The sequence below is a fragment of the Conger conger genome, chromosome 5, assembly GCF_963514075.1.
Source record: "Conger conger chromosome 5, fConCon1.1, whole genome shotgun sequence".
Lineage (NCBI taxonomy): Eukaryota > Metazoa > Chordata > Actinopteri > Anguilliformes > Congridae > Conger > Conger conger.
This window is the reverse complement of record NC_083764.1, coordinates 16,492,898-16,594,073: the sequence shown is the minus strand read 5'-3', so window position 1 is coordinate 16,594,073 and position 101,176 is coordinate 16,492,898. Positions and strand designations below refer to the sequence as shown.

The following is a 101,176-nucleotide window of genomic DNA, read 5'->3' as shown; positions in this document are numbered from 1 at the left end:
GGTTGGGGGCGGGAGGGCTTATTGGAAGCCTGCCTGTTCAGCCTTTGATCCACTGTGTTTCTACACCATCTTGTGTTTTTGCTGCTGTCGGCTGCTTTGCCCTGGTCTCTCAGATCTCCTGGCTGTTCCATGCGGTTGTGACACAATCTGCAGGGGTGGGACAGTGTCATGTTGATGGAGTGTTAGTGTCAGGGATCATCTTTAAAAGTTAAATTGCGGAAGCAGGAACTGACTTCCTCCCTTGTGTTCCACATCAAAAAGGCTTTTACGTAGCATTAATTGGCTATTAATTGCATTTCTGGTAAATTGTGTCTATCAAAATAACTTTCACAAATGAAATTTCACTGGCAAAAATGAACCTAGGTCAGGTGTTGAGCACTGCACAGCTACTGTACACTGAGCCAGCCTACGTATATTTAGCTATTGGTGCACTTTTTAACTGTGATTTAGGGTTTCCTGTATTTTCAGGCTTTTTTACTATTTAATTGTGAAGGAGATGTTTTGCTTCTTTAAAGAAAAAGAAGATTAAGATGGAACCAAAAAGGAAAAAGCTTTTTCAAATAATTTTGAGTGCTATCATCTATCAAAGTAAAATAGCGACCTAGCATCACATTTCAAATGTTCTCTGAAGAGGTTATGAAGAGGTTATTTCCCCTTCTGGCACTGTGTTCTGCAGCCACAGTATAGAGATTTATGTCTGGTCTGGTGTCATACGTTTTGAAGCACACCAGGTGACAATATAGCAGTATTACTATCATCACATAAGGTCCTCCAGGGTGGCTGCAGAGAGTTAAGGATTCAGTGCTGCATGTCACAGGCATATTTCATGTTATGTTCCTGCCACTGGTGGTGATTTTTGATGGGCATGTCCACGCTCACACAAGGGGAACTGGGACCCCAAAGAAAAATGTTTCATTAGGCTTGATATATTTGGCTAATTTACCCTAACTATTCTTCACAATTATTAAAGTCATTAGCCTATTTTGTTTTTACAAGTGGTTTTATTTATATACTGTGTAATGCATTATAAAAGAAAAACTCTGTTTTGATTGTGTGTGTGTGTGTGTGTGTGTGTGTGTGTGTGTGTGTGTGTCCGATGCATGCATGCATTTGTGTTCGGGGTATAGTTTGTGCATGTGTGTCATAAAACAAGAATGTGTGGTATGGGAAAATGACTGATAATTCAAGGCTTATGAATCTGTGCATTACAATTCTGATAGAGAGGATGAAGTGAAATGACAGTTATGGTTTTGATATGGTAAGAGCATTGCCAATGCTCAGCAGAGATGAAAGCTGTGTAAAAGCTTAGAAAAACTACCACTTCTAGAAAAACGAGTTTTTAAAAGCCAAGGCATGCATAATGGGAATAACTAGATATTAAAAGCATCCATTTAATCATATTACTGTTGCCAATTTAGTGCTAATTATGGTGAAACATGCACTTTCCATGCCAATAATTCAGCTTTCAATATCTCCTGTGAAATTCCCCTCTGACTATAGTAAAAAAAAAAATCAATAATGGGTATTAATAATTTAATTACAGACAGCTGTCCTAATTTCTGTGGCAGCCATTTGAATTGACTTGCAGTTTGCAAGCCTGTAAGTAGCTATATTTCATAGGAATAGTAATATTAGAGAAGTTATATTCATTTGAAGTTTTCATGTCCAGTTTCCTTGGTGTGCATGCATAATTCCATTTTAGGCAGGCTGTGAAAATGCACATTCAACAAAACTCTGTATCCAACATGGGAATAGTATTTCTGTGGCCATAACACAGAGCAGAAATAATGTATTTTAACTGAGAATTGGTTGGGGACCTTTCAGCTGTAACTCTTAGATGTGGATGAAGTCAGTTAGATGATGTCACCTACTAAGCGTTCAGCATAATAATAGGGTGTTTTTCTTGCCCATGGGCTGTCCATATAATAGGGCTGAAGCTGGTCCTCCTCCAACAACCCTAATTTTTCAGTCGTCAGGACACCGGTGAACTCCCACCTCGGCTAACACAAAGCACTTTGAGAACTTTGTGAAAAATGCCAGTTAGATTCCCATTTGGTTGTGAGATGACAAGAATGTTCCCCGGTCTTAAATAAATGTATTGTTCCAAACTAGTTCTGTCAAAGTCACAGAAAAATGTGCTTGGCATGTTGCATTCATACAACTGCTAACACTCTCTGATGGTTATCGTTTAGCCAAAAAGAAGGATTATGTACTTTACGAAAAAGAATGTTCTGAGTAACAGCAGGTTTCTTCATTATCTTGAATAATAAAATTGAATTGTGATGTAAACCTTCAAATAATGTTCAAGGGACATCCAGAAACTAGATAACCAGAAACGTCCATGTTGTGAAAGTTTAGCCTAACTTTATATGAATGGTCTACCTAATCCCAAACCTTCAGCTCTTAACTTACTTCTCAGTGTACTGTTGTTGAAGCTGGTACTGCTATCTACTTTAGACAGCTGCACATCAAGCAAAAGGCATAAGCATCCCGACAAAGCAAAGCCTACAGTACAAGGCCACAGAGGCATGCTGGGATAGCACGAGAGTCCATGAGACAAAGCGCGGCGACACGGTCTCATCATCCGCCTCGGAGACAGGCTCATCGGCAGCTCTCTCGACGGGGCTTATAAAATCGCGTCTTCCGTCAGCGCTGAAATCAGAGCCGCGACACGGTCAGGTTACCGTTGTCCCCAGGCCTGAGGAGAGATAGGGCTGAGGAGTCGCCCTCTCCGACAGGCTCGGAGACTCGCGCTGCCCTCCCTTCAGCTCTCGCACTGGGAGCAGCTGCGGTCCCCACAAAAGTGCTTATTTTCCCTCATGCGGTTTCTGCCTGTGAAACCTTACCCAACCCCGAGTGTACAAGTGCGATCGCTCCCGCCCACTTCTGCTGTATCGGATGGCACGTCTGGTTCCCCGCCTAAATTGGCACGGCCCCAGATGGGCACATTTGTTTTGCTGTGTTTCAGTAATTTACCGGATTCCTGTAATATTATCGGCTTGGCGCCCTCTCTGTTCATAGTTGCCGCTGCCGTTCTGTTTGTGCCGAGGGTGCTGGACATTTCCCCAGGTTGTAGACAAGGTGCTCCTCCCCATTAGTCACCCCTTTCACATTCTGCCCTCTCTGTATTTGGAGGGGGGGGGGGGGGGCAGTCATATGATAGCATGTTAGGGTGGATAGCATGGCCGCACTGTCATTATTCTTTAGATTTACCTCGAAACGGGTTGGGTTCCCTTTTTCCAGAACTTTTGTCTCTTGTTTCTGGTGGCACTTCCTGGCACATAGCCTTGGAATGAGCAGGATGAGTAGCCTGTAGCCATTTGTTATATTCATGATACAGTTATATTCACGGCTTATTTGCTGTTGGACCACTTCTCAAAAAGCATAGTGTCGTACCTGCTACAAGGGCAGCATAGCACATCAATTCAGACTGCTTCCTTGCCTTATTTAAACCCCAATATTCATTCCACCGTGGTAATGTGTTCCATTCAATCAAAGACCATATGCAACAAAGACTGCAATTAAGTTTCTGCACGCAGATTGTGTCATTGAATTTACTGCATTGCATGTCACACACTAGCATGTTTTCCTGCTGTACAATCCTCTGAATAAAAATCTTATTTTAGATCTTCTTTCTTAAGTCACAGCTGGCAGTGTTGAAGTGCTTCTCATTCCATTGCTCAGAAGAGAGCTGTTTCTCTTGTCTTCAGTGTGATGCAGATCAAGCACCTAATAGTGACTAATGTAATGCAGGTTGTAAGGCTACATTTATAATATCCCTTTTACAGGATGAATATTTATCTTGCTTCGGGACACACGTTTATACTGACATGTTGGTTTGAAGAGTGTCAGGAGGCATGTTCATTCTAGCCAACTAGCTTCAGAAGAGCTTGACTGAAAATTACACTGACACACATTGATATGTTCGCTTCTCTTGGAATTCTAGTGATGTGATATATCCAGGCAGCATGATAACATCATGCAGTTGTTTTTGGTTATTGTTTTTGACGGACAGTTTATTTACTTCCACCAAATAATGAGATAGTGTGAATTAATAGGTTATTTTCATAAATACAGGGCGACTGCATTAAGGAATCATTGCATTCTCATAATAATGACCAATTTGTGTTACTTGGAATAAGTGGTATACAATGGTAAAATGATAGGACATTCCTAATTAGTTTAGTGCACAGTATGGTACAGTATAGACCAGGGATGTCCGATATTTGGTCGACGTGGGTGCAGGCTTTTGTGTTAACCCAACACTTAGCTACCTGATTCTGCTTATCAAGGTCTTGACTGAAGACCATAATTAGCTAATTAGTTGAATCAGGTGTCATGGCACTGAGCTAAAACAAAAACCTACACCTACACCCTTTCGTATAAGATTGGACACCCCTGGTATAGAGGGTCAATAATAATACACTATGCTTTCACTCTCAGATCAGAATCAGTGTTTCAGTTTGGAGTGCCTCTCCATCTGTATCAGATTCTCTCCTCAAGGAAGTCATCATATTTATCTGCCAACATGTCAAGGCCAAATACAATGGAATGAGGAATGACACATCCAGGTTTTCCCAGAAACGCCCATAGAGGGGGCACCCCATTTCAGTCCCTGTGCCTGGGGCATGGTTAGGAATGCACTCAGACTGGGTAATATGTCACCGTAAGCAAATGGGACAAGAACAGTTTTATTTCTAATAATCTTCTCTAGTATTAGCTCTGAAAGGGAACTGACCAGTGCTAACCAGCTACAACTTTTACATGTGTCATATCAGATACCAATTGAGTCTTAAGAATATGAAACTATAGAAGTTACACAGATGAGGAAAAGAAAAGTGTTGTGTAAAAAAAAAACTGAATAGCCACACAAATTTTGAAAATGTTTTGCCGAGGGAATTGCTTCTCAGTTGCTAACCTAATGAGTTCTGCTTTGGTATTATGACTTTTGAATATTGAAGAACATTCCACCATACCACTTGAATACAACATAACCTGCTTTTTGTGGGTATAGCCAACAATCCATTGGAACAAAAATGAAAGGTGCACTTAGCTTATATTTAAAAAGCAACCTCTGCATTTGCTAATGCTCAATAAGATCACAAGAATGTTAACATCAACAGGAGCAGCCATTGAAAGACCCCGCTTGTGCTTTCAGAATTGAGAATTTTATTCTAGCTTTGTACTTTTGAAAAGCAGGAGTTATGCATCTAATACTGCCTCCATAGCTTCAAATAAAAAACAGATTAAGACTAAAACTATTGAAGTTGCATAGACTAGGCCTGACAGAAGCTGAATAGGAAGAATTCCTCAGTTATTCTGATAGTGCTGGAGCATGTAAACATTCCCAAGACTCTCAGCTAAGCCCTGTGGTTGAAACACTCACCCCCGCCTCCCTCCTTCAACGCCAGTAAGCTGACCTGAAAGCACTTGCACACAAGGGTCAAAGGAGCCTGGAAGCCCAGGACAAGTAGCGTAAGAAATGCATGGTAGTGTGTCCTGGTTTCCTGCACCCTTTGTCCCCTTTTACACTTGTAGCCTACTTCACCTTAAAAACAAGGTCATGGTAGCCGTGAAATAATCCCATGTAGCTACTTCTCAAATGTGTATTTAATGGTTGAATACTTGGATACATTGTTAAAGGCAGGGAACAGCTAATACATAGGGCATCGATTTTAATACTTTGCTTTATTGATCTCATGTTTAGAACATTAAATAATATAATGTAATAGCCTGCAATATTAACAGTTAAACTCCAGTCTCCCCAGAATTCAACAGTAAGCTTAAAGAGATAATACTATTTCTGTAGCTAAATTGCTTTGGAGTTACTTGCAGTGTTTTTAATTGCTCTAGAATCCCCAAATACCCTTATGATACCTGCCATATTAAAGCAGGGGGCTTCCATAGGTTTGTAAAACATGCTTTATCTAGGCCAGTCTAAAAGGTAGGCTACAATATCACTCCAGAAAGTTAATTACCCCTTTAATAACTCAGGGTTAGGCATGGGAATTGTGTTAGTAGGATGCTAAAACATGAAATCAAAACATTTCAGCTTTCACTAAACTGTAAAATCGTTAAAACGACTTATTTTCGTTAAAATGACTCTTTTTCAACAGACGGATTGTGAAGACTTACTGAATGGGAAATCGAAATGGGCCGTTGCGGAAACATTCGCTCACCAGCAGAGTATTAACAACAGACAAACCAATAACAACTTAACCGAGAAAGGGGGCTGGAACGAAGCTCGCATTTTCTGCTGACAGCCCTTGCCACAGACGCTATACATATGCAAATTGGAACCGTCGGTCCGCAAGGGAGTTGTGTTGTTTATCTCGGCTATCCACCCGCCCTGTTGCTGACACTGTACGGTCTGTGTCTGTCGGTGTGCGCAACTTTCCCGTTGTTGCAGTACTTGGATAACCTGGCCGGGATCAAGTTTGAGATTTCACGTGCTACCGTAAGTAGACCTCTTTTTTTAACGCTTTCTCCTCTGCGCCTCCTCTTTCTTGGATAAATGAATAGGCTCCTGAAAGATAGATTCATAATTGGACAGTGTGCCCCAAGCCTATGAAATACTTTCGGTATAAGAATTTCATATTTGGGTATATTCGCATTATGAAATCTTTCTCACTGAGCCATTTACGATTTCGGAGTAGGAGAGCAGGTTCCAGACGGATATCGCTGAAAAAGAAATTCCCTTAGTGCACAACTGTTTATATGTTGTTCGTTATTACTTTTAGTATCAGGATCCTTTTTTAGATATTTATAGACTAGGCTACTGTAGAATATAGCCTACAGTAGGAAGCCGATTTTACAACTCAGCGAATGCATGATCTTTTAATCTCAATGTAGCCTAGTTTATTCCGGCTGATAACGATGTGTAGAGTGGACCTTTCAGAAACAGAAATTCCTCTTCCAGTGATGTCTGATTCTTCGGGGGCCGGTAGCGAATAATTGGACCATGTGCACCTGACACCGTCATTTCAATCAATATGGGGATTTCATTGCAGTAAATCGCCTACGGCGATGATATACTCTACGAGTGAGAAGGGACCGTGTGAAAAGAAGGTTTCTGAGATGCAGGGTATCAAAGGGAAAAATACGAGGTAATGTGGCATCACGGAGGACTGTGAGAAAAACTTGCTTTGACCTTCCTGTCAGTCAATTACAGGTCGCACATAATTACCTCTGTAAAGAGGGTATAATGATCTGAAAATCCTCTGCAGGCTCGTAAAAAACTCCCAACAGTGAAAGCTTAAAGGAATTTAAATCCTACAGCCTTCTGGGACAGAGTTGCAGTTCAGTTGATTCCAAAATGAGAATACATTACCAAGGACTCTATAAATTACGTTTGTTCTTTAACATTAATCATGATAAATATAGATTTTTATTAGCCTAATAACTGGCTAACCATTTGGAGGCTTATGAGCAATTAGCTGTATAATATTTATCTCCATTGGTAATGTTCATGGTACTTTACTAATAGTCAAATATATGAAATGCTGACTGGCAGAATGTATTGAATGCTGGTGGATGAGTCCAATCAGTCATACACTCATTCTTTTAGAAATCAACTTATTTTTTTCTCTGTTTAAAATGAATCTCACTTTCATAAGCTCCTCAAGTTATTATTTGCCATGTGATTTTTTTATGGTTTGCATGAAATTATAAACACATGATTTGCCAAATGTCATCAGCTGAAAGAGAGGTAGTTCTGTCATGAGAGCTCTTCATAAGCGTTTGTGTGCGTGAACAGTTTACACATAATGCAATTACAGTGCACCCTTACATCACTGTACCGACCAGAGGAGGCACGGAAGCCTGGGCAAGCAGACCTAAGTTGTGTTGAAATCCTTTACTCCGCCATTTACAGTTGGAACGTGTACAGAGGGATCACAGCATGGTGTGGAATAGCCAGGGGAAGGGAATGATCACAGAAAAAATGATGACGTGAGAGTGTGTACAGGGAACAGCCCTGTAGGGTCCCAGAGGGACATCAACATTTCCTTGCCCTGTGTGTATATTGTGCTTGTGCTGTGTATCCTATGTGTGTGTTTTTGTCAGCATGTTTTGACTAGCTCTCTGTGTGTACTGTGTGCCTGCATTTGTATGTCTCTGTGTGTGAACTGTGTGTTTCTTGTGTCTCAGTGTCCTATGAGTGTGTGTACAGTATACTGTGTGTATGCTTGTACGTGTGTGTGTGTGTGTGTGTGTGTGTGTGTGTCTGTGTTTGTGTATGCATGCAGTGATTGACATGCTCACCAATTGAAAGTGTGCTAAATCCCCATTGGGGCTCATTAGCAGGGAAAAGTGCAGGGGGTACCAGGTGTGTAATGGGGAGTAATGGCTTTTAATGGAGGCCTGTTGTAGAGGGCCCATTTAACCCAGTCTGAAGATTCCCAGGACTTCAGATGTGAACACAGATAAGAGACATTAAAACACTGATTAGCCCTTTGTCTCTCAGGAAGGGAAGCGAAGCCTTGTGCGCTGATGCAGTGCCTTTCAAACTAAAGAGACTGATTTCAGGAGACTGTTTTATATTTTTATCTGTTTCATAACAGTACAGTACATTGCATTATTGCCAGTTGGCAGAAGCTCTTATCCACACTGACTCACAATGTGGAAATATCAGGAAAACAAAATTGCAACAATTCCATGGAGAAGACACAATAGTAATTTTATAGCCATAAATAGATGAGGTAAAAGGTCAAACAATTAAACAAATGATTGCCGATCACCTTAAAAAAATCTACTACTAATTACTAAACTATGATGAAACAACAAATTATATAACTATTGCAGTGTTATTTCTACATTAAATGGTACTTCACATTTTTAATAGACCATGAATAAAGTGAAAGTCACAAATATTCTATGAGACACATTGATCCTTTTTTAATCCATATGATAATTGGAGAATTTCACAAGTCATTAACTTGGCCATTAGTCATATTAGTCGTTGTCCAGGCAGCCTAGTGAGCTTTTGAAGAGACTGGTGAATAGCACTGTGGTACAATAGAAGGAGCTTTTCTTCAATCTTTTTTTGTGCCTTGCTGTAGCTGTAAACCTCTTTTATTGGACCTTAGAAACAATAAACGCTTGGTAGTTCCACACAGTCCTCAGGCTGTGCTCTCATTCAGTGTGTGGTCACATCTGCTCTCGTTCTGTTTCAGCGCAGAGTGTTTAAAAAAGGGAAAATATTGGTGTTTCTTCTTCTTTTAAGAGGCTGAAAAGAGAAAGTGAACAAAGCCAAGTAGGCTGGAGGAACTGGGTGGGGGTGGGGGTGGAGGGGGTGCTCTTTTCAGTGAAAAAACAAGATGGGCTACTCTCAGCTGCTGGCTTCGATGAGTTATTCAACTGCCGCCTGAGACTGGTCAGCAGGACAGAGGCCTTCACTTCTCAGTCCTCTTTTTACTGTGTGTGTGCCTGTGTGTGTGTCTGTGTGTGCGTGTGTCTACCTGTGTGTGTTTCTGTATGTGTGTGTGTGTGCCTGTGTGTGTCTGTGCCTGCATTTGCGTGTATGTGTGTGTGTGCCTGTGTGTGTGTCTGCGTGCGTGTGTCTACCTGTGTGTTTTTCTGTATGTGTGTGTGTGTGCCTGTGTGTGTGTCTCTGTGTGTGTGTGCCTGCATTTGTGTGTGTGTGTGTGTGTGTGTGCGTGTGTGTCCCTGTGTGTGGGTAGGGATTCCCGGTACTGTGGTTTTAGAACATCAGTTAAAGGAAGCCTTTTTTGTGAGGAACATAAGGGGCCTTTCTGTTCAGTGGCTCTGGACAATGCATTCAGTGCAGATGATTATAGTAACTAGATTGGCCACAGCCCAGGATAGTGCTACAGACTTGGTGCCACACACAGCTGGACCTGTCACAATGAAAACTGAAGACAGAACCCGTCTTTTGGAAAAGCAGTCATTAAACTAGGGCACATTGTCTCCATTGATTGCAGTCAGATTCTTTTTTTTAGATAGTGTTGTCAGTGTGCTGCCAATTAAAGATTGTGAAGTACTCTGTTGAAGTCCTACTTTTAATATTTGTATGTATTTATTTTGAGATGTGGCTATATGGTATAATCTCCAGAGCAGTAGTAGAAATAATTATTTAAAAATGTGATTATGGCAAAATATAGATACTGTACAGGTTGTAATTGTCACTTCAAAGGATAAGGCTGCATATTGTTTTCGAAAGTTGCTTTTCCATAAACACAAACATTTTAGCTGTCAGATATCTTCACAAATGAAATGCCACTCTGCATCTCCGTCTGATTCGCCAGGATATTTTTTCCCCAGATGATCTCATCCGTCCTACACAATGGCACTTAATGAAAGATTTGTCATCAATCACCCCAAATTCCTACTGCAGAGAGAAAGGAGGGTGTGCCTTATGCTGAGGTAACCAAGGAAACAGGCATGTGACGAGGCAGGAGGTCCAACCCTGAGTGCCAGCCCAGGCACAGAAACAGTATCCTGTATTCCTCTCTCCCATGGGCTAGGCCTGAGGGACATATCCATACACTGCTGCCGCTGGCTACAGGAAACCGCTCCTGCTTTGACATTTGTTGCCCTATTTACTATTCATTTGCTAAAAGGGCAGACAATACCAGGACAATTCTAATTAAAGTACTTTGAGTAGCACAATGAAAAATGAAACTAAGCAAGAAATCTTTTTTTCTTCTGTCAAGCTCGACACTTTCTCACATCAGGGTTTATGAGGCCATTGTGCAAGAATTACTGTTTGTATACCTAGGTATATTTTCAGGGCAAAACATTCCATATCAATGTTTTTTCCTCTGTCAGTAGACAGAACATAACAGTGAAAGAATTTGTCTCTGTACCTTAATTCCATGGCATGCGCTGTTGGAGATGCGCACCTTACTTTACGATCAGTTAAGACTTACTATCAATTAAATATCACTGTGTGCATATACACTACTGCTTAACTGAAAAACAAAAACATGGGTGGTTAGCTAGGTTCAGTAGTTTCTGTGTTTAAACTATTGCAAGCTTTTGATGTTGAGTCTGAAGGGAGATATCGCTCTGCTTACACAGGCTTTGTTTCCTGCATGAGAGATAGAGACGGAGATGAGACCTAGCCTTTTCCGGTTCACACAGTTCCAAACTGTACAGTTCCCTTGTCAAAGAGAGAACTGCTACCAACTTCTCCCAATTCAGATTCTTTGGTCTTTGGCTTGTATGGGTTAATTTTCCAGTCATACTATGATTCTCATCCTGCTCTCCAAAGGAACTGAGCCATGTATGGTGTACTCCTAAGTATGTGTACATAGTGTACTTTCACTGTAATATAGTCTATTAGGACCTGTTGGACTTATATATATATATATATAAATATAAATATAACACTGAGAATTTTACATGAAAGAGGTCGCTTCCATGCAAGATAACATTCTTCTCATTGACCAATCATGGGTGGCTTTTAAGGATCTAATCTCAGCAAGCTATTAAGAGGTGGGTTCTTGAACAATATGCCCGCATCCTCGTAGTTTATATTTCAGATCAGCAGGCTGTTTGGAAGTTCTGTGTGTGTCATGTCCCCATGGAAGCCAGCCACTAGGCGCTGAATGAGATCCTGGGATTATCAAGAGGGTTAAAGTTGAAAATTAATCTGTTTTTGACCTTTTCACTTTGGGGTGTTTGTTGTGGTGTAATGAAAGACAGATGGGTAGGTTTGAATAATCTTGTGTGTGGGACTCCGTTCTGGGCTGGGGGCTGGTGGGGGGGTAACACCCTTAACATTCAGCAATTGTCCCAACAGCCCTTCCCATGACTATAACTAGCTGGGGAGTCAACTCTCATCAAATTCTGAAAACTGAACTGCAAAACAATTTTTGGGAGTTGTAGGCTGTATCTGAAATCATGGCACCTCACCTGGACTGTGTAATGTTATCTATTAGATTATTTATTATTGAGCAAAGATTTGCCTTCATTGGTCCAGGTAAAACAAAAATGAAAGTGGCACAATCAATCTGGTTCCCATCAATGGATAGCCAGGTAGGCACATGCTCTCTTGCTTCCAGAATTTTCTGCAAAAAACATGCGTGTTCCCCTTGATGTGTGCTCCTTATCTGTTAAGACTAGACTGCCAAATCTCCTTTCTGGAGATTACAAAAACCCAGTGGTCCAGTGCACAGATACCTCCTAAATCGGACCCAGCTGCCACTAATAAGAATACATGTGTACACATGGGTTTAGTTCCAAAACTGAGGCAAATTTCATAACGATAGTCTCTTATGTAACCTGTTTTTATCTCACAGGCTGCCCTGTGCAGCTGCTGTGTGGTAGAGAACCCCTGCAATGGTGTAGAAGGCTGGTCCTGAGGAAGGAAATTCCCACTTATGTTGTGTACCCTTAAGCCCTGCTCTCACAATCTAGCCCTCAGGTTACATTCATTTTTATTCTCTCTAGCAATATAGGCGCGTGATAAGAATTTTCCGTTATGATATGTGACAAAATATTGGAGGTCATGTAAAGTGCACCACTCTAAAGAAAAATGTAACTAAAGCAATAAACAACTCAAAATAAACTAAAGCAATAATTTAATGTTAGTTATTATTGATATTGACCTCAAAATGTCCATATTGTGCGTTCCTCATGATAGCTTGCTTGCTGATTTAATTATTTAATTGCTGACATGTTAGCTCATGTGTGAGACAGAAACTTGGCAGCGCTACAAACTTTAATTTCTGCTCATGTCTACGTGGCTGTGATTGTGTTTCTCAGTCCTTCTGTTTAAATGTGACATATTGCAGGGCACTGCAGAAAGCCAAGGGATCCTTAGCTGACCTAGCTTGGTCTCCACATGACCTGGCTCAGCACAGAAAGATAAGGGCTTTTATAGAGGGAGGAATGCATTGCAGATGCCTTCCAAACTCACATCAAATGAGATAACAGTTGATTTTGTATTGGTTGTTTTTGTATGTAGAATTGCAAGTCATTTGTTTTGTGGAAATAAAATGCCTGTGTTCCATTTGGCATTTGGCAGCTCTATACAAACAATTCTTTCCACAATCAAGGTGTAGGAGTCATATTTCAATCTTGGCAACCTCCATTCAGTGAGGTGCCAAGTATAATGAAGTATTTGACAGCCCTCTTAAGTAAGAACATTCTGTCGCTGTAAACAAGTCCTTGTTCCGAACCTTGCTTCAAATGCTGCTCTTTGCTGGTGATGTGACAGGATAGCGGGAACTGCAGTTGGTTGGTTTTGGTGTAACCCCACACAGATTTCTGTTGTGACATGTTATTATCTGGCCCCCATTTCAATCCACAACCCAGCATCACAGTTTTATCTTACTACACCTACAATTGAGCATCGGAAAAAAAACTTATGAGCCCACTCAACTTAATCTTTTTTTCTGCTACTAAATGAATATGGTGCTTAATCATGACACAGCGGTCCAGGGGCTTAAGTTACACCCTAACTCTATTTTACTCAATTTCCTTAGACGTTTGCTTCATGGTGCTTAAAATATCTTCTGGTAAGCTTTTGTAAGCCATTGACTCTGGGACTCCCTGCATAGTGCTGGCAGTAAGCAGTGTCAAGTGAAGTATGCAGTTCTATCCCTTAGTAACCTTCGACCCCAGTTAGTAACTTAACATAATGATGTTACTCATGTGGCTTTTGATACACAGCAATGGTGTATCAAATAATAGAGCCAATAATCATGGAACCTTGATTTTGGTTCAATCAATTTTTTATTAAATGAATGTTTGATTTTGTTTGGTTCCATTGAAACATTAATAAAGTACAGTATTTTACATTACATTTATGGCATTTCTATGGCAGACGCTCTTATCCAGAGCGACGTACAGTTGATTAGACTAAGCAGGAGACAGTCCTCCCCTGGAGCAATGCAGGGCTAAGGGTCTTGCTGAAGGGCCCAAAGGCTGTGCGGATCTTATTGTGGCTACATCGGGGATTGAACCACTGACCTTGCGGGTCCCAGTCATGTACCTTAACCACTACGCATTGCCAGTCAGGGGTGATAATAAGTCTTATAATAATAATTGTTGTGAACACTGCATATACACAATAAATCTTATACATAATCAACAGTTTGGGCTAGTTTCAGAATGCCTACTTATCGCTCAATATGAAGGGAAAATCCCCCAATTCCCCTGCTCAGTTTTCAAGCAGACTTCCAGTAGTCCCCCACACATGGGTTGAGTTTTACGCCCTGATGGGAGAGCTTTTCCAGAGCACATTCTTGCAGGGCCCTGGTTGCTGCTCAGACCGTGAGGAGTGACGGGAGGAAGCCCCACTCCCCAGATGCTGTGGCCTGTGTCTGGGGGTGTGTGACACCTGGTCTGAGATTCCAGCGCTCCAGACCCCACATCCCGTCTGTTCTGTTATCTTCAGGGTGACCCCATGGGACACCGACACGGCCAGGTGTGGCGATACCCTGGAGGGAGAAGTCACTTTAATGCCCGGTTTTACAACCCCAGCTTTAACCTCAAGACCCGACTTTTATCCTAATTTGCAGTGAAGGCTTGAAGAATCAAATTGGGAGGGAACATAAGAGGTATGAGGGGAATTTAAGGGATTGTGTTGACACTCCTCTATTCTTGGGCCCCCTGGTTGCGGTCAATAAGGCCGCCTGTGGCTGGTAAAGGGCATGACCCCGTGAGAGTTTTGCACCTCAAGTATCTCCCTGTCTCCCATCAGCCACATATGTGTACAAATTTCTGGACAAACCAGTGGAGCAATAGACATGATTTTGAAGACTGTTTTTCTTTCTACTCATTCTCCTTTCTTGAAAAACGAGCTTCGACCGGTATCCATTCTCCAAGGAGCCTAAGACCCTGGCATTTCCTTCTCTGAGGGGAGGTTGGACTTCTGGAAAGATCTACACAAAAGGGCCTGTTGCCTAGTTGCATCAGAGGCCCAGGCTTGCCTTCTTTTGTGTGAGTGTATCTAGCCGCATAGACCACTGGTCGAGATTCCTCAAAGCGAGAATAATGAAAAGGAAAGAATTTCCCTCCCCCGTTTTTCATTTCTCCTGCTGATTAGAGAAGTCTTTCAGAAAAGCAACATTCCTTCTAGCTGCTTCATTCTCTTCTAGTGCCTAAAAGCATTTCTAAAAACATTGTAAAAATAACCTCTATTGTGAATGTTTTAAAATTAATTATTTGGACGAATTCTATTGATCATCTGAAAAGATTGTTTGATTGTTATATTATCAGCAGCAGAAAAGTTTTGAAAATGCTAGCTTTGCTGCTGCTGGTAATATGACAATGTTAGGGTTAATTAATCTCCAAGGAGACCTGAAAATATGCAAATGTTTTTGTCCTGTTTTTGTTTTCATTTTTGCACAGGGTCTCCAGAGGCCCCCAGGATCCCAATACTGGGAGTCTGCGAGAGGCCTGAGAATGGCACTCCCATTGCGACATGTCCGTGCCTTGTGTCTCTGAGTTGCTCCTGTGATTTTTTGTCTCAATGAGTTATGAGTGGGTCACGCTAGTAACTCCTTGGCAGTGTCACTTCAGTTGACCATTGCACACCTGTGGTGCACTGGCCAGAGTTGCTTTCCCACAGCAGTTTGAACTGTGTTTTTTCACATGGTTTAAGTGGTAAAGATGTGATTGTGGGTATGGGATCCTTCTGTTGTGAGACACAGGAATGGCTAGGCTACCCCTTTATCCAAACTAGAATAGAAACATAAGGACATTGTGTATCTAGTTGTAGGTTGAATACATTGTTTCTTTTAGTAGGGAGCTTAACCTTACATGCTACAGCAAACATTCAGGTGTATCATCATAGCTGGATAAAATATAAAAGATTTGCACTACCTGTTTGTAGAATTACGAAATTTAAAAACTATGTTCAAAAATAGCCACTAAAAATGATTTTTTTAACAGTGCCAGTGAGTTTAAATGAATAACTTGTACATACCTATATTTGTACATACCTCACCCTTGGGTTTTGAGTTGTTGAGGAACTAATGCCTTTAGCAGGTAATTAAAAACTCTCATGATGGAGCATTCTAAAAAAAATGATTTATGCTGTTGATGCACTAAACAGAGAGCCAGAGGGATCATGACGTCTGTGTGTGTGTGTGTGTGTGTGTGTGTGCGCGTGCTACGTGTGTGTGCAAGCGTGACTGTGTGTGTGAACATGTATGCATGTGTGTTTGCATGCCTGCTTGTGCGTGTGTGTGTGTGTGCACGTGTGTGTGTGTGTGTTGAAATTCCTCCATCTGGTTACAGGAGATGGCACCATGCAGATTATGACTCCATTTTGAAGAAGATTTTTATTATTAGTGTCTTCTTGTGTTTTAACTTGAGGGATTGACTTCTGGCGGAAAGTAATGGATTTCAGAATATAAACCTATATAAACCTCAATAAGTCTTTATCCAACTGCGACAGAATGGCTGCTGTCTTAATCCACTCCTGCCAGTGTTTTGTTTTAATATAACATGGAATTAACAAAGCATTAACAGTCATTCATCCTAATAACCAAACTGCAACTCAGATGCCAGATGACCAAATAATAGTATACTGTGCTATTTATGGATGGAGTATTTTAAAGTCCAGAAATGTATTTGATGGTTAATGCAAAATTGTTGCATTCAATGGAACAATGAATTCATCTCAAATGTAAAATACATGATTTCAAAAGAGTCAAGGCTGTGACTTCTATCTTTTGTCGGGAGTGAAGTGGTGTGTCACAGCAGAGCATTGGTATATTTTATATTTGATTATTCTGTTTATTTCACCATATGAATCCTTGCATATCCTTCTCTGTATATTGACAGGATATGGGATAGATAGTATATGGCTACTCTGCTGTGTGAATGTGAAAGGGAGAAATGAGGAGTGTGTTCAGTAGTTTTTGATTAGACTCCAGAGACCTGATTGGACATGATCCTTCCTTTCCATCTCCAATCTGAACAATGAGGGTCTGCAGGAAGCCCTGTTTTCAGTATTTTGCTCATTTCCTCTGAAAACAGGGTGGCTGTAGTATCTGTTGGGGTCAGAGGTAAAGATCAGTCTTCTGTGTCCTGTTTCCTTCTTCACAAATGAGCCGTAGATGGCAATAGAGAAGACTAGCCAAAGAACATACAAAACTGCGAACAAAGTGTGAAATTTCCAGCAATGCAGATCACAATTGTTTTTATTGTTGAGGTTCCAAAGTATTTCAGGTGCATGGACTGTACTACAACACTGCAATACCTTGATGCTGCCTGTCACGATTAGGCAACAGTTCTGAACGCAAGTCGTTTTTTGATAGACCAGAAATATTGAAGAAATAATTTGGGGTGGGGTCGGTCGTGTAGAACCTTGCTGTCCTTTGGCCCTCCGTCGATCAGATGGGATCAGGATTAAAGACTCCGTTCCGGGATCCACGGTTTAATCTGTGCGCTGATTTATGCACTTGCAATCTCCCTCTTTAATCCCATTAATTGGAGCTGCACATGCATTGTAAGGAGGCTGGCTGGAGAGAGGGAAGGAAGCCCAACGCTAGCGTGTTCCTTCACACCCGTATAGTAGAGACAGGACTATATGACCTGCACTCATCCTGTCGTGTCTTGGCCACATTTTTATCCTGGCAGTTGTTTTGCTTTAAATACGCAAGCAATTTAATCCCCTTGAGATAAAATCCCGTCACAAATCCAGTTGTACTCTGTGTTCTAATTCTCCTGAGAGCTCAGGGCGCGTGGATGGTATTTTTGAGGGTTTCGTGTTCAGACAGAGCTTCTGAAATGTTATCTATGAATATAGAACCCGTCAATATGGTACTGCATGCTTATCAGAGTAATTTGCTTTGAATAGTGCTGTGTCAAAAAACTACTTCTAAAGTGCTACAGCTTTGATAGAGCCCAGGTGCATGCACCCATCCTGAACAAGTGATACAGTCTGCCTTCATATTAGGGGACATCCATTTTCTGTACTGTTTGTTCTCTGGGATTAGACCCTTTTGAAATAAACCAAGGAAACCATGTGCTATTGATGTGCATTCGACCATAGAGTATAATTAGATAGCTCATAACAATCATAATTGCCACATGCCATCCTGGCGCCCCTGCCACAGGAGACGACCGAAAGTCCTTAACTGGGAATTTAAACAAGTGACATCGTCTGGGAACTGTACTAACTCAGTTTGCATGCTGTGTTGTGGACCATCTTTGACAGACAGATTTCATGTCGATGTGAGATTTCATTCCTCTGAGTGAGTGTGTGAAATTCCCCTTCCGTCATATATGGACATCCGTCAAAGAGAGATTTGTCCTCCTCTTGGTTGATTTGTCATTAGCTGACAGGATTCCATGGATTACATTTGCAGCACAAAATAACTGAACAGAATATTACCCTCCCTTTGAAGAATGGCATGAAATGCACTAACTATGAACAAGTGCTGACTTGTGAGAACATACAGTATCTGAAGGCAAAAGTGTTTTTAACAACTGTACAACAGGTATTTCCCTTTAAAACAGCGGCTCACAAACTCAGAGCTGGGGACCTCTGTGTATGCTGGTTTTTCTTACAGCTAATCCCTTGCTCAGCTAAGGTTTGTGAAATTTCTTTTTCCTTAAGTGATGCTTAAGGAAGCATCATTATCATTAACGTTATCATCTACCAAATTATTACTTTTAGTGCCCATAATTTCACAAATTAGGAGCCCATTGTTTAGCTCAGACTTTAATGTGACCAGTTAAACATTTAAGTCTGCAATATAGCACAATGTGAATCATGATACAATGCCAGCATTGCCATTTCTGACTTAGTGTGGCTTAAAAATTGAAAGCATTTAAGGAAAATGATCAGCTCGTTAAAATTCTGGAATTGCATATTGTGGTTTGTAGGAGCAAGTTTGAGAAGCACTGCATTAAAATGTGTCCATTTTCCAGAAAGCAGAACAAAAATCAGAATAGGCATTCTGTTTATATTTCAAGTATACCTTTATAGTTTTCTATAAGTTATATCTATGTGGTTTCAGGTTGCTTCTTCTAAAATTTACATTTCAACCCTGCGGTTCTTCCTCAACACCCTTGTGCTCACCCTAGCACAACATATATATGCAACGCAGTGTAATATTTTTGTCTTGACCTCTATTCCGCAGAAGCGAAATGCTGTTTCTATTCAAAGGATCATTATAATATGTCTGGCCTCTGATCACCCATCCAGTGTCAGCTTTACAGCACTCCAGGGTGCATGATTCATCGGACATTATATAAACATAACTGCCAATATTTTAAGCAGAGGTACTGTAAACATATTGTTAATGGCAATCAAAGGCGCATTTCAGACTTAGGTCAGTAACCCTGTGATACTGGCCAGCATTCCAACGTCCGACCGTCTGGTGACACGGGCAGTCTTCCTGTCAGTGTTCCCAATGCCAGAAGAAAACAGTTTGATTCAATTCATTTGTTAAACTTTCTTAGTGCCCTGGCACTGACACAGTAAATGTGACCTACCCATCAGTCGCACTCATTGTTGCCACCTAGCTAGTGGTCTCTTCTAAAATGTGTTTTGTCAAACTGCTGCTTCCTTTTACACAGCAGTCCGAAAGTTGACCTTGTAGAGACATGAGTTTTAGGAAGTAAATACACAGTCAGTAATAAGGGTACAAATTTAGTTAGTTGAAAATGTACAAATGCTACCCTAGAGTTAAAATTGCGCCCCTAGCCTGCAAAAACCTTCTCATTTGTACCCAACCAGAACATTACTGTACTTTCAGGGTACATTTGGGAAAATCCTTGAAGGAAAATTTTTTACCTCTACTGTCATTTTATTTCTGACAACTTAAGCTGCTTGACTGTGGGCAGTCAATTGACCAGTAGTGACTTAAGAGGCACAATTGACAATTCCAGATTGGGAGAGAAATGGCCAGGCCATCTTACACCAGCCACCTGAAAGAATATTACTCCGTGCCCCCCTTTTTTAATACAACATGTGGGCCATATCTGGTTGTGGGGGCCCCCCACTAGCTGTGGGCCCGAATTTAATTGTCACCACCTTTCACCTCACTAGTGATGGTGCTGGGTAGTGGCATAAACTAAACTGCAGTGTGTGGTATTTCAGCAATGTACTGTAGTTATGGCAAACCCCTCACATTCTGAGATCTGATCTGGTGTGTTTCTGTCTAATGCTGCAGTTCAGAATGTTGGAAGCTTTATGGAATGTAGCAGCCCTCTCTCTATGTCATTTCCATTAGTTACTCTATTTTGGGAGATACAGCACCATAAGTCATTTATGGCAGCTTGTCTCTGGATAGCTACTGAAAAATTGCACACTCCCTGAGTGCAACTTGTCATGAATGGTTTTGGTATTATGGTTAGCCTTTATTCTGAGTTTACTTAGGAGTCTAGCTTCATTACGTGCTCTGGTTTTTTTCAGTTTCAAGTAACTGACAGTGACAAGCTATTATTCAGGGTTAAACAGCAATGCTTGCCCTCCTCGCCCAGGGCAAGTAAAACCAGATGTCAGACAAGTATAACTACCCAGCCACTTGTCCGTCTGGGAAAGTGACCATTCAGGGTTATTTAAAAATTCAGTGTGTTCGTATCTCCTTTTTGGCACCACCAGAGTAAGTAAGCACATCAAGGTTGTGCACGAGACAGAAACAAGGTTACAAGACATAGTGAAAGTGCAGTGTCAACTTGTAAATTAACTCTCTAAAAAGAATCTGTTTATGTACAGCCTCTAGAAGCTGCTTAAGAGTTACTTTTAGCCTGTTTACTTGTTTTGGATCACAAACCCTTAAATGCCCCCTATACCAGACATTGTAAAGCTGGTCATTCACCAGAAACTGATGGCAGTAGCCAAAATACTCTTCACTGACCCAGACAGTGTTTATGTGCAATTAAAAACATTCAGTGAAACTGAAATAATATTTACAATATTTGAACCTTGTGACTGATAACATCTCTTTAATTGAAAGGCAAAATCCCATTGTGCTTTGATTGATTGAGAACAGTGCATTATTCAGCGAGAGGATTAGAAAGAAGCGATGGCAGGGCGCAGGAAAAGGAAGTATGTCTGTGAGCGGGAAGATGTCAGGTTGACAAATGTGACAAGCGGTAATGGAGGTGAAGGTTTGGGTAAGAGTATCCCATAAAGCCGACCTCTTCCTATGAGTCACCGTGCCTGCGGTTAGACCACAAAAGCCACGAAACCACAGCTGCCTGCTTAGCAGTGGGGCTTTCCTGCGTGTGGCTGGAATTGTGCTCACAATCAAGCCTGTGAAGGTATTTCCTTCACTAATTTGCCAATTGAAACAAATAATTTGTATGCACCAATATTGCACACAGGCTTAGTAAGAGTGTCAGAAACATTTCTGTTTATTTTAATCTATGTTCTTTATGCAATTTGAAAAAGTTAAAGTGTTATAGACTTAACATAGGTTTTAGCATGATTGGTGCAGGCTGTGTACTCTGAAGTTTAAATAATGTACCCGCTGGCCATTTGAGAGTAATTCAAATGAAGCAATGGCTATTGTTCATTGCTAGGAATATGCATCAGGAGGTTGCAACAGAACATTGCCTCGGGGTCTCTTCGAAGAACGGCAGCCAATCAGTGCGAAATACAGCTCACGTAGTTCACGTTCAACTCTTGGAGCATTAGGTTCTTAGGAATGTTAGGGAAACTGTGAGAGGATTGGATTTGGTGTGCTGGGTGCAAGTGCTTTTGGATGCCCTCAGTGCAAATGATATAAGGTCTACATTAATATGCAGTGCAAGTACAGTTAGCTATGGCACATGCATGTTCTGTTGGCATGTTAGTATTATTCCTATGTGATATGTCTTTAATCCATATGAAGAAGTATTTAGCCATTTATTTGCAGTGACTTTGATTGTTTAGTGGAAATGTGTAATATGGGAAAGTTAAACTAGGCCAAGAGTGTTGTCGGATGAACCAATTATTTGAAACTCAAGCTTGTAATGCTTTTGAATTGCTGTGTTCTTGGTTTGTGTGGCTGAACCTTTTTCCAGGGATTAATTTTTAAATCTCTGGCAGAATTAGTAATGCGCTTCAGGCTCCACTTAGATATGCATGTGTAATAACTGATAAATTAACCAGCTAGTACATTTTCAAAGAGCATCCTTAACCTCCCTTTAAGCCAGAATGTGGCATTTTCTTCATAAGGTCAAGTTCCCATGCCCCAGGCTCTTTTCGTACACTGCCCTGCCAGTATCGACCCGATCCAGGGAATCCTCTGGGCATTGATGATGCGATACGACACATCGGTTTGTTTCCCCTCCGGCTGCTGTTTCCTGTTCGGGCAGTGCTCACGGGCACACGTTTCCCGCTCCGTTCCAGGTCTGATACGGAGGACGGTATGGAGCGGGGAGCTCTGGAGCTGTAGCCAGCCGAAAACTCCATCTCAGACGGACATGAGGTAGCCCGTCTCAGCGGGAACCCCCCTTCCCCTCCCCGGCGTGGCACATCTGGGAGACGTCCCCCCTCGCCTGCCCTGATTCATGAGCCAGCAGGATGCCACTGCGGTGCTCGCGCTCTCCGAACGGCTCCTCGTAGCGGCGCTCAAAGGACACGCCGACAATGTGGTGCAGCTCATCAACAAGGGCGCCAAAGTAGCCGTCACCAAGGTAAGGGGAAGAACTTAAAAACAAAAACCTGTACATACTGAGAGGAAAAGGTGTGCAGTGGGTAAGGCTGGTTTGTAGAAAAAGAAACAAACCAGCCTTATCATTTGGTGTTACAGTAAATGTTCCGAAACACAAAAATGATGATGGATGTCAAACCAAAGAAACAGGAAAACAGTAAAAATGTACTGTATGTCTTCACTAACTTGCGTAACGTCTGTGATTATGTGCTGCACTAGATGGATAGTGCATGACTGCCTATGGCTCACTCCACCTGAGCGATGGAAACAAGAATGTTTTCGATAACGAGGGCAGTGAGCATGAGCAGACATGCGTGACTTCTGCATTTGTGTTGTCATTACATAATTATCCAACAGGCCAGGCATAAGGTTAAAAGCCCACTGTTGATTCGCTGATACTGAACAGTCCCATATAAAACAGCTCTGTTTCAGCGGATTGCAGGATCTTGAGTTCAATAAATAATGTCATTTATTTTACTGGCCAAGCTCACAAGCAAAGTTTGGCTCAGTAGTACTCTAGACCTATGCTGCTATCTGCTTAATAATAAAATATGTACAAGTTTAATCTTGTACAAATATAAATTGCTACACTTTTCCTTCGTAAGTTGACATCTGAACTCATCTGCATCTTCCATGAATGTGGAAACTTGATTGCAGTTTGTTTGGCCAGTTAAATGTGGCTTACTGATAACAGCCCCTGAATTTAATATTGTGCACCCAAAATAAATATGCTTTAAATCAATGCATGTGATGGCAAGTGCTGATCTATTTTTATTCATATATTAACCATATTATGACATGTTAAGAATGTTAATACCCCAATGGCAGAATTTAGATTATAATACTATATTTCTTCTTCTAACATTACACAGTCTTTGTATAGCCTTGGTTTTCTTTTATTGTTGCCACAAGTACGGTCTGACACAAAGAGAGATAAAATGAAAAGAAACCATTCAGGAACATTGAGAACAAGTATAAACCAGCAGAAACTACTTCATTTAGAAGGATGAACTGCTTTATAGCCATTAAATGACACTGGATACTAAAAACAGGAATGCGCCATGCCATTTATATGGTGCTGATACTTTTGAGATTAATTTTTTTGGATATGCTTTTCGCTTGAGTCAGGAGTAGGCAATATTTATGTGGTGCTGGAATTTGATACTCAGGTGTCACCCATAGGGTACTTTTAGGTTTTTGAAAAATGAGCCTGCTGTTTGTTTTACTTGACCCTGCATACACTATAGGAAGCAGGTCTCCTGTTGCCCCAGTCTGCTGTCTACAGGTGTGAAAAGGAACAGCTTTTAATGAAGATAAACTACAGGCATCCACACAGACCTCGGTATCTGACTCGGATCTTTGCATTCTTTCGCAGAGTTACAGGCCTTGTCCTTGTGCACTGAAACGTGACACTGAAAGCACAGACGGAGGTCTTATCCGAGCCACATAAACACACTCCCTCAGCACGCTCCTACACAAAACACGGCTAAACATAGGCCTACCGCCGCGGCTCAAAGATGCTCTGCTTCTTTTGACTGAACTAATGCACGGCAAAATGAAAGTATTAACCGGAAAGGCTTTAGTCTAAACTATTAACAGTTTAATGTGTGCACAGAGCGTAAGTGCCATGTTTGTCCAGCCATTATGTTAAATATTGTTAAATACGTCAAAATCTTTAAGAAGCAGCCAGCTCTCCTGCTATTTCAAGCTTAGATGTTTCATGCCCATCTGCATCCAGTCAGGAAACGCAGTCATATTTCATGTGTTGGTTTTGGCCAAAATCCCTGATAAATAGTTAGTCTGGGAACACAAGGGGTGCATTTGGGCTTGAACCTGGCAACTGCCATGTCAGGAAGATTTTGGGGGGTGTCAGAGGCTGAGTTGATGGAGGTCACCCAAAAATACAGGCCTCAGCCTGACATGGCCCTCCTGTCCCGAAAGCCCGGCCGTCTGCGGTTGCTGGGAAACAGCAGTCTGCCATCCTGAATGGGTTCACCTGAAACGGGTCTGTGGCACTTTTCCAAGCGAGGCCAAATGAAACACGACTCTCGCCATTCAGGGCTGCACCCACTAACGGCATCAGTCTCTGGTCCAGGTTTGGGACCTGAAGAGGGAAGCTTACACTGTACATGGAGTGTGACAATAGGTCTTAGCACGGTGCTCCCTCCCCTTGATCAACAGCAAGTCCCTAATTAGACAGCAGTAATCAAAGCAAACAGTGATTAAATATGACTGGCAGCAGTGTTTCGGGAAACAGGTTGACGGCGGGGCTAGCTCTCAGTACAGACATTGGGTTTCATTATGTATGTAGGAAGCAAAGTTCTTTGAATGTCATTAATAATCATGCCAGCGGGGGCATTAAAAGATTTATTCAGGAAAGCTGCCAAGATATGTGTGGACTGAATTCATCGGTAATTATACTTGGCTGTTGTGATTGGCTTCAGCTTATTTAGATTGTGCCTTTTGTATTAGAACACAGCGTGTATTGCCTGATTGTTATTAAAATGTGCCTGTAGTGTATGCTTGTAGTCTGAGAGTGACATTTTTTAAAACTTTAAAATAAGTGAAAGTTTAATTTTCAGTAAAAACATTATCCAGTTTTCTAAATGCTGTGTAACACATTATTTATCTGGGGTTACATATGGGTGTATAATGTGTAATTATTACACAGTTCCTACTTCTTAATACTTTATCCTGAGGGTTTTTCTGAGTGGCAATGGACTGCTCTAAACATAAGAATTCTACCATCTGGAGATTACCCAATGGCCAATCTCTCTCTGGGTCAGATGTGTCACTGGGCTACAAAGGTTCCCTGTCCTTTTTGCAAACGCTGGATTAAACGTGTTTGTTTACTTCTAACTCATAATGCAAATGGATTTTGCGGGATGACAGCTTGTGCCAGGCTGCCCTGTCATGCTGACCTCGCTCATATGATACCTAACCTCATTGCCTTGTGACTCGACGGCTCCGCTAGCTAGCAGGTGCAGACGATTGTGACAGCCTGCCAATCGTGTGCGTGTGTTCTGTGTCCACAGTACGGCCGGACTCCCCTGCACTTGGCCTCGTACAAGGGTCACATCGAGGTTGTGCGCATTCTCCTGAAAGCCGGCTGCGACCTGGACATTCAGGACGATGTAAGTGGCGGACAGAGAGTCTTTCTCTTTTGGGATTATTCTTCGCTCAAGCTTTTGTTTCTCACTAACAGTCCAGTTAGAAAACTCATATGGACCATTGTTCTGTTTTCCTCAGCATTTCCTGTGCTTTGTGAAAAATTTAAATACTGCTTTGGTGACAGAAATATGCATATATATATTGACAGTATAGCTAGCGGGAATGCCAAAATGAAATGTGGAGGCTATTGAATGGTATCCTTCCTTTTTCTTTTTAATGTGCAAGAACTGCTTAGGAAACAAAACAGATTTGCATGAACACAATCCGATTTGCTGGTGCGTTGTGTAACCGCAGTGTGGTTTTCCTGCAGACGCCCTTTCATTTCTTAAAGAAAGGTTTGCTAGTAGAGTCATGACCTCCAGTGGCCTGGAGTGGGATTATTTTGACTGCCTGCTCCACGGAGCCAGCTCTCCCCTGCCCAGCCCCGCCGGGTTCACGTTACCCCTTCCGACAGCAGCCGCCCAAACCCTCCGCCTCTCCAATATTTTCTCTGACTGGTCACTGAGCCCCGAATCGGCTCCTACCGCGCCCCTGAACTTTAATGGGGAAGAGAGAGGTGGGGAACTGCATTGGAGAAAGGCTAGGAAGGAGCCTAGAAGATCAGAGAGATTGAAGGAGGTCAGAGAGCGTACCCAGACCGGGTGGAAATCACTCCTACTGTACACCGTTTCTCTCCGTCCTTCTCTCCCTCCCTCCTTCCTCTCCTCCCTCCCTCCCTCAGTCGCTGCATGGTTTCTGGTCCTCGGCACTGTCACGCCTTCGCTTTGAATGGCCAAAGCTCTGCTGGGAAATTGGCAAGTGCCATTCTTCTGCCATACCTACATTAACCCGGCCCTCTGGAGTCTCCGTGTCCTTCTCAGGAAATCATTTTGTCTGTCGGCAGAATTATCATTTATGGTTTCGCATAAATGAAGGCTGTTCTGAGACCTGAGGGACAGTCGACTCTCACTGCAGCTTTTTGTTTTAGCCGCCATTTGCCGGTGACAAACACGTTGTGGTCTTGTTCATTGCAGCCCTGTCTGTGTCGTAGTAGATTGTCATGATGGAGAAATTGTATAATATTTTTGTTGTGTGTGTTGTCATTCGGTAGAAACGGTGAAAGTTGTTGCTTGGCTAATTGTGCTCTCATTTTCATAATGAATGCACTTTTCTGTTCTGTAGTTATGGCATAAAACTAATTTAGTAGTATATCAGGGTGATATTAATGCAACATTATACACTCTCAGAAATAAGGGTATGAAAAGTGCCTAAAAAGGTACAAATGCTTGTTGCTGGAACAGTACTACATAAAATTGTACCCCTAGCCAACAATATAGATAGATATATATATAACAATATAGTACCGCTTTTGTACCCAGAGAGCATTTTGGAAAAATCACTTTATTTCTGACAGTGTATGGCACTGCATAGATTAGGCATGTGTATTGCAGTTATTGTGTATTGCAGTTTCTCAAATACTTTAACTGAGCATAGATAATTATAAACATTTAGACAAGCATCCTATGCTATAAACACTATATATATATATATATATATATATATATATATATATATATATATATATATATAAACGCCACCTCAGCATATTAAAAAGAGGGAATGATGGAATGTGCCATTGTGTGGTTGTTTTACCAGGGTGACCAGACGGCCCTTCACCGTGCGGCTGTAGTGGGAAACAGTGATGTAATTTCTGCTCTTATCCAGGAAGGGTGTGCTCAGGACCGTCAGGACAAGGTAAACACTGATAACGCACCAAACAGGACACGGTCAGCTTTTGCATAACATGCTGTAAATACAGGGTCAGAAACAGACGGCTTCAGTCAGGTTAGATTGGACCCCAGCTGGATCATACAAGGGGAATTTTTAAACCCAACGGGCGTGATGGAGTGTAGCGGACAGACGACAAGACAAACATGAAACCTACCGGCCAAACAGAGAGACAGCCATGTAAACCATTATCACAGCGACACCACTTTTACAAAAGCCTTGCTGAAAAAATACCTTTGGCCTGGTACAGTGGGGTCAAAAAATATTTGCCTAAAATTAATATTGATATAGGCTTCCATGCAAATACCAGCTACTGTACCACATCTCCAATACCTCATTAAAATCAGGTGTCCTCAGGATTGTATGGCAGTAAGCCAGAAAAAGCTTGCTTTCTGACACATGTTGGTTAGTGGGTTGGAAGTTGTGGGAGGACTAATCCCTCTAATATGTATTCCTCTTTATGAAAACTGTTTCCGATCACTGGACGTGGGGCAATGACGTAGTTCACTGTTTTTGTAGGATGGCAACACTGCTCTGCACGAGGTCTCTTGGCATGGATTCAGTCAGTCAGTCAAACTGCTGGTCAAGGCAGGAGCCAACGTCCATGCAAAAAACAAGGTGAGATCATCCTAAAACTAAACTAAAATAAATCCTGAACACACGTACTGTATATTGATATCACATGTTATGAGCAATGCTATAAATATTGCAGAATCTCTTGACTATTCCAAGAGTTTGGAGAAAACAATAGTGCCCTTTACAAAACATATTGTAAGAGCAGGATTAGTTGTCAGCCTGACACACATAACACTGAGCAGTAACATAGGGGATAAGTATACCGGTACAGTTTCAGCCAGTGAAATTACTTGATATCTCATAAAAGAGAGACACAACAAATGAAAAGCTCAAACTCAAAACACCCAAACAAAGGAAAGCCTACCTACGTTTTGGAGGCTGTCTTTAACTTTAAAGATGATCCCTCTACATACCAGAGGCCACGAAAGGAGACTTAGCAACTGAAATTAACAAGAACATAATACAGTAGGCTTACTCGCAGTCAGTTTCAAAATAAAAGCCTTCACACAGGACAGGTTTTCAGACCTTCCAAGATCATTCTCATACTTTCCCTTCGGGCAGTTAACACAGGCCATTTTCACTCAGATCCTGTACCTTTTACCTTTCAGATGGGCCTTTTATCTTACCCCTAAAGAGGGTTCATTGGCTACAGGTGTGTGAGAGGGGAGGCGTGCCTGCCAAGGCTTCAGCCGCACCCTTGGCACATGGCAGCCATTAACCACGGGGCTCCTCCTCATGCTGCAATATCTAGTCACATAATTTTTAGTGTGTGTGTGTTTCTGGTGTCAGAGTGAAATGGACTTCTAATAGCCACCTGTGCACCTGTTGACAGATCCTGAACACAGCAACTAATTTTGTTAATCTGATTCCATTTAAGACTTTGGACATAAGAATTACTCTTGTTACTCTTCTCGGTACATTTTCTGTGTATTTCCTTACACATCAAGAATGAGCCCTGGAACCATAAAGGCCTCAGGAGCAGAAGGAGCTGATATGTTGTATGTGTGTGGGGCTGATATGTTGAGTTAGCTGGTAATATGTGACTCTTGAAGCATCACAACTGCCATTTTCTCCCTCTATCAGGCAGGTAACACCGCCCTCCACCTGGCCTGCCAGAACGGGCATGCTCAAAGCTCACGGCTGCTCCTACTTGGGGGATCCAGGCCAGACAGCAAGAATAATGTGAGATTCCGCTCAATCCATTTTATCAAGTGTTCATTTTTCTGGATATCTCAAATATACTGTAATTGATGTTATATGTTGACATTACGTTGGTGTTTGTTCACAATTATTACAATTCACTACGATTTGTAAGTGTAATGTACAGCGTTTCCATTTGTGAATTTTCCTATAAACATATGTAAACCCATGGAATCCTTTGACAAATCTGTGACACAGCCTGAAATATTCACTCTGAGGATGGATACCGTTGACATTAATCTGCCACTAACCCAGCATGCAAAGTGAATTATCACAGTTCCCAGACAAAGTCAGGTGTTTAAACTCCCAGTTGAAGACTTTTCCTTTCCTGTTAGAAGCACCAGGTGGTAAATGGCAATTAGGATTAGGATCGTGTATTAAGCGTCTAATTATACTCCTTGGTCCAGTGCACCTCAATAGTGTAAGGTTCCCTGTTGTTCAGATTGACAATATTAGGGGAAAACTCCAGAAGGAATCAGGCCTGGGTGGTTGTGTTTTGTCTGCTTCCGGCATAGCGTGATAGACTGATGGCCACTGATGCTGATTTGAGCAGTGATAGCAACTTGTTTGTTTTAGGTAGGTGATACCTGCCTGCATGTAGCCTCCCGCTACAATCATGTGGCTATGATCCGGATCCTCCTGGGCGCCTTCTGCTCCGTCAACGAGAAGAATCAGGTCAGTGCGTCCGGCTGCCACATGGTGTCCACTTGTCATGGTAATTAGGGTGTCATTTACTCTGCCCTTTTATGGTGTCCAGGCCTATATACGACTGGCTGATGTACGTACTGTACGTAAATATTTAATCTAAATAAATACAGTGCAAATACATATTTAGAAGTGTATATTCCAGACTGGCAGTTTCACTGTGTTATTTATTTATATTTTGCTGAATTATGATTCCTAGCCTTGGACTATATGACTTTATATGCTATTTGTAGAAAAATGTATTGTCTATATGTGCTGGAAATGATTAGGAGCAGAAATAATATTCTAAATATGCTTGAAATCATTTGAATGATTTTTCACAGCACAGAGCAGGTGAAACAAACAAATATTTCTATGATAAGGTTGTCGTCAGTCCTGTTATAACAGTCTATTAGCTAACACTGATTATCACTTACATCTTGAATAGTCCCATTATCAGGTTAAACTTGTCCCTTTGAAGTTTATACAAACTAACATTATGTAACTGCAGATGATAGCGCAGAGAGTGATAAATGCAATTGAGCGCTGGACGTTTTCGTTGTTTTGAATAGGCCGGCGACACTCCCCTCCATATCGCTGCTTCCCTGAACCACAAGAAAACAGTCAGACTCCTCCTGGAGGCTGGCACTGACAGCACCATCAAGAACAATGTGAGTGCCGGTGGGGTGATCTTTAAAGTTTAACGTTCAGCGAGAGTCATGCTCTGATGGAGCGTGTGTGCCCCTGGCCGTTTGGCTTGGCCAGTATCCTACATTTGAGTGCTTTATTTCACTTTGTTATGAGGAGTGGTACTGCTGACATTTAGAAGTACAACTGCGGCGTTGGCCTTCTGCCCAGTATGGTTCTTTCCCATGTCTGCCGTGGAGCTGACATGTCTCAAGTCATGAGAGTTAAATCAAATGCTAATCAGTCCTGATTTAAAACCATGCAAGGCCGGCAACAGCCTTTATTCTCCTCTTCTGAGATTAATTATTGACAGGAATACAAACAGACCTTAGTCTTAAGAATACAAACAGACAGTCAGCTTATCAAGGCTGTTGGCAGTACTCATATTTCTCTTTCTCATTTATATACAATGTGTCAAATTCCTTCGCTCTCGGAGTGGAACAGACCTTCCACAAAGTTATATGTCTTGGCAGAATGTTAATATTGAAAGTTATTCAATGATGTGATGAAAAGGATTTTGTGAATCTAGCAATGTACATGTCTATGTGTGTAAATTGAGGTACATGTGCTGGCTGCCTAGTGTGTTTCTTGTGAAGATTCTGCTTGTAGTGTTTGAGTTTGTGTGTTATTTCACATCAGATGCTGGCTTGTCTTGCTGATACAGTATGACTGTGTGTGTGTGTGTGTGTGTGTATTTACAGGCTGGTCAGACTGCACTGGACCAGGCTAGAGAACACAACAATCCTGAAGTGGCTCTGCTCTTAGCTAAAGCCCCTCAGGTCAGTACACAGCCACACCTGTCAACTGCGTTTTTATTGCCATTTCATCATGTCCGGCTGTGTCTGTGTGGCCAGACAGACATTCGCTACTCAGTGAATTTGTGCTGGGTCAATATTAGTCTCTCACCAGAGCTCTGTATGCTAGGGGCTGTATCCCAAGGGGCTGCCAGTCAGGAATTTTTGATCAAGCTAATCTTTAAGCAGGAAATATCTCAGCCCCAGGAAACTGTGGCCATGTTTCATGGCGTGTGTTACACATTTCTGCCTCTTCCTCCGTTACCCAGGTTCAGAGCTTCACCCGGGGCAGGAGTGTGAGAGAGCGAAGGGATAAGTGGAAGGCAGAGGGTCGAGCGCAGTCTGTCCCCCGGGACGAGGTGCTGCCCAGCAAGGTGAGGCAGCAGCCTCCAGTGTCCCCTGACCCAACCAGAAATAACCTCACTCTGACCCCAGACTTACTGCGGAATATTTAAATAAAACACATAGTCAAGATATTACAACACTTTACCATATGTAGGCAAATTAATAAATAATTTAACTTATTTCTGATAAGCTGTAATACATTATTATTTATTTGATTTTTTAAATGTGATGCTCTGAAGCATATCTGCAATAGGATGTTCGATAAAGTTGATTGGTGCGACTGAATTTTCCTCGGGCGTCTCCAACAGGAGAGCGTTTCTGCGGCCGATGAAACCCACAGCAGTGACTATGTGGGCCGCAGACAGGGCGAACGCCCGAGAGAGCCCACAGAGAACAAGGGAAAGAGCCCCGCCAAGAAGAACAAGAAGAAACACAAGGAGAAGGTACAACACCCTGCTGTATAATCCAGCTATGCCAGCTTGACCAGCTGGAAAATTGAGCTGGTCTAGCTCGGTATGAACTGGTTAACCAGCTAGTGCTGGTAGCTTCAAAACCATAAACAGTTTTTTTCAGCAGGTCACATCTGACGAGGTGCTCTGCTGTTGAGCACAAGTCACTAAGTCATTGATTTTGTTTGATAGCTGAAGGAGCTGTCATTTCACAGCTGATGTTGGATTGATTGCAGTAAATTCCATTTCCATTCTGTCAGAATTTAAATTCAGTTCATCATTAGTACAGTATAGGAGTCTTTCATCTCATTCATTGAATTTCACTTCAGTGCCTGAATAGACTGCATTTAAGTGCAACTGACCAGCTGTGGCAGAGTGATGTCATGTGAACATTTTGATGTCATTGCAGCCCTCGCTCTCAGAACCCCTCAGCCAGAGGGATAACAAGCACAGTGAAGCTGCTCCCAGGAAGAACAAGCAGCACGCTTCCACCATTCCAGCTCCCACGTCCCAACCTCCCCACTGCTACAAGGCCTATCAGCTGTACACACTCTACCGGGGGAAAAACGGCAAGATCATGCAGGTGAGCACAGACCATGGTTGCTGGCTATGACTGTGCGCTGTGGGCATCTTTGGGTCGCCTCTCACACGAATGCTCGCCCGTCACAGGCTCCCATAAATGGCTGCCGCTGTCAACCGCTCATCTCCAAGCTGGAAAACCAGCTGGAGGCCACCAAGGAGGAGATGCGGTCGGAGATTCATACCGTCCAGGAGAGGATGAATAGCAAACTGGGGGAGCTAGACCGCAAGAGCAAGCATCAGGTACGGTCAATAAACCCACCGTCTCCTTTCATTGGTTACTGCCAGAAATACAGTGCTACCTCAAGCAGCCATCTTATACAATAGTAGTGGTGCTTCAACTTGGGGTAGGTGAGGAACATATGCTCCCTGTTATAAGCATGTCATTGCAAATGTAAATTTAACAGATTGAATTTGAAAATACCTGATTGTGTAAACTAAAAAGGAAACGGCTGGCAAACCAAGGATATTACTCCTGATCGTATTCTACAGTTCTGTAAACAGCTGCCCATTTGAGCTTACATATAATGTATTTACACATAATCTGTTAGAGCATAAATGGTAATGGCGAGTAGACCACGATTACGGAACAGTTTGGTTACAATTTTGCAATGGCTATTGTATTAAATAAAGAAGTGTTTTAAAACGGGCTGTTCCAATGAGCTCTGAATCTATTAACACTGTTCTGCTTTGAGCAGATCAAAGCACTGGATAAAATCACGGTGGAGAGGGTGTCGGCGGAGCGGTCTGAGTGCCTCCATCGAATCGACCAGAGGGCCATGCTGGAGCGACTGGAGGGAGAAAGAAGACAGGTAATGCACAGCACTCCGGTTCAGCATCGCCCCTCTTCCTGGAGATCGACCTTCCTTTAGGTTTTCTCTTCATTTCAACCATAATTCGACACACCTGATTGAACTAAGTTGTCACAAGCTGTTGAAAGAGGTGTGCTTTTTTAGGAAGGAAGTGACAATCTACTGGACCGCAGCCCTGCATTACAGTCACTGATGCGTCAATACACTAGGTTTAAAATGATCATTTCTAATATGATAGAAAGTATGGCAACAGGAATACTCTCGAGATTATATATTGTGCTCACTATATTGGTATTCAAAGTAGCATACATAAAACCAAGTATAAGTTTTCACTGCTGAATTTTTTTTGTCATGTTCAGTTCATGTTCGCGATTCTTCAAATGCGAAGCTATTCTGCACTTCTGTGAGGTGCTAAACCCTCTTCCCCTCTTGCTTTGTCCTTCAAGCAGGCCTCAGTGGTAAACGACCTGAAAAACTGGTGCTTGTCCAAGATCCAGAACATCGAGGTGCGCTTCACCGGGGACGGCCGGAACTCCCGGCAGCGCCAGGCCCCGCATGCGAATGAGGCGGCCCCAGACGGGGGGCTCTTTGCAGAGAGCACCTCCCCTTTGCCCCCCCCGAGCCCGGCCAATGGGGCCCCTGCTTTGGAGGGGTCCAGCGCAGAGGCTTCAGGCCACCATTACTTTGTGGTCCAGGTGGACAGCTCTCCAGGTACAACACGCCTGCTGCGCGACCACTCTTCTGCACCACTTCACACGCAAAGCGCCGTTATGTAACGTCAGTGATTACGTCATCACACAAACAAGGTCATTCTGAGATCATATCCACTCTTAGGCACTGTTGGGGTTATGATTAAAACAGGACATAATCAGGGCAATTTTCCACCTTTCTCATGGCATTCTGCCGTGCCACATGCCCCTTGGATCACTCCTTGTGATAACTTCATGTATTATGTGTGACAAGTTAATTACATGCAATGTATTATGCACAGTGTGTAGTCCGTAAGTATATGGACTGTGCTACAATTTCTGTTCTTTTGGCTCTGTTCTCCAGTATATTGGACTTGAAATTAAACAATGAATATGAGGTTAAAGTGCAGACTGGCACCTTTAATTTGAGGCTATTTACATCCATACTGGGCAATCCATGTAGGAAACTAGGAATTATATGCCTTTTTATACAAAGTCTCCTAAGTCAATTTAAAGGTGACACTTTAACCTTCATTTCAAACTTTATTTTACCTGCACTCAGTGACCACTTTAGTATGTGTTTATTAGACTTATTATTTAGACTTATTGGTCTTCTGCTGTTGTAGCCCAACAACTGAAAATATTTGGTCTTCAGAGAAGCTCTTCTGCATACCACCTGTCAGCTTGAACCAGTCTGGCCATTCTCACCTTTTCCCATTAACAAGGCATTTTCACCCACAGAACTGTCGCTTCATGGATGTTTTTTATTTTTCTCATCATTCTCTGTAAACTCTAGAGACTGATGTGCATGAAAATTCCAGGAGAGCAGCAGTTTCTGAGATACTCAAACCACGCTGTCTGGCACTAACAATTATTCCATGGTCAAAGTCACTTAGCTGACATTTATTCACCATTCTAATGTTTGGTCTGAACAACAACTGAACCTCTTTACCATGTCTGCATGTTTTTATGCATTGAGTTGCTGCCACATGATTGGCTAATAAGCATTAACAAGATGGTGCACAGGCCTACCTAATAAAGTGGTCACTGAGTGTATATTGTATTAGAATGTCTTACATTTGTTTGTTGCATTTACTCCCCGTAGACGACAGACAGAATGTGCCAGAACACTCCACCCCTCCTCCCAAGTCCCTGCCATCATCTCCTATGGTGGTGCGTCCCAAAGAACGCGCGCAGGCCGTCGCTGACCTCCGGAGGCTGGACCAGGAACTGCAGGGGATGTCCCTGTTGGACCCAGGGCAGGAGCAGGGCCAGGGTCGATCGAGCAGAGCCAGCAGGGCCAGCAGCCTGTCCCCCGCCATAGAGAGGCGCTGCGGAGGCAGGCTAGACCGTGACCGCGACCGGGACAGAGACCGGGAGCGCGGTCGGGACAGGGCCAGGCACCACAAAAAACACTCCCAGGGCAGGACTAAGGGCAAACGGGACAGGCAGCAGGGAAGCGGCACTCACACTCTGGAGGTTTTCGCAGACAGGCCGACGGAGCCCTCCTTCACCCAGGAGAGGAACGCCATGCATGCGGTAGAGGTGACACAGTACTTCTTCGAGGCCGTCTCCACGCAGATGGAGCGCTGGTACGAAAGGAAGATCCAGGAGGCCCGCTGGCAGGCAGACCAGAAAGCCCAGCAGGACCGGGTGGACCTGCTGGAGCGGATCAGCTTCCTGGAGGCCGAGCTGAGCCTGCTCAGGACTGGCGTGCAAGAGGAGAGCTAACACAGACAGTGCTACCACACTGGGGACTGTATCTTGAAGGAGGATCAGTGTTCGCTGGATAACTGCACTGAGTAAAACCCAGAAAGGGAGCTGTTTGGGGCAGCCTATTAGCTAGTGGCTAAGTTGCTTGACTAGGTTTTATAGGTTGGTAGTTCAAAACTGAGTGTAAAACTAAAACTAAGACCCATGCAGCTGTAGGCCTTTGAGCAAGGCCCTTAACCTCACATTGCTCCAGGGGGATTGACCCCTGCTTCATTAACTGTAATGTGATGTTTTACTTAGTGCAGTTATCCAGTGAACTAAGTAATTGTGGTCTACTTGTCAAGACAATTTATGCTCTAACAGTTTTTAAGCTTGTACAGACTGTGTACATATGTGTAAATATGTTATGTGAGGTCAAATGGGCAGCTGTTTACAGAACATGTTCGAATACAATCAGTAAAACATATGCAACAGAGCATTACAACATAAATTCATATACTGTAAGCAAAAAAGACCATCACAATCCATTCTCGTGCAGTTACTCTCAAAGGAACGGGACTGTAGCAGCCACTTAATGCCCAAATCCATCCTCATTTTATATTTTTCTACCTTGTTCAATTACTTTTACAAAACATTTATACACTTCCGGTTTACTTGATGTTACTTAATGTTCACAGCTATGCACTGCCTTTTTCCTGAAGTAATTACCACATTGTTGTATCCTTTTGAAACTTTGAGACTCCAAGGACTTGTGAGAAGACAACGTTGCTAGAGTTTTTAGAATATTTAAAGGCTTATGTTTGGCTATGTGTCAAGATTGTCATTTTGGTGAAATTTTAGAAAATGTGTAGCATCAGTGTATAGTAACAAATACAATTCAGCCATGGTTATGATACAAATCCTCATGAACGATGACTGGAAAAATATCTGTATGGATTTATATTGTTGAATCACCATGTAGTGTTTCTGCCGGCTGTCAGTTCATATACTTTAACCACACAAAATCTCAAACAATGGCAGTACCTATTTGGTCATCACCATGTTTTAACCACACAAATATTAGTTTAATGGAAAATATTAGTGAAGCTGTCACTTCAGTTGCAAAATTAGTGGTCATATTGTCAATTATAGCTCACTTAGCACAAACCTGTTATTCATAATGTATGTGCATTCTGTATGTGGTCCACATTCTGAGCGAGTTTGTGTATTCTATACATTCTATACATATTTGACCAATACGAGTGAGACTAAAATACAAATACATAGGTATGCCAATAAAGCATCTGCTGGCAAAATAATGCCACCTTAAAGAATCTGCTTTCATTACAAAATTCACCTTTGCATTGTGTCAAAAGGATTTTGAGCTCCCCAAAATGTTCTACGTATTGTGTATGAAAACAACAGGTCATGGTTGTAAATTAAGTATAATTTATTGTGTTAAACCACAAATAGATAACCTCGGGATGTCTTAATAAAATGCATTTTGAAACAACCACGTACTGCAATCTTGTTTCTCACATCCTGCGTACAGTAGGTTTCTGTACACTTCACACGGCCCAGGTGTGCCGCAAGGAATTGTGGGCCCCAGCACCCCAGAATATCCCGTGTTAATACACATTTTATTTACACGTTCTTCTAAAATATTTGAAGAAACAGCACCCTGTCCAACTAAACTAGCTGCCATCAGCAACAGGCAAAACGAAAGGCTTGTAAATTAAAGTGAAATGAGGTAAGCATACACGTTGACGTACAGGTTGCGTAAAGTCTTTCGAGGATGCTGGGTGAGAAAAAAATCCCAAAACGTCAGTTTTGAGATCACAGTCCCATGCAACACGGTAAGAAGTGATGATGATGATGCAATGTCCCTCTGTAGTGTTGCTAGCTTCTGGCCAGCGCTAGAGATTTCTGTAGATCCTGAAGATGCATGTTCGCCTGTGTGACCATCATACGAATGGCATCCTGCAGACATTAGGAGAAAACGCACATCATTAAATTGCACGGAAAACCAGCGCAGCACAATTAGCAATAGCTAATGACTTTAGCTGATAGCCTCTATTCCCTACTTCAGTTAACTTATTGTGCAGGTTGCTAGCTACCCAACCCGATGAGGAAATTCAAAGATCTTACGTACACGTTAGATAACGTAACTTTACTGAACCTGGCAATAAATTCCACGAATTAACGTTACCGTTATCATCAATATCGAGGGTGTGTTTTGTTTCGATAAAATCAGCTATTCTATAAAGCATAGGTACTTAATCTAAGGATACCTGTTCTGTGGCTCCTTTATTTCTCTTGAACTCCTCTCTCGCCCAGTCCCTCAGGTATTTGCGGTCTTGCTCGTTTGGCACTTGTCGTATGGTCCTTAGCATGCTTCTGTACAGACCCAGTACTTTCTGTCGCTGCAGAAACTGAAATCATTTTTGAAATGATATTAACTTACTGGCGTTAGCCGTAAAATGCACATTACAACGAGCTAGCTAACCAAATAGTGAATTTACTTATAACCCCTGATGGTTAAATAAATCAACATCCCTGCCTTCGATTTAGCCAGCTTTTGTCTATCGTAAGCTAAAGTTAGCTGTATTGACTTCCACACCGACTCCTCGTCTACAGTACCTAGCAAGTGAAGACGCTGACAAAATTAATAATACAACGTTTAATTACCTGTTTGAGACTTAATGTTACAGGGGGTATCCTTGAGGAGGCCATTGACAAGTCCCGTACTTCTTCACGTAAGCTTTGCGTGAACACCACGCATTCTTGTAAATTGGGTAACAAGTGTTACATCGCCGTCTTGTGGAGTGGAGTGGAAAAGCGGACAAATATCGTCTTCGATTTTCGGGGAAGTTACACTTCACAGGTAAGCAATTAAACTATTTTACCAGGTGCTATGATGCCATTTGGAACAATTCAGACACAACTCTGGGAACACTATTCAAAAAATGAATTTATTCTTAACATGTATCTACATTTCATCAGGATTCAAGGGTATAGTTCATGAAGGTGTATGGGACAAATTACCATGCTTAGCTATCCAATGCAGGTTACAGCCATTAATGTATTCACAATACAAACTTTCCGGCAAACAAAGCTTTCTAAAAGTAATCGTCAATAACACTGAAAATCATACATGTGTGACTTCCAAAAGGGAGCCGTTTACTCGCTTGATTTGGTATTGCCTTCAATGTCCAGCAAATATTGATTTTCTTTCCCTTGCAAAAGAAGCGGTGCAAAAAATTTGGATCGGACTAAGAATTTCCGATTACAATAAATGACGAGTCGTCACTTTTATTCAAGGCACATTTTTTGAATCTGTTTAAATTGATCAAGACCATAGCAACATGCTTCTTTGCCACATAAACATGGTGTGGGTCATATCAGCAAATAGTTGTGCAAATAAATTGAAATGAATGACAACAGCTAATCCTACTATTGGCAGGTAGTCTCCATTCACTTTAGATGGGATGTATATGTAACATGACAGCTACTTTCATTTTAAAAAGATTGCTAATATGTAGGAAATACTGCGGGGGAGGAGGTATTCAAACAGTTCCCATCTCACAGGGCTGCGTTCCAGCCCTGAGATGACATCACATTTAACGGATCACATTTTTCACTCTGTGCAGACATCAGACATGCAAGTTTCAGCATCTGTTTTACTTCTTTCCTTCTTCATTCCTTCCTTTCTTTTTCTAAACACCGAACATGAAACGCGTCTTCTTAAAGACTAGGAGGACGTAAGAAGTTGCTATCAAATTGCGATGATTAATAAAACGCTAGAAAGAAAAAGGCACATGTACAGTGAGCGGCCGGTCTGTCCAGGAGCCTCCGTGTCCGGAGGGCTAGCTAGCAGCAGAGTGATGTTTGTGCGGTTCTGTGCGGTCCTGCGCGGTTCTACTGGTCTGTCGCCGTGACCAGCTCAAACCACTGCCTCAGGGCGTCGCTCAGGGTCTCAGGAAGCGTGTTGACATCCCGCAGGATGATGTAGAAGGGGAAAGGAAACTCCTCCATGTAGGAGCGAATCTCCGGCATCTCTCCTGGCCCTTTGAAGATGGGCACTTTGATGTCCAAAATGGAGTCCTGCAGCAAAATATAATATGAGACATATCAACGGAATAGTTATTTGTGTAGCAAACTGCAGTGGACAATCACGATGAACCCACAATGGGAAAGAGCCACACTGTTTTAAGTTTAGGAACTACAATGCGCAACAATGCCGATTTCCTGTGTGTTCTCACCCGTGAATTGGGGTTGTCGAGCACCACAAAGATGACGAAGACATTGGAGCGCCGGGCTGCCTGCACAGCGGCCGTGACCCGCTCCTTCCCCTCCAAGAACAGCCCCCTCCCATCGGACACGACGAGCAGGAGCTGTGCGGTTTCTGCAGACGGGAGAAAGGGAGGCGTTGGGTTTCACAGAAGTCCGACAACAACTTCCCCAGCCCGTGTGTCGGGTGGCAGCTGCAGGGAGAGGCCGGACAAGCTGAGGCTGAGACCCGATACTCGCTGAACTCTATGGTTCCTGCTGTAGAGCTGTACAGTGTAGAGCTGTTTTTCTTTTGCCCCATTCATGAACCCCACCACAAATACCTTTGAATAGGGGCACTGTTCCCCTCCCTTGATAGACTCCCTAACATCTCACAAAAACTCCAAAAGGCTTGTATGTTGGGCATCGCTGTTACAAGGAGGGCACAGATCCCAAGAGTAAACACCATATAACACAATACAGTTTGTGTACAGTTCTGCCAAGCTGCTTCACTGTAGAGCGATTCAGAGCCAAGAGGCTGTTTATTGTAAGAGTTTAGTAAGACATAGACCACCTCTCCCTTCCCACATCTTACCTGTACTGCTAGAGCCATAGGACTGATGTCGAGCTGCTACAAACATGTTGGCTGAGCTCTCCAAGAACTGCAAAAGAAGTGAACACAAGAGAGTTGGGTGGAAGGCTTGAATATTACAGGTTTTTGTGCCATTTAGGATGGTTTTGAAGAGGGGGGATTCAAGAAGCTAGAACAGCAATTACAGCACTGCTGTTGTACCCTTGAACAAAGTTATCTTCCTGTTGTCTACTTCTTGAGCATGGATCTATCTATATTTATTGAAAATATTCAAATTTAAGTTGTGTAGGTATGCAAGATAGGCTCCATTGAATAATTATAATATAATTCCAAGTGAATAAAGCAAAGTAAATGTATCTTGCTTGCCACTTGAAAAATTTTATAATGGAATATGGGAGTTGTGTAACTACTGCAATCACACACAAAAAAACATGAAAAACCAAACAGGTCATGAAAAAAAACTAAAACAATACCTGGGCTATTCTGGTTTTCTTCTGCTGGAACTGACACAGCCTCAGTATTCTGGCTCCTGATTGGTCATTGAACTGCTGATGGAAGGGATGCAGCAGCTGCACGGTCTCTCCAAAGCTGGTGGGAAGAAACCCCATCCTATCATCAGCTTGTTCTCTGACTTGTTACCTGCATTTCCGTGACACCCTGAGATGCTGGTTCTCTGACACTCACCTGCACACGGACACCTGTCCCACCTCCAGAAGAGTGAGAGCGTTGACAATGACTGACAGGGACTCGAAAGCCATCTGTTCCACACAAGACAGAAATAAGACAGAAGTGAGACAGAGGTGAGCTTTCTTGACTGACTTCACAAGTTCATTGGATCCCTTCCAGGATGCAGTGTGACACCAGCCCTGCATTTTGACTTCAGTCAACAGTTTATGTTTACTTGCTTGATTTGGTATTGCCTTCAATGTCCAGCAAATATTGATTTTTTTTCCCTTGCAAAAGAAGCGGTGCAAAAAATTTGGATTGGACTAAGAATTTCCGATTACAGTAAATGACGAGTCGTCACTTTTATTCAAGGCACATTTTTTGAATCTGTTTAAATTGATCAAGACCATAGCAACATGCTTCTTTGCCACATAAACATGGTGTGGGTCATATCAGCAAATAGTTGTGCAAATAAATTGAAATGAATGACAACAGCTAATCCTACTATTGGCAGGTAGTCTCCATTCACTTTAGATGGGATGTATATGTAACGACAGCTACTTTACATTTTAAAAAGATTGCTAATATGTAGGAAATACTGCGGGGGAGGAGGTATTCGAACAGTTCCCATCTCACAGGGCTGCGTTCCAGCCCTGAGATGACATCACATTTAACGGATCACATTTTTCACTCTGTGCAGACATCAGACATGCAAGTTTCAGCATCTGTTTTACTTCTTTCCTTCAACAAACAGTTAAGATCAAATCATGGTAGAATGGGAGAATTAACCAGGCATTTTTCTCATTTTCACTGTCTATCTTGCCCTGTTCTCTTCTATTGGGCTAACTAAAGCTTGAGTACCTGTTTTGAATGGTTGTCAATCATACTAGAGGAGTCATCCACGGCCAGGCAAATCTGGTATTCCCGCTTGCTGGGTTTGGTCCTCCTCAGCCAGATCTTATCCTTGCGAAACTGGCTGGCGATGTAGGGGATGACCTTCCGCATGTTCAGCCGCTTCCCGGTGCGGAAATCGCCCCTGTTGGGATACAGGAAATATATGATTTCCCCTCATAATCACTGGATGTGTGGCACACCTTTGACAGTGTGATTTTACACAAAGACTGATAACAGAAATAACGTAACCATGACATTTATTCATTTGGGAGATGTTTTTTTTCTGAAGAAGCTATTATGGAAAACAACACCAGGTGCAAATAACAATGACAACCACAAGCACCAGTAACAGTAGCACAAGAGATATTTTGTAAAAAGCTGATTAGACTCAACCACAAATAAATAGATATTAATGACATATTTGACACAATGCCCCCAGCATCAATCAACTCTAGAATAGAAATGATATTGCTTGAGGGTGAAAGAGAGAAGGAGCTACTGATCAATGTCATATTCAGGGACTTGGAAATCCACTGTGTCTGTGCGGTGCCCCTGTGTCTGTGCGGTGCCCCTGTGTCTGTGTGGTGGCCCTTGTCTGTGCCTTTGTGTCTGTGTGGTGCACCTGTGTCAGTGCGGTGCTCACTTGAGCTTGGCGGCCAGGGTGGGCTCCAGGATGAGCCGGAGCTGCTCGCACAGCTGCTGGGACAGGGGCGAGGTCAGCAGCTGGTACTGGCGCCACATTCCGGCCGCGGCGCTCTCCTATGGTCAGAGGCCAGAGGTCAGAGGTCAGAGGTCAGAGGTCAGAGGTCAGAGGTCAGACAGAGGGCGGGGGTGACTGAGGCTATATGCTACATGCACTCTGGAGGCTGGTGGGCCTCTCTCGTACTGTAGTACGCACACCCGAAGGTCAGCACGGGTATCATCAAAAAATGGCTCACAAAAAGAGAGACCTGCATGAAACAAAACATTGTCTGGGGTGCAGCTAAAATGTATCTTGGGAGTACGAAATAATGTTATATCTCTGGATTGGAAATATAGCTAAATACAGCTCCATTTCTGGGTAGTTTGGAGATGGTTTGTGAAATCTAAAATACCAGCCAAAGCCTGTTTGCGGTTAAATAGCTACTTGAGAGCTGCTTAAATGCTCTTTTATAATGACTATCTGCACCTGTGCAGTAAGCTGTTGGAACCATGTTACCGTGACGCTGCGGTTTACCTCCTCCTGGTCCCCGGGAGTCTGTCTCTGCCAGGCCTCCAGCTGCAGCTCCAGCTCCTTCCTCAGCTCCTCCGGGTCTCTGAGGGGAGGCTAAAAACACAGGACAGCATGCTACCAGGGTACTGAGGTAACAGGGGAACAGTTTACACCACTTTAAAAGCCCTTAGTACTGGTATGAAAAGATTATGCAATCAGAACAGACATTCTAATTGGCTATTCATTGAACTTGTAAGTGTTCAATGTTTAAAGCCATGGAGTCCATTGAGTCCAGATTGCAGTGTGTGAAGGGTCATGGTAACGTTACCTGTGCGGTGTCCATCAGCAGCTCAGGTACCGTGTGGATGGTGGACTCCCAGCTCCTCTCAGGACGGTCTTCTCCCTTATCCCACCTGCCCTCTGACCTCTCCTCCTCATCCTCATCCTCCTCTTCATCCCCAATTCTCTGAGGCTCCAGCTCGGTTCTCTCCAGGCCTGGGAAACAGAGCTTGTGAGAACGCTGTATGCACATACTGTATGCACTCAAGTACTCCGTACCCAAAACCAGAGAAAGGAATCCAGTATTTAACTTGGATTTGCTAATTAGCACAAGCTGAACAATTAGTAAAATCAGCTGACTGAGATCATGGGTAGAAGAAAAACATGGACTTTCACTGTCTGACCCCTGGACTTTCCACCTCTGCCCAAATCGAACTCGCTTGTGTGTGGGGGTACCTTTCTGTTTGGATTTAGCAGAGTCCAACTGCTCTGGCTTCAGCTCCTTGGCATCCACAGCCTGAAGGTCCTCTTCCTGTGCATCCATGGCAATGTCATCTTCCTCCTCTTGATCTTCCTCCTTCTGGGCTCCTGCAGGCTTCTGCTGGTCCGTACTGGCAGCATCTGTCAGCAGACGATACTGGCGCTCAGCACATGCCCAGATCAGAGTGTGCAAGTCATCTATTTTTCAGGAATTTTTTTTAGGAGAGCAGTCCGCTCCCCTTAGGCATTTTTTTCACAGACAAGGAAAGAAGATAGTGTTACAGACAGAGTTGGGATCACAGTGCAGTACCTATGCACTGCGCCAACGTATCTCCCCAACTCATCAATTTTTTAGAACCATCACCATCACATCACATTAAAAAAACAAAATGTGCACAGCTCAGCACAATACAAAGCACAAATATCCAGATCCAAAAAGTGAAGTGCTGGTCTCATAATTCCAAAATAAGAGTATTAACATCTTAAGAGTATAAGAAAGCGGATGAAAAGAAATGGTCATCTGGCCATTTAGAATCATCATCTTTAATATTCTACATTCTCCAGTACTGGGACTGGTCCTCTGAACCCATAATCCTGCTCAGACTCATTTTTGGGGCTCACCGTATGTCTGAGTGTCGTAGGCCTGATCCCCCTCCCTGATGTGCTCGTACAGGTCGGACTCCTGCCGTGCATCGGCCTGGTTGCGGTCCCGCTGCCGGTCCTCCCCGCTCTCCACCGTGCGCAGCCGTTTGCTGACGTGTTCGTTCCGGTCACCCGTGGACCGCTCGTTGTCCGCCTGGCCGGGCTTCCGCTTGAAGCTCTGAAACGATCGGGACAAGGTGTGAGCACGCGTCGGGTCGTGGCGCGCTTATTTTGTGACGGTGGTAATCAGTGATCGCTCTTACCTGAGTCTTGCTCTGGCTCTGCCTCGGCAGGGAGACTCGGGCCATCAGCTTAGACTCGTGCCCTTCTGATTGGCTGGCGTCTGCTGCCCCACTCCCATGCTCCTGAATGGCACACAACACAAACAGCTTATGAAAGATGCCCGAAGCATGACCCAGAATGCAAATTCAGTACAGCTACACCGAGAATCACACCAAGAATACAAGATTGCTATAGCTACATCACATACATTACAGTGAAGCACACAGAGAATACCATCTAAAAGCATCTATACCAGACTACATTGCTGAGGAATACACCTGAAATACAAATATAAAAACTGTGTCTACTGAGAATGCACCCAGAGCACCAGCTCAGTGTGTCCGTGCTATCTTCTGTACTCCAGTCTCGTGTGTCATTGAGGGAGAGATGGGGTATGTGTGAAGAGTGGCGCTACCTCCTTAGCCTGGTCTCTCTCTGAGGCGGCCCCAGCGAGCTCCACGGCGGTGTCACTCTGCATGTTCTCCTCTCCCGTCTGACCATCCGTGCCGTGCTCCTTCCTCTCTACTGGCTCAGGCTGCTCTTTGTCCTCTCCCGCACCTTCCTCATCCTCCTCCTGGAGGAAGATCAGTGAAACAGGAACTGCGTTAATCTTTAATGCATAATCGTTCATTCCACAGATAAAAACGGTGGAAGCATCTCAGGCCAACGTGAATACTGGAAGTAGTTTTTGTGAATAAGTGTGCTTCTATTTCTTCTCAGTGGGCTGTATTAATACTTGTGGCATGAAAGCAGACATGCGTTCAAGACAGTGAATGTTCACAGTGAACTATATTTTCAGCAAAGTTACTGTTCATTTTAAATGAACATTCCATTTAGTTCACAACAAATGCACTTTGAATACAAATAAATGTGACTTAGATCTAACAATGCCTGCTAGTTGATTTGTTGCTTACCTATGATTTATCTTTTAAGGTAAGAACAAATATTACATTGAACAGCTAAATAATTGTTTTATAACCACGTTCGATAACATTTGCCATCTTGAACGCATCTCAGGACATACCTTGGGCTGCAGGCCTTCCTCGGTAGGAATGGCTTTGTCCTCCTCCTTCCCAACCTCCTGACCCTGTTTTTGTTCTTCCTCCTCCTCCATTGGCTCCTCTTTCTCTGTAGTGTCTTCAGTTTCTGCCTGCTTGTCCTCTTCCTGTTCGCCTCCCTCCTCACCCTCCTCGCCGTTCTCCTTCTCCGGGTCCTGTTCCTCCCCTTGGCCGTCCTGCTGGTCCTCTCCCATCTCCTCCACCCCTTCCTCGTCTCCCTCTTTTTCGCCTCCATCTTTATCCTCCAGCTCTTTGGCCTTCTCCTCTATGTCAAATGGATTTTCCTCTGGGACACCAAGCCAAGAAGAAAAATACCATTAGGTAACTGAAGTTCACATTATACTTTCAAATATACACGTTTATAAATGCCTGCCACAATGTTCACAATCCTCCTCTTCATCTCTCACCCCCCATTCCCAGAATCATTCCTCTCTTTCTGTTCTCCCTCACCCTCTCCTTCTCCTTCTCCATCCTCTTCCCCAGCCTGCTCCTCCTCCTTGTCCAGGTTGAGCTCATCTGGGAGATCCATTGCTTCAGGGTCAGGCTTCTTGTCCTGCTGGCCGTGGTAGGGGTCCACCTCGTTCTCATCAAACTCCCGCTAAATGCCAAAAAATGCAATTACACTATGTTTCTGCAGCACAAACACACACCTGTAGATACATATTACAGATTTCTAATAATAAATATAATAAGAAATGCCCATCTAATAATGTATCTGATAACACTACAATCACTTAATAGATGCTCTTATCCAAAACGGCTTAGAAAAGTATGCATGTATGTTTTTTTATATGGCTCCTGCATCCATCTATAAATGAGGTTTATTCTAATCTACTGAAATACCTTCCCATGCCATCCATACTTAGCGCTGTACATCAAACCCAGATCAGTTCACGGAGCACAGTACCTCATCTTGCTGCTCATGAATTTTCTCCTTCCCCTCCTCAGCCTCTTCCTGCTCTTCGTCTTTATTCTGCCTCTTCTTATCGTCTTTGTTGGGGTCTGCACCCAGATTGTCATCATTGGCCACCAGCTCTGACTCCCCCTGAAAACCATCCATCACACTGTCAATTCTCAGTGTCCCCTTGTCTCCGTCTCTGAGACAATCAGGCAATTAACCGACTTCCAGTTCAGATGGTTTTGGCGATACCTCATCCATCCCTTGGCCCGACTCCTCCTCCTTGTCGCTGCCGTCGAGGTCGTCGTCGCCATCCTCATCGCCCCACAATCTCTCGTCCAGTGTGTCGGTCTGACCCTCGCCGAGGTCGCCCATCTTCTTATCCAGCTCTTCATCCTCTTTGTCGGACTCTTCCTCATCGTCCTCCCCTGTGAATGTGCAGATGAGCCGTTAAGAAACCCCGCCAGCCTGCGCATGCAAGTTTACTGTGATTGGCTGACAGGCTTTCATGGAACCCAGAAATGGACCAACCAGGCTCCCTGTCCCCATCGTGCATCTTCCCGTCAAAGTCCTCCGACATCTCGATTGCGTTGTCCTCCTCTTTGACGTCTCTCTTATCCTGCTCCTCCTCCTTCTTCTCCTGCCCTTCCTGGAAGGTGTCCTCCACCTGGGGGAGACGGGAAATCAGGACCTCAGATACAGGGAAGGCAGTATGAAGGTTAGGGAACTACTTCCAACTGCAGGGTCAAATCTTAAATGAACTGCAATTGTACTCTTGGTCAAGGTACATAAACTCTTATAAATATCCAGCTGTATAACTGGATACCATGTACAAATGTCAGCCATGTCAGTCACTGTAAATAAGAGTATCTGCGCAGCAAATAGTTAAAGTTATATAGTATCTATCATATAATATATGGCACTGCTTTAGGTGATGGCCTGCAAAAGGACGGTAGTGAGTTCTGTCAACTCGTTGGCCTCGTTCTGAGCTTGCATTTTCCCCACCTGGTCTTCGTTCTCGATCTTGTCGCTGACGTCTTTGCAGCCCTCCCCCTCTCCGATTCCTCCACCCTCGTTGTCGTGGAACTGCGTGGCGCCCTCACCGTCACCGCCCTCCATGAGCTCCTGAGGCAGACAGAAGCCCTAGAAACAGGAAGTGGGAGATTGGGAGTGTGTCAGTGTCACAGGTTGCTGTAGAGTGTTAAATGTGCCACAGAAGCAGCAGAGGCTGTGATGTCACTTCCTGTGAAGACACTCACAAAAATCAGGAATTATCTTTTCAAAGCGGTAACCTGAGGATATCAAAATGAAAGAAAATAGAGGAATAATAGAAAAATGGCTTCCTGTAACCACTGAAAGGAGACTTCTGAATGATGTCAACCCTCACCCTAACCAAATCACTGGCTGTAGCAAAAGGGCTGGTGAGAGAGTAGCAGTGCGAGGTGATGGCAGCAGTACCCTACCTTCTGCGCCAGCTCTGTGAAGATGCTGGCCAGGACAGACAGCATCTTCCCTGTGCTCCTGTGGGCCCCCAGAGACACAGCCACGTAGTAGCGCACCAGCTCGGAGTACACCCCCAGCATGGGCTGCAGACGCACCAGCGACCTGCAGGCCCCGTCCAGCTCCTGCAAGGATGGAACAGGACAATGTGATGGTCAGGGTCACATCATTATTTTATATTCAGGTCAACATTCAAATGGTAACAATCAGGCCAAATGTCAGGCCATCCGGGTAATCAAAAGACAATGACACACTATTGTCATGGTTACAACAGGGCAATGCCACAGCAATGTTAGGACAACACTAGGGCAAAATCAAAACAAAGGGTGAGTCAAGGCAGCACTGGGGTGACACAAAGGTGAAATATATAAAGAGCCCTGGTTTTTCACTTCCTTTCCATCACAGTCATCATCTGTATTTACCGGTGCTCCTTCATTTCATGAAATTCTTTCAACACATTGTATTATTTAAATATGGTATTACCACTGCTTTGTTACACTTTAATATATGTATTTTTATTCTTCTTAATTTTCCCTTTAGTTTTACTACTGCTTTAATAATTTATTTGGAGTGTTCATTATTTAGAAAACAAATACAGCTAAACGATAAATAATTTCTTATTTTGACTTGGTTTCTTCTCAATGAACAGATTATGTTTTGACTACTACAGTTGATGACCCTGTGACCCTGATCATCACTGTTCATTGCTTAAACATGTATGCATGCATTTCTGTAAGCCACTCTGGATAAGAGCATCTGCTAAATGGCCGAATATAAATGAATTGCTGCGCAGGCCCCTCTGACTGTCTGGTGATGGCGGGCTGCCAAGTTGTACCTGGATCTGCTGAGGGGGGCAGGTCTCTCTCTGCGCCCTGAGACTCTCCAGCAGCTGCTCCAGTGCCCCGCTGACCTCCTGCAGAGCGAGGGAAGACACCTCCGTGCCCAGCTCCTCCTCCAGCAGCTTGGTCAGGTGACCCGTCTTCAGCAGGTCCTCCTCAAGCTCCTCCTGGCCCCCTACGGTGGGGTTCAGACACAAGAGTGGGTTTACAGACGTGGAGAAAGAGAGGCATGTCACGATCCTGTTGCAATGCGTTACTTACCTGGCTTTGACTCCTGCTCTTCCTCCTCAGGCATTTCCCTCCTCTTCACCAGGCTCTGTACTGCACAGAGCACGCTGTTGATAGTCCTGTCCAACTGATCGGAGAACTCGGAGGAGAAGCCCTGTGGTAAATCTGGGAGGTAAATTAGAAAAATAATTTAACCTTTACACAAATATCTTCCAATGTGGAAAAAAAAAGTGAACAGCTTATGAAAAATACTTGCTAGGGGCAGGTCCACGTATTTCCGCCTCATAACCAGTGATTTTGTCATTACTCTGCCACAGGGTGCATGCCTATGCGTCCCTGTGAGTGTGGCCCCCCGTCCTCACCTTTCTGGGTGTGGCTCAGAGAGAGCGCCTGCATCCTCCAGGTGCTGAACTCAGCCAAACTGGCCTCAACCTCACCCCGGACGTGGCGGAGGCTGCGGACCAGAGCGGGCTGGGTGTGGCTGCCCACCACTCCCTCCAGCACGGGCGGGGTGAAGAACCGCTCTACGTCGAGCATCAGGCTGGCCACGGCACCCAGCCGGCCCAGGACAGAGCTGCACACCCTGAAGTGGGTCCTGCAGGAGGGGGGAGAGGGTTGGGTCAGAGAGAGAAAGCTGAATCCTCCTCCGATCTCTACCTTTCACAACAGATTGGACTGCATGTTGTACGTAGCAATACACTTTGTGGATCTATGGCTGATTTCAATAGGATGCAAAGATCATCATCATAATATATTAGCACGTTTTAAACTTCTGTATGCTGGCTTTCTGGATGGATTTTAATCTCAATGTGCATCAAATGGCTAGGTAACATACTACAATGTAAGCAATTCAATTTTATATAACTTTTTTTGTCTAGTTATAATTGTGACCTTAACTGTTCCTTTTTAAATGTGCTGCTTGAATCTGCTCTTGAGCTGAAAAGCACAAAAGGTGCTATATATTTTTAAGGAAATCAAAACAAAACAATTACTGCTCAGGTATTTCCTCAAGTGAATTAGCGATGCTAAATTGCTAACGCTAATTCTTTGTGATGCAGGTGACCTCTCTGACGTGTTCAGCCCTGTTGGCTCACCAGGTCTGCAGGGTCTTCTCGCCGGCGGACAGCACCGCCAGGCCGTCCAGCTCCGTCTTGAGGGCCTGGGTTTGGGTCAGCGTCCCCGCCACCCTCTGGTTCAGCTGGGTCCAGCCCGGGTCTCCCCTCCTCGTGCGGCACGCGGCCGGCTGGCACTGCGTGTCCAGTGGGGAGGGGTGCCTGAGTGTGGGCTCAGCCTGCCTCACCTCCCCCTCGGCTGGGGCTTCCCCCTCGGGCCGGCACCGCAGCACCCAGGACAGCTGCTCCAGGGCCGCGGCACTCTGCGTGGCCAGTGTCCGCGCCCGGTCCGTCCAGCCCAAGAGGGCCTCCTGCGGCGGCAGTGGCCCCGTGACCTCCCCCTCCCCGGCACTTCCCAGGTGGGACTGAACGTCCTGTATGCAGCGGATGAGCCTCCTGGTTTGGGGTAATATAGAGATGGGATTTCATTTAGCAGCCTTGAGGGACAGAGTTATCAGGGGTGTCAAATCTTATGGTAAATGGACTGCCTTTTTTATAGCGCTTTTATCCAAAGTGCTAAACATTGGATGCCTCTCATTCACCCGTTCACACACACACACTCACACACCAATGGCGATAGGCTGCCATGCAAGGTACCAATCAGGTGCTCGCCAAGAGCAATTGGGAGTTAGGTGTCTTGCTCAGGGACACTTGGGCACACCCAGGGAGGGAGATCGGACCGGCAACCTTCTGACTGCCAGACGACTGCTCTTACCTCCTCAGCTAACTGAGCTAATTATCTGGAAACTTATTGGCTGGAGTAGCTGTGTTTGGATAAAGAACAAAGTCTTCCATGAAGACCTTGATGAGTAGAATCAGGTGGCTTAGTGCTGGGCTAGAACAAAAACCTGCACCCACACCGGCCCTTTTTGGATAAGATTGGACACCCCTGCTGTGTGTGTGGAGGCGTGGGGCAGTGCAGTACCTGAGCTGGACCCACTGCTCCGTGAGCTTGGCCAGACGCCTCCTCTGTCTCAGCAGCAGCTTGAAGAGGTGGGAGGAGAAGCCTCTACAGCGCTCTATATTACCCAGGCCCAGCTCCTGAAACACAGCACACACTGTACTGACTTTCTCTCTCACACACACACACACACACACACACACACACACACACACACTACTGACTCTCACACATACAGCAGTGACTCTCACATGCACTACTGACTCTCACACACTCATTCACACACACAGCACTGACTCTCACATACAGGACTGACTCACACACCGAGTACTGAAATCTCACAAACAGAACAGACTGACAAGTCACAAGAACCACATTTTAAACACACTACACACTCTTACACAGAGTACCGACTCACACACAGACACAGTACTAACCCTCTCACACACACACAGTACTAACACTCTCACTCAAACATTATTGACTCACACACAGGTCCATCTCCCATTAATCGACAGAGATTTCTGAAGCTAACAATCAATGCAATCCTATAGAATCCAGTAAACAGTGTCAACTCACTCTTACAAAATGGCACACACACTGATCTATCCTCCCAGAGTTATTTCACAGGCCTCGGACAATACAACACAGAACTGTAATTAACTGTATATTCCCAACCGAGCACACACAAGCATACAGTATAATCAACTCCCTTCACACAACACACGCACTTATCTTACGAGCGGTTACCTTGGCAGCGGCCTGGAGTGCTGTCTGCAGTGCAGACCGCCGGGCCCACGACCTGTAGAAGTACTTCTGACACCCGTCCCACGCAGCCGCCATCTCGGTAAACAGCCTGGAACCACAGGATCACAAGTCATAATTAAGTACTCACTAAAACAAATTCAACTGTATACATCTGGGACATAGATGCACTAAACAAGGGTTCCCTCAAATCAGATTACAATGCAATCTGTAAGTGTTCCTCCAATGATGTTTAAAGGATGCATATACAATCGATTATTAATCAGATAATTAGTTATGTTGTTAGGAGTTTGAGTAGTTTGAGGTAGGCATGACTGTACGCAATGTCAGGCTTATGAACACAAATCTTTTTTCTTTCTTTTTTTAAAAATGATGGCATGTTTTCCAAAAAGTATTTCAGATTTTTCTTGTTTTTATGACTGTCCATAATCAAAGATGGTCAAAGCACTACTGGAACCACAACAATAAATTATATACACACAAACACTGGCTATCATGGAGAAACATTACAGGTTAGTTAATGACGTCAGATTGTGATTGTGCCTTACGTAGATTCTGTCCCTTCCTCGGTTCTGGCCGCAGACAGGGCAGTGGTCAGATCCAGCGGTTGTAGACATAGTGTTTCCTCAGGGTCGGCTGTTCGGATCCAGGTCAGGCCTTTACGGTATGAGAGACCTGTACAGAAACACCACATCATTGTCAAACAACAGGTCTGGTCGGGTTTGCAGTGCCACGTAATAAATAAATCCACACTACAGCCATACTTATTTTGCCATGGCCAGGCTATTTCTACACACTCCAATACTCACATTCAATGACCGTCCCCTGTCTTAAGAGGAATTGACTGAATCAATTGAAGTGCTGTGTTCATGCATATGTATAATGGTTTATTGACTCACCGATCTGAGCGAGCATCTTGAAAAGGTCGGACAGGGCGCGCTGCTTCTGCTGGAGAATGTGCTTGACCTCTGACTTCTGCCTCTCTTTCTCTGCTGATCGGTCAACGGTGAGGCTCTGGAGTTCCTGGACATTTGTGATGATTTCAGCTTGGGGAAAAAAATTGAAAGAGTTAGAACTCTTTGATTGCAGTTTGTATTTGTACATTTTCCACACAACACATCATTTACTTATCCAGGAAGTCACTCGCTTGGAATTAAAAATGGCTCCCTCTCTTTTCTTACCTGTGAATTGGTCCAGATCCTCGGACAGTTCAGGCAGTGGGCCCTTCTTCACTAGCTGCACACACATCTTCCTCATCCTCTTGGTGAGGAAGGACAGGCGGCCCTGCAGGGACAAGGGCTCCAACCCTGATGGCACCTCCTCTTGGTCATCCACCTGACACACATACACACACCAACATCATCACAGGACTGCCTAGAGGGGACCTTCAAACAATGAAACAAGCTTAAGCCTTGGACTCACTTTTACACTTCTTCAGCAAGTTTTCAAATTACTGTTTCAGTTTTTCTGATCAGATCTGGGCTCTGTAGCAAGTAAGTGTTTGGACATCCCACATTGATATGAATTTAACGACGATTGCTAAATTAGGTACTCAACTGGGGCGGCCTGTAGTGTAGTGGTTAAGGAAAAAGGACACGCAAGGTCAGTGGTTCTTTTTTTTTCTTTTTTTTTTAGATTTTTCCCTTTTTCTCCCAATTTGGTAGCCAATTGTACCTCGTCTGATTCAATTGGAGGTAGTCGTATTAGATGTACCGCCCGTAACCCGTCCCTCGGCGGCCCGAATGAGAGCGACACGCCTTCTTCAAGCCGTCTCGTCTCGTGCCCGTTGCCGTGATTCCGAGGCGCCCGAGGTGCTTATTGTGCGGCGATCTAATAACCCTGCCAAGTCCCTCCCTCTGGAGCAGCGAGCCAATTATTGCTGCCCCACGTGAGCCGGCCAAACTGCAACCGCAAGTCTGCTGCGTCTTAGCCTGTTGCGCCACCGCGGCTCCCCAGGTCAGTGGTTCTAATCCCGGTGTAGCCACAATAAGATCCGCACAGTCGTTGGGCCCTTGAGCAAGGCCCTTAACCCTGCATTGCTCCAGGGGAAGATTGTCTCCTGCTTAGTCTAATCAACTGTACGTCACTCTGGATAAGAGCGTCTGCCAAATGCCAATAATGTAATGTAATGTAATGTAACGGTTACAAAAATATTTATTTAATGACCCTACTCTGAACCAGATCTTTTTTAGCTTTTGCGTGTTTTCCTCTGTGAGGATTATACCTGCAGATCTCTGCCCCGCCCCGGGAGGGCACTCTTCAGCGCACGATGGACTCTATGGAGAGGGGTCTCCTCTGGACGGGGATCCACGCTGTCCATGCTGGCATTGCTGCCCTGCTCCACCAGCGCAGGGGCACAAGGGGTGCTCAGCGCAGCCTCAAACTTCTTCACAAACTTAAAGAGGGTTCTGGAAGGGACAGGAGCACACATGGAACAGTTACTCAAAGTACTTATTATGAGTGGATAGTCTTTGCTCATTTATTGTTCATATGTTCATCATGTTTTCCCTGAGGTCAACTCACCGGTGGGTCTTTTCAACTGACTGCTTTATGGACCAGAAACTGACATCATTCCACCGGGAGATTTTCACAAAGTCCTGCAAACGAGATACAAAGTCAACATTGTTTAAAAAATATCATGAAAATGTACAAATGTAACATTTAAAGGATTCAGAATGGCAATCTCATCCATCAGCAAACTCAAAGGTCCTGTTGAAGGTCCCCTACCTTGAGCTCTTTCTCAATGGGCTGCCGGAGCTGGGTGACTTTGGTCTGAATGCTCTCTGAGAACTGGGAGTAGTACTTGTACAAGTTCCACAGGAGGCTAGAGAGAGAGGCTGTGAAGGGGGAAAAGTCTGAGCACATCAATAAGCCTAAAAAAGTGCATTTAGGGTAGATTTCATGCAAGTGTGTTGTTGTGCAGGGATAGACAGGAAGTAATGTCACTGCCAACCTTGTCCTTCCGCCGTGGGAGTCAGCAGCAGGTGGCAGTGGAAGGCGAGAAGCATGGTCAGGCGGGTGTGGAATTGTCCCAGGGTGGAGCCCTCCATGAAGGCCTGCAGTGTGGAGGACACGGAGGACAGAGACAGGTCCTCCACATCGCCCTCTGCTGGACAGCACAGGTATTACGGTCACTCACAGCATGGTTGACAGCAGCTAAAGTATCACTAAAGTGCTTAAAATAAAGTATGACAACTGTTTTAGATTATCTACATCTCAATAATACTATTATTAGTATTATGTGTATGAAGACTGTACAATGTACAAAACATTTTACCATACCATGATTGTATTTATTGCTTTACAGAACTGAAAATATGTGAATATTGTATGTAAGGAATCATTTTATTTTCAAAAGAAAACAATGCTATGTGGTTTTTCAGGATTTTCTAGGACATCCCACATTCATATGACTAGTCAAACAGAAGTGATTGCCTGTGATGGTGTCAGGGTTGTGCTCCTGTAGGTGTCTCTCAATCAGCTGGTAGATGGAAAACCAGTGTTTAGTAGACTTCTCTGTGTGGCGTTTCAGGGCATTGTCCAGACTGCTGGACCAACAGCTGCAAGAGGGAGAGGGTAAATCAATTAGCAGTGTAGTAGGTGAGTGTAGCTGGAGTTTGTGAATACCCCAGTGAGAGTGTAGTCACTCAGGTGAGTTATCTTTCATTTGTCATTGTAGCATTGCTTTTGGTGTGTTAACTGTTCATTTCAGAATTCATTTTCCATTAATATCCATTAATGATGGTAAATGGTTGGCATTTATATAGCGCCTTTATCCAAAGCGCTGTACAATTGATGCTTCTCATTCACCCATCCACACACACACTCACACCGATGGCGATTGGCTGCCATGCAAGGCGCCGACCAGCTCGTCAGGAGCATTTGAGGGTCAGGTGTCTTGCTCAAGGACACTTCGACACAGCCCGGGCAGGGAATCAAACCGGCAACCCTCCTTACTACTTGAGCCATGTCGCCCTCAATGATGTACTACTCTGTTAAGTGCACTACATTATGGGACATAGCATGATCTGATATATGGACATATTTGAGGGTTGTTTTATTCAGTTTGTGGACAGTGGCTCTTACTTGAGCTCCAGCTTGCGCCACTGGATGATGAGCTGGGTGACGGGTTCGAGCTCCTTCCTCAGAGACACGGACCGGCTGGCGTTGCTCTCCCAGTCCTGAGACAGCAGAACAGCAGAGTCAGGGATATGCTTCACACAGGGAGGTGTGCCAGTATGGGGGGGGGGGGGGGGGTAGAGAGGGGGGAGGTAAACAGGCCAGACAAGGAGTCAAGCAGAGAGGGCTGTGTGTGAGAGGTGGGTCCCTGGGGTGGTATGTGGGTGGGAGGGAGGGGGCTTAGACGAGGCTCACTTGTGCTTTGCTCAGAAGGATTTCCAGGCCGTTGAGAAACTTGGCCAGAGGGCTTGAGAGGCTGAAGGCCAGGATTCGCTCCATCACCACCGTGAGCTGGAACACACACACACACACACACACACACGTGAGAGGACAGGCAGACACGCACTCTTCATTCTGTAACTGCTTTACACTCCTTAATGCAAGCAATTCAAACCCACAATACACCAACCACAATAATGCCCAGCAACTCATTCATTACCTCAGTGTCTACACACTCTAAAGTAAACTAGACCACTCAGTACTCTGTTTGTCACCAGGCCAGACGCCCCTGCTGACTGCATCATCCTCCCCTCCCTCTTACCTGCACGAGGGCAGGGTGCTCAGGCCACTCCTCCAGCCTGTACCTCACGGCCACGGACAGCTGCTCCAGGACGGGCAGGCAGAGCCGCGCCTCGCTCATGTTGGGGTGCTGGTAGAAGTCGTAGGGCCCATCGTTCTGCAGGAGCAGGGCCCCCTGGCCCCCGGCACCCCGAACCGTGTTCTGCAGCAGGGTGCAGAGGAACAGCTGGGAGCCCACCAGCTGCTGGTCCATCTCCGAATCTGAGGGAAGAGGGGTACACTCACAGCATCAGTCTTTTAGTTAGCACTTATAAGGCAACAAGAAGTTAATTACACTACTGTAACAGATGTGGGCTCCGTGTAGCCTAGTAACTAAGGTATATGACTAGGACCAGGAAGATTGGTGGTTCAAGCCCCGGTGTAGCCATAATAAGGTCCACACAGCTGTTGCCCTTGAGCAAAGCCCTTAAGCAAAGCCCTTAAGCCTACATTGCTCCGGGGGGGGGGGGATTGTCCCCTGCTCAGTCAGACTCTATGTCACTTTGGATAAAAATGTCAACTAAATAACAAATTATTAGTTTTTATGCCATTATCCAGGAGAGGATATGGAATGGCTCAATTACTGTAATAAAGCAAATGTTATTATCCTTCACATCTTCAATTAGTCAAATAAAAGAGCTACCAGTTAAACACGGGAGAACAGAAACATACCCAGTAGGTGATAGAAGCGCGTTATCACCGGAGCTGTTATCTGATAGGATGAGACCAGCGCGTTTATGTGATCTTTGCTGTGATTGGCCGGCGTACTGCTCTGGTACCACAGCGAGCGGGAGAAGCCCAGACAGAGGTGCTGGTGGATCTGCACCACCGTGTGCAAGCAGGCCAGAGACAGAGACCCGCCCTCGGCAGACTCCTCCAGCTCCTCCTCCACTGCCCCCGCCTGCTCTGGCTGCTCCAGGCTGGGCTGGGAGGTCACGTCAGCAAAGTCCTGAAGACAGACAGGGGGTTGAAAGGTAATTACCTGTGTGTTTGGGGGGCCAAAAGGCGGCCCTGGGTGTAGTGTGTTGTGAGCAGTGTGACACTACCTTAGTGTGTATTGAAGGGGGAAGTGTGACAGTACACCTTGTCTTATTGGGGCAAGTGGGGGTGCAGTGTGTAGTGTGTAGTGTGTAGTGTGCAGTGTGACAGTACCTTGTCGTATTGGGGGAAGTGGGGGTGCAGTGTGACCATACTGCAGGGTGTAGTGTCTAGTGAGCAGTGTGACAGTACCTTAGTGCGTATTGAAGGGGGAAGTGTGACAGTATCTTGTCTTATTGGGGGAAGTGGGACTGCAGTGTGACCATACCAGAGGGTGCAGTGTGTAGTGTGTAGTGAGCAGTGTAATAGTACCTTGTCGTCTTGGGGGAAGTGGGGGTGCAGTGTGTAGTGTGCAGTGTGACAGTACCTTGTTGTATTGGGGGAAGTGGGGGTGCAGTGTGACCATACTGCAGGGTGTAGTGTCTAGTGAGCAGTGTGACAGTACCTTGTCGTATTGGGGGAAGCTGCGTCTGAAGTCCCTCTCCTCCTGCTCCTCCTCACTCAGGCCTGTCCCGTGCTGTCGGCTGCGGCTGCGGTACAGGCTGGCCTCCAGCCGCTCACGCTCCAGCGCTCGCCGCTCCTGCTCGTCCCACTCGTTCACCAGCGCCTGAGCGACAGCACGGGTTCCACCAATCAACTCACATGCCACACCCACAAATCCTATCTATGTGGTACTGTGAGCCCTTAACACCGTTACATCCGTATTCACCAATAGAGGCACGCCAACATCACATCAGTTCAGCTCTCCTGAAAGGCTGCCACCTCGAAACTCACTTAAACATTTTGCCTTAATCAGGAACCACATGAGAACTCATGCCCTTATATTCAGGACACTGAAATTGACCGTTCATGACAAAAATGACACGTCCATTTGTCAGACAGATGGGGTCAGTTTTCTGGAAACTTCCTGAGCAGCCGTCACAGAAAACCTCTTTGGACTTGGGCCTAAAAGCCATTTTTGAAAGAAGAATTCAAATATATGGAGTAGCGTAGGTGTATACACCTGAGCAAATTTGGCATACACAAGTGTTCTTCATAGAGGACATTGTGTCTGTGCCAGCCTCTATAGACAGCATATGAGATGAAGCATATGAAATAAACGGGGAAGAGAAACCCTCTAAATGGATCACAAGGTTGTGGCCCACCTGACAGATGTGCCTGAATATCTGGAGGGTGTCCTGTCCCAGCTGCCCCGTGGACAGGGCGTGGCACTGCACGTACAGGAGGGCGACCAGGAGCAGGGTGGAGGGCTCCGGGACCACCCTGTCGGGCTCCTCCTGAGAGAGCTGCCTCCTGAGGCCCCTGAGGACCTCCAGGCAGGGCCTGGAGCAGAGGTAGTCGGCCCGGGCCAGGTATGTGGGCAGGCCGGGCGGGTGCGCGGGGAAGGCCAGAAGGCAGGACACCATTTTGGGGAGACCCGGCAGGGACGCCAGGGAGGCGGAGAGCTGGGAGGCCACCAGCCTCATGCCGTGCCTCAGATGCAGGATGGCCGTGCGCAGGGGTCCCACCACGTCCGGGTACAGGGGGTACTCCTCCAGCAGCCTCTGCACGAAGCGGTGCTGCGACGTCTGCCACACGGCCTCCTCCTTCAGCAGGCCCTGGATCCCCGACCTCGATTTGGCGCCGGGCCCGGGGAGGGCCTTCAGCAGGTGGGAGAGCAGGCCCTTGACTGCGGCCGGCTGCCCTATGCTGCCCAGGTAGTGCTGCAGGTCCTGGTACAGCCGCTCGTATTGCGGGTCGCTGGGGCGGCACGCCTGCTTCCGGGACAGCTCGGCGATCTGCTCCTTCACCTGCTGCATGCGGATCCACAGGTACCTGTAACCAAGACCACGGGAGAGGGGGGTCTATAGATGCAAGTGTGTACCAGGCACCGTTCATTTCAGTCATCACGTTTACAAAGGTAGGACCATTTTGTGTCCAGTGATAACATGCTTTTATCCAAAGTGACATACAAAAAAGTGCATATTAAGGTCATTAGAACAAGCCACACAACAGGTTGGATAAGCTACAATTCACTAAGAAACAGTTGTACAGCCATGGGCTGTAAATGGGCCAAGTCGTTAAAATATTACGACAGTAACTATGGTACCAAGATGGACACAAATGCAAATTCAATATACATACAAAAACAACTGCAACTATATTAGACCATAAAGTATAACAAGGAGATAAATTCAGACAAGTGAAACAAGTGGCAAGAGTTCATATTGTCATAAACAGATATATCATACGGTCTAGTTACAGCACAGAAAGTTTAAGCGCCTATGTTAACTCATCTGTCCCAGGGCACACACCTGATTCGTGGATGCTGGAAGCCATCCGTGGTGCTGCTTTCCTCCAGCTCTGCCCCTGTCAGCAGCTGAGAGGACAGGCTCCGGCCCCTCCACTCCTCCTGCAGCAGGGCCAGCTGAAAAAACAGTCACAACCACACTATGAGCACTAGAGGGCAACCGCGTGCAGGTTTAACATTATGGAGAGAACATGGAGAGGACAAACTAAGTGAATGTGATGTGTCATCTACTGAAAGATAGCTGTAGGAATCAGATTTAGGATGAAGAAGGATGAATCACATGACGCTTGCGGTGAGAATACAACCCACCTCCTCCCGGGCGTAGGTCAGTTTGTAGGCTCGCTTCACCGCCGGGTCGAAGATGGTCTGCGGGCTCCACACCTGGATCTGCAGCAGGCCCATGTTGACCCAGAACACGCCCGAGCGGGCCAGCTGCACAGCCTCGCTGTCACGGTTCTGGACGAACTGCTGCAGGCAGGTGGTGGCCATGGGGACGAAGCCTTCTGGGAGCTGATGGGCGGGCAGCCCGTCGCTGAGGGCCACCTGCACCTCCTGGGCCGCGGCCTCCGGGTCGTCTCCCCCGGTCAGACCCTCCACGCTCTCGGCGTAGCTCTCCTGCTGGCCCGGGGGGAGCAGCTCGGACAGGGCCTGCAGCTGCCGGCGCAGCACCACGCCCTGCAGACGCAGATCTGTGCTCCTGCAACAGCGCGACACACGGGCTAGCACACCACTCCACCGGGGACTACCCTGCTGAAACCAGCCTAAACGGCTCAACTGGTTAATCTGTGTTTTCAACACTACTAGCTGGTCAAGCTAAAGACCAGCTTTGACCAGCCACAGGCCATCTATGACTAGCCAGAGGTGTTGAAAACGCATCGTAAACCAGCTTAGAATCCCAGCTGGTCTTGGCTGGAATTTGCAACAGGGTATTCTCTAAAAGAATATGTCTCAGCCACATCGTTTCATTTGTAAACATGACTCTTCACCATATGTGTTCAACAGCCTTTCATCTATAAATATGCAAAGGTATGCATAAAGCTTATTAAGAAAATAACCCTTCCTTTTTAGGATAGGGGGGCACACCTGTGGCATGTTTGTGTGTGTACGTGTGTTAGTATGAATACTGCTCTTAAACTGGAAACGGGAGTTTTTTCATTAAGTGTACCTGAAGTCAGCCAGGGCTGGCAGGGCCATGTTGTCCCACAGCACGGCGCTGAGGTCCTGTAGCTGTTTGGTCCTCTCCCTCCACTCCCCCAGAGTGACACGTGAGGAGGAGAGCAGAGCCGTCCCCGCGGGGTCCCAGCGACCTCCGACCTCACTACTGCTCAGCACCTCCATCACACACCTAGACCACACCGCCCGATTCACCATACCAGGGCCCTACAAGAAACACACAAACACAGTCACACACAGTTTTTCATATCAATAGACAACCTCAAACACATTGCTTCTCACAAATGCATACAAAAAAACCACAGCTCATTGCAACAACTTCAAAAGAACAAGCACACACGTGTGCACACACAAAAACACAGTTGATTACACTAGAAATGGCATACCAGCACAAATAACATGTCCAATTTTTGCGATTACCTCATTCACACACTGTCAGACTTATCATCCTATGGACATTTTATGCTTTCATGTTCACATACTGTGTCTGCAGGTCCAAGCTTTGACCGTTGGGTCTTCTGTTCTTCAGAAGACAGGGGGCTCCACTTCAACCAGCGCTCAGGGTCGGAGGTCACGCTGGTGTTCCAGAATGCCGCCAGGGCTTCCGACAGCAGATCACACCAGACAAACTGCAGCTCCTCTGCTGGCTGGGAGGGTAAATTACACTGCTGTCAGCTCACACAAAGATCAGCTAGGCATAGCCAGCTATACCCACGACTGATATCCGAGCCGGTTAAATTACAGATAGTAAATCCACAGTGACCATACGCATGAATAATATATGCATAATATTCAATACACGTGTAGTGCCAGCTAATGGTCAACTAGTGGCCTGGGCATTGGACTGGTTTTAACTGGAGATGAGACTCTGCTCCTGTATCCTTCAGTGAGGGATTCTCTAAGGAAAATCCTGCTGTGTAAAAAGTGAATTAGGTGGTGAATTATTCAGAATGGCAGCTAAGTAATTGACTGCGCAGTGTGCCAATAACACATGATGAACAGTGCAACAGCACAACTGTGAGAGGGATAGTCACTGACCCTCTCGCTGCGCAGGAGGAACCAGAGGGGCTGGAGCTGCCGCACGTTCATGGGGGTGGAGTGCAGACAGAAGCGATGGTGCTGAGACAGATCCCGACGCAAGCTCCCCTCGGGCTGGCTGTCCCTGTGGAGAGAGAGCAGAGACCCGTAAGACTCCAGCCACAGAACAAAGGGAAAACCAGGACAGCAAGCCAACAATAGACTGAAACTGGTAAAAGTTAATAGTTTCAATCACAAAAGAATGTGTCACGCAATTGACAGAACTAAACTATTGCTGTTGTCCAAAAAGGGATTGTGAAGTGAATGTCATGGGAGGTCTGGCTCAACTAGAGGTTAGCCATTTAGGCAGAACAGGAGTTTTCAACTTTTGGTTCTGAAAAGCTGCAGTAAGTGCTGGTTTTTGCTTTCATTCTAAAATCAGCAGCTGATTGAGACCCAACAGACCAGGTGAGGTGAGCTAAGGTTGGAATCGACTGTTCAACGGATCGATGAAGTGCTGAGTGACAACAAAAACCAGGCTCTCAAGGCCTCCCTTGGCTGGGCTTGATCCTCGTACCCGTGCGGGGGTGAGAGCTGCAGCACGTTGGCGGTGAGCCTCAGATGGTTCAGCAGTGCCAGCTCCTCCAGCAGGGGCCACAGCTGTGCCCGGCGGCTCAGTTTCAGCAAGACGTCCCGGCCAGGGGCGGGCCTGTCCACGGGGCCCCCCTCGCAGAGCGAAACTGCAGAGTTGGGCTCCAGGAGGCCGCAGGAGACCATGTGACCCTGTTGCTCCTCCACACAGGAAATGAGCCTTTCCAAAACACCTAAGACCACCACAGAGTTCTGTTAGAAGCCACAACACAACCACTACAAAGAGTCTTGAGGTAAAAACACAACCACGGTTGAGTTTCATAAGGTCAAGAGTTTCAAGAGAAGAGTGCAGTCTTATTAATCACCAACAGGAAAAGTGAAATGAGTGTTCTAAGAAAAGGCCCTTGGTTCTCTTCCGAATGACTGAATGCACTAAAATAACCACTCCTGCAGAAGCAGTTGGCAGTACTTGACACCGCAACACTGCTAAGTATCAAGGCAAACTCACCTTTTAAAATTCTTTATAGCTTGTTTACCATGGTTTGGATTTCGGTTTTTACATTTTCACCTACAAGAGGCTACATTTAAACAGAAATATATATATAATCTATACAGAAGCTTCTGTTACCTGTATTCATTGGCTCAAGCTGGTGGTTGGCTTGCAGGACAAGGCCCCAGGCTTCCAGCAGACTTTCCTTGGTCTCCATCCCCAGAGCAGCACCCTGAAGACGGAGGACCTCCTGCCTCCACAGGGACAAGCTGCAGTCAAGCCGGAGGTCAGCCACGTCTAGCGCCCCGCTCAAGACCCTCAGTCGAGAAGCACATTCGGCCACAGACTGCAGCTGGAGGGGGAGGGCAGAGAGACGTTAAAGACGTTCAGCTGGATTTCTGAGATAACAGTGTGAACATTGTCCAAAAGAGGCCATCCCACTACCTTAAATGGAAGTGGTTTTCCCAGAACCTTCTGTACCGCCTTCAGATCAGACGCTACGAAGGAAGAGCTGGACAGAGCGCTCTGGATACCAGTGGACACGGCCTGGAGTTCCTGCTGACCACTGCCATGGAAAGACAGGGTAACAGCTCATCAGACTCAGACCCCAACTCTCAATGCACAAAGCAGAACTTGTGAAGGAAAATGAAAACAACAGGGCTAGAAGGCATTTACCCAGCCTCACTGCCTAAAAGAATGCATTGAACATGCAGCTTTGCTAGTGACTGATGCACAATCTAAGACTTTTGTGTAAAAACTCATTATTATATGCCTCTGAGCTAATCTATTCATATTTTGAAATCACTACATATCCTTATATCCCTCAAGGCTAATGCAAATTAGAAAGGAGTGAAAACATTTGTTATTCAAAAGCATTCAACCACACAAGACTTCAGAAGCAGGAAAAGCCCTTGGGTGCAGGTGACGTACTCGTAGTTGCCGTCTCCCAGAAGCAGCTGGGGCAGTCTGTATATGAGGTGTTTCTGCACCCAATGCCAGTGCAGGGAGAGGACAGACACCCCCCGAGTGTCGGGGGCCTGCGAGTTACAGGCGTCCCAGAAACGGTCTCGCCATCGCAGGAGCTGCAGGATCTGGGGGGCGGGGCAGGAAGAGGAATGAATGTCATCAAAGCACACAGGGTATTCATTTTCAATTCAGTTCAGACCAAAACATTAAGTGGCTATCAATGTATGCTATGAATGGATGCACTTGTTTTAAGGCGTTGGAACAGAGCCAGGAGTTAATAGATTGTGGTAATTTGTTTTAAAATTAATTTTAAATCATTTCATTTTATTTTGTGTTACTGTTTGTGATGATTTAGTTGGATCCTATTAAATCGCACTTTGTTAAACACCAGGTCCAGATTAGCAGCAAGTTACAGTACATTACAAAGTCAATGGGACAATCCAGTTGAATATATGTTCAATAAATAACCATCTTCCCTGAATATACAGAACTTCAGGAGCAGTTTGACGATGAAGATTGCGAGGACGTTATTGGAAATCAATGCCTGGGCCTTCAGTGGGAATCAATGCCTGGAGCAGCACTAGTACATACAGGTGTGTACATACAAAACCGTGTGAGAATTGGCAGTAGTGATGTAGAACAGAGTAAAAGGAATAGAGTCTGACCTCGAACATGAGGTGGTCTGAAATGTAGGGCTGGCCAGTCTGCACGGCCTGCAACACAAAAGAGTCCCACATGTCGAAGAACGAGCGCAGGTGCACCAGCACCGGGTGGGGCAGGTGACCCAAGTCCATAGTCCCTTTAGTGAAAGCTGTGGCCAGCCTCAGAGCGCTGTTATGTGCTGATATCTTCACTGCTGCACAGTCCACAGTGCTCTGCTCTTCTCTGTCCATCAGCAGTGATATTCTGTCAAAGGGATAGTGCACATTCAAGTGAGTTCAAATATCTTCAAGCAACTTCCATAGAAATCTTTGAGCTGCATTAACACGGACCTGTTTGCGACTGCATTCAAAGCTTCCATGAACTCCATGTATCTCTCCTCATCCTCAAAACTGCAGGTGTTGGCCAGGATGTCCAGGTACTGTTTGTTCCATCGCATGTCCACCAGAATCCTGTAGTCATCTGCCAATGGAATAGAAGTGAATACTGCTGGCAATTTTAACAACATGACAATCCCACAACCTTGGCTTTTAAATGGCAGACAGTGGTTCTTGCCATGACCATGGTGGTGTTGGTCAGGGCGAAAAGGTGCTGTTACCTGTGCTGTGCGGCTGCAGGAGCTCAGTCAGGTGCTTGCCCTTCGTGCTGAGCTTGCTGCTGAACACGGCCTTCAGGGCTTTGGTCCCGGCCTCAAGGTGGACGAGCACCGCGTCTGTGAGGAAGAGAGCTGACCTCAATCCCAACCTCAACACATGTAAATGTGTGCTAATCAGTGCATTCAATAGCTCCTCTGACCATTTATAAGCATGTAGATGTAAGTGGAGCTGAAGAGTATTTTCACATCTTAACAGAAATGCAAATAAGCACTGAAGATGCACCCCTGGCAAGCAATATGCACCAGCCAATTATCAATCCAAAATGAACTTGATGTTGATACTGTATAAACACTTGATGCAACGGACCACTTCCAGATGGCTATGTTTGGCAAAGATCGATGCAAAAACACTGCTGAAACAGGAAAAAAGGGAAAGGAAGGTGACCTGGTGTGTGTTTGTAGCTCTTGGCCAGGTGAGACAGCCAGCTGGTCCTCAGGATCCAGTCGCTGTATGAGGCCCTCTCCGTCAGCAGACGCACAGCTGTGGGGAGCAGACGGAGAGCATCGCTCGCTCCTTCCTTTGCGCTGCCCCTGGCAAACAGGTGACCTTCCAGCGACCCGCCACCCTGCAGCGATCTCTGGAGGTCGTCGAGTGTGAGCGGTCGGCTCCTGGACACAACACAAAAACAGGTAAAAAATTGACCACCATAAAAGTGAGTGTTTTCCAATGGTGAACCTCTCCCACCGCCCTTCCCTGTGTGTTTCCTGTGTTAGTGTAGCGGTTAGCCCTTGGCCTCCCCCTCACCTCTTGCCCTCCAGGCTGAGGGTGTTGAGGCAGAAGGAGAGGATCTGGCTCTCCCGCAGGACCATGGAGAAGCAGGAGTCTTCGGTAGAGAGCAGGGCGGAGGGGACCCTGTCGGGCCACACCCCTGCACACAGCAGCTCGCTCCCCCAGTCCGCTGAGTCCAGGGTGGAGAGGTGCCTCTCAATAATCTTGTGAGCTTCCTGCAAACGCAGGCAGGAATACAGACTTGGCTTTCATATCCCCACGGATGCATACTAAACACCACCTGGCATCCCGACCACAATCAATATGTGAAGAAACATCAGCTTCAGCAAAAGATTCTGCAGCATAATGCCGATTACCATTGATTACACTCAGTCTCTAATATATATGTACATTGCACCTAGTGCTATAGCTATATGCAATGTTTCCAGTGTAGATTGAAAGGAGCATTGACATTGATGTCTTAAAGACTAATGTACACAGTGGAGATATGGGTTCTAAATGGAATCTGTTGAGTGGGTCCGAGGGCATTCTGGTGATCCATATTGAAGGTACCTTCTGACTGGTGGACGTGCGCTGGCTGAGGCAGTACACTTCCGCGCAGGCTTGCTGCAAGGCACTGGGCAGGTCCACCCCCCTCTGCAGCTGGCCTGACAGGAGAGCGGCCACGTGGAGTAGCGACGAGACTGATGACACTGGAGAATCTGCACAGAAATAAAAATCAAAGCCCCTCAGGACACTCAGGCTGGCAAAATGCTCCCTTTCTCCCAATTTCCCTCCTTGGTTTGTCTTAGTCTGCCATGTTGAATATGAAAACAGGCGGTATTTGGAACCAGTTTGGTCTATCCTTGTTGGAGGTCCTTACCCCAGATGCTAGCTTTGATGTCCGTGTGAACAGCAGACAGCAGATCGCACACGCAGTCTCCTGCCACCCCTGCTGTGTGGAGCAGGGTCTTCAGGTCCAAGGTGTCCCAGCATGTCCCCTCGTGCTCCCCTGGGATGTAGATCTCCACCCCCCGGTTCCGCATGGCTCTGGAGATCTCGCCATGGATGGGATCCATGGTGAGGAACAATCTGGAATACAGCAGAATCGAGATATCATCAGGATGTCATTGTAAAGTTTCTGACTTCCTGTGTTTAGATATTCCTGACAAGGTTATGGTCAGCGCAGGAAAGGCGCACCTGAAGTTAGGGTGTGGGGTGATGCTGGGGGTTGTGCCGTCGATGACCCCGCGCTCGCCGATGGTAAGGATTCCTCCAGGCTCCAGTAGTGCGTTCAGGCGGTCCAGCACAGACGGGCTAAAGAGAAAGAGGAAGGCCATGGAACACCATCCACACTATGTGCACTACTGCACCAAAATATCTGCATGCGTATGATGTTAGTCATAACAATTGATATAAATATGCATAAGACAGCATGTACTATATATTACATAGCAATATATCTATAATATAATATACTATATAACAGTTAGCCAAATGAAACAATCTAATCTCCTGAGCCATTCTTGGAGTATGTGCCGCATTTGATGATTGTCTGGTTTTGGTTGGTATGGTGATCACAGGCTAAGCTTAACGGGGGCAGGGTATTGGTCAGGGCTGTCCCCCACCTGCAGAAGTTTGCGTTGTCCATGAGGAGCCAGTCTCCAGCCTGCAGGGCCTGAACCAGCATCCCATCCAGCCACTCAAAACCTCCGTGGCTCCACCCGTCCTGCAGCTGGGCATGCTTTTCCTTCAGCTGTGTGAAGTCCAGCTGCAACTTGGACATGTCTGCAGGACACAATGTAGATAAGAGTCAATACAATACCAGGAAGCTCAATAATTTAATCTCCACAATATACAACTAATGTAAATTAAGCTGTGAAGACAAACAGATATGACAAAGTGCATAATTAGGGGGAAAAGCACCACAGGTGCTGGAGCACTATTGTGTTTGTCCATCTAGTGATCTTCTTCTGATCATTATTATTGAAAACAGCACCTGAAGTTTGATGTAGAGCCTACTTGTATCTGCAAACACTGATGCTGTTGAGTTTACCTGTGAACACCTTCAGCTTGGTGTTGAGTTTCTGCAGCAGCACGAGGATGACCTCCAACTTGTTGACGGCCTCAAAGCTGACACCCCCTTCCGGTCGCTCGCGCTCCTCCTCCTTCAGCGACCTCTGGAACACGCTCCAGTTCCTCAATAGGAACTCTGTGTCCTGGAGAGCTCCGTCCAGTGACATCAAGCCTCGTCGGGTCACCATGGCAATCATGTAGTCCACACTCTCAATAACCTGCTTCCATGGCCTCATGATGTCCACCTGGAAAAGGAACAGGGTCCACAGTCAGTTACAAATACTCTAGTCCACAAAGACTAATTTCAGGTGTTAAATAGAATCAAGCACAATTGAGCTGATCGACTCTCTGAATGATCTCCTGAAATAGTGACAAATGTGGAAGCTTTCCGTTCTTTTCTGACCGTAAAACTATAATAAAGTTTGAAAAGGTGATTGGGACATGGTTGTGTCTTCATGCGCTTACCTGCTCAAAGCCTCCCAGCAGTTCAGTGGTATCCATGGCGCTGTTCATGGCCATCACCCTGAGGCGGTGCCCGGTCAGCAGGGCCAGGAGGTGCACCAGGCTGGTCTTCCCACTGGCCGTGGGCCCCACCAGCACCGCCATCCAACTCATCTCCACGCACTTCATCAGAGACTCCAGCGGCCGCAACGCCTGGTGGGTCAGTGAGAGCGGGGGGTCCAGAGCTACTGGGGGGCTCCCACTGCGAGGAAGGACTGAGAACCCCACCTGAGAGCAATGAGGCCGGAAAAAAGACATATATAAGGTATACAATACTAACTGTAATATTTAATATTTCAGCACTGTTCAATTATCACTGTGTGATTGTATTATAGTATGTTCTTTTTTTAAATATCTCATTTCGGAACCAATGTAAAATGCTAAACGGTAAAAGTCTTTTTCACGTTTGTATTACATATAAGGCCAAAGGTGGTAGTTAAATTTCTATACTGGGATTTATACAGTATTACCTCACCGTCAGACAATTATATAAGGCTTTTCTGCCTGAATGGAGTGGTATAGCTGATTTAGGGACATTGACTGACCTGTAGATTGAGAGGGGTGATGTGAAATTGCCGAGATCCAGTGTAAGGTTCAAAGTCCTCACCGAAAACTTTCCTAAAAACAGTCAACACCTGAAGAGACAAATAAGTTTTGCACAATTAACTGACATCGGACAGCACAATAGGAACAGGAAGAAGAAACAGAATTATCAGTTTTTTAGGTTTTGGGAGAGATGTGACAACTAGACGCGGTGGTACCTGGGCCTTGTCTGCCTCTGTCCTCATGCGGTCGGCGTACACCAAACCAACATGTTGACCCGGGTTGTAGAAGCCTGGGGATTGGTCGGCCTGCATCAGCTGACACCAGCGGAACATGTCACGCAGGTTGAACTCCCAGGGGCCTCCTTTCTGGCCCCACCTCCTTTCCATGACCACTTCCTCAACAAGCTGATGAATGGCAGGTAAACACACTGAATTAGCTGATGGGAGTAGGAAGTCCTCTCCTTATTACAACCCCATAGCCCCTCCCTCTCTAGGGTCAACTTAGCAACTAACCAAAAGCACACACTACCAACCTGGTTGTTGAACTGCACCATTTTACAGATGATGTGGTCATCTATGGCAGGGAAGATGGAGTCTGCAATGAATTCCATATCTTCACAGGAGAGTTGGTCGACATACACCTGAGGAACACCAAACCAAGAATAAGCCTAAAGAGTTATAGTTATACAGCTGTATTCTGAAGAACATTGTGAAGCCATTGTCCTCTCCCACCTGAGTGAACCGGTTGAGGAAGGACTTGGGTAGCCCCTTGCGCCCCCCGCCCTGGGTGAATGGGTTCTGGCATCCAAAGATCTTGGTCTTCTCATGCTGTACTAGGAAACTCATGCCCAGCTCAGGGATGTAGATCTCCGCTCGATGGTCGAAGCAGGCATTCAACCCCTCCAGCACGGACTGAGAGGCCAGATTCAACTGCAGGTGTGAACCAATTAAAACCAGTTTTAACCCCAACCACTGAAGGACTGTCAGTGACTGAATTTAAGACAAGTAATATTTCATCAAACAAATACTAGTGACATCTATTCTATTAATTCAACCTCCTCAGAAACCCTTTCCCTTAGCTTCTCCGTGTGGTCATAGAAACCAAATTCAACTGTACAACCACAGAAGTACACAAAGCAACATGTTAGTAAATGACATTATTGACCTCATCCAGGACAATCCAGTGGCCAGCCTTCAGTCCAGCCAGAAGGGGGCCATCACGCCACGAAAACTCTCCCCCCTTCCCCCCTTCCACAGGTAGATCTGTCCCAAACAAGTCAGTCACATCCTGCCAGGAGAAAAGGAGTAGAATTATGAATATTGATATGACCAGCCATTTTATATTTTGTTTTGCCTACATTCCAACACTCTCTAATGAGCGCTGTATAACAGGAGGTGATTCCATGGTCTTAACACGGGAGACGTACCGTCTGCTCAGACAGATTTATTCTGACCAGGTGGTTGCCAGATGCTTTTGCCAAGGCAGCGACCAGGCTGGTCTTGCCCACACCGGGAGACCCTTCGAGCAGCACGGGCCGCTGGAGCTTCAGGGCGCGGAGAAGCCGCTGGGCGTTCACTGCTGTGGTGCCTGCCGCCAGGGCGTAGTCCGACAGGCTCCGGGCCTCACACTCAGGGCCTATCGACAGAGGAAAAATGCGCAAACCAATCATCCCTCAATGTATTTTACAAAGTAATGATAAAGTTGTTTCTACCCATAAATAGGGAACATTGTTCACTGCTATCGTATTACTGCAAATACATAGCTTAAAATACTCTCAAGAAAGATGAGAAAATATGTTTAGACAGCTTAACAGTAAGCCTCTGTCACATGAGGTTCCATTTGAATGTAAAATGAGGCAGAACTGTCACATATTTGAATCTCCACATGAGGTAAAAGTCCCACCTGCAGGGATGTAAAAGGGTTCGATGCCAAAGAAGTCCTCCCCCCACTGTGGCTCCCTGGGCATGCTGGTGTCATATATCCTGAAGGCATCCATCATGTCCTCATCCAGGTGGGTGATCCTGCCCAGTTTCTTCCGAAGGAAACTCAGACACTCCTGACGAGCCAACAGGGAGACTTCTGCTGCAGACACAGTCGTGCCTGTCATCCCGTGTGGAGAAATCGGGAAGAGAACATAACCATGGTAACGCTGTGACAAGGTTTAGGAAAATTTAAATGAATCTGCGAATTCATCCATCTCCATGTCAATCATTTCCATCCTACAATGAATCTACAAATTTAAGTCGTCAAGCACTGCATATTCAATCAGTATCAGATACAGCTAAATGTGCTGCTACTTCTGTAGTAGGTTTAAAATATACAATGTATATTGGAACGTACTGTCTATTGATTTTGGAATTTAAGAAATAACTCACCCGAGCCAATTCCGTCGATGTACACCAGGCAGGCCGCGTGCACAAACGCAGTCACCGTGTCAAGCCTGAGGTCCCACTCCACCTCTTCCTCCTCCTCTTCCTCCTCCGTCATCATGAGAGAGCCCTCGTCCCGCTCGCACACCAGGTTCAGGAAGTGCACCCACGACAGGATGTCCCGCACGCTCACGATGCACCGATGCCCAAAGTCCTCGCTGGTCAGCCAGTCGATGAAGTCCAACATGAGCTCGCCGATGTCTTTGCCTGTGTCCAGAGGAGGGAGGACTGAGGTTGTGGACTGACCAGATACTGTTCTGACTGAGAGCTGACGCACAGATGTGATCTCACAGATGGCTGAGCTCATGAAACATGACATGTGGAAAAAGACAAACATGAAGACAAAACTGCCTACGCTAATTATAGATTATAAATCAAATAAAAAATGTCAACTTTGATGTGGAGAACCAAACTCATGGTCAGTACACACCACAGTGGCTAGGGGAAGAAATTTGAGCCATCAAAGTCTTTGTTCATGGGCACAATCTACTGCATCTGTAAACTGTGAAACACATATCTACAGTGGTGTGAAAAAGTGTTTCTGATATAAATTTTTATTTATTTATTTTTTTTTTTTTGCATGTTTGTCACACTTAAATGTTTCAGATCATCAAACAAATTTAAATATTAGTCAAAGACAACACAAGTAAACACAAAATGCAGTTTTTAAATGAAGGTTTTTATTATTAAGGGAGAAAAAAAATCCAAACCTACATGGCCCTGTGTGAAAAAGTGATTGCTCCCCAAAACCTAATGGTTGGGCCACCCTTAGCAGCAACAACTGCAATCAAGCGTTTGCGATAACTTGCAATGAGTCTCTTACAGCGCTGTGGAGGAATTTTGGCCCACTCATCTTTGCAGAATTGTTGTAATTCAGCCACATTGGAGAGTTTTCGAGCATGAACCACCTTTTTAAGGTCATGCCACAGCATCTCAATAGGATTCAGGTCAGGACTTTGACTAGGCCACTCCAAAGTCTTCATTTAGTTTTTCTTCAGCCATTCAGAGGTGAACTTCCTGGTGTGTTTTGGATCATTGTCCTGCTGTAGAACCCAAGTTTGTTTCAGCTTGAGGTCATGAACAGATGGCTGGACATTCTCCTTCAGGATTTTTTGGTAGACAGCAGAATTCATGGTTCCATTTATCACAGCAAGTCTTCCAGGTCCTGAAGCAGCCCCAGACCATCACACTACCACCACATTTTACTGTTGGTATGATGTTCTTTTTCTGAAATGCGGTGTTACTTTTACGCCAGATGTAATGGGACACACACCTTCCAAAAAGTTCAACTTTTGTCTCGTCAGACCAGAGTATTTTCCCAAAAGTCTTGGGGATCATCAAGATGTTTTCTGGCAAAATTGAGACGAGCCTTAATGTTCTTTTTGCTCAGCAGTGGTTTTCGTCTCTGCCATGCAGGCCATTTTTGCCCAGTCTCTTTCTTATGGTGGAGTCATGAACACTGACCTTAACTGAGGCAAGTGAGGCCTGCAGTTCTTTGGATGTTGTTGTGGGGTCTTTTGTGACCTCTTGAATGAGTCGTCGCTGCGCTCTTGGGGTAATTTTGGTCGGCCGGTCACTCCTGGGAAGGTTCACCACTGTTCCATGTTTTCGCCATTTGTGGATAATGGCTCTCACTGTGGTTCGCTGGAGTCCCAAAGCTTTAGAAATGACTTTATAACCTTTTCCATACTGATAGATCTCAATTACTTTCCTTCTCATTTGTTCCTGAATTTCTTTAGATCTCGGCATGATGTCTAGCTTTTGAGGATCATTTGGTCTACTTCACTTTGTCAGGCAGGTCCTATTTAAGTGATTTCTTGATTGAGAACAGGTATGGCAGTAATCAGGCCTGGGTGTGGCTAGAGAAATTGAACTCAGGTTTGATAAACCACAGTTAAGTTATGTTTTAACAGGGGGGGGGCAATCACTTTTTCACACAGGGCCATGTAGGTTTGGATTTTTTTTTCTCCCTTAATAATAAAAACCTTCATTTAAAAACTGCATTTTGTGTTTACTTGTGTTGTCTTTGACTAATATTTAAATTTGTTTGATGATCTGAAACATTTAAGTGAGACAAAGATGCAAAAAAATAAGAAAGCAGGAAGGGGGCAAACACTTTTTCACACCACTGTACATGTACACACGTACAGAAAGAGAGAGTGAGAGTGTGAGATTTAGTGAAATACAATGAGAGATGATAGCTTAAAGCTTGAGCTCCAAGTTGATACATGGGGATAAAGACCTTGGTGGTCCTGGTGGTCCAGGGACAGTCCAGGTCTCAGGTTGTGCTGGATAATCTGCAGCAGGTCACTGCGGCCATTGCTTTGGGGACACCAGATCTCAGTGAACCGGTTCCTCAGTGCGGGCGACAGCTGGGGACACACAGTGAACAAGGGGGTCAGTTACCAGTTTCGGCCAAGTGTCGAGTGGACACTTTTTAAGGCTAAAAACCACTGTTACTAAAAAGCCAGCACAAGCAGTGTCCCACTGGGATGCTCACCTCTTTCTTCCCAAAGTCCCCGCCTGGGTTCATGGTGGCCAGGAGACGGAAGCTTGGGCCGGCAGTGATGAGCTCCACGTCGTCGTCTTCTCCGCTGCCTTTCTCTGCAAGCACCAGGGACTTCTCAGTTTCCAGTACGCTATGACAGAGAGACGGCAGGGTCAAAGGTCAGGAGTCCTAAGAGCTGCTTAGTCCATTATGTTATACAGTTCATAGCCTTGGACGTAAATACAGAGAAGCATTTATAATATCACCTAAAAGTGTGTATGCGAGTAATGGGTGCTGTATGGGAGTGCTTTTGTCTGCGTGTCTGTGTGCATTTGTATAAGAGCCGCGAGTGTAAGCGTGCATACCTGTTCAACCTCTCCAGCACAGAGTCATCTGCCAGCGAGATCTCATCCATCAGAAAAATGCCCTCCTCTTTCATTGCCAGCACCAGGGGGCCGTCGTGCCACTCAAATAAACGCCCATCTTCAAAATCCGCCTGAGTCAAACCACGAGAGAAGTTTCATGAATCCATGCAGACTGTTCACCCTGTGCCTCAGTAAAGCTGGTCACTAAAACAGGGACCTTTTTCATTACCTCTGAGCTATTTGATATTGACATTTCGGTGACACAGCAGGTTTCAATGGACCTTCTGCAAATGTAATCTACAACACACACTGAACCTGTATATCTAACTGGATTTTTAAATGAATTTTAAATGCTCTGGAAAAAGAAGACGAATACATAATGGACATGCCATGTGGAAGTTGATGGTCATGGTGTTGATCTTGACAATGTATATATAAAAGCTTTGTCGGCCTTGTTTGCCAAAACTCTAGGTGCCTGTGGCGGTCCTGTACGGAAGCAGGAGTGAGGTACCTCTTCAGTCCCCCTGTGTCTAACGGGACGCAGCCCACCGAGGAAGTCCGAAGTCTCCATGTGCAGGTGACAGTTCACGGAGAAGAGATTCTGTCCCGCCAGAGCCGCAAATAACTGGCAGATTGTGGTTTTGCCACACCTGTGTGGATGACAATGTTGTTAACGTTCTTAATTTTAGCAACAACTTTTTCCTCTGGACTTGCGCCACAAATTTCTGACTCTGGAAGGGATGGTGTAGGAAAGGGGTCATTTTACCCGGTGTCTCCCACCAGCAGGACAGACTCCCCGAAACGCAGTGCCCGCCCCACCAGCACCGCCAGCCTCCTCATGCCCTGCGTCCACACCACGTGCCGGAACTCTTCGGGCATGTCGGCCAAGCTCTCCACGAAAGGACCTGTCAATCAAATTCATGCATACAAGAGACCTGTCTATCTCATAACGCACACAATTCCAGACTGATGTCATACAGACTTGCGGCAACAGAACTCACAGACTACCAAATAATACTGCGTTAAATACTGCCATTCGAAAGAAGGTTCTACATTAGAAAGAGTGAAACAGTATTGATATGCTCATATATCGAATTGCAGTATGAGAGATCCATCCATCAGTTGGGAAGCATGGCAGATGCCTATATACTGTACATCTACTGTACAATCAATATACTTAATACTTTCATTTTTCACTTTCTGGCAGCATTGATAACAACCAGCCTGAGGTCGATGGTCTGCTTTTAGTAAACACTGCAAATGACACCCAACACAAGCTCCTGCCTTTTCTGAACTTACTCAGAACTCAGTCTTATTTCCTTATTTACACTTATACATGGTTCAAATAAGCCAGCGAAACACAAAGGGCTCACTCACTGAACTGCCTGGCGAGACGCTCCTCGGAGAACAGAGCCTCTGGATTCACTTTCCTCTTGAAGTGCTTCTCCAGGATTCCCTGAATAGTGGCTGCCTCCTCTGCCTTCCGCACACGGCCTGCTAGCAGCATGTAGCCTGATAGAGAGGAACACAGGGGTACCTACTGTCAAAATACTGGTTACTCATATACTAACGAAACTAATCTGTTTCCTACTGCACAACTACAAGGATCTCTTTTATAATCACTATTCATCTGATAATTTACAAGCCATGCAGTGAGTATGCTTTTTATACAGAAAAACGTGAGGTAAGTGCTTGGCTTTGACTGAACCCCATCTTACGGTTGGTCCTCACCATCGTCAGCCAGGTGCTGCAGCCAGTCGTGGGAGGAGTCGGTCTGCTCCTCTAACCGATACCTCTCGGCCCAACGGAAAAGGTCTCTCAGGGTAATAAAGCCATGCTTTCCGGCAAACACCGTGGATCCCCTACGCAGTGACTGAAAGACGCACAAACGGTTGGCATGTATAAACAGTTTGCGAGTTAAATGATGGACGTCTGGACAGACTAATTGCAGTATTAGCCGAGTCATGGCGGGCGGGCCTTACTTGCAGGTCCTGCATGACCATGACCAGCTTGCTGCAGTAGGAGGGGGGCAGGCTGCATCTTTTGTGCAGAATAAGCTCCAGCTCGGCACTGGGGAGCTCATCAAAGTGCAGCTCCACAAAACGGTTCCGGAAGGCTCTGGAAAGCACCTGCAGGGCATTGGACAGAGCTCTGTGAACCTTTGCAATGCTGCATCCCAACAGCATGATTCTCCTACTTGCCCTGATATGCCAGTATTGAGTCAATTCAATTTATGATTGCTATGGTGGTATAGGTTACCCAGCAAAAAGGGGCAAGAGATACCTTTCTGCCTCCATAGAGACCAGGTGGATTCTGGGTGGCAAAGAGCATGAATCTCGGGTGAGCTTTGACCACTTCCTGCGTCTCGGCGATAAAGAGCTCTCTGTTGTCATCGAGCAGTCTGTTTAGAGCTTCCAGAACATCAGTGGGAGCCAGGTTCAGCTCATCCAGGATGATCCAGTAGCCTTTGCGCATTGCGTCGATGAGAATGCCTACCAGGGGAAACATACACTTAGTTCACCAAGTATCTTCCAGGTCGCAGAACCCAGACTCTTACCATCTGGGAACAGCCACAGCAGGGATGTCCCGGCACAGGTCAGATTCTCAGAGGGTGGTTTTCTGGTTTGAACTGCTGGATTCCCTTTAGACCAAACTAAACTGGGTTGATGCGAGTGATGAACAAATATTAGCAAATATGCCCAAAGAATGTGCATGCATCTCTGTGAACTACAGTGAATTGTCAGGCTAATACTTAATCATTTACTTATTTACTTACTTTTAATTATCATATTATTTAAAATAAAAAGGGATAGTGCACAACAATCAATTAATTTATAGAAATGTCATGGCGGTAAACAACCAAATGCCCCCTGAGCAGTTTGACAGTTATGCCTTTTGAGGCCATCACACAACTGAGACCAATACAGAGAAGAAAGCAAGTAGCAGCCACCTTCTCTGAAGGCCAGCTTCCCACTGCTGTCGGAAGCATAGCAGCCGATGTACTCCTGGATGTCTGTGTGCTCGTGGTTGTTGATCCTCACGCACTGGTTTCCTGAGGCTGCTGCCAGCCACCGGATCAAGCTGGTCTTCCCAACAGAGGTCTCCCCCTGGATCAGCACTGGGTGGGACCTGGAGAGGTCACCAAAAATCAGGAATGCCAGAGATGAGACTCAATAAATCGCTCATTATCCAGAGTTCTCGCTCAAACACCCTGTGTTCACCTCATTCCAAAGGGCAAAGATCAATTGAGCACTTATTTGGGACTATTGACGGGTGTAGTCATAGTTAACGGCACGGTTAGAATGTAAAAATCCATACACTGTTGACCTGACTGCCACAGAGAAACACGAACAATGAGCAGTGGCAAGCTGACAAAACATGCAACATTCATCCAATGAGAAAGCACCAGCAATAAAGGAATGGAGACCCTTTCCTACCCGGCGGACACCACTCGAGCCAGGTCACGAAGGTTGAGCTTCACAGACTGGGTAAGGATGTAGCTGTGATCTACAGCTGGCTCCATCTCCCCCTGGGCCACCCAATAGCCCTCCATGTGGACACAGGGGAGGCCTCGGGGCTCTGGGAGGGGCTGGGGCGAAAAGAGAGGCCAATGCTTGAGTTTAATAAGAGTTTAGCTAAAATGGAGGCCCAGGGTTGCTTCCGCACTGTGCCCAAGGCAGCGTACCTGTTTCACACACTTGACGTTTCCATCCAAGATGTGCTGACACACCAGCTTCTGGACTACTGGGTGGGAGCTTCGGTCCAGCTGGGTGAGAAAACTCAGGCAAAAGCCCTGAAAATAAATCAACCAAAAGCGTAATTATACCAATAGTCTACCAATGCAACTATGCATCATTGACTTTAGAGGGTATCTTGCAAGGTTGCCCTGGTTACGACAGCTCCCTCTGGTTCCTACCTCGTAAAGTGACCGCTGGACGCTGTAGCAGGGGTTGGCGGCGGCATACTTCAGGGCCCTGCACAACGTCCGCAGGCTGTAGTGTGGCTTGTGTCCGGTTCCGTCCGTCAGCCGGGACCGGGCCTCCTTTCGGACTGACAAGTAGAAGCTGGAACAAAAATAAACCAAAACCAAAATAAACCACACCAAAGTCTTCCCAAATCTTCACATTGTCACGGAAAGCAGACAAATGCGGAAAGGGGTGACCGATGAGTCTTCACCTTATTATCCCGTTGACGGAGCTCTTGTGGATATTCAAGCCTCTAAGGTAGTCTGCGACCAGGATCCTCAGGTCTGCTTCATTTTCCAGCTCCTCCACATACAGCTCTGTGAACCTGAGGACCACAACACAGGGAGATCTTCTGAAACCACAGTCACCGCAGATCATATGGGCCAGGAGAGATGGACCGCTACCCTGGCTTAAGAATTGTGCTTGACAGGCTTCTCAAACAGACTTTCAAACACAAGATATGTCAGTGGCCAAAGGCCAAGCAATTCTTGACAGGTTCCAATTTAATTAACACACTCAAAAGGATGGATAATTACTTTCCAGTCAATGATTTTCTTATGTAGCTCAAGCCCCAGTCCCTGTTTTCAAAGGCCTCTGCAGTGTTTGATTGTCCCCTAATAATCCCATACTCCTATGACCGGGTGGCCTTAATGTGATCACCATCACAAGAGGAGATTTGGTGCCGTCACCCTCTTCAGGTCGTCCAGGTAGCTACACTCACCTGTTCCTGATGCCCAGAGGCAGGTTCCTCTTCCCCACATCGGTGGCTGGGTTCATGCAGGCGAACAGGCGGAAGTCTGGATGACGAACGAGAGGCTCTGCACACAAAACGGGGAGACAACACTCGACAAGTGCAAACAAATTTTATTGTATTTTTAACATCCAGTTAATTGGAAAATAACCTTCTAGGCAAAAGAGCAGAGCATGTCAGCAGAATGTTAGCATACAGTTGAACAGTGTCAGAATGTTTCTGGGCCAAGTATGGTCACTTTGAGAGTCCTGACCTGTGTCTCCTCGGTCCAGCAGCACCAGGGACCCTGCAGTACCCTCCAGAAGACCACTTAGACACTCCAGCGTCTCAGCCGCTGCCAGGTTGATCTCGTCCAGGAGAATCCACTCCCCTCTCTTCACAGCTTGGGCCAGTGTTCCCTTGAATAAACGCAATGTGAGTCGAAAGGCCTGCTAAACGAGTGATACAGAAATGGGGACCAGGGACTTCCCTACCTCCACAAAGGCAAAAACCAGCGCAGACTCGCTGGCTCTGATCTGCTGCTGGGTTTGATTCAGTCTGAGTGTCAGAGCCTCCCACTGGTCTTTGAGAAAGGCTGCTACACAGAAAGAAGGAGGGACAGGACATTCATTTTTCAAACTTGTTTTCAAACTTATCTTTAACATTGTTATGAAATTTTACATATGCATTTCCTCCCATAAAGCATAAAGCATTTCCTCCCATAAAGCAATATGAATGTGAATTTGAGAGAGAGAGAGAATAGATGGAGGTAGATAATACATTTTTAAAATCCACAACAATAATACAGCAGATGAGATGGTCAAGAAAAGTAACATTGTTGGGTCTGGTACCATTTGGTTTCTTCTGCAGCTCTTTGGTGATGGCGGACTTGCACACATGGTCCATCAGCTTCAGAAGGTCCTGCCAACGTTTGCCCCTGAAGCAGGTCTGCACATGGCCCAGGAAAGTCTCGTTCTGCTTGCGGGAATAGGTCTGGGAGAACAGGTCCTCGAAGGCCTCGCGGAGGGGCAGGAGGATCAGCTTGTGATCGACAGGTTTATATCTGTGGTCGAGGTATGGGAGAAAATAAAATAATAATTATATATATATATATATATATATATATATATATATATATATATATATATATATATAGACCTTTCACAAAGCAAACTGCTGTTTCCGTTGGATTCCCATGCCAAAAAGCAACCATAAGTAAGTAAGTTACCATGGCTAGACTCACCTGGGGTACAAAATAGCAATATTCCTGGACAGAGTGTCTTATGAATTCTAACAACATGCAAAAGGGTACACAGCATTGATTGTTTATTGTTTGGATGGAAGTTGGTACACAAGTGACTGGTTGGTGCACTGTACAATTAAAATCAAGATGAATGCATGCACTTCCCCCCTGTGTATATATACATTGAAATGCAAGTATTGGGACAGATGAGTCACAATGATTGTTTTTCCTCTCATCAAATTTCTATTTGCAAATCAAACAATGACTAAGAGGCAAAATTGACTATGCCTGTCAGTTGTTTTCAATCCATTTACTGTGTCCTTATTATGCACGTTTGTTAACTGACATTTTAAATTAATTTCCCTCACTGAGACCATAAGATTTGTACTGCCCGACAGACTGGAAACAGCCTCCCCTCCACTCACCCTCCAAGGAGGTCTGCCGTGTCGCTCTGCTGGTTCATGTTCACCACCCGCAGCCTGTGTCCTGCAGAGGGGAGATGAGGTCAGTTGGATGCAGTTTGTACACCTGAGCTGCCTAGTCCTGCTCCTGAACATCTACCGTCCTGAAGGTTTTAGAGTGAAAACCTCCAGGAACAGGGTTGGGCAGCCCTTCAGTAGGCTACACACGGAGGCTTTGCAGAATTTTGCATGCCAGCACTCACCTGTGAGACCGGCCAGGTGCTGAACGGTGGAGGTCTTGCCTGTGCCGGTCTCCCCCACCAGCAGAATGGGCTCTCCCTTGTTCACGCACACGGCCAGCTGCTCCAACAGCACCGAGGAGGGTCGCGTGGCTGCAAACGTCTGCCTCTCTCTGAGTACAAAACATCGGCGTGAGGTACATAGATTCACAGACTAGAACAGCACACTAGAACATTAAAACATCATCTCCCCTCAAAGACAAGAAGCTGAAAACCATGTTTTTAGGTTTCTTTCAACTATCTATTTCAGGTAAACCATATACAGTATGTCTCTTTTTTTGGAACAAGACCATTTCTACTTCTAATTCAGCAGTGTCATTATAACTATTTAAAAAGTGTTGTTAATCTTTAACCTCACAGGGAAGTGAAAGGTCTTCCAGAAAATTGAGTCAATACGATTTTTATTTTTTTATTTTTTTTAACCGTTAGCACAAAGGGACCAATTAAATATTTATTCAGTTGACTAACGGGAAACCCATCACTGTATAGGATATTTTTATCTCAGAACCCAGGATGCGTGCTGCACAGGGGGCTTACGTGAAGAGCCGGACCACATCATTCTGTCTCCGGCTGAGGATGGCCCTGCCCACGGTGGCCTCCGCCTCGGTCACAGTGATGCTGGGCAGGTACATCTGGCAGAAGTGCTGGGCCTGGTGGAGAGAGACCACACCAGTTAGAACCTGATTCATATCAGCTTTGCTTTTTCCGACTGCAGTCTCCACAGCAAGGGGTATACGGCAGCCTGTATGAGGTTCTTTGTTACCTTCTCTTTGGAGATATTCAGCCTGCTTCCGATAGCCTCTGCCATCCTCTGCCTGCTCTCTGCACTCGAGAGCATGGCGGTGAAGCAGTCCAGAGCCTTAAAGTTAACAGAAGTATCTTCTAAATATGTACAGGTATATATTTATAACAAAAATAGTCAAAAGGTCAAATTACTCAGCACTGTAAGAGCATCTTAAGGGAATCTGACTTCATTGTGGGTAAACAGTCACACCAAAAACCTTAAATAATATGACCAGAGAAGCTCAATGATTTTGGAATAAAACAGGAGCCTCCCATTAACTAGATAAATACAGCCATGGTGCCAATACTCTGTGCATGAGAATGCAGGCAGCGCTCACCTCCAGAAAGACATTGTGTGTTGTGGCAGAGGAGGTGCTGCTGAAGTTGTTTCTGATCCTTTCGCACCACTTCAGTAAGTCCCTGTTTTGAAACAGCACAAAGCTCGCTTACAATGGCAGGAAGCCAGACAGATAATTAAAGACAATCTGCTCTGTACTTGAAAATGAAGGAAAACAGTGCTACAGACTGACAGCTTTTAGAAAGTAAACTTATGAATAATTCTGTACGTGTGTGTGTGTGTGTGTGTGTGTGTGTTTACATAATTTCATTTCAAAACAACAAGAAATGTGGCACTGTCCAAATACTTGCGGACTCAGAAATGAAATAATGAATATGAGGTTAGATTGTCCATTTACATCCATATCCTGCCCTTTCTATACAGCCCCCACAGGTAATTAGACTAACATAATCTAAAATAAAGTCAGATTTTGTACTTTGTTGCAAATCCTTTCAAAGACTGCCTGAAGTCTAGAGTGTTCTTGATCTTTTCAACAAATGCTGCAAAACACAGCTGCTTAAGAAATCAGACAACCGTCCAATTACTTTTGGTCCCCTATATTATGTCCACAATGGGCTGCAATTCCTCACCTAATATTGATGCAATCAACCTCAAATTGAAGCAGGCATTCTACATAATAACCTCATATTTCAGAGCACTCCACAGGTTGGTGGGCACAGACGCATCCTTTATCTAATATGGCTGTCCTGATGTGACATCTGATAGGAATGAGGCAGAGTACAGTAAAATCAATTCACCATTGACTTTACCAGCGCCCAGTGGAAAGCCAATTAAAAGCCTGAGGGCTGGCACAAATTGGCAAGGTTTTATATTAACCCCTGAGAGCAGTGCATTCCAGCTACTGTTTGATCCAGCATGAATTACTGATGTTGTCGGGCTGTCATTTTTCCAATGAAAGAAACAAATGCAAATGGCTGCCAAGAGTCACTAAGAATGATAAAAATCTGAACATATTAACTGTTTCATTCAAAATCAGCAACCAGGCTGACGGCCAACAACCATTTGTCATCAGAGGAGCTGAGATGAAAACGTTAATCAACAAATCACCAAAGGGTTTGTAACATTACTTCCCCACTAAAATCTGTGCCTGTGATTGGAGTTCTTACCTCAAGGACAGCCCTCTCCCTTCCAGCCCCGCAGCCCCGCCTTCCGGCCTGTGCTGGCCCACTTCGGGCTGCTGGGGGTTTCCTTGGTTACGCAGCAGACTCAGCTCTGTTGCCTGGTGTTTGTCTCCAGTCAGATGGCAGTAGATGTCAAGCAGACGCTCCACCACCACAGTTAGGTTTGGATACTTCTTAAGTAGCACCTACCCAATGAAACCCAAACGCTCATCAGTCTGTGAGCGTATGCCAAGAAAATAAAACCTCAATGGCTCTGCTCTTAGTCTGTTCCTTTCTGGGGACAACGCTTGGTGGACTCACCTCCTTCAGTTCCTCTCTGGTCATGTTTCCCATTTGCAGCTTGGTCCAGTACTTGTCCAAAAGATTGGCATGGGTGTTCTGTGGCCTGTACCAGCCTCCACCACTGGAGAACAACCTTAAAACACCAAAGAATATTTGTCACAGCAAACATTCATTATTACTTTGCTGATTCAGAAAACTGTAAATTAATGTAGATGACAACTTGAAGCTTGCTTGCATGCATTTAAATTAGACATGTTAATCATCCATTATGGCAAGAATAAAACATTACCCAACATATTGCACAAATATTCTACTCTGTTCAAGGCTTTTGGAGATTGCTTTGATGTTTCACCAGCGTAAAGCACAGGTCATTTGCAATTTAGATCTGTTCTCACCTTCTTGTGGCAAAGAACTGAAAGCCTGGGGCCACTTCAATACAGTCTTCCCGCCCAGGGATAATCAACTTCCTGTTCTCCATTAGAGGAAGCAACACGGATATCTGCAACAAGGACACACCTCTGTAAATCCTACCATGCACTCCTGTTCCATTCATATATATCACAGCTTCTGAATAGATTATGTAGTATTATAATTAATACTCTACAGTCTATACTTAAAAGATCATCAAAATTGTGTAAAACTAAAAGTAATTGCTCATGAATAATTAAGAGCAATTTCAAAGGTTCATTTGATTTTGATAACCCTCACCACATCTAAAGGTGCATGATCAATGTCTTCCAGCAGGATCCAGTGACCCCGGGAAACAGCTTGCGTCAGAGTACCAGGCTGCCAAACAAACTTCCCAGGAATGTCTGTACAGCGATACATCCCAAGCAACATCTGAAATGACATTTGATTATATAAATTAAAAGGGCCAAGGACTTGAGAGCACTGACAACAGGTGTTAATGATTTATGTTGTATGAATGGATGAATATCCTGAATAATATACTGAATGCTCATTTAGATGTTTACTCTGGTCTTTGCCTTTAAGAGGTCAAGCCTATTGATCTATAAAACTTCACAAATGCTGGGTCTTTGAACAACAGTTCCAGACACTTGTTTATAAATATTCATGGATATTTATTTCATGAAATGGATACAGAAAGTCTGTAGAAATGCTTCTTAAAGTCTGCCATTACTGTTTGCAAAGGAAACATGGAACATTTAAACATGTAAGAGAGTTTAATAAACATGAAACCATTTCCCGTTACCTTGCTGTCCGTTTGATCACCAAGTTGAACCTTCAACATTTCCGGAGGTTTCACGTGCCCTGTCACAGCAGCAAGATACTCCACCAGGGCAGTCTTTCCACATCCAATTGGCCCCTCCAGAAGCACAGCCTTCTGGGATGACACAGCCAAGGCCAGTCTACGCAGGTTCTGGCATGTTGACTCCACCAGCACCAGATCCTTCGAGAGGCACTATGGTCAGATAGTTCAAATTTGAACAATGGACCTCCAGTTACACATCCTTTTTGAATAACATGTCCTGCAATCATATTCATTTTAATTAGTTTGATCCCTCCATCTTACTGGCTCTTGCTGGTTGAGTGTTTTCTTGGGCAAAACCACTCCGCAGACTGCAACGACATTGCGGGACAGGTCCTCTGACACCACCTGAGCCCTGGTGAACTTGTTGCACTTGTCCTGACGCCACATCACAGAGCCCTGATTGGCCAACACCAGAGCCTTTTCTACTTCTAACAGCTGTTCTTCCTCAAGAGACCTGATGAGTCATCGCATCACAAGGTTAGCATTGCCAGCAGTTTATATGCAGTGTCAAGCTAACTGATCAACTGCATTACAGGACAAAAATTAGACAACATTTGGTATAAAATGCAAGTAGAATGAGGTAAAACACCAAAATCAAATGCAAAATATAATGCGTTTTGAAGGTGAAAAATAAATTCCAAAGAAACATACTTTATTTTAAGATGCAGAATCTCCTCACTCGACAGCACTTTTCTCAGGAAGATGGTCTTCTGATTGTCTGTCATGTGAGACACCAGAGCCAGGCAATGGGCCGTGTACCTGGAAGGGGGAAGAAAACAAAACATTGCTGCCGTTTCAGCTTCTGCGAGTGCCAAGCTTTAGCCAAAGGAAGCTTGCCGGCACGTAAGGGGAAAGCTATGGAAAAGGAGGGTGGCTCACCATCGGACCATGACGTCACTGGTGAGCAGCTGGGACACGCAGGCACTCCAGTCCCACAGCTCCCTGAATTTAGCGCAGTCGCTCTGCAAGAAGTGGAGGGTAGCCCCCATCAGGTCTCGCAGCTTCATGCGCCTGGGGCCATACTGGATGGACGAAGACTCTGAGCTGGTGAAGAAGAGCCTCTGGAACACCGGAGGGGCATTGCTGAAGTACTTTGAAGCAAACCTAAAGGGAACAGCCAAAAAAAAAGTACACAAATATTATTGAAATATCCACATCATTTAGCCTTTGTAAACAAGCAGTTAAAGAAGGAGGTTATTGCAGATAAACTAATTAGGAGGAGTGTACCCCACAATTATCATTCAACATATAGGCTATATCTGAAGTTCAGGTTTACTGAGGAAAAAAAAGTCACCAATTTAATTATTTAAAAAGCCTCTGGGAAACACTGAACAATGGTCCTAACAATACCGATTTCAAAATGCTTAGAATCGTCTAAACACTGCCCCTGAGTCTCTTCTAAAGATAGTATCACTTTTTTGGACAGGGCTGCCAAACCCTGATCCTGGAGATCCTGTAGGTTTTGGGCAGCCCTGATCTATAATCTTAAACTAATCAGCACTGATGATGGTGAACAAGGAAACAGAGGTGGGTGGACTGCACGAGGGGGTTGAAACTTACACCCGTGCATCTGGGCTGATGTTGAGGAGCTTGCTAAGAGCCACACACAGCCGCTCGTGAAGGTCATGGTTTATCCTACGGTCTGCGCTTATCCTCTCTGCGTTCCTCTCCAGCAGGTCCAGCACCAGGGGCCTGAGATGACGGGCGATCAGGAGAGTGTAGTCTTTCTCCAATAGCAGCTGAGCAAGGCAGGAGAGGATGGCCTGCCGGTCCTGCTGACTCCATATCTACAAAGACGGACAACCATAAGTTAAAGAGGGTCAAACATTAGACAGTTCTGTTTGGGGATAGACAATACATTTAGTTCTACCACAATCATCACATGCTTAAAATAGGCCTGAGAAAAAACAAAAACAGCTCTAATATGTCAAGAGTATCAAATCCTTAGCGAAGTTGTTTTTTTCCCTAACATACAGTCTGTACATCATTGTCAATTATCATTCAAGGTCTGCCATTCTGTCAAAATACTTTAAGTAGCTAACTTTAACATCAACAGCACTTTTATTTATTCTCTAATATTTTAAAAGGTTTACTCTGGCACAAATATACATTTACTCACTTTACAATTGGACAAGATGTTCCCAGTTACAGTGCTCTAGCAACAAAAAGCACTCTGCATGTCGACTATGCGTGTTCAACTGCACAGGTAATAAGATATTTCAGCTGGCAAGCTTGCTGGTTGTCGAAAGAAGACCAGACCATCCTACACACATACTAGTACGATTAATGGAAAGCACAGCTTAACAAATCTTACCTGTTTTGCCAAATACTTGCTCAGTTCGTTGCGACTTTTTTCAACATGTCTGGCAATTATACCCAGTGATGACAGATTCAGTTCTAGATTTTCCATCTAGTTGTTTTAGCAAGATCGCTCCCTTTTAAACTCCTGAATTGTGGCAAGAACGTTCTTATCAATAATATACTATGTTATTGGGATCGCGGGTTTCATCCCTTTCTATGAAAGCTTTCCTTTCTAGGTTGTATCACAACATAGCAAGCACGTTCCCGTCACTATTAAAAACCCCAACCAGTCCACATGTGGGTATGAGTGAAACACTTCCGGGTCACTGAGCGGTGTCGCTAGGAGAGTTTTCTTTGAGATTTTAAATTGTGATTCCTGATCATATGGCTTCCGGATAGTTTGGTATTTCATAAGGTTCTCACGGAGTGTAAATGGCCAGTGTGTTAATTCGTTTGTATAAAAAACAATTGCTTTAGGTAAAGCTAAAATCACACAATTTACTGACTTTGGAACCCATAAAATCCTCTTTCAGCATATGCACATTTAACGTGTGTTATCTACTAACTTAGCTTCCCAAAAAGCAATTGAAATCAATGCAGTTAGCGGTGGTACTTGCAAATAGTGAGTTTACTAAGGATAAAAAACGTGTTAGTTAGTAGTAATGTTCTAGCTTGGAAAAGACGTAGCTATGTCTTATGACATGTCTACAGAATAATGTTTTATTGTTTTTCCACAAACAAATATACACTATCGAATGCAATGATGTAGTTTGCGTGCTATTATAATTGCGTGTCTCTTATTTGTATTACAAGTTACAACTACTAACAGTAACCTTTGTGTAATCACACTTCCGGAAGTAAGATCACTCTCACAGACCGCGGGAAAATATCGTCATTTCCTGTTTTGGGGAGGATGCTGGCCGCTTGGCGCGACTGTGAGCTAGTTTTGTGAAAAGAAACAAACCGGATAGTATGTTAGCTGTTCAGAAGGGATGTACTAACTATATGCGGTAAGTCATGTGCTAATACATGTGTGATTTAGTACATATTTAGGTTTGTTAAAATTCACGTTAGCAACTAGAGGTGAAATGTAAGGAGAATGTACAACTCTAGACTATTATTACGTTAGGCCTTCGCAAGTATGTGCTAGCTAACTTTAGCTTATGGACATTGTCAACATTGAGCTCGAGAACCAGTAAGACAAGATTTATCTTGTAGTTAACGTTGAATTGCTAAATTCACAGGGCTAGCTAAATGGCAATGTGATGCACTTTTTGTGTGACGCTAACTATAACGTTAGTCATTATCTTTCCGCTATCAGTTCTAGCTTAGTTGGCTAACGTTACACATCTTGTGTCGTTAGCTACTTTTAATGGCTCTTGCATGATATTGACTATTTAGTGAGCCTTCCATTTCCTTGCAGCTAACCTCAGATGTAATTCACCAGAGACCGGATTCAAGAGCTGTATAATTTGACGTTATTTGGTTTGGTAGGGAGGTGTGACTGCTGGCTAGCTATCCAACATTTTCTGGCTAACACTGTACCACTTTCAGTTTTTCCTGATGTAGCTACCTGCCTACTTTGGGAAGGTTGTTACTGAGTGCCAAGTAAGATGGAGCACAGCCTTCTGGAACCTATGTATGGCGATCTTGGCCATGGACATTGGGGTGAGTAGGTGCCGGATTCTGTCATAAACCAACAGGAGAGTGAGGGTGTATATAATAATTTGTAATTTGTTTTCTAGGATAAAGTCAACTTATTAATTTATGTTCATTAAATTACCTTCTATACTGTATGTCTCTGTTATATGGCAGATTAATGTGCATGCTCTAGTGCAGTCTAATTGGATATGGGAATATTTCAAATAGATGTTTAACTTTGTTGTTGGCATTAAGCATTTCATCTTTGTACATTTTCTGTATGTTTTGAAGAACTGTCCCCTTGAACAATTTCCATGAAATGTACAGTGGTAAAGGCAATTACTGGCATGAGAAATAGGTGCTTTGCGATTGAGTTATTGTCAGTCTTTCTGCTATATGATGTGGTATATATTCACAACATGGTTGCAATGAGGAATGGGACATGAGTAATGACCTGAAGATATAGAGTCATTGGCGTAGGAGGGACAAGTGTCGAAAGTAATGGAGGAAAATGAAGCAAAGCCACGTGTGGTCTCTTTCAGAGTCTCCTGTGGCTCACAGTGAGGATTCTGTGGATATTTACTCTGGTTTGGACAACAGTCCCAGGAACAGTCAAAATTCAGGTGAATATTGTACGCTATTGTGAGCAGCAATGTGATGACATTTTTGTGGTCCTGACTAGTGAATGAGGCTTTTATTTCTTTGTTTCAGACAAATCGTGTGCACCCTTCTCACCCAGAAGACTAAAAGACTCCATGGACTTATATGAAGAAATAATTAAAGAGGAGCAGCAGGAAAAAGAATCTACTTGCAATGAGGTTTGTAATATTAGGACTTTTCTTGCCAAGTCAGTGAGAACATTACCATAGAGCCATTTGTCTTATTTTAATATTCATGTCGCACAATTAAATTAAGCTGTAGATGCTTTTGTTTCAATATTTGAGCATTTTAAAAATAGAAATGTTCAAAAAAGTTGCCAAGTAATGTGTTACTTAATTTAGGTTGTGGTTTAACTGGATGTAACCCTTTCAATTTGCAGCTTAAGATAAAATTGGATGCTGCGCAAAACCATGTGAAAGAATTGCTGAAAAAGCTTGAGCAAATTCAAGTGCAGGTCTGTCTTTACCTTTTTATTTAAAAATTCAGCGAATTGAAAACAATTTTTTGCTTGTTTCTTACAATTCCCCTTACCTAACAAATGGTCAAATATAGTCTTGAGGATACAATTTGTTCAGGAAAAAGAACACCGAACTTAATGTGTCCACCGTGGAATGATAGGACATTTTTGTGGTTTTAGAATTGTGACTTTTTCAAACCAACATATACCATGAAACATGCTTAATTGTTTTTCTTTCCCATTTGCTTTCATGCAAAACTGACATAAGAATTAGTTTTTTCATGAATGTTGACTCCCTTTGGTGCTGCTATATGTGTTAATTTATGTTTGTTTTCTTTCAAGAACACAAGTTTGCACACACAGAATACATGTCTCAAGAAGAACATATGTGCTCTCATTAAAACTGCCCGTATGGAGATTTTGCGGAAGGATGATGAGATAAGCAGGCTGAGTCAAAGGCAAGCTATTTTGTTTCTTTTTAACAAATGTTTATGTTTGACATTTACCTACTTAAGACATGTGTACATATTTCTACCACTTCGTACATTTTAGTGCCAGCATCATTTATTGTTTTCTCTGGCTGGTGTTTTAATTCAAAGTAAATCAGGACTGAATTTTTAGCATTTTTATTTTTGCATTTTTTTTGCATTTTTCAGAGGTGGAAGGGGATCTTTCACTCGATCACAGTTCCATTTCCAGAGGAACCAAGATGCCAGCCTAAATTCTGCCCCAGCCCATGATCCAGTAGCATGCCCTGAAACTCAAGGGTCAAGGGGGAACTGTGTACCAAAGGCACTTCCTAAACCTCACTCTGATGCCCGCAGTGTCAGCTTGCACCCTGAACCCTTGGCTACTTCTCTTTTGCCACCTCCCCCTTCTGTAAATTCAGGATCCAGGAGAACCAACTCTGCAGTTCATGATCGACTCAGTGACTTGCCTGTCACCAACAGTGACAGAGAGTCTAATACCCTACAAACTCCCAACCATAACATTCTGGTCCAGCAAACTGGCAAATCATGTCTAGGGAATAATGACAAACCAAAAGATTCTGGAAAGCAAGCTTTCGCATGCCAGGACATAAGTAGAAAGTCCCAATGTTCTGAGGTAGGGGATCACCAAGACCACCAGAGTGCCTTGGATGCCAGCAAAGAAAACAAGTTTAATAGTCGAGAGAAGTCAGGCAGAGAAAGCAAACAATTTGAAAAGGATTGTGTAAACTCTAGCCGAGGTAGGCACCAGCCCTCATACTCACAGGAGGTTCGCGGGAGTTCGGAAAGGGGAAAAAGCCCTCCACATCAGAGGAACCATAGTCCACCAATCGGTAGTTCACACCGCACAACCTCCAGTTCTCGATCACAAAAAATTAGGTCCAGAGACATTGAGCCACCAGCTAAGGGCAGCAGCCGAGAGAGCAGGTACAGTCACAGCCGGGAAAGGGGTGACCGAAATGCCCTCAAGTCCTTTGACCGAGAAGGAAAGCGCTCTGACTCTGACCAGGGCAGATCCACAAAGTTGAGTGCTTCCTCCAGCCGCAAGGGGCCAGGAAGTCCCCCGAGAGAACATTCCAGAAAAGAGGAGAGGAGTCGAGAGGAGCGATGTTGGAACCGAGAAAGAAAAGGCAATGTGACGGATAAGAGCAAGGAGTATGAGAGAAATAAAGGAAAAGACACCGATAAAAGTCTGAGGGATAGCAGCAGAAAAGTTGAGGAGAAAAAGGATAAAGTATTAGACAGCAAAGTTGATTCAAAGAATGGCAAGCAAACCACTCCTAACATAACTGTTTCCACTGGCTGCCGTGACCTGGCCAAAAAAGGCCAGGAGGTCAGAAAAGGCCAGGACAAGCACCTTGCACTTGTTCAGGCTAAGGTGCCGGTGAACTCTGTGGAACCAGAGATTGCCGTAGGGCAAGCAGGGGAGAAAAGCCTTCCTGAAGAAGGCAATCGAAATAGAAAGTTAAGTTTCATGGAAACACTCAACCTTACTTTGTCTCCGGTTAAAACACCAAGGCTGTCCTCTGGAGCCAAGGAACAGGAAAGTGGCCAATCTGAAGATGCACCTGAAGGTCCTGATGGTCCTGATGAGGAGACCAGCCAGTTTAATTTAGGAGAGGAGTTTTGTGTCATCGATGAGCTGGACAGCAGTAATGAAGCCTCTAACGAAATGGATGAGGTCTTTGAAGCACCAGCAGCTGAAAACTGTGAGGCGGAAAAAGGTCACGAGCCACTCCCAGAACTTGAGCTTAAGAATATTGAAAAGGGAAATGCACAAGACAAGGAGGAAGGTGGAGTCCAGACACCCATTTCTAGCACCCAGACAAAATGCGATTCAGAAAACATTCTAGAGGAAAATGCAGTCCTTCAAAGTGCCGAAAGCAAATTGCCAAATCCCTGTGTAGATCAGCCCCCCAAACTTGCCACATCACAGAAGCCCATTGACAGCAAGGACTCTGGCGCTACATCAAAAATGGTTCAGGGTGATGTAATAACAGCTCAGCCAACAGAATCTCCAAGTAGTGCTACAGAAAGTCTGACTGAGGCTTCTCTGGGACAGAGTGTACTAATTGCAGATGACATCCATGTGGACAGCTCCAACGGTGAAAGCAGAAGCTCTTTGTCTGTATCTCCATCTGTTAAATGTGTAGAGTCTGTGGCCAATGATCCAGCTATTGTCTGGATCATTGAAAATTATTCTCCTAACAAAAGTTACAATGCCCAATCGGAGTGCCAGAAGAGTCCTCTTGCCCTTCCGCCTGAGACCATTAGCCAAGCATCTACTTCTGTTCCTGTCGATGTGCCTCCAAAGGTTGACGAAATTGGTGAAGAAGCTTCTGATGTTTCCACAGATGCTGTGTCCAGCACAGTCAGTATAGAGGTGGTCTCTCAGAGCAGTGACTCTGTTGTCCCTGGGGTCATGGAAACCGTTGTGATTTCCAGCACGAAGCCAGACAAATATGTGGAAAAACCTGTGACAAACCATAGCTTTACAAAGGCCCAAGGTGCTGAGACTCCCAAGGTGAGCAGCACCTTCAGGGATGAGATTGTGCAGCTGGGACAGGGTCACTGTGGGTCTCTTCCGATGGCGCAGGACTGCTGCATTTCCGAGCCAGATTCCACTGAGGATGAAGAATGGAACAACAGAACGGAGCCTTCAAGTTCGGTTCCAGTTGCCCACGACGAGGACTCCATGATGATGACTCTGAGGAACATAAAGCACATTCCAGATGCAATCAGCCCTCTCACTAGCCCCGTGCGCCCTGTGAAGAAGAACCTGCCGCAGTCTTCTGGGAATGCCCAACATGTCCGAAGTCTGAGCAAAGGTAGGATCCGTGACTTACTCCTTTTTGTTGTCTGTTTTCCGATGTCCGTTCTTTAGGGGTTTTGCAATAGAGGTCAAGCGCTTGATGTTTTGCATTTTATAGTAGGAGAAATCTTTAGGCTTTGAAACTTTTATAAAAGCTTTTCCCCCTTTTCTCAAAATTGAAATAGCCTGTCATATTCATTGTTGTATCCCCCGCTATCGATTCGGGAGAGCGCCTACAAGCGTGTTCTCCTCCGAAGCACTTTGTTAGTCACCCTGTGAGACTGTGGGTGCCTGAGTATCAAAGTGAAAAGGGTCACTGTAAAATAAAAATATTCAGGCAGAATTTACTAACTCTTTAATCTTCCAAGCAAGGGAAGACATGCTTTGTGTGGGCAAAAGTCTTCTTAAACAGTATTCCTCGGTTATAATTTCCAAGTTTAAAATATTACATTATTTTGTCTCTCTTAAAGGCTGAAATGCCCCATGAATGGAGGAAGGGTTATCTGAAACATTTTCTCTTACTTTGAATAAAAATAACTTTGCTTTGAATATATTGTAAAAATGCTATGCATTTAATGAACAGGCATTTTCCCTGCTCTTTCTCGATATGTATTTCTTTCTTTTTAAGACCTTTCAACATTATCTGGTGCAAGGAGAATGGATGTGAATAAGGAGAATGAGAAACCTCACTGCAGTTCTACGCAATTTCCACACACGGACCCGAATCAGACCCCACCCTCACCCTCCTCCCATTCCGAAGATGATGATGGACTGGAGGAGGGAGAGATTGTGAGTGACAGTGAAGAGGATGAGCCCTCGGTGAATCCTTGTCCTCAGCTTGGAAAAACTCAGTCCGTGACAGCCATTAAGAAACATCCCAGCCCAAAGTCTCCAAGACTTGCCAAGAAGCTGGCCCAAAAGCCTGCAGTGATTTCACAAGGCCATTCTGGAATGAAAAGCAAAACTACATCCGCACCTAATGACAGCCCCACTTCAAGTAAGAAGCACAAAACTGTTCTGCCTCTTCTGCCCCAAACCAATCCTTCCTCCATACACGAAGTTGTGGATATGTTAAAGTTGATCCAGGGCCATTTGAGAAAAAAGTACATGAAATTTCATAAGAACTTTCCAAAGAAATTATTCTACAACATTATTGACATGTCTCTCCGTTCTTTAACAGACTTTGTGAATAATGTTAGCTTCAGCAAATTTTGCAGCCTAGAAAGCATCCTGAAACCAAAACTTACCCGCATAATTTCTAGCACAATGAGTAAGATCTCTAATAATGGCATTGTTAATCGCATTTTTGAACAGCAGTCACCTAACCTGAAAAAGAAACTGTGGACTTTTGTTGAAGACCAGTTTGAATTCTTGTTCAGGGAAATTCAAGCAACCTTGACCAGTCTGTGTAGCCCACCAGAAGTAAGGCATTTTCCTAAGACTGAGAACAAAGTAGAGAGAAATGGAGGAAAAAAGATTAGCAAAATGCCAGCTAAACCTCCTGTGACTACAGTCCCAACACTAAAGCGGAAGGCTACTGAGGTTGATTTGGTGCATATGTCTGGAGTGCAGAACAAAATCAAGCCTCCCACTAACAAACCACTCAGGACTGGATTGGGCAGTAGAGGAAAAAACCTTAAAATGAACAATGAGGAAGAAGATCAGCCATCAAAAGCACAAGACTCTGCATCTTTTCACTCTCCATCTAAAACTGCTCTCACCCAATCCAAGAATTCCTCCTCAGGGGAGAAGCCAGCTGCCTGTGTTCGCCGGCTATCCCACAACAGCTCGATCCAGGATAAATCAGACTTTGAAATCCTCACAGAACAGCAGGCATCTAGCTTGACTTTTAACTTGGTCACAGACTCTCAGATGGGAGAGATCTTCAAGTGCCTATTACAGGGGTCTGACCTGCTAGAGAACAGTGTGTCGGTTGGGGATACTCACTGCTGGCCCGTGGGTACACCTCGGAAGGACTCTGCTGGCGGAGAGAGTTCCTTCCTGGTGACGACCCCAAACAAAATTACCTTGACGCCCTCAAAATTAATTACAACATGGTCTGCAATCTCGCCGTGCAAGCCGTCTTCTCCAAGCCCTAAAATTCGTATTCCTCTGAACCCGGCAGTCCTAGATGAGAGCTGCTTGTTGGAAGTTCCCTCCAGAGCACTGCCGTTCTGTAGAGAGACTCCGTCTTCCACAGTGTCTTCACAGAGATCTTACTCTGTTTTAGCGGAGGATCTGGCGGTTTCCCTCACCATCCCCTCTCCTCTGAAGTCCGACAGCCACCTGAGTTTCCTGCACCCTGACAGCGCAGAGCCTATGTCTGCCCCGGAGAGCGTCATCAGTGCTCATTACAGTGAAGATGCTCTGATGGATGGTGAAGACGCCACAGAGCAGGACATCCACCTGGCCCTGGACTCCGACAACTCCAGCGCTGGTTCGAGCGGCTGCCGGGAGGATGCTGCAATGCCCACCTTTCTGTTCAAGCCGCACTTGCCGATGCAGGCGGTGGTCATGGAAAAGTCCAACGACCACTTCATTGTCAGAATTAGGCACACGTCCACCAGCTTCGCTGCCAGCCCAGACCAGAGTCCCACGTCTGCCGACAATGTGTCCCAAAAGGAGACTGGAGCCAGAGTGGAGTCGATAGATTCTGCACACTCCACTCCTGGCACTTCCCCCAATGGAAATAGCCCTGGGCAATCTCAGAGTCCAGTTTCCAGCAACAACCCTGACCTCCACCTTCCAAAAGAAGTACCTTTGAAAGATTCGCTTTCAGGAAGCAGTCCACCAGGGAAAGCAGTGAATTGCCACAATGTTGTTGTGCATTCTTGTGGCGAGCCGGTGGAACCTGCATCTACAAACAGTGAGATTCCAGAATCTGCATCGCCCTCTGAACTTGTAATCGTGACAGAGGAAGGCACTGCTTCAAAGAAGTCCTGCACGATCAGAAAGAAACGGAAGAAGCACCACTCTGAACCAAGGGCCAAGAGAGTCAAAAGGGAACATACCCAAGAGAAGGTACACAAGCAGAGAAAGAAAAGGTCATCCAGGGGGTCTAAAGAAAAAGGACTTGGGACTCCCAGAAAGAAAAGGAATAAATCAAAGAGTCCTCCGCTGTCACCCAATAGCTTATCTGCCAAGAATGTTATCAGAAAAAAGGGTGAGGTGGTGGTGACATGGACCAGGTAACTTGCTTCTTTTAAGTTTTAGATTTAATTCAGAACTATTTCCTTCTAGTTCAGTGCTGTTTCTTGAAGTTGCACTATTTTTAAGTCACTGCATTGTTTGGATGCTGATCATTGTCAGTTGCTTGGTGACAAGAAGCTGTAAAACTAATCTTAGGACGATGAGTGGACTTTATCACCTTAGCTGATTTGTCTCACTGAGTGCATACATTTGGGCAATATATTTTCAAATCTACATTCAAAGTTTTGTAACATTTACAGCGTTTTAATGAACATGATTTAGTTGACATCCTACATCACACTTTTCTTTTTAAGGGAAGAAGACCGGGATATACTTGTTGAACTGAAGTTGAAGGGCGCTTCTCCAGACACATTCTCTGCTCTTTCAGCCAAGATGAACAAACCCCCAGCTCTGGTATCTTCATTTTGGCTTCTATTCTATGCATTTATATTTTGTGCATATGTGATGAGAAGTTGCATTTGAAGTCGCTGTATGCTGTCAGCTTTCTAAACACTTATTCTTTGTAGATTGCTGAGAGATTTTGCCAGCTGATGAAACTTTTCAAGAAGAAGGAGAAGATGGATAGCTGAGTCTTCGGGAGCAATGTAGCAAACCCACCTCACACCAAGGTGAAACGATTGGATTCTATAGCATCATCAGCACTGCCTCGCAATGCTGACACTGATGTGGAAGTGGCAATTTGGAGAGTGTGTGAGCTGACTGATTAAGGCTAATGGAAGCGTGCAGAGGAGCTGTATTTTGCTGTTTGGTTGGGGATACCTCAAGCCAAGGCAATCAAACGATGTACCCCAACAGGTCTTGCACTTAGATCCTTTCAGACGGGCAAAAATTGTGACCATGATTTCACATTGCAGAAGGTGCTGGTGGAATCTTGGTCCACTGGTGTTAACTGCCAGCTGTGGGAAGTGTAAGAAGTGTTGGTACAGCATGAACACCATTTTGAAAATCTGCAGTTTTACCTTTTCCCCAAGCTGCATTTATTTCAATAATGGTTTTTTCTTTCTTCTTATCCACAAAGTAAGATTTACGGCATGTGCATCACATGTCTTCTTGGGGGTGGCAGCAGTTTAATATAAATGGTTGGGTGTGCACAGGATTTATAGCAGACTATTCACAAAAGGCTAAAATGTATTGATTTACCGATTTCCACATTTGCACACTATAATACACATGGCAGATAGCAGACTGAAGTTGTTGTTGGATAAAGATAGAAATAGATTGGGGGAAACTGGAATTATCCATTGAGGTTTTTGGAAAGTCTACCTCATTCAGATTTTTTATTTTCATTTAATTTTTTATTTTCTTGCCTCTTGACCTCGTTTTGGATTTTTTTTAAATTTAATTTGTCGCTGGTGATTGTGTATAACATCCTTTCACTTTGATAATTAAAGGTTTACTATGTGACTATACAAGACATCAGTCAGACTTCACTTTTCACATAAAAATGCTTAATGAGACAGGTGATACTTGAGCCTGTGTTTGCACTTGGCTTGTGAAGGAAGAATGTAATGTCCAGTCATTCCCTGGTATAAATTAAACATAGTTTTAAAACTTGAATATATAGATGTGAACTTTGCATTTAATAGAATACCAAGCCACATTAGTGAGTTCTTTGACCTTATTCCCTTTGGTCATTTTTACCCCCTCTGAATTTGGAAAGTATTGTATTTAGAATCGGTTGCTCTGTATAAAAGAGGATTTTGAAAGTTGAGAATATTTTCTGTCAGTCATACATATTCAGTTAAATGCCATCTGCAAGTTAATAAATTATGACTTTAACCAGACTTTTCCCTTTTTATTTTTGGAAGTTGAAAGACTTTTTGGTCCTTTAGTAATATTCTTTCTTTGTCAATCAAACTTGTGAATATTGTACATTTCCCACAATCTTTTTAATAAAAAGCTAACTTATCCTGGAGTATATTGTCTCATTTGGTGTGAGTTAAGATATGAAAATGCCTATTAATGCCATTTTGCACCATAAAAATAACATTTTGCTCTTCTATGAATGGCAATCTGGATGTGCTGAATTCAGCATCTACTTTTGTACTGGGAAAATGCAAGTGTTTTGATTTGGGTTTTTATTTGGGAAATAAGATCCAGATTTTGGTTCATTGATCAAATATGGTTCATTTAAACTGCCGAACTTTGCTGCATTCTAGAGTGAATTCACCCACTTGATTTTACTGCACTGCATTGCACTTGTAAGTCGCTTTGGATTAAAAGCGTCTGCCAAATGACTAAAATGAAAAAAATGAATGGGCAAACAAACGAAAAGAACTAATAAAACCGATCAGCATTTTTGTGTTAAAGTACTAAACTTAAACCAATTCCACGTTGTGTAACATTTCTTAAACATTTGGAATGAAGCATTCTTGCTGTGGGTGCACAGGTGCTATGGACATAAGTCATGGGCTGTCGTACGGTCTTGTCAACGGTTCACCATCAAAATACAGTTGCAGCACACTAAATTTACATATGGTTAAATGTAGGTCATGTTATTGTCTTATTTTGACCTTTAAGATGTGCCATTTCAAGCTGGTGTATTCATTTTTGAGAACTGACCTGTTTCAGCAGGCAACGTGCTCAGCTGTATCCAACAATATTGGGTCGATGGATTAGTTTGATCATGGTCTGTTCTCCAGTTTGGATCTAGAGAATTGTCTCTGATAAACAATATTAATTTTAGAAAACCGTGAAAGTACACACATACGCACACACCACTTACAGGCACTTGCAGTCAGACAGGCATGCCTTCCCTCTTGCCTCCATTCTACGCCTGTTAACAGCCAGTAATTTTATAAAATCCATCTCGGGGTCCAGAGGTCAGCCTGCTTGAACAGCCTAATATTGTAAATTCGCATGTTGAGTAGAATTCCAAATAATCAGATTTCCCCTTTATTTCAATGGTGAAGTGCCCATTTTGAACAAGTAGGCTAGTTCACTGGTTGCCTTTTACATTTAATGGTTTCTCTTGAACGAATGAAAGCTCATTTACATTTTAAAATAAAAAGTACGGTAACATTTTGTCAGGAATGGCCAGTTACATAATGAAAACCCATTGAACCCCGTTCCGATTGTTGTGTAATGAGAGCTTCTATCTGACTTGCATTAGAATCCAGTCCTTAAAATAGCACATCGTGCAGCCGACTGTGAAATCGGACGTGACTCATTGATAATTGTCTGGCTCTAGATATTATCCCATCGTTTAACAATTCTCAAAATCAGGTAGCGTCACATTAAACTTGCACAGGTTTGCGGAACTTAATGCATATCCTTTTGCAACCCCTTTATCTATTGAAAGTACATTCGGACGGTGGATTCAAATGTGGAATGGGCATAGCATGTAGGCCTAGGCTGTACACACGTGTTTGTCAGCCTATATTGACAGCGTGTAAGCCGCAGGGTTGATGGCACAGCTGGTAGCTTTCTCTGTCCAGGGTTGTTGCAGTCAACAATTTCAAGGCATATCCACCCCCGGGATATTGACCAGTCGGTTCAGGATCAATTGGAACATTGTATGGGCTTTACGTCCAGCTTACCCATAGCACATTCTCAGCAGCGGTTTTCAGAGGGAATGGTCTGCTCTTACTTCGGAGGGGAATATATAGGATTAAACTAACAATAATGAATTTCCACTTGTAGTTCAGTTTAATTATTTTCACACATCGATGAAAGAAAAGAACATATCCCGTCAAAACGTAAGCTTTTCAAACATTTTATGTGATAGGCCAGGCTATTTTGATGTAGGCTATATTTCAAAGTTGCCTAAAATGTTCAGTGATGGATGATTGTTATGTTACTTTTAATC

At 44.7% G+C, this 101,176-nt stretch overlaps 4 protein-coding genes across 8 annotated transcripts; 2 read left to right on the top strand and 2 right to left on the bottom strand.

Moving 5' to 3' along the window:
• Positions 1-6,368: 6,368 nt before the first annotated feature.
• ankrd6b (ankyrin repeat domain 6b) lies at positions 6,369-37,529 on the top strand. Of its 2 annotated transcripts, none has more exons than XM_061242187.1 (16): positions 6,369-6,457; positions 22,268-22,554; positions 25,607-25,705; positions 27,378-27,476; positions 28,029-28,127; positions 29,169-29,267; positions 29,862-29,960; positions 30,542-30,640; positions 31,358-31,435; positions 31,720-31,824; positions 32,104-32,238; positions 32,654-32,827; positions 32,914-33,066; positions 33,522-33,635; positions 34,085-34,346; positions 35,430-37,529. In XM_061242187.1, the coding sequence occupies exons 2-16, from the start codon at positions 22,429-22,431 to the stop codon at positions 36,053-36,055; spliced, it is 2,367 nt and encodes a 788-aa protein (XP_061098171.1). In that variant the 5' UTR covers positions 6,369-6,457; positions 22,268-22,428; the 3' UTR covers positions 36,056-37,529. The 2 variants fall into 2 exon arrangements, with proteins under 2 accessions (XP_061098171.1, XP_061098170.1); XM_061242186.1 differs by having other exon boundaries at positions 34,082-34,346.
• lyrm2 (LYR motif containing 2) lies at positions 37,449-38,839 on the bottom strand. The gene is made up of 3 exons (XM_061242189.1): positions 38,705-38,839; positions 38,308-38,448; positions 37,449-37,996 (listed from the first exon to the last, which is right to left on the bottom strand). The coding sequence occupies exons 1-3, from the start codon at positions 38,747-38,749 to the stop codon at positions 37,916-37,918; spliced, it is 267 nt and encodes an 88-aa protein (XP_061098173.1). The 5' UTR covers positions 38,750-38,839; the 3' UTR covers positions 37,449-37,915.
• A 130-nt stretch (positions 38,840-38,969) lies between these two features.
• Positions 38,970-88,375, bottom strand: mdn1 (midasin AAA ATPase 1). Of its 4 annotated transcripts, none has more exons than XM_061241380.1 (101): positions 88,114-88,375; positions 87,360-87,586; positions 86,679-86,903; positions 86,451-86,558; positions 86,061-86,253; positions 85,740-85,949; positions 85,235-85,366; positions 84,922-85,025; positions 84,545-84,659; positions 84,230-84,429; positions 83,104-83,185; positions 82,746-82,841; positions 82,520-82,632; positions 81,947-82,095; positions 81,708-81,768; positions 80,891-81,102; positions 80,534-80,637; positions 80,314-80,458; positions 80,031-80,127; positions 79,521-79,634; positions 79,261-79,408; positions 79,030-79,137; positions 78,782-78,933; positions 78,295-78,473; positions 77,628-77,836; positions 77,327-77,473; positions 77,076-77,217; positions 76,722-76,856; positions 76,111-76,249; positions 75,856-75,994; positions 75,345-75,475; positions 74,992-75,130; positions 74,734-74,863; positions 72,438-72,698; positions 71,965-72,162; positions 71,489-71,697; positions 71,227-71,349; positions 70,794-70,991; positions 70,595-70,702; positions 70,278-70,466; positions 70,062-70,151; positions 69,481-69,744; positions 68,996-69,260; positions 68,568-68,727; positions 68,140-68,256; positions 67,823-68,031; positions 67,513-67,661; positions 66,976-67,175; positions 66,616-66,839; positions 66,174-66,287; positions 65,908-66,037; positions 65,581-65,821; positions 64,880-65,040; positions 64,394-64,514; positions 64,088-64,301; positions 63,446-63,692; positions 62,890-63,013; positions 62,334-62,498; positions 61,844-62,058; positions 60,988-61,375; positions 60,683-60,795; positions 59,534-60,203; positions 58,834-58,995; positions 58,023-58,299; positions 57,334-57,572; positions 56,988-57,083; positions 56,700-56,794; positions 56,049-56,173; positions 55,567-55,722; positions 55,341-55,450; positions 55,137-55,210; positions 54,838-55,021; positions 53,795-53,948; positions 53,513-53,659; positions 53,162-53,288; positions 52,599-52,704; positions 51,873-51,988; positions 50,930-51,343; positions 50,198-50,430; positions 49,869-50,000; positions 49,604-49,782; positions 48,732-48,893; positions 48,274-48,411; positions 47,800-47,935; positions 47,521-47,696; positions 47,278-47,415; positions 46,821-46,968; positions 46,337-46,656; positions 45,728-45,886; positions 45,294-45,395; positions 45,010-45,208; positions 44,365-44,529; positions 43,958-44,124; positions 43,654-43,743; positions 43,081-43,196; positions 42,405-42,579; positions 41,562-41,635; positions 41,351-41,465; positions 40,881-40,947; positions 40,279-40,421; positions 38,970-40,120 (listed from the first exon to the last, which is right to left on the bottom strand). In XM_061241380.1, exons 1-101 carry the CDS (start codon positions 88,207-88,209, stop codon positions 39,935-39,937), a joined length of 16,650 nt encoding a protein of 5,549 aa, XP_061097364.1. In that variant the 5' UTR covers positions 88,210-88,375; the 3' UTR covers positions 38,970-39,934. The 4 variants fall into 4 exon arrangements, with proteins under 4 accessions (XP_061097364.1, XP_061097365.1, XP_061097366.1 ...); XM_061241381.1 differs by having other exon boundaries at positions 55,567-55,719; XM_061241382.1 differs by having other exon boundaries at positions 80,534-80,634.
• A 633-nt stretch (positions 88,376-89,008) lies between these two features.
• On the top strand, positions 89,009-99,286 carry casp8ap2 (caspase 8 associated protein 2). Its single transcript, XM_061243766.1, has 10 exons — positions 89,009-89,110; positions 89,655-89,768; positions 90,284-90,364; positions 90,453-90,559; positions 90,781-90,855; positions 91,201-91,316; positions 91,515-94,174; positions 94,787-97,346; positions 97,662-97,761; positions 97,875-99,286. Exons 2-10 carry the CDS (start codon positions 89,714-89,716, stop codon positions 97,935-97,937), a joined length of 5,817 nt encoding a protein of 1,938 aa, XP_061099750.1. The 5' UTR covers positions 89,009-89,110; positions 89,655-89,713; the 3' UTR covers positions 97,938-99,286.
• Positions 99,287-101,176: the final 1,890 nt, after the last annotated feature.

Bases quoted from the DNA above. Each gene is read 5' to 3' on its own strand.
- ankrd6b (XM_061242186.1), top strand. From the start codon at position 22,429: ATGAGCCAGCAGGATGCCACTGCGGTGCTCGCGCTCTCCGAACGGCTC. The intron at 22,555-25,606 runs GTAAGGGGAAGA...CTGTGTCCACAG, and splicing joins CCAAAGTAGCCGTCACCAAG to TACGGCCGGACTCCCCTGCA. The intron at 29,961-30,541 runs GTCAGTGCGTCC...TGTTTTGAATAG, and splicing joins CCGTCAACGAGAAGAATCAG to GCCGGCGACACTCCCCTCCA.
- lyrm2 (XM_061242189.1), bottom strand. From the start codon at position 38,749: ATGGCCTCCTCAAGGATACCCCCTGTAACATTAAGTCTCAAACAG. The intron at 38,449-38,704 runs GTAATTAAACGT...AAATGATTTCAG, and splicing joins TAACATTAAGTCTCAAACAG to TTTCTGCAGCGACAGAAAGT. The intron at 37,997-38,307 runs GTATCCTTAGAT...TAATGTCTGCAG, and splicing joins ATAAAGGAGCCACAGAACAG to GATGCCATTCGTATGATGGT.
- mdn1 (XM_061241380.1), bottom strand. From the start codon at position 88,209: ATGGAAAATCTAGAACTGAATCTGTCATCACTGGGTATAATTGCCAGA. The intron at 66,038-66,173 runs GTAACAGCACCT...TTCCATTGGCAG, and splicing joins CCTGCAGCCGCACAGCACAG to ATGACTACAGGATTCTGGTG. The intron at 41,466-41,561 runs GTGAGTGTCAGA...TCTTCCCACCAG, and splicing joins GGACAGGTGTCCGTGTGCAG to CTTTGGAGAGACCGTGCAGC.
- casp8ap2 (XM_061243766.1), top strand. From the start codon at position 89,714: ATGGAGCACAGCCTTCTGGAACCTATGTATGGCGATCTTGGCCATGGA. The intron at 89,769-90,283 runs GTGAGTAGGTGC...GGTCTCTTTCAG, and splicing joins TCTTGGCCATGGACATTGGG to AGTCTCCTGTGGCTCACAGT. The intron at 90,365-90,452 runs GTGAATATTGTA...TCTTTGTTTCAG, and splicing joins CAGGAACAGTCAAAATTCAG to ACAAATCGTGTGCACCCTTC.